The sequence below is a fragment of the Chiloscyllium punctatum genome, chromosome 34 (assembly GCF_047496795.1).
Source record: "Chiloscyllium punctatum isolate Juve2018m chromosome 34, sChiPun1.3, whole genome shotgun sequence".
Lineage (NCBI taxonomy): Eukaryota > Metazoa > Chordata > Chondrichthyes > Orectolobiformes > Hemiscylliidae > Chiloscyllium > Chiloscyllium punctatum.
The window spans coordinates 35,697,975-35,842,153 of NC_092772.1; positions in this window are offsets into that span (position 1 = coordinate 35,697,975).

Sequence of the window (144,179 nt, forward strand, 5' to 3'; positions counted from 1 at the left end):
TTGGCGAGATAGCTGCGTAGCTAGCCTTCGTTTTGATGTGTCATCTGAATTCAACTGCAATCTATGTGAGAATATCTCACTGTCTCTCCACTTTTGTCTTTGAATCTGTCAGACTTTTTTTTAGTCTTATGTGCTTAATGATATCTACGGGGACTGGTGCAAGCATTTTGGTACAATAACATTAATTCCATTTATCCTGTAAAGTTCAGAAAGGATAAGTCATTTCGGATTTGAAATTTCTGTTCTTTGTGTTTCATTCTGTAATTTCGTAAATTAATTCTGTTTTGTTAAAATCTAAGTTAGCTGACCACCTAATTGTCTCTGGGAAAAGTTTCTATTCACTAACGTAAGTCAAGTAGCAAAGTTAGGTTTTGGGCTTCCTGCTTAAAATATTTTGAGGCCTCGGATATCGACACGATGATGACCATGCTACAACGCAGTCTGGGGGAACAAAGGTCCGAGGATGCACTGCTGCAATATCCCAGTTTTTGAGTTTCCACTGGATTTTTAAACACATGAATCACAACTCAGTTCTGTGATCGAGCTTTATAATTAACGAAAAACAACATATTTTTTCTATTATTCTTCGGAACTGTTTTGTTTTTTAGACTCCGCAGCCTCGTCTAAGAAAATGCTTTACTTTGTAGCATGAATTGAATATATTAATATATTTAACATTTGAATTTCATGTCTTCTCATGTTCCACAATCAAGTATCAAGCTCAACCTATATCTCTTGAAATCTTTATTTCCTCACCTACTTCTCCTGTCTACCCAAGTAAACCATACCATGCAGATAACGTCTTAAAGACAACTGACATTTGTTTTAAAGAAGCAAAGAACTGCTTCTACAGTCTTTTGCAGGCCTTTTGCTTTAAGTAAATTTTCAGTTAGCACTTTAACATTTGTCTTCTCCGACATTACCACATTTGTCATGCCAGACTTTATGCTTTAAAGTCACATTGCGACTTCATATATCCGAATTTCATGGAACGAAAAAAGCTATTGGTTTCCACTATTGGTTCCTCACCTATGTGATTCTTTCTTCAATCTGCGATATACTGTATGCATTACCATTAATGGTATATACTTTCTGTTTACCTGAAGAATTTCTCTTGTTACACTTTTTATTAATCGTAGTTTGAAACTGTTGTCAAACGCCAACCTTTAACTATTGAATAATGTGAAAGTTCTTCTCCTTTCACAAGGCATTGTTATATATTGTAATAGAGGTCGTTTAGGCAGACGTTTCGATATGTCTGGAAATACCTACTTGAAATGCTTTGAAGTGTATTTTTTTAAAACAATGAAAACTTAGAAAATGCAAAGGAGAATCAGTACCCCAGCTTATAAAATGCAAACGTCAGTACCCCAGCTCATGGTTTGGCTTAGCTCGTTTTTCGCAAACTGTTCCATTTGTAGCTGCTGGTCAAGTTTTTTGCTGGAAATCCAGAGAAGCTGCCAGTGACCGAAAGAATTGGGGCAATGCTGATACTCCCTCTCTCTCTCTGATATTGCTAATGTAGGAACCTGGATTTAATTTTGCATTTTTCTTTAAAGAAAGTGATCTTTACAGTCATGTTACAAGAATTGGACCAGCACCAATCGGTTGTGGTGCAGTTCATTAGATTTCACGTAGTTTAGTTATTCTAAATTCGATTATCTTTTGTTCTTGTTTCATTCAGTAGGCTGCTAAAAAAAAAATACTTAAAACTGCTATGGTTCTGTTCGCCGAGCTGGTAATTTGTGTTGCAGTCGTTTCGTCCCCTGTCTTGGTGAAGCTTCACAGGAGGCTCCCAAGCACTGAGGATGTCTCCTAGACAGGGGACGAAATGTCTATAACACAAATTCCCAGCTTGACGAACAGAACCACAACAATGAACACCCGAGCTACAAATCTTCTCCCAAACTTTGCTTAAAACTAAATGGTTTGGACAACTGCACGACTCCTTGATAATCCACTGTACACCTACTAAGAACAACTACAAAAGGGATAGTCTGTGTTATATTCTTGAAATGTTTTGAGGTGCTCTGGCCTGGTGCATAACTGATTGGTGGTGCTTTGCGGAATTTGTTCTACATTTACCAATTGGATTGGATTTGTCCATTTCAAAGGCAGAAAGTGGTGGATGTCAGTATATTTTTTTCTGGGTGTTGACTTCGGTAGGTTTAGTAATGTCTTTTTTCAGTCACGGAAACCTTTCTGGATTGGAAGAAATGACTTCAGTGGCTTTAAAGAAAGTGCACCAAGGAAAAGATGCTGGAATTACGAATGAAGCTGTTGTTGGAGATGCTTACTTCTGTGAGTTACAGTAGAGACATTTGAATGAATATTTCAGCATTTTAAGTTGACTGGAGTGACATCCGGATCTTTGGAGAGTGATAACATTCAATTGTGAATGCCATACCTGGATTTAGAGGAAAAAGGATGGTACAAAAAGAAGTGAACGTCTTTGAATTCTGATTAAGGGCAGAAATAAAGATCTTAGAAGAAATAAAAGAAAAGGGCAGAATTGCTTTAGCATAAGGAAAAGTGAGACTGAAACATAGAAGAGAGAGAAAGAGCGAGCAAAAGATAGAGAATGAAAGCGAGCAAAGGAAGAAAGAGAAGGAGTTCGAACTGCATAAATTAGTACTCCGAATGGAAAGTCATCTTAAAAGAATGAAAATGACTTTTCAAGGTAAGCTGAGCGAAGAGGAGAGTGAGGATGAGCAAACCCGTAGCAGACAAAGGCCTACTGGGGATACGTTTACGTATATTTAAGTTTTAGCTAAATTCGTTGAGAAGTTGGAGAATCCTTCTCCATCCCATTTGAGAAGCAATTCAACCAAATGCAATGGTCAGTGACCACATGAGATTCGTTGATCCCTACAGAACGTGTTTCTACTGATAGCGAGACATTTGCTTTACCAGTAGTGGTGGTATTTGGGCCGATGAACAAATGAAGAAGGGCAGCATAAGGGCACATAAGCTTGTGCCTTAAGCTTAATGACAACATTTAGGATATCTAAGGAAGGACCCCATTCAATCTTTCTTTTAGTTTGAAAGGATTAAAGAAATTAATTCTGATAGGTGAAAATGAGGCAAACCTATGACGCTCTTGGAAAGACGAAAAATTTGGAGCAGTCCAAAAATCCGTTGCCTAGGTAATGATGATTCATGTGGAAGAGAAGAAACTTAAAAAGTCAAGGGAGGCACCAAAGTGGCTCATGAATATGAGTTGGGTCACAAATTAATGTTTGGCTTTTAACATCAACTTCAATCTGCAAGGGACAGAAACTGGAGAAAACAGAAATGCTGACTTGATGAGGCAAAGGTAGATCTCGAAGAAGATCAGAAGGATGATTTACCACAAGGTTAAATGGAGGTCCTGAAATGGAAAACATAGTTAATGTGCTGCTATGTATTCACTTTAAAAAATAGGCCACGTGAAATCACAGCGTTAGTGGATTAGGAAAAGGGAAGCTAGGTGTAGGAAGACAAGATAAGCCAGTTCAATTCATTGGAGTGGTAACAGAAATCATAAATAGCGGCGAAAAAGCTGCACAGCAATGTGCAAAATGGTACGACTTTGTTGAAAGAGGAAGCACTAGATGTTCCTCAACCATATTCTTCTGAAAGCAAAATTTAGTCGCATAGGCCAGGAGCAGCAGATCAAGTGATTACTGTCATGTAGTTGAAGGCATGTACTGTACCTTTAGGAGAGTGTGAATGCTGTTTTTATCTGAAAGCTGACAAATACATGTGATGACAGGAAGGCAGTCTCGGAGTGTGATGTAAAACTGAAAATATGGAAGATTTGGCTTTGAACGGGATACCCGAATTGATTTCTGTTTGACAACGATTCGAATTTCACCAATCAGCCCCAAAACACTGAAACACAATACAATTTGAATATATTGTTTTGACAACATTGAATCATTGAGTGAATCCAATGTTGGGGAAATAAAATAGGTCGTCATTTTGAAAATCCGGCACAGCAACTCCAATCAACAAAGATCAAAGAAATTAGGAAACATCCCTACCCAATGGTATCTTTTCACCCGGAATTTATTCACAATCAAAAGAAAGAATATGACCCAGGCAATCTTCAGCCAGGAGTCAGCACATAAGACGACAGCTGCTGTATGGTTTTGAAATAAGGTTGATGTAATTGTAATAAGTGTCATATTGGAACCACGTTTTGTAAAAGAGTTGGAGACAGGTCACAAACGGTTATCAAAAAGGAGGACTTAGTCTTGTGAATTGTGTTTGTTTAATATTCAAGTTTAGAGTTAATGTGCAAGGTTGCATTATTTTCTTTAAATAGTTGAATTTGGCATTCCTTGGTTGCTCATATTTCTGTAGAAAACAAGGCGAGGTGAGAGTTTCTGTGCTGTTTCTATAATTAACGTTGGGTTTCACCACCGTGTTGCCACAGTTTGTGGGCTCGGTTTTCATAGTTGGACGGATTTAGACAGATTCAGTCTTAGATTTGGACACGTTTGAACAAATTTGAGGTATGAAAAATTCCAGAAGATTTAAACATTTGCTGATTTCTGTCTTCGGTCCTTACATTAAAAAACAGCGAGACAAATTGTTGAATTACAGATACTTGTAGTTGGATAAATTACAAGTGAGGAAGATAGCCCCGAACATTGCAAAAGTTATTCTGGGGTTTGAAAATGCTTCCCTTTTTCCCCCAAGAACGTTTAGAAACGCAGAAGAAGGGCATTCTTTTCGTATTAGCAAGGAGCTTCGAATTAATTTGGACCAAGCCCTAAATGTCGGGCCACGTTTTATGACTATTGAGATCTGCCATAAATTGTATGCTATTCCACGTTTACGTTAGTCTCTATCTGCGAAATGTCAAAGTATTTTTCTAATGTTCTATCAAATAATTCCACCACAGCCTCAAATGCAATAACCTCTTTAATGCACTATTGCCTAGATTAAGACACATATTTTCGAGCTGCTGCAGGTGTAAATCTAAGATATCGCTATCTTTCAGGATGTATGACTATTACCTTCTCAGCTTATCGCTAGAAAATATTGAAGGTCATAATTTGAGCTTTTGTCATTTTGTGACACCCATTCGTCAAATGTTCAAATGAAACCGAAAGTCTTAATTATTTACCACATTCAACATCACAGATCTTAAACATGCAAAACAATTGAAAAATAAGTGCAAAGTTCCTTTATTTCTGTTTGCCACTTATTTTTTTCTGTGATTGTTGGAGTAATAAATACATTATTTTTGGAACATTTTCAGACAGCCAAAATATACATTCAATTCCATGATCAATGGATCGAACCAAATTAAAACAATACTTCCACGCTCATTATAAATGCTGTTCTTGCAGATACCACTAAAAGCTGGGAAGACTTTTATCATCATATGTCTATTTGCTTTACCAGATCCTCATAACAACCATCACAGCACATCCACATCAAAACTAATGCATTATTTATTGAATAATAGCTACCTCCACCACTTCTTTCTGCACTCTGTGTTGCTCTTTTAGTGATATTTCTCGAAAATTGCCTCACCTAGATCAGGTGACATATACTGAATTGTCATTCTCACGATCTTATTCTATTTGAAACGCATCTAACTAGAGAACGAAAATGAATAAATAACACAATGTCAAACTTTCATCCCAAGCTATTCAGAGAAGGACGGAATTATCTGAAGATCTATTCTGACATAAGTGTTGAGTGAATGGATTTCATATTCTTTTTCTGTAATCCCCTTTATTAGAGTTGTAAAGTATTCACCAACTCAATAAATACATTTCAGACCAAGAACACACTTTTAGTATAACGATGTTCATGAATGATGATATCATCTCTTTATCATTATTGCAGTCATGAATACTTTCATTTATCTGGTGACAAACGTTCACAATGTGATGCAGTACATCGATTAATGTTCAACACTGGCATCCATCTATTGTGTATTTTCCAAATTATATTGACTATTTTGCCACGTTTTATATGTAATGTAGATCATATCCAAGCTGCCGAATTAATGCTGCACTTGCATTCTCTTTTTAAGTACATAAGCACTGCAATGCTTCATGGAAAGTTAAATTAGACATCATCTGTGAGATGCGTTGTAATTCAGAGCAAGGAAAGATATTGAAATTTCCTTTCGTTCCAATTGTCTACGATTGAACACATTACAAACTTCCCCAGACTCAAAGAATGCAGCTATAGAAACACAGCAATGATGAAAGTCCGTTTCAGTTGTTTCTTGGATGACAAAGCCTTTGGATGTCTCCTAAAGGTTGTTTAGATTTCCTCAGCAAATCCAATATGGAACCAACAGAAATCGCACAACAGCTGGTTGTAGTCCCAAAGGCTTGTTTAAAATCACAAATTGTCAGAACGCTGCTCCTCCATCAGATGATATGGAGAGATGTGCTCAGGCGCAGAACAACAGCAAGGAAATTCCTGAACATTAAGCTCCAAAACACAAGAAAAGGAAGAAACACCAGTAGTGTAAATAGAGTGTTGACAAGCTGAATAACAAGTCTCTGCAAATCATTTGTGTTGACAATTGAATTCAAGAAATGTGATTAAGTTATTGATAGCTGAATAAAACTAAAGGGATGAACTATCAACTGGTTAATTTGGGAAAAGAAATAATTACCAATAATCTTAAACATGTTAGTACAAGAGACAAGCCAATTGACTGGAATAAGGTTCACCTATCTTTGAAAGTGACACTAATATTTCATTTCCATGAGCAAATTTGCAAGTTTATGGTCTCTTATATGCTTCTTGCTTCATTTTTTTAAAACTGTGATATTTTTTAACTGCTATCCAGTCATTTGTCCCACTCTATTAACGATTCCCCAATATTTGAAATGCTGTCCTCGTGTGTGGTCTCTGAATTCTGACTCAACATCTTTCTTAAGTTATATTCAGTAGCGATCTCACCTCATACCCAAACATAATTCAAATGATCTGAATTTAGGAGATTCATTAGGTGCACCCCAAAATGACAAATAAGCACATATGGAGTTCATTTATGTCATTCGTCTGGATACTCCTGACTGTAAGTCCTTAACATCGTCAGTCTTTAAAGCCTGATGCAACATTTCTAAACACCGTAGCGGCGCCATATTTTATGTAATGATTTGGATAGATTCACTACTGAGCTATCCATACATTTCTCACAAACTTTGAAGGCAGAATTTAACCCACGATCTGATCGTATACCTGTGAAGAGCCATGTGTCATCACATATTTGTTTTACTCTTCTACAATAATTTATGCTGTGATGCTGCATAATGGAATGGCCATTGGAAATCTCGAGGATGCATACACTCTTGTCAACAAGTACTGATTTTCACTCTCTGCTGTAGGAATGGATACAACTCAATCAACGAAGACCCTTGCACATCTTCCTGTAATTCTGGAATGGATTTTAAAAGTGCTTGCTTTATTACTACCTGAGATTTCCCAGCTATATAGCATTTGTGACATGAATGGCAAAAATTAAATATATCTTTTTGCAGACAAGGTGAGGAAATATCTTGTTACAATTTAGGTTGAGTTTATCTTACCCCTAATTCGTGTGGAACTGAGAAGTCGAGTTTTTCTGAATTCGCAACAGCACCTTTCTATATTCACCTGCAATAAAACCTGGTAATCTTCCCCCAGTTCTCATCTAGCTGAATAAGAGACGATTCTGAGATTTAGGATGTGTGATCTTAGAAAAACATAGTTTGATTAAAGAAAGTCAGCATGGCTATATGAGTGGCAGGTCGTACCTCACAAGCGTTATTGTTTGCTTTAAGGATGTGTCAAGACCCTTTGACAAATGTCGAACAGTGAATTCTGTGTATCTGGATTTTGGTAAGTTATTTAACAAAGTTCTCCAAGTTCAGGTCATTCAGAAAATTAGCGGGTATGGGACACAAGGACATTTTGTTGTCTGGATACAAAATTGTTGGTCAAAAGAAGGCAGCAAGAGTTCGTGGAAGGAAAGTATTCCACCTGGAGGTCGGTGAGCAGTGGTGTCCCGTTGGACATGTTTATGGGCCACTGCTGATTGTAGTTTTTATATGAATGATGAAGTGGGAAGGTGGGTTAGCAAGTTTGCTGAGGATACAAACATCAGGACTGTTGTTGATAGCTATTGAAGGTTATAAAAAGACATTGACAGGATGCTGAGCTGGGTTGAGAATTGCCAGACGGAGTTCACACTCGATGAATGAAAAGTGATTCATTTTGGAAGGTTCAATTCGCATGTTGGATAAAGGGTTAATGAAAGGATTCTTCGCAGTGTTGTTGAGCAGCTTAACCTTGAAGCGTATATACATAGATCCCTCAAAGTTGCGACCCAAGTTGCACGGTTTGTTCAGAATGCATACCGTGTTTTGGCTATTACAAACCAGAGGGATTGAGTTTAAGATCGGCGAGATTTTACTTCGATTCTACAAAGTCCTGGTTAGACCAAATTTGGTTATTGTGTCGAGTACTGATCCCCCTCACTATACTAAGAACAGAGATTCCCAGAGCGTGTGCAGAGGAGAATTACGAGGATGCTCCCTGGGTTATGGAATATGTCTTATGAAAAGATATTGAATGAGCTCAGTCTTTCCACACTGGAGAGAAGAAAGAAGAGACACAATTTGATAGAAGAGTACAACAAAATGAGAAGAGTAGGTAGACGAGATAGCCAGAGACTTTTCACTAGAACAGATAGGCCTGTCATGCGGGGTCATAATTTTAAGGTGACTGGAGAAAGATTTAGAGGAAATGTCAGAGGCAGGCTCTTTAAGCGGAGAGCGGTGGGTGCATGGAAAGCACAGATAACGGTGATAGTCGAATCAGAGATATTAGGCAGGTTTCGGCGACAACTGGACAAGCACATAGACAGCAGTAAATTGAGGGGTGTGTTGGTTGTATTGATCTTCGATCGAGGTAAATGCTCGGCGCAACATCGTATGCCATAGGTCCTGTCATGTGCTGGACTGTTTTATGTTCTACACTATATCTTCATTTCCTCATCAATATATCTTCTTTAAGATAGCATCCGGGAATACATGCAAGTTATTCTTCTGTGCGGGCTTTTTAGAAATAATTGCTTCATTTTTCATCTTTCTGTTAGAAATCCGTCATATTAGTTGAGCTAAATCAATCCGCTTTATCCTACACCTGTTCTTGTTTTGACTCAATCTTTCGATCAAACAAGTTCTCTAATAATTGTACAATTCTACTTTAATTTCATTAAATATTTTTTTAAATTTGTTCTTCTGTTTCGAGTGATAGCTTTGGGACCTTGCTATCACACAGTCATGAATAATGCAAGTGCATTCTTCCTCTCATCCTCTGTTACCCGATTCTCCACTGGATAAGACCATAAGACAGAGGAGCGGAAGTAAGGCCATTCGGCCCATTGAGTCCACTCCGCCAATCTATCATGGCTGATGGGCATTTCAACTCCACTTACCTGCATTCTCCACGTAGTCCTTAATTCCTTGTGACATCAAGAATTTATCAATTTCTGCCTTGAAGACATTTAGCGTCCCGGCCTCCACTGCACTCTGCAGTAATGAATTCCACAGACCCACCACTCTCTGGCTGAAGAAATGTCTCCGCATTTCTGTTCTGAATTTACCCCCTCTAATTCTAAGGCTATGTCCACGGGTCCTAGTCTCCTCGCCTAACGGAAACATTTTCCGAGCATCCACCCTCTCCAAGCTATGTATTATCTAATAAGTTTCTATGAGATCTCCCCTTAATCTTCTAAACTCCAATGAATACAATCCCAGTATCCTCAGCCATTCTTCATATGTTAGACCTACAATTCCAGGGATCATCCATGTGAATCTCCGCTGGACACGCTCCAGTGCCAGTATGTCCTTCCTGAGGTGGGGGACGAAAACTGGACACAGTACTCCAAATGGGGCCTAACCAGAGCTTTATAAAGTCTCAGTAGCACAACGGTGCTTTTATATTCCAACCCTCTTGAGATAATTGAGAACATTGCATTCGCTTTCTTAATCACGGACTCATCCTGCATGTTTACCTTTAGAGAATCCTCAACTAGCACTCCCAGATCTCTTTGTACTTTGGCTTTACGAATTTTCTCACCCGTTTAGAAAGTAGTCCATGCTTGTATTCTTTTTTGCAAAGTGCAAGACCTTGCATTTGCTCACATTGAATTCCATAAGCCATTTCCTGCACCACTCTTCCAAACTGTCTAGATCCTTCTGCAGCCTCCCCACTTCCTCAGTACTACCTGCCTGTCCACCTAACTTTGTATCATCGGCAAACTTCGCTAGAATGCTCCTCGTCCCTTCATCCAGATCATTAATATATAATGTGAACAGCTGCAGCCCCAACACTGAACCCTGCAGGACACTGCTTGTCACCGGCTGCCATTCCGAAAAAGAACCTTTTATCCCAACTCTCTGGCTGCTGTCAGACAGCCAATCCTCAATCCATACCAGTAGCTCACCTCGAAAACCATGGGCCCTCACCTTACTCAGCAGCCTCCCGTCTGGCACCTTATCAAAAGCCTTTTGGAAGTCTAGGTAGGCCAAATCCACTGGGTTTCCCCGGTATAACCTACTTGTCACCTCTTCAAAGAACTCCAACAGTTTTGTCAGTCACGACCTTCCCGTACTAAATCCATGTTGACTTGTTCTAATATGACCCTGCTCTTCCAATAATTTAGAAACCTCATCCTTAATGATGGATTCTAGAATTTTCCCAAAAACCGAGGTTAGGCTAATTGGCCTATAATATTCCATCTTTTGTCTTGATCCTTTCTTGAACAAGGGGGTTACAACAGTGATCTTCCAATCATCCGGGACTTTCCCTGACTCCAGTGACTATTGAAAGATCTCAACCAACGCCTCCGCGATTTCCTCAGCAACATCCCTCAGAACTCTAGGTTGTAGTTCATCGGGACCAGGAGATTAATCAATTTTAAGACCTTTTAGCTTTTCTAGCACTTTCTCTTTTGTAATGGCAACCATACTCAACTCAACCCCCTGACTCCCTTTAATTGTTGGGATATTACTCATGTCTTCCACTGTGAAGGCTGATGCTAATTATTTATTAAGTTCCAACACAGGAAGCAGCACGCTGACCCGTGGACAAGCTATATTGCTAGCAATAGAAAAATAACAGAGAGTTTCTCCTGTACTTCTATCACCAAATCTCCACTTTACATTGGACAACCAATGTTATGGAGCACTTCTCGTCTCACCATGTATTCAGTGTATGACCCCCTTTCCTAAAATAAAATGGACATTTTGGGTCACATATCTCATTTGTCAACATCAAGATTGACACTTAAGCCTTTAAATTCTTTACCTTCTGCAGATGTGAACAAACGACTCAAGTAAATCGTTTGACAAGATCCAGCACTGCATTCTGAACCAGCCTCCGACGAGCTTGTCAATTCTGGTCCAGGTTTTGTAGCCTGCACTGTGCTTTTCTTTGCCACTTTAACAAAATTCACAGGCATATCCTTTTCTCCTGCATCTTACTTCCCACGGTTTTTGTTTTCTCAACCACCAACGCGTTTACTTCATGTTGCTTACCTTATTGCAGTGAAAACACATGAGCCTTCAACTTCTCTTTCTGCTTCATGGGGGTCCGCTTCACATGATGCTAAGCTACTTTTTTTATTTTCAATGAGATCTACTTTTCCGTTTCCACTTGAAGATTTCTCTTTTCCCCATTGTGTTCGTCTCATGCATTGAAATTAATGTCCGATGCAAAACTGTGATTATCAACAAAATTATGTGCATCGACAATTTCAGCTGCTGATCTTGTCGTTTTAATGCTTTGCATTCTCATTATCACAAAAAGTGCATTTTTGTACTCCTCTAAACATTCTCTCTTTAAGAGCGGCATATGTTTGATATATTTTTAATGTCCTTAAAGACCTTCCAAAATTATATTGTTTGAATGTTTCAATTTCAATACGCATGTTAGCAGCGTCCATCCGTACATTCCTAAAACATTATATGCAAAGTTCTGGCACAATCTAACAAGTAATTTAAATAGCTTCCTGCACGTCTTCATAAATCGCACATACCTCGTCTGATTGCAAAGCAACTCCCTCACAAGTTTTACCTACCAGTTTTGTTATAGTCAGCAAAGCTCAGATGTTCACTTGCCAGTTCGTTTGTTTAACCACTTTGTCAAATGAAACGTAAAAAGGCTGCTACATCCTTCTTGTTCAATTTAGGCAATGCTGGGATATATTTAAACACAAACATCAGGCTTTTGTCTACGAAGATTTTGCTAATCATCATTATCCTTCTTACTGAGTCTAACCTTTACCTTCAACTGAAAACGTGTATGCAAAGTTTGATGTTTAAGCGTGACCCTGCTAATTCCAAGTTCTCTCTCTTTGTCTCTTTCTTTCATCTTTACTTTTCCATTCCTTCTGGGAGGTGCGTCTTCTCCTTTCATCTCTGGTTTTCCAAAATGGCTACATCTTTTTATTTATGTTTTACGAAAGCAATTATTTCCATTTCTCTTTATTATGCTAATGCATTTTGTTTCTTTTTCTCATTCCTCTTCTTTTGAAGGCACCTTAAAAGTTCAAGTTCCTTTTTACGTTCCCGCTGCTTCATCTACAATTGAATTCCAGGTATTTCCAAAGATTCCAATCGCATTTCCTGCAATTTTAAATGCCACAAAATTGGTACATTTGCCTCTTAGTTTTTCACTGACGAAGCAACAACTCTAGCTTTACTACCAATTTCAAAAGTTTGACTTGCCCACTTTTTGTAAAACTTCCAAAGTCACGTCTCCCACCTCAAGAAAACTCTTCGTGAGAGAACGAACCATTGCTGCACAAATACTCTATAACCAAACTGAAATCAACGCCTTCTACAAAGATACTAAAATCTACAACACATCGCCTTTGAGACCAGCAACCCCCAATGCAAAGTAGAATTGTAGACACATTCCCGAGAAGAGCCACCTAGTCTGACCAGACCAGACATCTTTAAAAGATCCAAACACGGCAGACTGGAACCTAACTTTTTTTACTTTAAACAGAGAGGAAAAGTGGGATTTCCAGATCGGATTCAGGAGGCAAACGACTTGGCTTTAAGCAAAACAGAATTTATTTAAATCCTGGAGTTGTAATACGAGTTTTTTAAAAAAGCAAAATTTAGGAAATAAATTACTACTGAAAACATAACTGACCCTTTTTGCGTACCTTAGCTAATTAAATGATCCAATCCATTAACAACTGGCAAACACCCCTTGCCAAATTGGTAAAATCACATACAGATTCTTACTGTCAGGAGAGAATAAGATCCAAAAAAGGATTTCAGAAGAATTTCAGAAGAGTTCTTTACTGCAGCTTATAACTCCGATAGACCCAAACATCGTGGATCTGCCACAACTAAAAGTAAACTAGAAATAAAATCGGAACCAGGCGAACTGGTCACTCCTCTTCCATAGTAAAACTGGACATTCCACTACTTTTGCCTTTACGACCACTCTGCAACAAACAGAACAAACTAAGCTTCTTAAAGAGAAGGCATCCAAATGCAAATTCAATCTGGTGATGTCATATAATCATATTTAATTATCGAAACAACATCCTGTGGCCTATTAATTTTGACCCAAGGTACGAGAGAAATTAAGAATTCCTTATCACATTCTGCATCGTTTGGAAGAAGAAGTATGTCAAAAGAAAAACAAATGATCCAATAAATCTACTCTGAAAAGTTGTTTATATGGGCAAATTAAAAAAAATATCAAAATCTACCTTCCAATGACATGTATGAGAATCGTTGTTCTCCATTACCAGACATCATTTGAAACTCTTCTGATGTCATTTCAGCATTCAAACTGCGTTTGAAATATAATAAATGATGACACAGGCGTGTAATGCAGAACCACATGCTGAGGTTGATGCTTGAATGGCTCACTGAGGTGCGTATCTCTGACACTGCAGATCTGAATGCCAATTGCTCTTGCTCCATGTTCAATCAAGTAGCCTGTCTATTAGATCATCTTTTTTTTGTAGTTGAAATGGAAATGCAGGTAGAGTCTTCATTTGACAACAATTTATCATTGTGACACAAATGTGCATAAGCTTATTAGACTTGCTTACATTAATAATAATACACATATTGTGTGCATTCATGAGGACAGTTATCAAATTCTGTTTTCACAATGCCTGGAAACACCAGAAGGCCATGGCACATCAAAAACTGCAGGCGGTCTTTCGGGCTCATAAGCAGGCCCCTCCATTCAACAGGAAGATGGGTGATCTGACATTCCTCACATCTAAAGTACACGTTGGTCGCTTAATAATAATATTTCCGTTCACTTCAACTAATATTTCCTTAAGGTTGGTAGCGTTTAAAATGGAGGTAGTGGAATCAACGTCAATTTCACCATCCAACCATTAGACGGTCAAAGTCGGGAAGATCGCTGATGAAATCACAATGATCAATATAATTCTCAAATCTTCAGATGCTGAGGCAGATAATGTTATAGTGCAATTTAATCTGAACAATATCCAGGCTTGTGCTGCCCAGTGCTAAGCTACATTCATAGCACACAAATGTCAGGCAATGATCATCTCATGTAAGAGAAAAACTCATCACTACCCCTTGACAGGCAATAATATTACCATACCTAAATCAACCAATACCTACATTGTTGGGGTTAATGCTGACCAAAAATAGGAATTGACTCGTGACTTAAACACAGTGGCTCCAAGAGACTAGTAATACCTCGGCGAGTAATGAAGCTCCTGTCTCACAAATATCCTTCTACTGTCCTGCATGGTAACTGCATCAGAACAGTAGAATTGATTCGCTTGCAACATCGTGTGTCAGCCTATAGCATATGGACCGCAGCTGCTTAAGAGGTGATCTCACTCTCATCTTCTCAATGTCAACTGGGGTCGAGCAACAAACGGTAGACTCCTAACCATGTCCACAACCACAGAGGGAATTTACAGAAAATAAAAGACTTGGGCAACATGTTGAAAACAGTGTAAACTAAGACAATAAATGTGCTTTTATGTACACAACGTGCCATGGTAGTCCAAATTGAATTCCTTCAAACTGATTTGAGGTAAATTATATGTGGCTAAAACAAGTTGTATTTTCTGCAGTGGCAGAGGCTGAGGGGAGATTTGATGGATATGAATAAAGTTATGAGATGCATAGATATGGTTGTCAGTCTGAAAATTTTTCCCCAGAATTGCAATGTCTTTGCAGGGCGGGGAATGGGATAAGAGGTAGACATACGTTTAAAGTGACAGCTGGAAAAGGAGATATGAGGGGCATGTTTTTACACTGTGAGTGCGGGAGGAGTCTGGAACTGACAGGGGTGTTGGGGGAGGCAGATATGTTAGAGGTATTGAAGAGATTTTCAGATGGGCATAAAACTTTGCGAGAAACGGTGGAATATGCCCCAAGAGAAGCCAGAATGGATTTATTTATATTGACGCAATGTTTGACACAATATTTTGGAACGAAAAGCAGGTTTGTGCTGTGAAGTTCTTAATTTTGTGTTCAATTTTCTACGTGCATCATAATTTCAATTAAACAATGAATTCATATTTGTTGGGAAGTTAATATTAATAATTTATGGTAAATATTCAAAACTATACTGGTTCCAGATAAAACACAAAGTTTTCACGCTACAGGTAACTATAGATAAAGATTTGTTTTCATTAAATATTGACAAGACATTACTGTATATGTAGTAATTGCGCAAGACACAAATGGCCAAAAGAACATTGCTCATTCTATCCTGTTTTATTGGAGTTGTTTTTCTTAAATCGCATTTAAATCCATCCTGAATCTCGACATTTGATCAGTTAACTTCCGAAGCAACTCTGGAATGATCCATTCACCCATAATTTAAATATTTATAATGGAATAATGCGTTTACTTTACGTATTTTGCAACTTTCAGTGAGGCAATGCCTGCAGGCACAACACGGTAAATATATATTTTTTTTCCTTTTTGCTTTTGACAAACGGAAATTGATGAGAGTTTAAGCAATGACAGAAAAGCGCCTTATGTTTCCATATTCGAATTTAGGACGATTGAAAATAACTTATTTTGTCATTCCAAAAGTGATGAATGAATTAATGAAACGTTTGCAACACATTGATTTTTTTTTAACTTGAAGATTATTTTATACCAAATTATGGAAAACCTTGTCCAGATGCTACAAATTGTATTTTATTATTTACATGTACAGGAGTCAAAGAAGGAAACATACTAAATGGCAAAGATATTACAAGAACTCAGTAAATGGAATTTATCAAATAAACCTCGAGCCTTTGTGCCAATTGATGGATTTCCTTGAACAGAATTATTTTGTCCGCATGGCTCGTTGAGATATTGGGGCAGTTGATCGCAGTGACGTCTCTCATTACAAGTGACGTGGGTTAGGCTTTAAACTCACTGAGTGTTGGTGTGAAGTTTGGACATTCTCCGTATGTTTGCATGGATTTCGTCCCACATTCCAAAGATATGCAGATTAGCCGAATTGTCGATTGTGCTCAGGGATGTGTTGGTTGATAGCACTGTAAATGGGAAATGAAGAGTAAGAGGGTAACCGAATGAGTTTGTAGGGTCAGTGTAGACTTGCGGGGAAATCCGCCAGTTTCTATACTATAACGATTCTATTATCATTACCTCAAATCACATTGAGTTCAACTGTTTCTGACCAGAACAATCAGAGCTGATCATAAGCTCCGCGGGAATAATTAATATCAATTATTATGTCATGCACAATGATGACCTTCATGTGGATTTGAATTGTTGTCATGATGAGGAAATTAAAGAAAATTGAGTAGACATTGGTCTGCAGTGCAAATGACGGATTGTACATTACTGCCCACTCTATTTGCTGTTGAGGGGCAAAATCTTATTCAACCAAGGTTTTTTTTTTCAAGTGTAGTGTTTTAATATCTGAGAAAAATCAAATAATAGATAACAAAAACATGCAGTTTGTAAACACAAGATCCATCAAAAAGATTGATGATGCACAATGATCAGAATTATCTGCAGAAATATCTCAGCAGGAGAATAGGATTATTTTGATTCTTTTTATCCTACAAATGAAATTTCAAGTATTTCTTTACGTTGGCACAATACACGTGTTTAATCAAGAAATCAACATCACAATTACCATGTTGTAAACAAAGTACATTGCGAGCAGTAAGATAAACAGAAATATCTGCAAATAATCGAGGCGTTGTGGCAGATTCTGCGGAGCGACAGCAGAGTGTAGGTTTTCAGTCCAGTGACCCTTCTTCCGAGCTACTGGTATTTTGTAAAAGGTTTCTTTTTTTATGCAGGAGATATAGTGTGGCGAGGAGTTGCATGCTGACCCATAGGTGGAGATAGATACCAAACGAAAAAGAAAGTTAGAAAACAAAGAAGTAGGCAAAGATCACCTAAGAAGATCGAAAACTTGCTAATTGGCGAAATTATTTGCTAACAATGGATTGAGTGTAACGGCAGCCTGTGTGATAACAAAATGCGACGTCTGCGAGTGGGGAAAAGCATGGGCAAAGTGCTCAGCCTTAAAAGTGTTGATTTGTGTTTTGTGGCACAATGTTCAAAATGTGTCACTGTAGCACTGCAGCAACTTGAGGCAGTGATGTTGCCTGGGGAAAATGGTGCGCTGTGGAAGTCGGAGGAGATGATGTCCCAATGGTTTACTTGCTGGAATGTTACTGCAAAATCCTGATAATGCGCTGTGGATAGACGTTCGAATCCCACTGCAGCAGAGAGTGGAATATTAATACAATTTTCAAAAATAAAACATTAAGTGTTCAATGATGTTGACTGTCAGGAAATCCCCAACTAGTTTGCTAAAGCCCTCAAAGATCTGCAGCACTTACCTGGTCTAGTCTGCATTTGACTGCAGACCAAATGTAATATGGTTGACTCTTAACTGTGCCTTGGTAATTAGAGATGGGAATTAAATGCTGGGCTGGTCAGCGATACCATCATGCAATTAATGAATGAATAAGGCCAGAAACCCCAAAGTTCAGGGCACTGTGTGTGGACAGAACGTAAATCTTCTGTGCAAGGTTCACACAGTCAACGCTTAGTTTCCCCCTTGTAGAAGACACATTACTGGCAACGAATGCGGTAGATGAGATTGGGTGGTCTGCAGGTAAAGCACTGCTTCACATTGAAGGAGTGCTTGGGCCATTGGAGAAAGAGAAAGAATGAAGTAAACGGACATTTCATATATATTCTGCGTTCGCAGTGGAAGGCACACTTGGGCGGAGGGGTTCGTGGGGTTGGGTTCGACGTTTATAAGTGATGGCAGACTGGCTCAAGCTGTCCGCAAGGGAGCAGTCCTTGGAGAAAGTTGACAAATGATTGAAAGAGAATCTGTATCTGGTTGGAGCTTCCCTCTGGAGATGGCATAATTTACAAATAATGGTACTCTGATGTAGATGTTGGTGGAATTTTCGTACTTTTCGTCAGTATTCACTCAGGAACAGGACATTGTTGTCGATATGAATACTGAGGCACGAATAAGTAGAATGGATGGCTTTGAGATATGTAGAGAAGAGGTGTTGGAAATTCTGGCAAGGGTGAAAATAGATAAGTCCCCTGGGCCTGATTGCATTTATCCTAGGATTCTCTGGGAAGCAAGGGAGGAGATTGCAGAGCCATTGGCCTTGATTTTTGTGTCCTCTTTGTCTACAGGAGTAGTGCCAGAGGACTGGAGGCTAGCAAACGTGGTTCCCTTGTTCAAGAAGGGGAGTAGGGATAATCCTAGTAACTATAGGCCAGTGAGTCTCACTTCTGTTGTGGGCAAAGTCTTAGAGAGAATTATAAGGGATAGGATTTATGCACATCTGGATAAGAATGATGTGATCAAGGATAGTCAGCATGGTTTTGTGAAGGGCAGGTCGTGCCTCACAAACCTTATTGAATTCTTTGAGAAGGTGACGAAGGAGGTAGATGAGGGGAAAGCGGTAGATGTAGTATATATGGATTTTAGTAAGGCGTTTGATAAGGTCCCCCATGGTAGGCTACTGCAGAAAATACAGAGATATGGCATTGAGGGTGAGTTGGAGGTTTGGATTAGGAATTGGCTCTCTGGAAGAAGACAGAGGGTAGTAGTTGATGGCAAAGATTCATCTTGGAGTGCCGTCACTAGTGGTGTTCCGCAAGGATCTGTTTTGGGACCATTGCTGTTTGTCATTTTTATAAATGACCTGGAGGAAGGGTTAGAAGGTTGGGTGAGCAAGTTTGCGGATGATACGAAAGTCGGAGGAGTTGTAGACAGTGAGGAAGGATATGGCAGGTTACAGCGGGATATAGAGAAGCTGCAGAGCTGGGCAGAAAGGTGGCAAATGGAGTTCAATGTAGCTAAGTGTGAAGTGATTCACTTTGGTAAGAGTAATAAAAAGATGGATTACTGGGCTAATGGTAGACTACTTGGTAGTGTGGAAGAGCAGAGGGATCTTGGTGTCCATGTACACAGATCTCTGAAAGTTGCCACCCAGGTAAATAGTGCAGTGAAGAAGGCATATGGCGTACTGGCTTTTATTGGTAGAGGAATTGAGTTCCGGAGTCCTGAGGTCATGCTGCAGTTGTATAAGACTCTGGTGCGGCCGCTTCTGGAATATTGTGTGCAGTTTTGGTCGCCATACTATAGGAAGGATGTGGAGGCACTGGAACGGGTGCAGAGGAAGTTTACCAGGATGTTGCCTGGTATGGTAGGAAGATCCTATGAGGAAAGGCTGAGGCACTTGGGGTTGTTTTCTTTGGAGAAAAGAAGGTTTAGGGGTGATTTGATAGAGGTGTACAAGATGATTAGGGGGAGAGATAGGGTTGACAGTGAGAACCTTTTTCCGCGTATGGAGTCAGCTATTACAAGGGGGCATAGCTTTAAATTAAGGGGGGGTAGATATAGGACTGATGTTAGGGGTAGGTTCTTCACTCAGCGAGTCGTAAGATCATGGAATGCCCTGCCAGTAGCAGTAGTGGACTCTCCCTCTTTATGGGTATTTAAGCGGGCATTGGATAGGTATATGGAGGATAGTGGGTTAGTGTAGGTTAGGTGGGCTTTGATCGGCGCAACATCGAGGGCCGAAGGGCCTGTACTGCGCTGTATTGTTCTATGTTCTAAGAAGTGTGATCATATCACTGTTATGGAAGGGAGAGATGGATTGAAGTGTAACATGTGAGAGATGGACCAGAACTTGTTTGAGGGAAAAGGTGGACATTTGGGAACGCACATTTTCGAAGTTGATCCCCTCAGAACAGATACTTCAGACACGGACGAATTATGAGAATATAATAGACTCTTTTTAGGAAACAGAATGTGAGGATGTATCGTCAAGTATGGGAGCTGATTGGCTTTTAGTGCATCTTGGTGTCGAAGAGTTTGGTGCTGGAAATTCACAGCCAGTGAAGTAGCATCCGAGCTGAAAGAGCGTCGAATGTAGGCGCGAAATTTAGATTCTCCTGCTCTTCAGATACTACCTGACCGCCTGTGTTTTTCCAGCAACATACTTTTTTGACTCTTAACCCCCACATCTGCATTTCATACTTTCTACGACAGCATATTGGTGACCAGCCAATCCCGAGAAATCGGAACAAAGATGCTTTGTAAGCGAAAAGAAGAATCATAAATGAATATTGTGGATGTCAAAATAGAGTGGAAATTGAAAGCCAAATTAAGACTCATTTCCAATTTCGAATAAAACCGAGATGCAGCACTGAAAAAAAAATTATTGATATTCCAGAGAAAGAGTTGTCATTATTAACCGGAATTGGACAGGAACAAAAAATTGTCCTCGTACTCCATAAAACACATTGCAAAATTTTAGCATCCTGGAAATTAAGATAGGTATGATTTTTCCATGTCTCCTTTGTCCTCTAGAAAACTCAGAACTGAAGAAAGAAATCAATTTCCTAAGTGAGTATTATTCTTCAAATATATCTTGATTCCTGGAGAAAAAAATGTATTTTCTTTCACTTCTTTGCTTCATTTATTTGTTATTACAAGCAATTTTTTTTTCTCTGGTACGCTCATTGAGAATCTTTGTTCAGAAATGCTTCACTTCCCCTCATGATCTCTGTTGTAGTTTGTTATTTATTGATACGGCAGAGCAAAACATCCTCAAAGCGGTGCAACAGCTTGAGGAGGAAAATTGTAACAACTTTAAAGAGGCAAAATAAAATGTTGGTCCAGCCCAACATGCCCAAATGTCCAACATTTTCATAAGTGCAAATATACACCTTGAACATCTTTTTTATCATTATGATCATTATCAGAATTGTTCTCAACATGTTGATTCCTGTGCATGGAGGAAGAAATGAATTAATGGTTGTTTAAAAATGAAAAGAATATTAGTCTGTCCAAAACTGACAGCGGCCTTGTTGCCTCAATTATATTATCGCTTTATTGCGGATTTACTTACCCACTAGTATTCTATAGCAAGCATTAAACTCCGTTATTTCACACCAAACATAATATTGCCATATTACGTTATAGAGTACAAGCACGACGAATTGAATCTTTTCTGCCCATGCTGCATGTGCCAGTGAACAAACATCCATCTCTTCTATTCCCATTTTCCTCTCTTGACAGGTCGGCACAAATGCTATGCAGATTCGAGGGTACCTTTAAATAGTCCATTAACGGTTGGGATGGTACTGCTTTTGGCAGCATATTCCAAAGTCTCTCAAGGAAACCGAGTCTAACTCTATTTAACAGGTTTTTGCTCCTCACAATTCCCACAACTTCTCTGCTCGAAGGAAAACAATGTTGACCGATTCACTTTTGGTTGATTTGGTCCGAATTATGGAGCACTTTGATGAATCTATTCTGCATACTTTCTCGTCAACTCACATACATCATTGTGTGTGATGGTCAGAACTGCAGACCGCACTCCCTACTCAGCCTAAAAGACATTACACAGAATCACGTTGTCAACTTCGTATTTGTGTTTTCCAGTCATGGCGAGTATAACGTATGCCTTCTAACTAACATTATTCACCGGCAATGCATTCTTAAATATTATTCGGACGGGCACACGAAAGTCTATCGAACTAATTGCGCTTCCAATGATCCAAACATTCCAAGAAAACACCCTTGAATTGATTATCCTTTAAAAAAAGGTGTCACCTTGTAGCGATTAGCATTGAATTCAGTCAAAGAATTTTCAAATTCTAACATTGCTGACGTCACGAATAACCAGTCTGTGAATCCAATTCTTTCAGGAATATTAAAATGCCTGTCTTCCATCCCAAAATAAAGAAAACCTCGACACCAGCCTCGTTCTTCTCTAGAGAGAATACAGTTTAAGCAGACTCATTTAAAATCTTGGCTCCGTCTTCTGGATCCACGAGCACTTTTTTTCTAATTTGACCCAATGAGTTCCTTCTATCTTTCTTGCACCAATAGACGTCAAATGCAAGGTTATTTCATGATTCTGTCACATTGAATGTGAATTCCATGTTTTCGCACCCATTGAGCCAATTCTTTTTCATCTTAAATGAAGAATTCACGCAATTCAGAAGCTATATTTTTGACTAATTTGTGTCATTATCTACAATCATTCGAAATTTAAATTAATTATGGTCAAATGCCTTAAATTATAACACGCAGCCATATCCTTAAAATTCTACCCTGCCTACGAATGAATTGGACTTTGAATAAGCTGTGGAAAATCAAAATTTATTCGGTATCAGGCTCATTTTAATAACACCACCTCCCAAATGATTTTTATCAAAGGACAGGCTTCAAGCAAATAGTGTCAACATGGCACCATAAGACTTTAAACAGCAACTACGTCAAATACTTCTGCAATTCTCCTCCATCATACGCTGAGATCGCATTTAGAAGATGAAAGCTTGTGGACGTCTTGATCCAGGGCTGAAGCATTTGACTTTTGTCTTGCGCGGGTCAATTTTCTTCCTCGCTCATTTCTTTTCTGAGATTTTGCAGTGCCTTGGAGTAACTGAGTGCTGGAATGCTGTCGGCTGATGAGATGGAGGGGCGCAAAGTGGCTAAGGAGCGTGTGAAAATTTTAGCGAATTTATGCATGGAGGGTGTGTTTGATAACACAGAATTTGAACCTAGCATAAAAAAAACACAAGTAGCGCACAACAATTTTGCTCGTGGTGGTAAGTGTTAGTGTTAATTCCGATGCATGTTGAACCTGTAAAATCAATATTTGATGTGCCTAATCAAATCGAAAGCAGATGGAAAAATATGATTTCTTTGATAAGAAAACCTAATAGATCGATATCTCACAGAGTCTGTCATCTGATAAAGATCGCAATGTATTTCGATGCTGAAGGAAATCAAAAGGAAAATATTATAACACAAAGTGAAGAAAAAGATCAGACGTTACAGAGACAAAACCTGACATTTTTTGGATAATTGCAGCATGCCTGGTACCATCTGAAGAGAGAAATCAGATATAATAATTCATACTAAGTGATACTGAGCTTATAAAAAACAATATATGTTTTTGGCTTTGATATTTGGCGTTCCCAGCTTTTTCTTTTTTTATTCAGATGAGTCTGAATTGGGGATTCCTCAAATTAAACTGGACAACGAGAAAGTTCTTAAAAATTACTATAGGTTACAGAGTTACATTTCAGAGGTTAAATAGAAATGATCTCAAAGATTTATGAAAATCAGACAGAGAGATATGTGGGAATAAACTGACAAATACAAATCTAATTACATGTGATTTCGATGTCGGAAATGCTGTTCTTATTTTGCAACTTCCTTATCGACGTAACTCTTTTAAGGTGACAAAAGCACTGTAATTGAACTGAGTTGCAGTGACCAGAGTTCAACCATAATCATCGTTCCAAAACAGGTGGAACACCATGAATATTTTGTGTACTTTTATAATATCAATACGGTGGCAATACATGTTTCAAACCGTATTCCACGCTTGTAAAACTGCATTGAATAAGTGGGACAATCAACTTAGATTGCCAAGTTCAATTTCCTCAGAGGATGCAGCACCTACCTTTAACTGGAAGATTTTAAAAAAAGATTTTTGTGACATCGACTTGACTGTACAGTTTAAAAGAGACATGACATTTTCAATGAAAAATGTGTTGAACACATTTCGACTACTCACCAGAAGATTAATTCTTTGATGACTTAACTGGATGTTGTCCACCGATATCCTGAAGATTTTTCGACACAAATGTAAGTAAATTTTGCAGCATCTAACTGAATTTTTCGATTATCTTCGGGAGTGGGGTGAATAGACAAATCTGTTGACGTGCGTGTTTCCAGAAGCCCAAGTCACATTCCTGGGCCATGTAATTGGAATGAAAAAATGGCTGCAAGAATGTCAAAGTAAATTTAATTGAGGAGTTTCCCATACAATTGCTCAAGTGTTGACTACAACGTTTTACCGGATTAAGTGTCATTTCTTTTCATACGTAGCACCAAAATCGACCAGTACAGTTGCTCAATTGACTGCCTTAATGAAGAAGTGAACAACATTTTGTAAGAATGTCAGAAGGATTTTAGGAGCCTGAGAGTTGTGTCAACCACTGCCTCATGTTAGCCATTCGTAGTTACAGAAAGCCATTCATGGTGGCTATCAAGGCAATTAATGTTTATGTCAATATTTACATTTATAACAACACAATAAAACGACCGACTGACATTATTTTTCTCCTGAAATTTGGTTGTTCCTTGGAAAAACAATGCTCCACAGTTCAGTAGAAAACGATGAACTTTGTATGGGCCAGACCTGACCTCCCTCAAAATATTTTCAGAATGTGGCCAAGACCCTTTACTTTTCATATTTTAAAGTAAGATATGAAGTGGGTACTCGAGATATGATGAAGCTGTTCAAACCACTCAGCGCGTTGCAAATTACATTTGAAGTCCAAACAAAAGAAAATGGAATTTAGAATAATTCACCTATCAGAAAACTTAAAATACCACGTATCGTAAATGAACAAATGGACTGTTCCAATCCAACAACAAGGTAAAAACAATGACTGCAGATGCTGGAAACCAGATTCTGGAATAGTGGTGCTGGAAGAGAAGAGCAGTTCAGGCAGCAGCCGAAGAGCTTCGAAATCGACGTTTCGGGAAGGGCATTTGCCCGAAACTTCGATTTCGTAGCTCCTCGGATGCTGCCTGAACTGATATGCTCCTCCTCCAATCCAACAACATCCCATAAATATAGCTCTTGGTAGAAAGTCAATATTAGCACAAGTTATTACAGGCAGGAGGGAATAGCATCCAAAATCAATTCAGAGAGCAAGCGGTTCAGGAATCAATTAATGAAGCACATAAACTTTTTTGGTTTCAAGCATCCTGTGATTGGTGGCGTGAAACCAACAACCCCCCGCCACCAACAAAAAATATCTGAACTTGTATACCAGGCCGTCACCCAGCCATAGTTAAACTCGGATCTTACCCGACCTCTCAGCAGCTCTGCCCTTATGATATTTCTTACTTTAAAAAAAAGAACAAAAGAACCTTGTTAAAGTGAGAGAATCATCAGAGATTGGTGTCGTTTTGCAAAACTTCAACATTGATATTCCCATCAATGTCTCTAAACCAGTTATGTATTTTTGTGCTAATATTTTAAACCTGACAGAAAAACGTCATGACACAAATACAGAACTATTTCTGTGAAGTTTTCTGCTTGTTGCTGATACCATAAACTTTGCAAATTATAAGTGCAGCAAGACAAGAAATGATCATTCTTGATGTAATGTCACAACATTGCTGAAGACAGGCAATGACATCCCTTGGCGGAATCAAAAGACTGGTACAGTTTGCGGTATTGGATGTTTGCGTGCTTGGTTTGAAGTATTTGCTTTCTAGTGTAAGGTGTAAGGATTATTTTTTTCTTTAACGAAGCTGTCTTTGTATATTCTTTGTTAATTTCTTTGGGCGGGAAAGGGTGAGAGTAACGGCATTTTGGCATTAAGAGGTGTATTTTGTTATGATTTCATTCGAGAGAAAGATAGAGCAAGTGGCGATGAGCAGCATGTGGTAACGTGAACAGACTCTGAGCTTTTTTTTAAATTGAGAAATTAGAAACAGCCTGTTTACATGTGGTCAGTCTTAACAGACCAGGGTTTCAATTCTTATAAGCTTTTAAATTCAGCAGAGCTGCTGGAGTCTTCAAGAAGGAAAACTATTTTCCTGAGTGTGCATTCCAGTGCTGCTAGGAAGTCTGCTGTCTTGGCATCCCAGTGGTTGTAGTTGAGCCCCTTGATCAGTATTGTTCTTTCCGTGTTAGTGAGCTCTCTGTGGGAGACGTTTCTAACCGAGGAGTGTGTTGTGGTGTCCTCTCTGTTGTGTGTTAGTTTGGCAATTTTTTCTTTTACTGCCTTTTTTTGCATTGTGTGGTCCTGTTCTGTCCGATGGTGACGGCCTGTTCTATGGTCCGGGTCCATTCCTGATTGGTGGTTTTTGAAATTAACGATTTTTGGCGCGTAATTTCTTATCGGTATTTGTGAAGTCTGTTGTGAGCGTCTCTAATCATAACCTGGATCATCCTGAATCCGTTCTGTCTGGCTGTGTCCCTGGTTTGTGGGTTGTTGACTGGTGGTCTGTATCTGACACATGTTGGAAGGATTCGAACCTTTCAGCATTCATGCAGGAACCAGAGTTGTTCGTATATGGTGCTTAGGCCGTTGGCACAGGATTCCAATTTCCTGGCTTGTCTTAGTGAATCTAGCCCGTAGGTGTTCAAAGTTTGTGAGAAGATTTGTAGCTCGGGAGCTAGTTGTTGTGGTTCTGTTCGCTGAGCTGGGAATTTGTGTTGCAGATATTTCGTCCCCTGTCTAGGTGACATCCTCAGTGCTTGGGAGCCTCCTGGGAACCTGCTGAACATACAGAACAGACAACAGGACGGTGAACCTATCAACAATGACAGCATACTCAAACTACTGGACCTGTGCCTCACAACACACTTCACAATCAACAATAAAATATATGAACAAATCAATGGCACACCCATGGGCTCACCCATCTCTGGACTCATAGCGGAAGCGGTAATGCAAAGATTAGAACAAACAGTCATACCTCAAATTCAACCCAAACTCTAGGTCAGGTATGTGGATGACACCTTTGTAATAATTAAAAACACAGAAATAGGGAACACACACTGGATCATCAACGCCACACTCATAGGAACCCGATTGACTCGAGAGGAAGAAAAGTACAACCAACTCCCATTCCTAGACATGATGGTACATAGAACACCTAACGGAGAATTCACCACAAAGGTCTACAGGAAAGCCACACACACAGACCAAGTCCTGAACTACGAAATCAACCACCCCAACACACACAAAAAAGCTGCATCAAGACACTGTTCAAAAGGGCCACAACACACTGCAGTACACCAGAAATGCAAAAAGAGGAAGAAGAACACCTATAAAATGTATTCGCCAAAAACGGATACCCCTGCAATTTCATCAACAGATGCCTAAGGGAAAGACAAAGGAACGAGGACATGCCACAACCAAAAGAACTAGCCACACTAACATACATCAGGAGCATTTATGAACTGACAGCCAGACTACTGCGACCACGAGGACTCATAACAGAACACAAACCAGCAGCCACTCTCAGACAACAACTCACCAGAATGAAGGACCCGACACCCAGCATGAGCAAAACCAATGTAGTGTACAAAATCACATGCAAGGACTGCACAAAACACTGCATTGGACAAACAGGAAGACAGCTAACGATCCGCATCCATGAACACCAAGTAGCCACGAAACGACACGACCAGCTATTCTTATTAGCCACACACACAGATGACAAGCAACATGAGTTCGACTAGGGCAACACTAATATTATAGGACAAGCCAAACAGAGAACAGCCAGGGAATTCTTAGAAGCTTGGCGCTCATCCATAGATTCAATCAATAAGGTCATAGACCTGGACCCAATATACCAACCACTGCAATGGACAGCTGGAACTGACAACCGGAAGCGGCAGATTCAAACCACTTCAAATGCCAGAGGAAAGATCACAGAAGCGCTTCACAGGAGGATCCCAAGCACTGAGGATGTCACCTAGACAGGGGGACGAAACGTCTGCAACACAAATTCCCTGTTCAGCGAACAGGACCACAACATACTTAAAATATTTTGAGGTAGTCTGCCCTTATCAAAACTTTTTCTCAGTTCTTCATTGAGGTGAAACCTTTCGAGGTGGGACATGACAAGTCACCTTGAAATTGTACATATTCCTGTAAGCTTTTGTATTTACAAGCTGCATCGACTGGATCTGCCCTCATGACGAAGTCACTCCATTTGAAACTCAAAGAATTGAATGCTCTAGGGAGTGCATATTATTCCAGGATCCTATATCTTTTAATTATTAAATACTCCAAACTGCTCACCATAGGCTTTTTACTGTATGTGTGCTGCCTTGTACAAATGTAGAAAATAATTCGTAATGTTTCACATCACTACTTTGCAAATAAATTTACAGCATTCTCGAATCTTTTCTCGTGACCAGCTAAGATTTCTTGACACCGTTCTGCTGATTACTGGAAACGACACTGAATTTCAACTTTCCTGCAGTTTTCCGCAGAGTATCATAATTTGAATGCGATAAATATATCTGCACTTCATGCCAACTTGCATATCTCGTGTTCATTGTTATATGATGCTCGGAGCTGCCTCGATTTTATACAGTTCAATTTCTGTTCCTTACGATATACTGATACCTTGTATCAATGTTTACATCTTGCCTCTGCACCTGTTCAAGACGTGCACCACTCCATGACTTGCAATAAAAACAAATTCGATATTCATGTCAATGTAGTAACTCCTAGATACTAGGATCTTTTCTCATTAAGTAGAATGACATGTAATTGCCTAACAAACGTCTGTTGAATTCGAAATATATTACATCAATTGTAATCACGTTCTTCAAACTTGCAGGAAATGTGGTAAAGTACTCAGTTATTGTTTAGATTAGATTTCTTACAGTGTTCAAACAGGCCCTTCGGCCCAACAAGTCCACACCAAACCTCCGAGAGTAACCCACCCAGACCCATTCCCCTACACCGAACACTACGGGCAATTTAGCATGGCCAATTTACCTAACCTGCACATTTTTGGATTTTGGAAGGAAACTGGAGCACCCGGAAGAAACGCACACAGATATGGGGAGAATGTGAAACCGCCACACAGATAGATGCCTGAGGCTGGAATTGAACCTGGGTTGCTGGAAATGTAAGGCAGCAGTGCTAACCACTGTGCCACCCCATTGTTTTCCCTTTGCAAAATTATAATGCCTTTCTTTGATGAATCACATTTTTGTAAACCTTAGTCAATTCACCCAGTAATTAATTTCAACATTTTTCTCATAAGAAACGTTAAACTAACAGGTCTGCAGTTACTTGGTTTGTTTATGTCTTTCTGCGCTAAAAAATAGGGAAGAATTCTAATCCTCGATAATTTTACGAAAATCAAAGACTTCTTCTAAAAAACTTCAAATTTATGAACATTTTCTGCAGTAATTCCTTTCAAGATCTTTTGTTAAAATATATCAGATCCATTGGACTGTTCGTCTTTCCTTAAAATCAGGTTAACTTTAATTTATGTTTTTTTTTATTATCCTGCGACAAATATTGTATTTATTTCATTTTATTCGTTTTACACCTTGATTATTCAGTAATACAGGAAAACAATCGAAATCTTCCACTGTCAAGACTTAGGAAATGCGCAAATTTAACATGTCTGCAATTTCTTGGTTTACCGCCAATATTTTATAAGGACCTTTAGGCTTCTCTGTTTCTTCTTCTCTGTGTAACTTGTTTATGTTACTGTTTCTTAAAGTTTTCCGACTTTTTCCAAAGGTTTCCATCATAGTTTCTCTCCAGTTATGTGCGTGCTTGCCAAGATTAGAAGGGATTTGCAGACGTTTCATTCCCTCGCTAGGTGACATCTTCAGTACATTGGAACCTCCTGCTACGCGCTGTTGTACTGTTTCTACCGTAAGTTAATTGGTTCCACTCCTGCTGTTTTCAGTTGCTGTTTCTGGTCGTTCATTTCAGTGGCTTGCAAATTGGATCTCCGTCTACATGCTTGTTGATGGGGCCCGTGGATGAGTGACATGATTACAAAAATTCCCTGGTTGTCCTCTGTTTGGATTGTGCTATGGTCGTTGTTTTGTCCAACTTGTATTTGTGGTCCCTGTCATCTGTGTGTATGGGTACTGCAGAAAGCTTTTCTCACGTTCAGTGGTTGGATGGTGCTCATGGATACGGATTGCCAGTTGACTGCCTGCTTGTCCTACATGATGTTGCGTGCTTCATTTGCGTGGGATCCTTGAAATTATGATTGTCTTGCAGTCTGCTGGGTATAGGTTGATTTGACCTGATGATTATTGTCAGAGTGTCGCGTGTGGTTTAGTAAGTCATCACAATGAAAAGATGGTTTAATTTTTATCGAATTCTCACAGTGGCTCAGTGGTTAGCACTGTTGAAGAAATGTGCCAGGGTCCCAGGTTCGACTCTAGACTTGGGCGACTATCTGTGTGGGGTTTGTATATTCTCCCCGTGTCTGCGTGGGTTTCCTCTGGATGCTCTGGTTTCCTACTACAGTCCCGTTGAGCTGGCCATGCCGAATTGACCAGCGTGAGGTGATGCAATGGGTGATTTAGTCTTCAGAGAGTCAGTGTGCAATTGTTGGGGCATAGGGCCTGTTTCCCCTCTGCAGGGAATCTAACCTTTATGCACTGTCATGAATCCCAGTGTTTGAAGATGTCCGGATGTTAGTTCCAAGATATTATTTATGTAATATAGCATGGCTAATGAGTTTTGCCATAGCATGTCCTCGTCGCAGGGTTTGTCTGTCAGGCATCTGAAGATGAAGTTGCGGGGATATACCATTCTTGGAGAATATTCTATAAGAGTGCACTTCTTCTCTTCGTAAAATGCAACTCTTTTGTGTTGCATTCAGAGTGCTTCCAGTGAATTTTGAAAAGCATGGCACTCATCCACGGACTCCATCAACAAGCATGTAGACATGGACTAAATACGTCGGGTGAAATTGAATGACCAGGAGCAGCGGTTGGAATCAGTAGAAACGGAACCATCTGAATTTCAATCGACACACTACAGTACCGGTTTAGAGGAGTCTCCAAAGCGCTGAATATGTAACTGCAGCAGGCGATAACACTTTTCTTTTCAAGTCAACTTTCCAGCTCATTGTACATACCCAGCTTTGAGGACCAGCACCTGAGCTATAAATCTTTACAGAAACCTTGAGTCTTATTTTTTTCCATTAATCCTTGTCACTAGTTATACTTTTGTTGTTTCAAATCGCATTAATCTTTAACCGCCCGCTTTACTGTTGTCTTTTCCTGTTGTAATCATATATCTTCCAAAATAAATATATATGTGTGTCAAGTTATGAACTGTTTTCTGCAACTATTGACTTTGTTCCTCAGAATGCGATGCACGGTGGTGTAAAGAGGCTGAAAAGCTTCTGTTGTGATTTTCCATTTCGCCACAATGGCTAAAATATTGCACAAAGTAACCTTTGTCTTCTCCAGAAATTAATCAAATATTGGTACACTGTTAAGTTGTATAAGTAGAACACTTTTTCGTCTCTTTTTCACATTGATCCATGTGGTATTTTTAGGCATTATCCGGCTCTGATGTGAAGGTCCTGAATGTCAGAGAGAAATCTTGTAATTATTGCATATCATCTTGCTTTCTATGCTTCCCACTACAGTCTTCAAGACTCTCGATGACCCTTCTACATCCTTAGGCATTTCATTCGCAAGGACACAAACCAAATACATAATTAAGATCCAAATAGACCAGCCATATCTTTCACCAGTGCAGATGGTAGTACCTCAAGGAAAGAAATTTAGAATAACCAGTTTAATCATTTAGCCACAGACTAGAACACAAGTATTTTATGATTTCTCTTAGACATCCCTTTATATTTCCATTTCCTTCCTTACCTGATGTAATGAAGGTTTTTTTTGCCAATACCTCAACAATGATATCATTCACTTTTTTGTGTGTTGGTTTTAAAATTCTATCCAAAAGTCATGATTTGACAAAGTCGTAGAGGTCTTATTACTGCTTCCTGCACTATTTGACTCCTTGATCAATATGGCTACATCATCATGACTAAAAATCAATGTAATGTCCTGGATTACTGAACTACCTGTCCTAACACTTTCTATGCTACATGTTTTTGCAATCCTTGACATCACGTTACGAAGTGGAATGCTCAATATCTGCGGCATGCTCATAAGTCTCCTTGGATGTGAATATCTGGTACCTGAAATTACCATACTATCTTGTGCCTCCATCTGTGCACCTTCACAAAATATTCCAGAATGTCATATTTCATACTCTAAACTTGTCAGTGTATCGCGCACGCCTTTATCATCACTCTGAATCTCATCACCAAGATAAGTGAATTTAACCTCCTGTAGTTCACATGTGCAATTTTCCTGGTAAGATTCTTATTTCTGTTCCAGTTTAGGCTCAATTCCTCGAACAGTTATTGCTTCCAAATTACCTGAAACAAAATGAATGATAAAAAAATTCGGAGGTCTTATCTGTTTCCCTACTCCTTAAAACATATTTTACTTGTTCTATATGCTATTTCCTAGACAAAATTGCATGTATCTCCGGTGGGAGTCCAGACATTGCAAGTTTCGAAAATTTTTTTAAAAAAATATTATGCCAAACTCACTAAATTATTGTTGCAAACTGCGCATTGCATTACTCCCTAAGTCTGTGATACAAACTGAATGTTCACCTTCTTACTTAAATGGTCCGGTGGTTTATCAGTAACATAAAAAGCTCTTGGCCCTGGAAATCAAAGCCACACTGTAGATACACTTCAATGAGCACAGAAACTCCTTCTGTCGAATTTTCTTCATCTGATAGTCTCCCTTTATTAATGTTCCGTCTTTTGCTATTTATTCTAGCTGCTCGACACAGGTAACGATCAGTTTTCAGTTGTCCACACTTAGTTTCTATCTTGAGAGAAACATATGGTGGGTATTTGCTGCCTACCTATCTGCTCTCCCTCTGTTAGACTTCGTCTGACTGAATTTTAGAGCCAAGTTTAAGGGCATTGAAATGGACATTGGATTGGTATATAGACAATAATATATTCAGCACAAGCCTTTCAAACAGTACTGACAGGTAATCGTGCCTGGAAACAAGCTATCAAAGTGACCATGAACCTGCTTGATGGAAACCTTTTTTCAGGTGATGTTCAAGTTCCAATTATCAGTGCTTAATCTAATCAGACTCTGGCACATTCTGCAGCTGCGGTCATTCATGTCACCATTTGGAACGGGTTTTCCTGCATGTGGCATACCATCAGAGAATGATGTTTTTTTCTGCTATACCATACCTTAGGCATAAATGTGTTTCCGTTTTGATGACATTACATCATCATCTGTGCCTAACTTGGGTTACGTTTATATATTTTTTCTCTTAAGAGTGAACTTCGAATTATTTATCGCAATGCATAATACACGATCTAAATTTATTGTACTCGTAGGTAATGTTAGCATGACTTTCTTGCAGGTTTTCTGTGAAGCACATTTTGGCTTTTCTCTGTACTCTATTGCCCGACAGGAGCACTGGGATTCTAAATTTAGAACACATTTCCGAGACTGCTCTTAGTTTACTTCAACACAATGCTGATCGTGAGTGAATTTTGATGCCAATTTTAAGGGCATTGAAATGGTCATTGGATAGACATTTTGGCGAGAATGGATTAATGTAGATTACATTGGTTTTAAAATGGTTCAACCGTTCAGCTCAACATCAAGGGCAGGAGGGCTTGAACTATGCTGTGTTGTTCGATCTGCTGTGCTCTCTGTTCTATAAATGATGCCTGACTAAGCTCATAATAAGTTCACACTGTGGAGAAATGTTGAATAGGATGCAGCACTATGTAAAATAATTATCAGAAATATTTACTTAAGAATGCGATTTTGTGAAGTTCATCTATCCAATTGGAAATAATGGGATGGCACTTTTCGTGGGTACATATATTTGAATGAGTAAAATGTGAAAAAAAGGCTCAGCTGAAACCTGGAATGTGCTTGGCCAATCTAAATGATTCTGTTGTTCATTCAACGCAATTTCCTATTACAGCTTGCTCGAAAATAGCGTAGAATTGAATACGCTCACCAATCCCTTCATAAGAACCTTTTTCTTTTACATTGATACTGTATTAACAGATCTACTCTGTATTCGTAAACTCTTACTGCCAATTCTGGAATCGTCATCCATCTGGGATGCATACCCCAAAATTTTCATGTACAGACAATGTGATTATACATATAAACTTCGCTGATCCTAATTTTAGAAACATGGAGAATAATCTGGAAACTCATAGAAGCTTGTATCATGCCCACAAAACCAGAGAATGCAATTCCACACGTCTGTGCACATAGGTTCTGGTAGAAATACAATTTGGGTTTTGAAACATTGCTTCATTGTGAAAATGCAGCCGTTGAGCTATTATAGTCCTTTTAACTGAAAAGAGTGAGTTGATTTATCTTTCTTTTTTGTTCTAAGTCAAGCTTTGTCAGCTGCTAGGTTTTAGCGATGTGATCACATATAGATATACATACTGTTGAATTTCGAACTGGCTAATACAATCATTGTTGCAAAAAGTTTTTCTCCATATCTTTTATATTGCTCCAAACTTATTATTACTAATGCAAATCTGTTATCAAACTTAGTACGGTAATGTCGACTATGGGGCGTTTGCTAGATTCCATTTCACATTCGTATTTTGCCATGCTTTTCTAATTAATGCATTGATTTTATCAATGAACTCTTACATTTTCTTTTAAGATAAAGAATTGGCTGATGTTTTAAAAGGTAACAAAACAAATATTTAAGTTTGTCGGCAATTATTTAAAGTATCGTTTTCTTCATCTGGTGTTCAGAGAAGCCCATGAGTTAACATTCGATTGACGTACTCATGTTTCTTGAGCAGATCATCGGAAAGCAGAAGGAGTCTTCATATTCACATTTTAAATGCAAATTCTATGTAAATGAAATTTTGGGCAATATGTTTTGGAAATTCATTGAAAAAAATAAATACAAATGAAGACGTGTGATGAACCACATGCACATTGAAAGTTTTTGATGAGATTTAAAGAAACCAAAAATCGGTCGAAAGTACAGATAATTGGCAAAGTAAACAAATTGTAAAAAAAATGTAAACTTTACAGAAATAAACTGGTTTAATTTTTGAAATTGTACCGGACCTTACCTTGATCTGTCGTTATAACTGTACGATTTAACATTTGCATTTGCTAAAAATCGTAATGAGGCACCGTTTCAGTCATGCTCGAGAATGGTCTGCCTGATTTGTAGAATCAAGCGCATCGTAGAGACATCTAAAACAGAAATATATCTAACTGGAGAAAGGCTCGTATTAAGAGTCTATGCTTTTCCTTATTTTGCTATTGATTGAACTAAATTATGATTTGTAATATTTGCAAGATTTTTCTCTTGTGACTTATTTCACACACTTTTTGAAATGATCTCGAAATAACCATTGACTCGAGGTATTTTGTTCCTTATCTCAAACAGTAAGTTATATTTTTCAATTTAATGGCAGATTTATTTACCTTTTTTTGGATTTGGATTGCAGAACTGACCAAATGTGAAGATGATCAAAAGTCTGTAGGTAAGAGGAGCGACACAGTTCTCTATTGCGGCTGATGAAAGGACGAACGATTTTTGTAGTCATGTTTAGAACAGAAAGTTTGATTCCAGCAAAGAACTCTCTTCACTTCGTGATCCGTTATAATGAAAAATGTTCAACACGGCTTTGTGTGCAGGAAATAGTGTCTTACTAACGTGCCCGATTTTTGAAGAGGTTAACATGAAGTGTGATGCAGGCAGACCAGAAGGCATTGACTGTACAACTTCAGTAGAACATTCTTCAAGAGTTCACGTTATACACTGTTAGTGATGCTATCTCACATGGAATTCAGGAAGATACATTTGATACAAATTTGCTTTGAAGATGGGAGACGGGATTTGTGGTCGACGGTTGTTTTTCAGAATATTTACGTGTGATCAGTGGTATGCCACACGATCAGTGCCCTTTCGCCGAGGTACTGCATTTGCATAAATGGTTTGCATGTGTATATAGGAGGTGTCGTGGTTAAATTTGCAGACAAAGCCAAAGTAGATTGTGTGGTGCAGAACGAAGATTAGCGCAGAGAACAGTAGGAATTTGAAAAGATGGCCCAATGGACTGAGGAGTGGCAGACTGAATTTAAGTTAAATAAACGTGAGGTGTTGCATATTTGAAAAACAAACCAGGTCAGGAGTTATGCAGTTAATGTCAGCCCCTTGGAAGTCTTATTGAACAAGGAGATCAAGAGGTGGAGGGGCATAATTCATTGGAAGTATACTCACATATGGACAGGGTGATAAAGAATTGTTTGACACACTTGCACTCATTTGGCAGAACATTGAGCATAGCAGTTGGGATGTTTTGATGAGGTGATAATGTGCGTGGGTGAGGTCACTTTTAAAAGACTGCATAAACGTTTGCCCACCCTAATAGAGGAACATTTCTTTAACGTTGAATGGGTACAGTACTCCTTTTCAAGGAAGTTGTCGGTATTTGACTGACATAAAAACGCTGGATTGAGTGCAGTTTAAATTTTTCTGGATGCTTGGAGGCTGTGGCATGACATTATGGTGTTTACTTTTCAGTATTGCTGTGCATAGATTGGAGAAATAGCCAAATGATCTTTCCTGGACGGAACAGAGAAGCCGAGAGACCACACTTCCAAGGCGACAGGCAAAAGATTTGTTTTAAATTAAAGTTTTTTTCGCTGGTTTGTGAGCATGCACGAAGCCTTTCGGAAGAAAACATGGTGGAAATGGTTACAATTTAAACATTTATAGACATCAGCAGGGTATCGATGAATACAAAGCGTTTCGAGGGACATGAGCCAAATCCTGGCAATTGGTGCTCGGTCAGATTAGCATTCCATTGGGCACAAGCAAGTTGTATTGATGAATTTCTGTGCAGCATGGCTCTATAACTCTATGGGGACGTAAAATGTGAAGCAGCAGGTTGTATTTTGGAAAGAAGTATCAGAAATTGCTAAAATTTAAATTGATTTTATCTAAAAAAAAGAGCAATTGCGCTGTTCGGTAATTTTCTTTCTGAAGGATATTTGGAATCTCGTAACAATAGTCAAACTGAATTATATTTTAAGGTAGTCTGACATGTAAACGACCTTAGTACAATACTGGATTAGTGGTGCTGGAAGAGCACAGCAGTTCAGGCAGCATCCAACGAGTAGCGAAATCGACGTTTCGGGCAAAAGCCCAGGATTTCTCTGCTCGTTGGATGCAGCCTGAACTGCTGTGCTCTTCCAGCACCACTAATCCAGTATTTGGTTTTCAGTATCTGCAGTCATTGTTTTTACCTTAGCACAATGTTTGTTCTTCAATGTGAAAGAAATGCATCTTTGATGTTTTGATAAATCCAGCCATGGCAAGTAGACGTTTGAGAAACGTCTGTTTGTTTGTTTGATGATCGTCACGTAAATAAGATAAAACTGTTGAGCTTCATCAAATGTTTGGTCGATTCTACAGTTCATAATCACACAACACTGTATGCCGACAGGAAAAAAAATGAAGGTGAATTTGGTTACATGATCAGCATAGTCAATCTATTTACATTAAGACATGATAACAAGGTGCAGACAAACAACAAACATATTGGACAGTCAAGCATAATTACAAAAGCAGGCGGGAGATACGAAACAATTGCAATCCATATATATTTAACAAGGAAAAACATACTTTGGTTTAGATTTTGGTGCAGAATATATGACATTTCGAGTTAATGTCATGCTAATCGTCTCTGAGATGGACGTCCCAAACAAATTGTGGTGATACTGTACTGCGTAGTTGCAGGGTTAAGTTTTATTTTTTGCAGCGAATGATCATGAGGAAGATACAAACTGAAGCACGACAGGTGAGGGGCGTAGAATGTGTATGTGTGTTTTGATTATGTCATTGATGCAGAGATCTGTAAACTAGTTTAATGATTGCATAAAATGCTGACTCTTTTCTGATAAGGAGCTTTGCTCCAAGCAGCAACAAAGCACACCATGTGAATTTTCAGTGACCTCCCAATCTTACATAGATTGCCAATCAATTCCATATTTTTGTTTGCTGTGCCATAACCATGTTGTGATTTCGAGACAGAAGACTTCGTTTTCATTTTTCATTCTGAAACATGAAGTTGTATTCCACTCTGACAAGTCCGCAATACAATGTGAAAATCAATGAAGGAATAAGTCACCTCCTTTTGACACAGTTTTTACCATTTCTATTCAAAATTTCAAACACATCTTTCACAACGTAGCCAACCTAATAGTCTCTAAATGCATTACTGAGGAAGTGAACTGGATGTTTAAGTTCTCGGGGCATTGTTTATGAATAGACAGAGGATGCTTTCGTAGGCTGTTAGAAAGCAATTAGTTAGAATAAGTAATATATGGAAGGTAGAGCACGAGTTTGAAAAGGTCCATGTAACAGGAAGAAACAGTGTTTGGTAACTATCGGGTACGATCAATGATTTAGCAGGGCAGTCATAATGTACAATATGGGTAGGATGTGAAGTAAGTAAATGCTGGCATATTAATTGTGACGGGTATCTTCTGAGAGATCGATAATTTATGCATCTTATGATGTATGAGAGGAAGTGGTTTGAATTTGGTGAAATACAGGGTGAAGGCATTAGCAAACATCATGTAATGTGACATTGTGTTCCAGACTGTTGTAAACAGGACGAATCCGTAGGACTGAATGCATTCCTGCACAGAAAGGTATCTGGTCATAATTTGGAGTTGGCTCAGGAGTGAAGGAAGCAATGGGTTCGACTTCTGTGCTCGAATGTTTGTTCCATCTGTTGGTATAAGCAGTTTTCTTTTTTCAGATGCTGTTGTGTATGATGGCAGAGGAGAGGGACCAAATGCAGTGTAGAGTCCCTTTTGTCATATAGATTAGATTAGATTAGATTAAATTAGATTGTTTATAGTGTGCAAACAGGCCCTCCGGCCCAACAAGTCCACACGGAGCCGCCGAGGTGCACCCACCCAAACCCATTCCCTTACATTTACCCCTGCACCTAACACGGGGCAATTTAGAATGGCCAATCCACCTAATTTGCACATTTTTGGACTGCGGCAGGAAACCGGAGCACCTGGAAAAAAAAACCCACGCAGGTACGGGGAGAATTTGCAAACGCCACACAGTCAGTCTCCTGAGGCGGGAATTGAACGGGGTCTCTGGAGCTGTGAGGCAGCAGTGCTAACCACTGTGCCACTGTGCCACCATGCCACCTATAAATAAAAATAAATGAAGAACATTTCACAAGCATATGAGAATGTGGAGTTGAAGACAGGGGAAAGTTCAAGTCTTTCCAATAGAGTGGAACGTGAGTTTGACTGCCTCTACTGAGGCAGGAAGAGTCATACATTGTCGTACTGATGACACCAGTGTACGAAGAAGTGACTTAAATCTGGAAGCTCATGACAAACTTTATTCTTGTGTGTAGCTTGCCAGTGGTAGCTGGGTCTTTTCTTTTGGATCAAAGAATTTAATATGCCTGTTTGCTGGCATAGCCGGGCTAAACATATTGGGTGATATTGGATGTCACTGACATTGTAACACCTCCCCTAATAATTAAAAAAGAATCATCAATACCAAAAGATGGGTTCATTTTAAACCCTTCAAAACCTGATTACTTGTCAAACACAGAGATACATCATTGACTACAGCAACAAGCTTAATCCTAACAGTCCTTTAAAATTTCCATAGATGTCAATGGGTTGTCTTCAGTGTATACAATGTTCTCAGGTAAATTGCTGGTAATATGAATTGTGAATTGTTGTAATGACAACACCAAGTTTAAAGTCTGTTTCTCCACCGTTGAATATTTCTGTCGATGAACGTGCAACTTCCTGAAGAAAAAAAAATCCAATGTGTCTTGCTATCCACTCATCATCCTCCTGCAGGAGCATCACACTGACATCCATTTCAGTGGCATCGAAAGCCAAGTTGAGAAGCTTCATGTAATCCGGTGTAGCTAATATTGGAGCAGTGGTTAACACAGTTTGTAGACTATCAAATGGCTTTTGACAGCCCACTGTCCATTGAAACCTCTCGCTCTTTTTTAAACAATTTGGTGTGTGACGCAGGCACACCACTAAAGTTTCGCACAGACCTTTAATAAAATCCACTCAACAGCAGGAATGTCATACTGATTTTTTTGTCAATAGTGTGGGACATTACCCAATTACTTATGTTTTCACATCTCGTGGGGCCATTTGTCTGTGTACAATAAAATGATCAAGGAAGCTGACTCGTGCTTTTGCAAATTTCCGTTTAGCTAGGTTAACCACAAAGCCTGTCTTTCGAAGTAGACAGACAAAGTCCAATAAATGTAGTCATTTATACATTCTCCTCTTGCTTTCCTTCCCTTTCAAAATGCCAGTTGAGCATTCTCACATGACACACTCTGTGACATTTCGTCCCCTCTGGAGTCCTTATCGAGTATTTCACCTCACTCAATTTGATAAGGTCCACGAAGCCTTGCTTTCAAAAACTCACCTGTAACGGGAAACAACACCAATACATTGTCCCAAAATGCAAAAAAAAATTGTGATTTCTTATCCGCCTGCTGTTTGATAGCATGTTCTGATACTTTTAAATGCTGTCGACCCAACTCTCCAGAAGGATTTAATCATTCTCTAAGATTTGACACATAATCCAAATGCGTGGTCTCTGATTTCTGGTTTATTTATTTCTCCTTCATCAATTTTAACGGTCCTCTTGGTTTATGCCCCAAAATGCATTCAAATGGACTGAATTCCGTCGATTCATTAGGTGCATCTCTAATAACAAAAAGTACAAACGGAACTCTCTTATACCAATCTTCTGGATAATCCTGATCATCTGCTCCCAATATGATCTTCAGTGGCTGGCACCATCGCTCAAGTGCTCCCTGCGATTATGGATGGTACACAGTACTTTTGAATTGTTTTATTTCCAAGTTATCCATGACATCTTTAAATATTTTGGATGTGAAGTTTGAATCTTGATCTTACAGGATCGCTATTGGCTGTCTGCATCTCATAAAAAAAATTAGTTCTTCTCCAATCCTTTTAGTTGCGATGTTACGTAATTTGACTCTTGAAATTTACTCGACACATCCATTATGGATAATGGATACTTATTCCCACTTTTTGCTTGAGGCATGGGACTACACATTCAATCAAGGTACTTGTGAACGGTTCCCATTAAGGTGGAATAGGACTTAACGCTGCAGGCTTTATTACTGCCCTTGGTTTTCCAATTACCTGACATGAATGACACGTCTGTCAAAATTCAACTACATCTTTGTGTAGTCCAGACCAGAAACAATGTCTTTGTATGTTAGCATGTGTTTTCATCATTCCAAATTGCAGCTCATGAGCCACTCGCAGCACTTCCTTTCCTGGTAGCAAAAATATTTGATGTATCTCTCCCCATTTCCAATCTGCTTGAATGTATGATGGTTTCCTCATCATGACTAAGACATTTGTTTCGTAATCACACAAAGGGATGCACTCACTTTCTTTATTTCTGAATGCCTTTTTCTCTAAATGTATTAACTCCTCCTCTTTCTGCATATATTCAATCAGCTCAGCAGAGCTAAAGATACTTGCACATTTACCAATTTGCTCTTTCGCTGTTCCACTTCTCTGATCAAAAAAGGTCTCAGTCAGAGCTATGTCAGCTTCCTTATCTGTGCATTTTGGTCTCTCCTACTTCAACTTATGACTCTGTGATCTTGTGATCACACAATCACGGAAAGTTTTTGATGAACATTCTCCGCGTCGTCATTTGCCTTCATCTCCACTGTTTTTTTTCACTTAAAGTAGACAGTACACCTACCAGTGAATCAGTTATATCATTTGCAAGAACAAATTGTTTTCGTGGAGTTAAGAGTTTTTTTCCCATTAAATCTAACAAAAATTATCCAATCTTTTCTGCTCTCTCTAGCCTCACTTAAAATAACCGAGCACTTTCTGTCTCACCATTTATTCCTGTTACCAGTAACTTTTCTGCCAACGATCTCTCAAGAGTGCAAATCTTCTCATTTTTCGACATTACAGACAGCACACTTACCAGTGAATTAGTTATTTCATTTGTAAGGAAAAATTGTTTTCGTGGAGCCTAGAGTTTTTTCCAGTACATCTACCACAAATTATCCACTCTTTTCTGGACTCTCTAACCTCACTTAAAATAACTGAGCACTTTCTGTCTCACCATTTATTCCTATTACCAGTAACCTTTCTGCCGATAGTCTCTCAGGAGTGCATATCTTCTCATTCTTCGACAATGCAGACTGGGAGGATCATATGAACTTTAATATTGTAAACACTGTACCTACTGCTCCTGGCCTACGTGAATACACATTATTCTTGCATGCATTTTTTAAAAAAAAGACGAATGGGTACTTCCTCCTGTAACAACCTCTAAACATCTTGTACACCTGTATTACAGTTGTATTACTTCACTTGTGCTTTTCATTACTCGCCCAACAGTCCAACACAACTTCTAGGCTTGTCTGGTTTTCCTGAATCGGCCTTTCTCCTGGCTCACCAACACTGATTTCGTGTGGTCCACATTGTTACAAAAAAAACACAAGACCTTTTTAACTCCTTTCTCCCCCTCATGGGATTACTTTTTACTCTGTGGTAAGTTCTCCTGATGATCATCACTGCGATCTACCTTCCCCTTTTCACGGGACGATTTTTCTTTGCCCCAATTTCTATCCCTCATGAACTGAAATTGACTCTGGAAGCCAAACCATGTTTTATGGACCAACTCATAATCATCAGCCACTTCAGCAGCTAAACTTGTTGTTTCAACACTCTGCTCTTCCACATGTGTTCGCATCAATTCAGGCAGGTTTCTACAGCAAGTTGAAATGCTGAGCTACTGCTGCAATTATCTCTCATTTCTTGACAGAAACTTTCAGTTCCAAATCCAGCTTTTCTGATAATTCCTACAACTTGGTCTTATTCACTTTTTGCAAAACTTCCAAAGTCACCGCATACACATTCAGAAAACTTTTGGTTACTGAAAGAGGCATTCCATTCCAAAGAGTTGTTTTCTCAAACAAATCAATACCCGAAATAAAGACATAAGCACCTACCATTAGCTGTTTTAAATCCCACAGGAAGCTCCAATCTGTTATGGATTAAACCAGACCACTCAAACATTCTTAAGCAGGCAGGACAGAACATAATTTTGAGATTTGCTTTGGTAAGTGCACAGCAAAACATAGCCAGAGTAAGTTACTACAAGCTTGACACTAGATGTTAAAAGAGACAATAATGCATTCACAAGATTAGACATTGAAACACAATGAAGTGAATAAAGAATCCCTACAGTCTATCCAATCTTTACTTACTTATGCTGTTCTGAATATACGCAATTGCCTCAATAAGCAAACTCCCATTTAAGGCCAGTATAATTGGAACACATGCTTACAGATTAAAGTTGAAGGGCAGAGAGAGAAATTTCACACAGATCACAGTTGAACTTCTCACCAGTTCAAACTGAACTGAACTGCTCAGCTAGAGAGCTGACCATTCCCCGTTCATTATGCGGTTCACTTCCACAACATGACCACTTTGGCTTGAAGTCTCAACGGTTTACATAAAAAGAAAATGCCTCTGAATATCACTTTCAACTGTTTACCAAACCAGACTGATTAAAGCCTAGCCTGTTTTTTTACACTTCGAAAAAATTCAAAAGCAAAGTATCCTCGAGCCAAGGAACAGCTTGTACACAAAAGAAGTTGGCTTCATGACAATAATTTATTTTTTTTAATCGATGTCAGATGATGTTATCAAGTGTCTTTCCATTTACCGTGTGGTTATTTGTTGAACTTGAGTTGCACATGATATCCAATTTTAATTTCTAGGTATACGATATTATCCAGTGGCTTTTCAATTTATTTCATTTTTTTCCTTCATAGCCTGTTATGTTATGGACTCAGACATTTTATTCAGATAAAATTCATTTAACAAATGGTAAGCTTGGAGCCACAGCAAACATTTTGTATATTGCTCCTACTGTATTTCCCCATATTTCTGAATATCACTTTTTAGTGAGATGTGATTATATGCCATTCATTTTGAATGTTACAGAATGGTGATACTTTACTTAAGTATACCTCAATAAATTACAAATAATTTACTTCTTTGCTTCTCTCATATAATTCCCTTCTAATAGTGATGCTGCTTGTTTCAACAGAGAAATGCAATGAAGACTTCGCTGAGAAAGGTACGAAATTACTTGGCATGTCTTTACTGTCACGAGTACACAATTCTTCTTTGAATAGTTGTTAAATCATGTGCCATTATATTTCAAATCAAGTATAGCTCTCCAAACCTCACTTGGTAATCTTAACTTGGTTTGACACAATATTGGTGACACAATAGGCCTGGTTCATCTGTGCATCTCTGATTCATTTGTATGCACTGTTCCGTACACTTCCCTGCATCTGCAGTCAGAATGGGTTTTTATTTGGAAGAGAAAGTTATACCTACAGAAACTCCAGTCGCATTTAGTCCTTGATTTCAATAATTCTTGAGGGAGGCATATCTGTCCAAGGAAAGTGTAACCAATCCTCCTGTGGAACAAAGAAAAACGAACCCAATAGATTGTGAGGCGAGTTGTATCCAAATTCCCCCACTGTATTCACTCACAAATTAATAGATAAGAGTCTCGAATATGTTACTGAATTGTAGAATATGAAGTAACAAATATTCAGCTAGTTTTCTTCTTCTGATACTTCAACTCATCCAAAGCTGAAACAATACGTTTTGGTGTGATTTTGTCATTTGTTACGACAATCGTACAGCTTCGAAATATTTTTAGGTAATACCACAATGTATGCACTATCGAATGGCACTTAGAAAAACTGCATTGTTTATTACCACAAAGTATAGACAATTCTATGCATTACTTTACCCTTTCAGAGGTGGAATTGGCTAGAAAGCAAAAACGTAAGTGCTGCACAATAATTAACTCAGATGCGTGCATGCGTAATTGTTGACTGTCATGCATATTCTTTTTCAGTCCTCAGTATGTCAGGTGATGCATGGGAAAATGAATGGGAATTTTTGTTTCATCGAGTAAAAATGTAATTGTTGTTCATCGGCAAAGAACATTGAGGAGAGGATTGCTGCTGTGTTCAAAATTCGAAATTCTTTGTAAATGTAATAAAATAATCTGTAATTTATTTCGGCACTGCTTGTGGCCAGAATGGAAAGATTAAAGGTTAGTGCTGCAGATAAATTGGAAGGCAATAGAGTTGGAGAAATTGCCAAACGGGTTATGATTCAATAAATATTGCTAGAACACTAGGAAAGCAATAAATACATACTAAAAAAAGTGGAATTGTTACTATAACAAAAATATAAAATCAGCTAAGTTGTGGAGAAAGAAATCAGAGTACTTTACTCAAGTCTTTCATGGTCAGCTGGTGTTCTGACGATGCCATTGGGTTAGGTCGCACGTTTTGCTTTGTTTCTGTGAAAGAATTTCAGAGACAGTAATGCAAAGACATCTGCCAATGCAAATAACTTAAGCAAATAATGACGACTTTCTTTCCTGGAAGCAACAGATGCGGGCTAAATGTGTGGGATCAAGCATCTACATAAGCTGGATTTCTGCATTTAGCTTCCTGAAGTTGCGTGTATTTGAAAGCTGAATTTGGAATGTCTCATTCCTCTCTGTTACTTCGGAAAGCCTGTGTTCTCTTCCTGCTACTAGTTTGTGAACCAAATGTTTTTACTGATTAGGAACACAGAACACACGTTTTGTTGAAGTGGGAAAGGAATGCGCAGTATAAATTAAACAGTTGCAAAATAATGACTAACCTATTTAAGGGTTGTTTGAGAAGTAAGTGCTAAATCTCTTCGAAGACTTTGCATGCGATGGCAAAGGTTTACTCGTGAATGATAGGAGGAGCTGGTGAGGAAATGCTATTTTACGAGATGCTGTAGAATTAAATCTTTGATGGTGACAGTTGAGGAGTTACAGAATTCACAAGGAGTATTGCCAAGAAAACCTGTTACTCCTTGAAAAGAGTCGCAAAACGTTATATAAATTGACATTAGAGGGTCAGGTGAAATATGATGAAGTGCTGTTCGAAGTAACAGAGATACTTTCTTGTTTCCAGAAATACCATCTGTCCTTTGTAATATAATAGCTGGATCATAGTTGGCAAACTACTGAAAAATCAGGAACTGAGAAATTTAAGGACGAATATGCCGCGAAATCTCCTGACTGCATGCTATCAACTAAACAAAGTAACGAATGGAAATCGAAGGAGAAATCACGAAATCAGTACAAGGAATTTGAAGGTCAACTATCAGAACCCATTCAAATTGGTGAGAAAAAAATAAGATTGGGGAAGAACAAACGCATATTTGTTTCTCGGATAATTTGGCTGAATTACAACAGACAGACGAAAAACCAAAACAGTCATAACGGAAGGCAGCAGAGAAAAATAATATGAGTTTATACTAACGTGTGGCTGTGCTAAAAATGAAGTCGCACGAAGGAGATGGCCACCATTGCATATGTTGAGAGCAATGAAAAATTGCAGAAGTACATAATGTTATACTACTGGTGCATTACAGAATGGAGGTGTTTCGGGCAGTGCATCATTTATATGAACAATGTAATTTTCCAGTAAGACAAGCTCAACTAAAATACAAAAACGAGGCTTAGACTAAATCGAAGATGCTATCAGATGTCGTGGGACATGTCATTCGTGTTCAGTAATTGAAAACTTTAGGAAACGATGCCCATTTTTGGATTAGAGAAACATTTTTCAAGAGCTTCAATTCACTATTTACAGTCCCAATCGGAAGAAAAAATTGAGAATCAGTGTTTGCTGACAGAGGTGGATGTGGTCTACTAAATCTGCAAAGGGCATCCGTTACGCAGTTTCACGTCTTAATGTACCACAAAAGAGTTACTTTTTTTGTATTGGTATGGACTTCCGACAGTAATACAATCTGACCCAGTTTCAAATTAAGTTTTACATCACAATTATTCAAGGAATTTATGTACCACTTAGAAATAAAATAACCTAAATGAATTGTGCACCATTTAAATTCATAAGAAGCCTCAGAGCAGAAGGATCAAACTTTCCATACTATGTTAAGGGTTTTAGTCTAGGCTATCCAGAGGACTGGGATAAAGAATTTCCAGTTCCATATTTTATAACTACTGAATGAGTCAACTGAACTGAGTTCATTTTAAGTAGGATTTTAGATGACATGAAAGGACCAGCGAAATTAATTAAGGAACAATTGAGAATTCAGTGTTCAGCGAGAAAGTATTTGGACTAGGTATCAATTTTTATGGAAAGCAAGTGAGTTGGCCGAAGAGTACTTCAAATTATCTCAGAATGTCATGAAAAAGAAAGTATGCGAGAGAACAAATCTCCGTTATTTTGCTGCGAAGACAAAGAGTACTGTCAGTATTAGTGTTATAATGAGAAAGTGCACAGGGCCTCATCAAATTGAACGGAAAATGAGTGACATGAATGATTTCATAATTGCGCCAGTTTGGAAGAAATCCCTGAGTGTATCACTAGAATACGCCTAAAGTGCACTTTGAAAGTTAAAGAATGCCAAATGAGAATGTGTGCATTCCAAAGTGAAGACCAAGATGATTCTGAATGGAATATCCCTCAAATTAAATTGGGTCACAGATAATTTCCACCCAAAAAACGACAGATTATTGAGATAACTTTCAAAAAGAACTTGAAATGACATGAAACAGTTATAACAATCACATCAGAAGATATGTAGAATTAACTGGGAATTACATATCTAATTATGCAAGATATGGATATCGGAAATGATATTCCAAATAAACAACACATATTTGGACTCTATCCTCTAAAGTTGCCACACGTCAAAAATATTTTGCCTGCAAGTTCTTAGACAAAAGATGTGTCTCATTTGCAGCAAATAGAGGCCACCAGTAGTCATGGCACTGAAGTTGAAGGTGCATAATTCGCTTGCAGAAGATCGGCTACGTGTAGATCTCTAAGGGCGGTAGCTGACGACAGAGCAGATATTTTGATCGTGATCGTTTAGCAATTGCTAGAATCAAGTCGGGTCTCGGAATAATGGCAAACTGGGAACGTGGCATCCTTGTTTACAAAGTGAGTCATGCAATGATTGAAAATTGCAGAATAGTTACCCAAACATCAGTTGTGGAATCCACTGTGAATGATGAGATTTCTGAATGCTTGGCTGTTCATGGATAAATAGGGAAATGTCAGCATGGTTTAATTCAGGAGAGGACAAACCTGTTAAAATTATTTGAGGAGGTGTCAGGCAGGTTAGGGCAAGGAGAGCCAATGGATATGATCTACCTAGACGTCAAGAGACCCTTTGTCAATTCTCCAAGCAGCAAGTTACAGAGCTTGATACGTGCCCATGGTTTTAGAAGCATGGTGATAGCATGGATAGAAGCTTGGCTGTCTGGAAGAAAGCAGGGAAAGAGGATGAAAATCGCACTTTTCGGGATGGCAGTCGGTGCCAATTGGTACTCCACTATACTCGACTTTTCATTTTATACATTAATGATCTCGATGAAGGAACTGAGAGCAGTCTGATTAGTTTTCCAGATGATACAAAGCTCGGTAGACGAACAGATGGAATTGAGGAGGCAGGAGCCCAGAGATGAATTTGGACAGGTTATGACAGTGGACAAACTAATGACAGATTGAGGACAATGTGGGATAGAGTCATATCATGCACATTGATAGGAAAAATAGAGTCGTGCACAATGTTCGAAATGAGGAGAAAAATCAGAGGTTCGATGTGTCGTGGGACTTGGGACTTCCAGTTCATAATTCACTCAAGGTAAACTTGCAGGTTGAGTCAGCAGTTGGGAAGGCAAATGCAATGATGACATATATTTTGAGAGGATTTTAATCTCAAAGCAGTGATGTACTTCTGATGTTTTACAAAGCTCTCGTCAAACTACCTTTTGAATACTCAACAGAGTTTTGGGCACTATAACTGAGGGGTGATGTAATGACTACGGAGAATATTTAGATGACGTTGGCAGAAATGTTCCCAGTAATGAAAATCTTAACATTTGAGGAGCATTTGAGGATTCGAGTCTACACTCGACTGTGTTTATAAAGATGAGGGGAGTTCAAATTGAAATACACAGAATCAACACCAGGAGGCAAATGGCCTGGCTAGAATAAATCTTGTGAAGATGTTTCCATTGCCACGAGAGTGTAGGACCGACGGGCATATCCTCAGAGTAACGGGAAGACCATTTAGAACAGAGATATGGAGAAACTTATTCAGCCAGAGAGAGGTGACACTTTGGAACTAATTGCCAAAGAAGGCTGTGGAGGCCAGATCAGTGAGTGTATTTAAATTTAGTGAGATCGATTTTTAAGTATCCAGGTGATCAAGAATTTCTGAGAACAAGCACGAGAATTAGGGCTGAGAAACTTAGCAGAAATTAATAAATGGTGGAACAGACTCAATGGCCTAATTTCTGTTACCATGTCTTATTGTCTCTTTGATATTGATGCATCCAACGATTATGCAGAGACTATCACAAAGGCAATGCTATTACAACATTGGATTCACCTGGTCTTCGACGTTTGGAATACTGCAATGAGAAATTGAAAAAAGCAACTTGCATTTAACATTTCAGCAGACTCGCGATCCTAACAGTTAACACTATCTGAAAGAGCAAAGATAATGTCAGCTTTCATGATTCCGAATGGACTGCAACACATTAAATTCATGCCATTTGTACGATATATGCAGGAGCCACAGTTCAAAGATCAATCATCAATATATTTTCGGAATCATCCAAATGTGCAGCGTACAATGATGATTAAGCCTCACATGCAAGTAACATTAGGAGCGTCCATCGGAATTTTTGAATCAACATCAGGAGGAATGTATAATGTGTTGTTATTGGAGAGTTTCACATCAATCGACGAAGAGTAAGTACAATTCCTAGGTCTGAGTGTCTTTTTTCTAAATCAGAGTTTCGCACCAAAATTTAACAGTGTACTTGCTCGACTAACTAGCTTTTTCAAGAAGTGTTAGGCACATGTCACTGCATGAAGCTATTCAAGATATGTATTGATGTGGCTCATGTGGGTGTCAAGGTGCACTCTCGCATGAAGATGATAAGAGTATAGAAAGACCTATTGGGCATCTTAGAAACAGAAAATTGAACAATCAACAAAATAAGTATTACACAATTGAAAAGGAGACCTGAATCTTGCTGTTCACGTTGCACTTTTTGAACATAAATATTGCCAGTAAGATGACTGAGATATTTACATACCCTGATCTTAACACATTGAAGTTCTTGGAGAAGAAAAAGAATAAAAAATGCAGACAATTTAGAATGAACTTATTTTTGATAACGTTCAATTTCAAAATTATGTACTTGGAAAGATTATAGACTGTAATTGCTGAAACGTTGTCGTGACTGTTATGAAGGAGGTCGAATGCGTTCATTGGCGCAACAACATGACTAAAATGGATTGCACGAGTGAATATTTGCATGTTCAGATTCCATGGCATTCAGTTGCACAGTAGTGGTAATAGTGTGAGGCTGAAGTTGTGTTTCTGTATAAAGTGAATTTACTTTTGTATATTGTCAGTTAATCTTCTGAAAGGGAAAGTGTGACGAATCTACGACTTTATGTTACTTGGAATGAAGAAAGCTTGAGACAGGTGCAACAAATGGTCTGCTCAAAGGAAATGAATGAACAGCTCGTGAGGCGTTTTTTTTTAAAAAAAGTGGTACAACAGAAGCAGCCTAAATTGATGTGTTCATAATTCCAAAAAAACAGGACTTTTATTTTTTTTGGTGTACACAGTTGCTGGGATTCTGATGTTGGATGTTAAAGATTGTTGCCCTCTCTCCGTTGCAATTAAAGATAGGGTCAAATCCTACTGCTCGAATTGCATGTGAAACAAACTATTGTATTGAATATGCCTTTGCCAACTCTGTGCTTGGGGAAGCTAAACTAATAGGCACGGCGATAGAGTGCAATAGATGCCGTTATCCTTTCAAAACAATGCAACTACCTCACTTGGTCTGCAGAACCAAAAAAGCGTTCGGCTCAACAGTACCCACATTGTCACTGGTAAGTTTACTTGTTAACCAAGTTCTCAAGTGAAATGAAAGGCTTCAACATCCTTTTTAGTCGGACTTAGACAATGCTTGTCCATATTTTAACAGATCGCAATCATGTAATTGACTTTCTTCGGATTGCTGTCAAATTCTGTTCTTATCGATACTCCTTGCTCCTGGCTTTCAATTCGACATTAGCTGTGCCTTTTAATTTAACTGTTCTGTAATATTTTGTCAAAAGATTGCTCATTTTCAGAATATACTTCTCATTTCGTTTGCATTCACTTAGGCACTGTCTTCATCACAGTTTTCTTTTTACCTTGTTTGTCTTTATTCTTTTGTATGCTTGTTTATTCATTAATAAGATGTTTTCATCTTTCTGTGTATCTACCTTACTTTATTCCTGTCTGACGTTCTTGCCATAATTAATCAATAACTCTTTGAGTTCTTCTTTCATAACTTTCATATTTACCTTAATTCTCATACTGCATCTTCCTGAATTGCTCCGTGTTACATGTATTTCGTGAAATAATCTTTGCAATACACTCATTTAATAATTGTGTGTTTAATTGTGTTTTCTTTTGAAGATCTGCATCTCTTTCGTTTTATAATTTTGCTCTTTCAGGTTATTTTTTAATTCTCTTTTAACCTTTCGTTCATTCACACCCATGCACCATCTCTGTTTACATATTTACTTGAGGGTCTATAATCATATTAAATTCAAAATTCCAGGTCTACGTGATTTTGATTAAAAATGTTTATTGGGATTCCTCAAAGCCACCTTGTAATTCTTCTTTAAATATTAGTTGTTTCGAGACATATTGGACCATAGTCACTAAAACGTTGACTGCTGATCCAAGAACAAACTGGACAGATACTCTGATAAAAGAAAACGAATATGATCCTCAATGAAAACTAATCAGAGAAGTCAATTGAAATCCTAATTCATTGAATTATTCAAGAGTACTACAAATTATAATTTCAAGACTCAAAAATATATATATACACACACATATATATATAGCGAAGTTGTAAGCTGATTCCACAGTATATTGCGCTAGAGCAAAAGTGACAAATATTTAGAATGCTTTTTGCTATTTGAAAGATATCCATGCATTACTGGGACTGTTGCGCACTGAAATTCCGTGTTAACTTCATTCTACTACCTCAGTCTAAGCTTTATGATAGACAATATCAATTTGTACACAGAGAGGAAACGATTGCTTTGCAGATTGGCTTGTAATACTGTAACACAACTTTGGAAAAGATCAATCGTTTAATATTATTTATTGGTCAATTATTTACATCCCTTCATAATCACAGTAAATATATGTTTACAAATAGAACTCGTATTGAAGCACTCCACAATATATGTTTATCTGTCCCACTGAACAGCATACTTTATTAGTGTGATCACCTAATGGAATGAAAAAAGAACGGTTAACAAGATAATATTACATCAACTAAGATACGAATGGATACCCACTTTACGAGCAAAAGAAAATTGAATAAGAAAGAAAAAATCTAATAAGATCTGAACACCTCAATTTTTTTTTTCATTTCTTATTCAGAGCTTACTGAAGCAGAGGAAAGGGTCGATTCAGTTGGTAAATCTCTCACTCTCTAATCCAAACTGTTTTCTGTGGAAATTACATTTGTACTCGGAGTTGTGCTTTCTAACGCTGAACATTGGCATTTTACAGTCACATATGTCGCTTATTAAGGAGTTCATTAAGCATCTTTTGCAAGTTATTTCTAATAACATCATATTCTTTGCCGTTCTGATTATGCATGTTCGGTGCTAAGATAGATATTTCACTGCGAAATCATCAGTTTTTTTTCAAAATATGCAAGATCTTCGTAAATTCTTCGATACAACATTCCGAACGAATGACGTAAATCATATATTGACCAGGACAGTGCATGTTTTCAACAAGGTTAGAAGTGGTTTGATTTACACACCAATTTATAACATTCCCATTCTTAGAACATATCCCTGATATTGAGACATGTCAAGCTACTTATTGAACTGTCCATCTGTTTTGTATTCTAAATTTGCACATTGCTGTTAATCAACAGATAGAAAAAGGAGAATTGTCATGAATTCGCTGAATTTCGCAAGGTTTTTGATTAAACAAATGATATATCAACTGTGAGCGTTTATTGATCATCGCTTGACGTCCATGAAATTACGGTAACATGAATGGTACTTTGTCAGAAATTTACGAATTTAAAACTCATATTGAAATACTCCAAATAGCCGGTCACCTTGCACAATGCGTAAGTCCTTAGAAATTTGGTATGGAACTTCATGTTTCCATTTTTCTTCTTCATTCTTCAGAACGGATTTCTGTCACTGTGCTCAAGCTGAATTTGAAAAACGCACTTACATTTGAAAAATGCACATCCAGAAATGGATGTAATTCTGCACTACTTCCCTTCGATGAGTTCAAGACTTCCTTCACCATATGTTCCAAACCTGCTGTATCGCTGTCCCTCATTAAATTTGGGGTACAAAGTAACTATATTTATGTAAATAATAAGAGCTATATATTTAGGTTACGCAGTAAAATTTATTATCATTAATACAATTTATTTATACACTTTACAGAAAGACAGCTAAATGTTTTGACCGGAGGTAAAAATAGGTTGCTCTTACCAATTTTGATTGTGTGCTTGTCAAAAGCACCTTTCTTTCCTTATATAACTCAATATTTTATTTCCTTTGTACTTCCAAACCTTGGTTCAGTGACTTTTTTTCGTCCAACCTGCTCGCAGAGATGAGAATGAACCGTGGAAATGAAGGCAAGCAACGATTGCATTAATACTAGTAACCACAATCGTCATAATAACTGTTATACAATAATAATTTTTCTGAATGTATTCAAGTCCTCTGTTAAGTAGTGAGGAAATTGAGCCTATATTCATCAGAACATTCAATGAGAGATAATCTTTGGAGACTGATGAAATCCTTTAATGGTCAGACAATGGACTTTTTTACACTAAAACATTGTGATCTCGATTATCACAAATTCGTGTAGTTTTCAACATAAGTGTGCAGTTGTTGCTCGTTAATTATTTACATTCAAAATAGACGATTTTCTATGACTTGTTACGATTGATAAACATTACAAAACATATTTCATGGTGACAACGTCTTGAATTAGCATCGTTAGTCATTATCATGACTAGCAATAAAGAGCCAGGTTATATTTGATGGTTTCTATCTCCAAATTTTCATTGCTTGACATGAATGAACGAAATGATAAAACAAAATAAACTAAAGCAATCGAGAACTGATGAAAAAAAAAAATAAGACATTTTGGATTCACCAAGGAATGTCCAGTTCTTTGGTCTGACGTTTACGCAAAGTTAATTTCCCACAGGTGTGGGAAACACCAGAGACTTCCCCGACTTGGGTTTTCACTTGGGGCCCTGTGGCCTTCCAATCGAGGTCAAATTAGAGGTCAGTTTAACTCTACCTTTCACAATGAATGCAGGAAATGCATACTGTATTACATTAATTACGCACAACACTGACATCAGTGCTTTCCACGTTCTTTTCTGGTCTGCATATTCAAGCCTGTGACGATCCATGATGCAGAATTTTATTCTCAATCTTAGGGCCAGTATGATATTAATCTCATTAATTTACATTCCAAAACAGATAAGCATTCTCATCCTGGAGATTTTGCAGATGCACCATAGACTTGCTTAGTACAGATGATTGTTCGAATTCTGTTATAATATTCAAATTGTTGCTGTGTCATGATGCAGTATTGAAATGATGCTCATTTCTACTAATTGTTATAATATTAGTTCTGTCAGCTTGAATGTTGTTACGAATGAAGCTATTCGCAGTTGCATTTTCAATGCAATGTTTTCACACAACAAATACTCTTGGGGGAGTATCTTTCATCTTTCACAACATACATAAGTGAAAAAAATCTCTGTCAAGCAGCTGACATTTGCAATATCTTCCATTTTGCATTCTGTAAGATGGTTTCATACAGATATTTGGTGAAAAGAAGAACTTTATTGCCGTTACTTGAACTACTTTTATATAGAATTTCATTTCCAATAGAAAAAATGAAATTCCAGCACCATGAAACCTCCATTAAGTCATTTAAATGTTTTTTTTCAATATGTTGCACTATTCGTAAGTTGCAAATCAAGTTTATTGTCTCAAGGTCACAGCTACCCTGTATCACAATTGTTTCTATGTCACTTTCTTCACTTTGTTTTTCTCTTAATACTAATATGGAAATGTATGCTCGTAACATTTTTCATCATAACCTTCCCTGTGACAAAAAAAATAGTTCCTAGAAGGGCGTTCATCGAGACAAGTTTCTGCTATTATGAGATCATACTGTTCTTTCAATTCTTGCTAATCTGCGAACTTCCGGCGAACTGTTGCCAAACATTTCTTATCAGACTGCCTCCAAATAGTATCTACCATCGTGCGTTTGTGCAGAGCTTCCGTATTTTAAAGGCCAGCTTCTTTGTTCTCACTATATCTACCATTTAAATTTGATCTCAAAACTTCAATTACCATAATTGAGGATAACATTTTAATTCTGAAACCATCAAGTTAATTCTGGTGCCGTAGTTAGTGATGTTTTCTGTCAAATTTATGTCATCTAAAAATCCATGGGAAGACATTTTTTTTTCCATTTCTGGCAAGTGGGTGCCACAATAGTCTTAAAACTTCAGATGTTTTCATGCAGTACACTATCTCTGATATTTGCGATGTCAACCTAAATACATTGCTTAGTTTTTGGAAGGCTTCAGTTTGGATGTTTCACAACCCAATGCGAGCATTGACAAATCTTATTTTTTTGTCGCAGTTGTATAGCAGCTTTGACGCATTGTTTAATGAATGTAGGTAATAACTGAAAATAATTTTGAAATCATTAGCTACGAGATTGCTGAGGGAAAAGAAAGAAAAATGCAAATCCGTATTTAGCCACTGCAGATTAAATAAACTGGAAAGTGAGGCAGTGGATTGATAATAGGATGTTGCAAGTTATAGAGGGACATAGATAAGCTTCTTCAGGCTGAAGAAGGGCTGATGCCCGAAACGTCGCTTCTCCTGTTCCTTGGATGCTGCCTGACCTGCTGGGCTTTTCCAGCAACACATTTTCAACATTGTTAACAAGATACTTAGTTTAAATGAGTTCTACGATCTCAGTGTCCATTTACATAGATCCCTAAAAGCTTCCATCAAGGCTGATAGGGTTGTTAAGAAGATAAAGGATGTGTTAACCTGTATTGTTAGTGGGATTCCGTTTCGGAGCCAGGAAATCATACTGTAGCTGTCCAAAACTCTGGTACATCCACATTTGGAGTATTGTTTCCAGTTCTGATTCCCACTTTATCGGAAGGATGTAGAAGCTTTGGAGAGGGTTCAGAGGACATTTACCAGAATGTAGCCTGGTATGGAAGAAAAGTCTTATGAGGAATGTTTGAGGGACTTAAGGCTGTTTTTGCAAGAAATAAGAAGCTTAAAAGATGACTTCATTAAGACATCTAAGATAAACATAGGGTTCTCTAGGGTGGACACTGAGAACCGTTTTCCTCGGTGATTATGTCTATCACGAGTGGACATAGCTTTAAATTGAGGGGCGATAGATTTAGAACAAATATCAGAAGCAGTTTCTTTACCCTGGGAGTCGTTGGAGAGTGGAACGCTTTGCCTGCGATAGTAGCAGACTCACCAACTTTAAGGGCATTTAAATTATCATTGGATAAAAATATGTATGAAAATGAAATGATGCATGATAAATGCACTTCAGCTGGGTTCCACAGGTCGGTGCAACATCGAGGGCCGAAGGGGCTATCCTGCACTGTCATGTTAAATGTTCTCTGTTCTAAACAAGGCTAACATTTTTAAGGTAGGGAATGTCTTGTACAAACAGAGTCATCATGTTTTGTTTTTCCAGAAACGTAAACATCGAGAAAGTATTGTAGTGAGAAGCATTCAACTTCCAACGTGTTAAACAAAAAGTGTATCCATGTCAGTGTTTTGTCTAACTTGATATCATTGACATTCAGCTTGCAGATGTAGGTTGCAGAATAATTATTTTCCCTTCCACCGCTGTGCATTATATTTTCCATTCCTGACATTCCGAGATGAGGCTGAGCATGAAACATTGATGAAAAAGAGAAATAAAAGCAGCTGTTAAGAGTAATATTTAGAAGCTTGAAGGACTGAGTCAGACGTTGCGAAACCTCTGTACACTTTAAGACCATAAGACTGTAATACATAGGAGTGGAAGTAAGACCATTCATCCTATCGAGTCCACTCCAACATTTAATGATTGCTGATGGGCATTTCAACTCTACGTACCCGTGTCTCTACCCATATTTCTTAATGTCTTGCGAGATCAGAAATTTGTCAATCACTGCCTTGAGGTCATTTAACATGACTTCCACTCACTCAGTGGCAATGGATTCCAGAGGCCCGCCGCTCTGGTTGAATTTTTTTTCTCATTTCCATTCTAAAATGATCCTGACTAATTTCAAGTCTGTGCCCACGGGTCCTCATTTGCCTGCCTAACAGAAACAACTTCTCAGCGTCCACGAACCCTAAACCCATGCATTATCTTGAAAGTTTCCACTAGATCTAACCTCAACCTTCTAAACTCTAATGAGTACAATCCCAGGATCCTGAACTGTTTGTCATATGTTCGGCCTACCATTCCAAGGATCATTTGTGTGAATCTCAGCTGAACATGGTTTAGTATCAAGATGTCCTTCCTGATGTGTCGGGCCTATGATTAGCCACAGCATTCTAAATGGGGCCTAACTAGAGCATTATAAATTATCAGCAACTCATCACTGCTTGAATATTCGCTTTTTTTTTCTTATGTACTGAAAGGATCATTAAATATTATTTCTAATATTACTGGCAAGCCTTTGTTCAAATTCGATCCTCTCCTTCCATATTTCTCTCTTTGTTTTCCTCAGTATGTTTTCATAGTCTTCCCAATCCTCTGAATTCCCAGTGCTCATGTCCACTTTATACTCTCTCTCTTTTTCTTTGATGCATTTTCAGACTTACTTTGTCATCAGTGGCTGTTTAATGCTCCTCCCCGCCCCGCCACTGATGATATTTCTTTTATTTGGGATGAAAGTCTGTACTGTACCCTCAATTACACCCATTGTCGCCCTTCTGTCTTCTCCGCTAGGCACTGCCTCCATTCGATTTTTATCACTTCCACTCTCATGCCACTGTAATTAGCTTTATTTAATCATAACACCATTACATCCGATTTTGCATTCTCTCTTTCAACTGCAGACTGAACTTTACCATATTATGATTGCTGCCTCCTAAGTGTTCCCTTACTTTAAGATCTTTTAAAAAGTCTTGCTCATTACGTGGCACGAAGTCTATAATAGCCTGCTCCCTTGTGGGCTCCATTACAAGCTGTTGAAATTGCCATGCTGTAAGCATTCCATGAATTCCATGGATCCACCGACAATATTATTCACCTAGTTCACCTGCATATTGAAGTGCCCCACAATCACCGTGATCTTACCTTTCTGTCATGCCCTATATATTTCACAGTACATCTTCTCCACTGGTCCTGACGACTGCTCGGAGCTCTGTACATAAATCTCATTATGATTTTTGTTTGCATTTGTTGTACCTCAACTCCAGCCACAGACTCCACAAATTCTGATCACATTTCATTCAGTGCCATTGATTTAATTTCATTCTTGATAAGGCAACCCCGCCCCCTCTGCCCACCTCCCTTTTTTTCGATAATTTGTTCATCCTTGAATGCTTACATGCCAGTCCCGAACCCCATAGTTGCATGTCTCTGTGATGCCTACAACATCATAAACATCCATGATGATTTTTGCTGTTAAATTGTTTACTTTGTTCCGAATCCTACAAGCATTCATGTCAAGCGCCTTAATGGTAATTTTCTTATCCTCATGATTTCCAACATCTTCAGTGGTATGCCCGAAGTTATCCTTCCTCTTTGCTTCATTCATAGTCTGCCTTGAACTTAAAACCTGCACACTTGTTAACTTGGCTCTTATCTTTCTTCTTGACTCCATACTCCTGCTCACTTTCCCTTTCCCTTCCACCTGACTTATAAGTTTATAGTCCTAGCGACCACCGTTTTTATCCTTTTCGCTGGAACTCCGGTTCCACATCGGGTCAGGTTGAGACTGCCACTATGGTTTGGATCCCACCGGTTCCAAAACTGATGCCAATGTCGAATGAAATTAAATCCCTCTTTCCCACGCCAATCTGTTTACTTCCCTGATGTTCTTATTATTATGCCAACTAACGCGTGGCTCGGGCTGTAATCCAGAGATTATGAGCCTCGATGACCTGCTCTTCAATTTCCTTTCTAGTGCTTGACAATCCCCCAAAAGGTAATCGAATCCATCCTTGCTTATGTTGTTAGTGCCAATGTGGAACACAACAATTGGATCTGCTCCCTGCCGATCCAATATCCGTTCAAGCCTGTTGGACATGTCCTGCACCCTGAGATCATGCACGCAACCATGCGGAAATCCCGATCTGGCTCACAAAGGGTGCTATATGTTACCCTCATTATACCCTCTGATAACAACTACTTGTCCTTTTGCTACCCCCATCTTAGATAGCCTTCTTCACCAAGGTGCATCAATTACACCCATTGTTGCTCTACTGTCTTCTCTGCTAGACACTGCTTCAATTCAATTTTTGTCACTTCCACTCTCATGACCCGTAATGTTCTTTATTTAGTTATCATACCATTGCATCCGATTTTGCTTTCTCTCATTCAACTGCAGGCTGAAATTTATAATAGCATGATTGCTGCTTCCTAAGTGTTCCCAGTCTCATCCTGTCCACAGTCCTTTCTTTCATCCGTACAGGAAGCAAGAATCCCATAGCTGTTGGAAAAGGTCAAGGGCTCTGGCTTCTCTACTCCTGAACACAGAATTCCCCTACCTGCCTCACTTAAAGTCATACTCTTTTGTCCTTGATCACTGACGGAATTTTAGTGACTTAATATGAAAAATATGAACGCCTCCTGAAACAAAGCGTCCAGGTAACTCTTTCCATTTCGGATTTGACATTATGTTTGAAGCTCAGATTCCAGATCGTCAATTCTGATGCAGAGATCTTCCAGCATACAACACTTGCTGCTCATGTGGTCACTACTGTTCACAATGAGATCAGCCATTTCCCACATCAAACTTTCCAAGCACATCATCTGCTCATCCATCTCTAATAATTTAATTAATTTATGCAAGTGTATTAGTTAAATAAATCCGAGTGGTCTTGTTCAACTAGTCAGCTCACAGTAAACCTTTTATCAATCACACAATACACAAGACGTATCAATTGAAAAGACTTACCTTGGTAACACATGAAACTCCTTTTTTGTTTAGAGGAAGAGGATGGGTGCGAAACACTACCAGGCAGACCTGTTCCTTTAAAAACTGCTCTTGTGCTCTCCCTTCCCGGCACCTCTCGCTTCACTCTGGCCTCTGTCCTCGCCGTTCTCTAAAAAGTGAGCCATACTCACTCGTATATATCTCCCAGCAAATACAGCATGTTCAACTTGGTCAGAGCAATTCAAACTGTGCATTGTAAATTTCATTTATTAGACTTTGTCAATCGTATTTCTTCCGGTTGGTATATTGTGGGCTGGCAATATCAGGAAATATGTTACAATGTTGACATCATTGCTGTTGAATGATTAGTACCATCAGTGGTAACAGGCTAAAATCAATTTGTGGTACTAATGGGACATTGCACCATATTTTTTTCTTTCACTCATTGTTTAAACCACATTGACATTTGAGTAAGTTGCTTCTTGGATGCATGCAGTGGCACGTAAATATAAGGAACATTTCTGCAGATAAGCATTCTCATGCCACTCTTGCAATGCGGGTTTTCTTCGAGGAAAAAGATTTGTCAGGTATAAATGAATTCAATGTGATAAAAGTATTACTACTTTTTTAAAACCAAATTATTAACAAGAACACATCAGACACTTAATTTGATTAAATAATGAAATAATTTCCAAGAAGGAAGTGCGGAATAATTACCATGTTGATTTAAAATGAACTTTAATAATATCGTTCTCATCCAACAACTATTAATCATTTTAACAGGACTCGAAGAGCTAATTGTGAAGCAAAAAGAAGGTACCATTTGGAAATCAACCAAAACTTTTTGAAATACATCATTAACATTTCGATGATTGCCTTCATTGGAGTAAATTAAAACAACTCTCTAAAAATAAATATTTTAACTTCAAAATAATAAACGCACCTTTGTAAAGATCCATCTACTCCGTTGAAGAAAAAAACTCCATGTACTTATCATTCACGACATACTACTAATTGATCTGGATGATGCAAAGTTAACACATGACCATTTCTACAGGAGAATGTAAAAGGAAACAAAGACAGTGGATATTGAAAGAATCATACAAAGAAAAAAAAATCTTAAAAGAGGCAACTGGTGCACAACTTTCAGCTACATTGAGTATTGCAATAGTGAATCCTTTTGCTCTAGGTATTTTAATTATAATTACCACTATTATTTTGGATGTTCAGAAACTCAGGTTGGTGTGGTTAATGCTGGATCTAAAACGTATGTGGACCGATTCCAAATGCCAGACCATGAATGTAATTTGAAAGAAAAAAACAACTTACTCCCACTAATTTTCTACAGAACATAATGACAAAATATAAAAAAATATTTTTAATAACGTTGATGGAGGATGTTAATGTCATGGAACCAGTGAGACCACCTCAAAACATTTGAAGAAGGTAGCCAAGACGCTAACATTTCTAATTCTTTTGAGCAGTTATGTAGTGGATATTCCAGGAGGGATGCAGCTGGTTTTACCCTTTTGTTTTTAACCATGACTGAAATTATTTACAGATTAACAAATGAAACGAAAACGAAAGAGAATAGGATGCAGAATAATCAACCTATCTGAAAACATAATGATGCTGCTAAAACACGTGCAACAATCATCACAAAAAATTAAAATCAAACACAGGGTCTTACAGAGGAGAGAGAGAGATAGATGGGGGTGGGGGGTGGGGAACAGAGATGGCAGAGAAATTCAGCATGGAACAGTTTCTTTCATGTGTTTACGCCTTTGACCAGGGGCACGGCACCAGTTTTGAGTTTCAGTCTGAATTGCATTGAACCCTCGACAGGATGGACGCAGAGCATGAGGCTCTTCCAGTCTACAATGATACTGCGAACAACATCCCACCAAGAACCACCTCAGAGACCTGTAACCTTGAAGGTCCCATAGGCAATCAAAACTTTTCACACTTTGACTGATGTAATAAACCGGAAAACTCAAAGGAAACTCAGGCAGACAAGGTAGGACGTTGAAATGCAAAACCATCAGACATTGTTGCAAGATAAGCCAGGTCACGAGCCCTTTAAGGTATCACGGGTGGCCATGAGCGATGTGTGCCATCTCAATTAACTTAGAAACTGAAAGTAAATTTTCTTTCCTGTTGGTCTATTTGCAATTTCTCTTCTCAATGACAATATTGTGAAAAATAAGCAATTTTGAATCGATCATTCCATGACACTTTCGTTTCTGGAATATAAAGATCAACTGGACCAAAGTTATTTGCCTCTTATGTGCTTTGAATGATGCTGAATTATTAAAATATAAAACATTGAACAATGCAGCACAGTACAGGCTCTTTGACACTGGCTGTTGTGCCGACCTTATACTGTCCGTGAAAAATAAACTATCTTACATAATCTACATTTTACTAACATCCATGTGCCCACACAAGAGTCGCTTCAATATCCCCAACGCATCTGACTCTACGAGCACTGCGGGCAGTGCATTCCAAGCACTCACTGCTGTCTGTGCAAAGAATCTACCTTTGGCATCTCCTCTAAACGTTCTAAATCACCTCAAAATTATACCTCCTCATGCTAGACATTTGCGCTCTGAAAGTAGTGTCTGCCTATCCACTCTATCAAAGCTTCTCATCGACTTGTATCCCTCTGTTAATTCATGTCCTATTCTTCTTCACTTCAGAGAGAAAAATCCTGGATCCCTCAAAATTGGTTCTAAAGACAAGTCCTCAAATTCAGTTGGAATTCTGGTAAATCCCCTCCAAATCTTATTTAAAGCTTCCACATCCTTCCTTGAGTGAGACGACCAGAACTGAACACAATAATCCATGTGTGGTTTAACCAGGGCTTTATACCACTGCAGCATAACCTCGTGTCTATTAAACTGAAAAGCTATGCTAATGAAAGCCAACTCACCATACGCCTGTTTAACAGCCCTACCAACGTGGTTGGCAACTTTGATGGATCTGTAGACAAGGACCTCAATATCCCTTTATTCCTCCACACTTTTAAGAAAGCTGCCTTTAACCCCGAAATTTGCATTCAATTTCACCATTCCAAAATTAATCCGTTCACACAGGGCCATTTTGAAAAAAAATTTCCTCTTCTAAGCCCATCACTGCCTCCTCTCAATGTCTTATTGCAAGCTCCAGCAGCCCCTAAGCACTATCCAAAACAACACACCAACCTTAGTGTCGTTGGCAAATTTAGTAACCTACCCTTCCACTTGTTATCCCAAATCATTTATAACAAAAAAATTACAAAGTGCAGAGTTCCCCGAATACATCTCTGCAGAGAACCACTGGTCACCTAGCTCCAGGCTGAATGCTTTCCATCTAATACCACTGTCTGTCTTCAAAGCGCCAGCCAATTATATATCCAAACAGACACATATCCCTGCATTCCATGCCTCCTTAATTACGAAATGAGCCTACGACAGAAAAACTCCATATGCACCATATCAACTGCTGCACATTCATAAATCTCTTTGGTCGCATTCTCAGAAAGGCTTTTGAGGCATGGCCTGCCCCTCACAAAGGCATGCTGACTATGTACAATAAAATTAGGGCTTCCTAAGTAATTTTTTTTTTCTCAGAATCCTCTCCAACGCTTTCCCCATATAGACATAAGACTGATAGCTCTGTCATTCTACGTGTTCGCCCTATTCTATTTATTGAACAATGCAATAATATTTGCCACCCAGAAAATCAAATGCTGATACTGCAGTGGACAGTGAGAATGTAATTCTTCTTGCCAAAGGCGCAGCAATCGGTTCCCTCACTTCCCATATTAAACTGGGATGTATTATTTTGGCCCTGGGTACTTGTCTGTCGTGAAGGTTTTCAGCATTTCCTGAGCATCCTCTTTCTCAACATCAACCTGTTCGAGGGCTTCGGATCGTTTCACGCCGACTCAGAAAGGATACGATTCGTGTCAGGAGTGAATACTGAAGAAGAGTATTCATTAGGGATCTTTCTTACCTAATTCGACTCCAAGCCCAGCTTTCCTCCAGTATTGCCGATCAGTCTTACCATCACTCTGGCCACCCTCTTTTTTCGTACATAAATTTTGAATGCCTTGGGCTACTCCTTAATCCTAAGTGCCAATCATTTTTCATGCCCCCTTCTAGCTCTCCTAAACTTATTCTTTTGCTCAATAGTTGCTAACATGCAATCCTCAAGAGCCCAGTCGGCTCCTTGTTTCCTTAAACTTAAGTAAACTCCCTTCTTCCACTTGGCCAGAAGTTCCAAGTCTCGTGTCATCTGTGGTTCATTCGCCTTACAATCCATTCCTTGCCTCATGGGGGCATAACTATCCAGGGGTCGCTGCATGTTCCCCCTAAAAATCGTCCATATTTCTATTGTGCATTCCCAGGAGAATTCCTGCTCCAAATTTATATTCGATAGTTCCTGTCAAATGGCAATGTAATTCCGCCTCCCTGAATTAAATACTTATCCATACCATGTGCTCCCATCGCTCAAAAGACAGTAGTGAATGTTAGAGAGTTGTTACCAGTATTACAGAAGTACTCTGTCACTTAGAGATGTCACAGCTGACCTGGTTCGTTTTCAAGCACGAAATCCAGATTGGCCTTCACTCAAGTGGCAAATCAAAGTATACAGACAGAAATCCTTCCTAAATACGCTTGAAAACATCTGCTCCATCCAAACTATTTCCAGTCGGAAATTTCCAATCAATATTAGGCAAGTTGAAGTCACCCATTAAAACAACACTGCCACTTCTTCAGCTTTCGAAGTCTGCCAGCAATCGGCGCCTCTGTTTCTTTGTTGCTCCAGGTGGTTCCATAGAAAACACCAATTGTAGTAGCTGCTCTTTTCTTGGTTCTGATATCCATCCATACTAACTCAGAAGACAAACTTTGCTCTAGGAAATCCCTTTTCTGCAGGTGTTCATCTCTCACATGTTAGCTAACCGCACCCCCATTTATGTTAAAACCCTCCACAATCTTTAGAAATATCCAACAACCATTCCTTCCCCTATGATGTCCATGTTTCTACATTGACCAAAACTTCGGATCTCCAAGCAATGATCCATGCTCGAAGTTCATCACCGACTTGCCTGACATTTCTTACATTAAAACGGAAACACTTCAAACGAACACCGACTGCACCCTTGCCCTATCAACTGTTTAACCTTCCTCACACCAACCTCTGACCCTTAGCTCTACTTCACATACCTCTGCCAAACTAGTTTATACCCTCCTGAAGAGCTTCAGCAAACCTTCTGCCCAGGATATTAGAACACCTCCAGTCCAGGTGAAACAGTCCTTTATTTCAAAAAGTCAGAGACATAAATTGCAGATTCTGGAACCCAAGACATAGAGCAGGCTGGAAGGAAAGAGCAAGCCATTCAGTATCAGGAGTCTAAAGTCAACGTTTTATGTGTAACTCTTCTCCAACAAATGTTTTATTACAAGGTGAACAACTATTTAATACATATTTTAAAATTTGTCAACTTACATGAAAGCAATTAAATCTGATTGATCCAACAAATCATTTTGCAATTAAAATGACTGAGTGCCAACTAATTAAAATTACAAAGCAGTCTGAGATTAAGAAGGCCACACTATTTCACACTTGAATCTCTGAAGTAAACATTAGTAAGATAATCGACTTTTCTGGAACATGGTTAGCATTTGCTGAAGCACTGCATTATGAATTTACAGTGAAAAAGAATCTCCTTACTTTGTTTCCAAATTACCGTTATAACGTCGCTCACTATATGAGCCATGATCGTTTCTTTCTTTGAAAATGTAAACTTAAAATTGAACATAAACTTAACAAAGCTCATTATTTATGAACCAGCATTTTATTATCCTTGTGTGGGTGAATATTTTTTTTTAAGTACAGTTAATTGTAAGGAAGTTGAATCGAAATTATTCTTTTATAATAACAACAGTCCTATTACAGGTAATCGGAATCAATCACGATTTTAACAATTTGTTCAAAACCTTCTTCTTTCTGATACATGAACAATGTTACAATTTAAGTTATAATATGATGACCCCGCTGATAATTGTAAGGAAAATGAATGTATCATCAAATGTTTTGGAGATAAAACAGAGCATTTCAGAAATTAATTTATATTTTGCCCCGCAATTTTATTTGATTTGTATCCTATTTAATGATGTTTGATAAATTAGTGAAATTGATAATTAGAACGTCATTTTATTTCTTCTTGCACATTGTCGTGTTGTTACTTAACAAACTAGATATATCAGATGATATTTTCCCTATACTTACGAAGAGTTAGCACATCTGAGGTATTATTCATCAAATAAAGGAAGAAATTAAAGCTCAACAGCTCAAAAATATATTTTACCTCCCCATCTTTCATCTATAGTTTGGTCATTCAACCTTCCTAACTTAAAAGATTTTGCAATGACTTAGGTCATTTGGAGTCGAAGAAACAGATAATAATTTTGCTTGAACTGAAGGTTGGATTTGTCTACATTATGTTATCTCATTAACTTTGCAAAACAATTGGTATTTACAAACAAATTATTACAATTCTCTATTGGGGGAAACTAAAAAGAGTCAATGATTTTTAAATGAAATTTCCTTTTCTATCATCATTTTGAAATATTTTGTATTAATAGATTTGCCTTTCCCCTACTCCAGCAAGACATCTTGGGAAAATGTGCGAATAGTTGAGTTCTCCAGAATAATTCAAGTTTCCATTATATGCATGGCAAATGGCTGGGGTTGTGGGTTGGTGAAGAATCACAGTGAGTGCACAGTATGCCATTTCTCTTTCAAGTTATGCACCAGTCCTACATAAAAAAAATCATATTCTGTTGAACAATACAGCTTCGACATTAATTTGTATCATTTTTCATTGCTCTTAATTGGGGGGCGGGGGGGTGGATGCCAGATTTTGCTGTATATTTAAATGCAGGAGAGCTTCTTCGCGCTAAGAAATATTTCAGGGAAACGCCATTAAACTATATCTGCAGGAATCGCTTTGATTCTTACATTCGTTGGTCAAGGGTGCTTCGTATTCATCAACCAGAGTATCCTCTAACATATGCATCAACGTAATACTATCGAATTGTATATGAACTTAATTACATGTGAATTTAAGTTCAAGTTTTTGTGGAAACTGAATGTTGATGGCGAATTCCTCCCCGCACAAAGAGGAAGACCATGTCAAACGACTATTTTCATCTGAAACACGCAACTCCATACGACTCAATAATAAAGAAATGCATTACTTTCGCTGTTACATTTTTTGTCCATTCCATGCCGGTACATTTTTGTTAGCCATTTTGTCGAATTAGCAGACGTATGTAAAAAATAATTGGCAAGATATGCTGCACAAAGTAACTCGAGAATGAACCGTTCAAACTGATGTGTCCCAGATGAGTTATGGGTGTGAAAGGTCCGCGAATAAGAACATATTAAATGAAAACAAATTGCACCAATGCTGGAAATCTGAGACGTACTGAGCAAATACTGAACAAACGTAGCAGATTTGGTCACATTTTGCAGAGAGAAGCAAATTCCAACTTAAGAGTCTGGTATAATAATTACAATGTACTGGTCTCAACATATATTTCTTTTACCATACATGATGTCCTACATGCTGAAGTTATCAAGCATTCGTGTGTTCATTGAAAATATTTCCTCTGTTCTCATATTCATGTCCAATGATTTGCTTGCACACTACTTACTAAAAAAAATAGTTTTCGAATCTTGGTGCTTTAAATACTGCATACAATGGTTTCACGTCAGTGAGGTAAAGTTATGACTTGTGTTTCAGATCAAGCTAAATTATACAAAAACATGAAAGAAGTGGGTAAGCATAAAAAGAGTGTTGTATCCACATTGTGTTGAAGGGTCATCTGTATTTAAGGACAGAGTGATGAATGTTTTGACGATGCCAGTAAGAACTAGTAAAATAATTCAGAAATTTCGGCGAATATTCAATAAAATACTTCATAATACCGCAGAAAAACTTCGTTTATTTGGAGGAATAGAAACACTGATAGAAAAGCAGTCTGTATCCATATCGCCATTCCCCAAACCTATGCTCCCATGATTCCTGCCTGCAATGTAATAAATGGAATTAATATAGATCTGAGCATAATCAATCCATAATCCGAGGCGATGAATGTTGGTGATGAATCTTCTTGGGGTAGCAACCACAGACATTGAAATAATTGTTCGCATCTTCTCACAGAGATATGCCTATTTCTTTGTATCTAATGATTTTACAATGAAACTTCCTTTCGCAACAAGCTGAAACTTGTGTCTGGAGAGTTAGCACACAATTTGCAAATTGATTACTTACAGTGTGGAAACAGGACCTTCGGCCCAACAAGTCCACACCGACCCACTGAAGCGCAACCCACCCATTCCCCTTCATGTACCCGTTTACCTAACACTACGGGCAAGTTAGCATGGCCAATTCATCTGACCTGCACATCTTTGGACTGTTGGAGGAAACCGGAGCACCCGGAGGAAACCCACGCAGACACGGGGAGAACATGCAAACTGCACACAGTCAGTCGCCTGAGTCGGGAATTGAACCCGGGTCCCTGGCGCTGTGAGGCAGCAGTGCTAACCACTGTGCCACCGTGCCGCCCAAATTTGATAAAGATATACAATTACAAACAATATTGTTGGACAGGAAATGACAATTGGGCTCGGATTATTTGGATACTCATGTCTCGACCACAATTGCAAATAAAATGAATCTCTTCATTGATTTTTTTTTCTTTGCCTGCATGGTACAGAATTGAGCATTTTGAACCAGATTATCAAGCGTTAGATTCATCAAACTTAACAGATGACACATCTGTGTTTCCAGAATTGTCGATTGTAAGCAGCTTTGATGAATTCTACCGGTTTTCACCAAGGGATATGGCCTTATTCCTTTCTTTTCTGACCTACCACCAGAGTTTTGCAACACTGACTATACTTCTTCTAAGGTGATAGTTTGAAAGCAGTAGCTGTCTAATCTCTGAATTTCCAGATTAAAAATCAATGAAGATGTGAGATATGACAATGCGTTATTAAAACAGAATTGTGAAATTTTAAGAGTTTTTTTTAAATATTCTTGCACATTATGTACTTCAAGTGAGTCACCAAGCATATGTTTTTCTTCACAGAGACGTTGTTGTCAAATAAAACAAAAGGTAAAGCCTTTGCCAATCATGTTACATAACTCGACAAATGATGACGGGGTCGATTTTGTTTTCCATAAGAAGATAAGGGTAACTGGAGGAAAAACGTGATTGAAATGGACATTTTCTTCTTTGATTCTCACAATCGTATTTAGTTTGTTGTTACTAGGATGCATCGGGCAATGGATAGCAAGTTATTTTCAGGCACATTGGTCTTACTGCAAAATTGTGTACAAACCTTTATCGAGTCCACAGAAGATGGCGCCCCTAAATGTTGCTATGATTGGTGGTGAAATGAATTGCCACCTCGCTTTTCAAACGTAATTATTAATGGTCATTTTGTAAATTAATGTGAAAAAATTCTGTCGGACTCAATTAACAGTGGGTGCGCAATCTACACGTCTGGCAAATCGAAACTCATAAGTCTATATTTACTTTTAATACAGAACATGTTTTCATTTCCTTCATATTTATGGGTATTTCCAGGATTAATCTCACCAAGTACAATGACGCCAATTTCAATACCAACACCATCACTAATTATAGTATTAATAGTAACACTAATATTATTGTCAATAGTAAAAATAAAATATTACTAAAAATTAACAATTTAAAGAAAAACTGAAATGACTTTCTCCGTATTAGTATCAAATATAGAACTAATAATAAATTTTAAAGAAAACAACTACTATTAAAATAGCATTATTATTATTACTAATATGTATTATTCTGGACTCGGAAATCTATTCTGTTTATGGAGTTCAAAGACTGCCAACGTCATTCAGGGAGGAAGTATACTTCCTTGTCCTCTCTGCCGTTAACGTGACACAAACACACAGCAGCATGTTTGAATCCTAAATCGCATTTTGAAAATAAACCCTGGCACAGCTTGTATAACCTGAGCATTTGTGGGTGCGTTATTATATTGTTTTTGTATTTATATCTAGCTGCGATTGTAGTCGAAATTTAATGACCTAACCTTTTAAGGCACATTCTACATTCCTATAGATCTCTACTGCTTTAAACTCATCTGCATAAGTTCACAGTTTTGGCGTAAGCAAATTACTTCATGCAGCACTTGTTACATTGTATTCAGCAAAAACGGCAACACATAAAATAAAGTTGTAAGGATGTATGTTTGCTCGTTCAGCTGTAAGGATCATTTTCGGATGTTTCTTCACCATACTAGGTAACATATTCAGTGAGGCTGCCGATGAAATGGACCCTGAAGATGTTACCTAGTATGGAGACAAAACGTCTGACAAAGTGCCTACCGGCTCAGCGAGCAAACCTACATCCAGAACCTGAACCTGAGCTGCAAATCTTCCGATAACTCACTGATATCGTTTTAAGTTCTGTTGAATTTGAACAAAACGCCTGCGTTGTAATGTTATGTTCAATGTAGTTGATGTAACGTCAATTTCCAGAATTTTGTTGGAAAGAGAGATGCATATTCCTGTTTTCCACACTACATTAAGTAAACAGAGAACAAAATGTAACTTCACTATTAGAAAAGAAAAGGCAGATTAAGAAAAAAAATGATAGCAAGAAACTTAAAACATTGATTTTCATAGCGGAAATTTGGTATTCAAATTGATCCCTACATTGTTTACAAAATATTTCGAATGGAGCTGAACATATTGGTTAGACTAGCACACATGTGTTTTTTTTTTGGAGGAACAGCAATGTAGTTGCTCTCATAAATGATTTAATATGACCCACAATCATGCAAAGTAACTGGAGAGGCTTCCTTTTAAAATAAATGGAGTATAAAGATTTTTTTTTCAAAATGAGTGCAATTTAATTTATTAGAGCAAATAACTGCGTTGTAACAAATGACCAGAAAATGCCTCATTTGACATGACTGAATATATATGACTGAAGTCTGTGTATTTTACCATAAATGGATTTGCTGCTTCATGCAGTTCACACCAGTCACAAGTACTTCTCAGCCTTATGGTATTTTCATATATGCCTGCTGATAATTTGGAATGAAACGCCCATTGTAATACTTAGGTCATCTTCAAATTGAGAAGATTCTGATGCCTTATGAAATACATTTAGAAAATAGCATATTGAGAATCTCCGAAATTGTACAACTGTTGAGGAACATTTGATTACAAATAAATATCAGATTTTGTGTGAGAAGACAAGTAATTTTCATGTGGAATTCGGAGACCATGTTGTGGAAAGAACCAATTAATTCATTTTGAGATTCCAACTTTGCATCGTACAAATCTATGCTGAAAAATATGCATTATACATCGCTTTTTGAAACAAAAGAACTGAGTAAATCCACGTACTGGGAGTAATGAAAGTAATTGGTGAAAAATATCACCACGCATAGCATCCTCCATTGTTAGAAAACATAATCTGCTTCGAATCATGTTGAAGTAAGGACCAGAACGTTACTTTCTCCATTGTAATTGCGCAGACCTGCTGAATTTCTCGAGGAATTTCTGGTTTTGTTTTAGGTCCTTTATCAGCAATTCTCTACTTTCTCAAAGATCAAAGGTTCGCATTCCTACACATGATGCACAGTCAGCGGGTGGGGAAAAATAAATCAAAAAATGCAGAAATGTCAGGAAAGGTCTTCGGGATTCATTTTTGCATGCAGTTTCGAGCTTCTCCTATAGAAGGCAAGCATGACAGTTTCTCAGAGCATCATTACCGAGTGTCAGCTCTGATTTAAACTCTGATCTTGGAGTCTTCCTAGGGTTCCTCGATGTCAGAAAAGCCATTACAGACCAATGGATTAATTGCACATCATGTCTTAGACCGTTAATCCGACTACACACAGAATATCTTAGACTCTCAATTACAGAACCGTTCCAAAATGTTCATAACCATGAAGCATTTAGCGAAAACAGCCCTCACCATCTTTCAATGAAAGTAGATACTGGTTATAATGGCGATGTAAAATGGAAAAAAAAACAAACAAAATGCTGGAAAGAGTCAAACATTGAGTAGCGCCATGGTGAAACAATAATGTATTTTCAATGTCTCGAGGCCAATGACTCTTAGTTTACATTTACTAAGATGATTAATGAACATAATGACGTCTAATTCTTTTTTTTACTTTTCCGACCAATATTGCTGCGCATCCTCTCGTGAGTGACACATGGCACATGCTCAAAGCAGAGTTGGAAGAAAATGAGTTGAAATATTCTGTAGATTTGCAGTGCTATTTATGGGGAAAATGAAGATTTTACGAACTGACTTTGCTTTCAATTAACATGTATTTGACGATACTTAAATCTTTGTCATTGAGTTACAGACTCACAGAGCACAAAATAGAACTACCAGTCCAACCAGGTATAATCACAAACGAAATAGTGCCACTTTCCTGACATTGGTCCATGTCCCTCCAAATATATTTATTCATGTCCTTACCTGAAACTCTGTTAGAATTTGTAACCGCATCTGCATTCTTCACCTCAACCAGAAGTGAACTCAGCCCACACAGCCCACTCACTGCATAAAAAAAGTTGGCCTTTTAAAATAATTTCCTCTTACTTCAAAAAATATGACCCCTCATCCTGAAGTCCGGAGCTCAAGGAAAAATACACTTGTCATTTGTCTTATCTCCATGCTTCTTGATTTTATAAGTCTATATAATGTTTTCCCTCAACCTCCAAGTTTCTAGCGAAAATGTCCAAGACTAAATAGAATTTGGAGATGCCATGGTTGGATTGGGGTGGACAAAATTAAAAATCAAACCAGATTAGAGTGGTGCTGGAAATGCACAGCAGGTCAGGTAGTATCCGAGGACCAGATAAATGGATGTTTTGGGCAGGATCCTTTCATCAGGAACCTGTTCATTCCCGATGAAGTGCTTCCGCCCGAAACGCCGATTTTCCTGATACTCAGATGTCTGCTGTGCTTTTCCAGCACCACTCCAATACTGGTCATAATCTCCAGCATCAGCAGTCCTCACTTTCGCCTAAATATCAAACATTACCAGGATATAGTCTAAGAGTTTTATTTGGAATTACTAGCTTTCAAAATCCTGCTTCTTCATCAGATGGTTGTGCCCCAGTCTATCCAATGCTTTGATGTTGAAAACATATTTGCAACTTTAAAAATAGATTGTGTTTTCGGAGTATTGAAGTAAATGTAAAGTGCAGGCTCAGGTACCAGAATGGAAAGTAGGGTCATGAAATAATGCATCAAACATTTGACACTGCGGACATAATCAAAATATGTTTACAAGTCTTATGCAAAGTAGAATGTGACTTGGGTAACCGATGCTAACCTGGGATCACTCCATGAACAAAGTGGTAGTCTATGAATGTGTACAGTTAACAGATGACCACGAGAGTGTGATTACTACAATTTTGTAATGGAGATATAATATGGCTCCAAGTGCCCAAAAGGTGATCATGCCTCGAGATGTGGTCCTTGGAAAGACCTTGCTGAATATTACAACACAGTAACAATATTCTTGTGCGTCGAGGTAGGATTTTATTTATAAATATCCGAAAGGAAAGTTTATAGCGAAACCAAACGATGGCATGTTGTACTCGAAGTTGAATTAAGAACTAATTTAGTTTTTTTTGCAATTAAATGATGATTTCACCAATGCTATGGTACCCGCGTTCCACGTGCTTTAACAAAGGGAGTCCTCCCATTATTTAAACATCTTCTGCTTGTGAGGGGCTTTCAGCGAATAATGTTCTAACATTCGATACAGAACACATGATATAAATGTCCATCAAATGCGACCTGAAGTTGTTGCATGTAACATATGTAGGCAACAATATCGGGAACCCTTTAAAGTAACCTGGTCGTTTTTATCCCTATGTACTGTGCAATGCAGAAACTTAAGCTTCTCTGCAGATCACTTGTAACAGTCTATGTCCCCGACTTTTTCCAGTAAACGAAATGATCGCAATACTGCTGGTTTCAGTATGAACATTTTTGAAAAGCTCGCACAACGGATTGCAGACGACATCCATTCAGATACAAAATGATATAAATTAAAAATCCTACCTCAAAATATCACGGAGGGACAGGGACAATTGACATAGATAACACTATAGTAGGCTACTATTATCAACTTTGGCGAGTGTTTTATAAATATGCGCAGTTTGTTTTACTGTGAATATTGTTTTCACTGTAACAGCGCAAGTCGCTTATGAAAATAAATTTCCCTACTTTGAGGACCTGTACACACACCATTAACATTCTAAGGACGAAACAGGACGAATGTCTTCTCCACCAGTCCAAGTTGAGCCGACGTGGTGTTAGTTGAATTAAAATGTTTGGTTTTTGGTGCGTCACAAAATAAGTTTGGAAATGTTGGGAAACTAACACAGACAGCCATTCAATTACCTGTTGTTCGTAACAAACCATTAGGATATGCATTTGGAAATTGTTTTATTCACAAACGTGGCTTCGAAGGTTGTCAATAGCACTATCAAGTAAGTGCATCACACCCAGACATTTCTTAATGACAAAGCTAATCTCTTGCATTGTAATTTTTTTTTGAAGTGTATAGTTTTGCACAATGGACTAATCTAACCACATCATTGTTATCTAAATGCTGATGCCCAGTTTATTATAAATTAATTCCAATTAATCATCCCTATTTCTAGATTTTTGATTTCACATGCTACCCAGCAGCAAATATGCTAGCAACTTATTACATTGTTTACGGACGACTTATGAAAACCTGCTTCTTTCATGGTGAATGGCTAGATGATGACAGAGAAAACAAGGAAAAGAATGATTGCAAGTAACGGCCAAAAGGCTGAGTTTTCTTCTTCCATATGACCCTTTCTACGAAGCTTATACATTGGTACACCACACGGATACTTGCTGATGATGAAAATTACCAGTAAGTGAAGCAAACGTCACATATTTGATCCAAAATGAGTGTTAATCAATAATATATTGGCCATTGAACTTAAGGAGAAGAGGGACGAGCTATAGATCAACTCAATTATGAAACGTGTTTGTATTCTCTCTGATTTAATTGATTTAATTAGAAATCAACTAACAGAACTAAAGAATGGCAGGTAAAGAACATATATTGCACCATTTAGGTAGATAAGGGACCTTAGTGACGTTCAAAAGATAACATATGGAATTTCCCTGCACAAAATAACTTATTTCACGTTTGGCAGCATTGCACCAGATGTTCTTGCAGAAAGGAACTGCAATGAATGACATTCATGACGAACAACTGTGATCAATGATCATAAAGGCAAGAAAATTGTGGTCTCTTACTTTGCATTATTTTGGCTCATATTTAAGCAATAGTAGTTCCATGTATCTGCATTATCTAGAACTGCTGCTAACAGTTACAAGATTATTCGTCGCAAATTGGCCCACTCTGACCAAAATGTCCATCAAAACAACCCCATTTCCATGCACATAGACCACGTTCTTCTGAACCTTTCCTATCTTTTATTGTCTGAAAATGACGTTTAAATGTTGTTAATGCACCCGTATCAACAATTTCAGCCTGCAGCTTTAATTGACACGTGCACTGCCCTCTGTGTAAATAAGTTATCCTTCAGGTTCCCTTTAATCGTTTCCTCTCGATCCTTAAACTTATGCTTTCACTCGTTCTTGATTGCATAACCCTGGGAACAAGGCTGAGTTTATTCACCCTATCCATTCCTCCCTCGATCTTATATATTTCGACAAAATACCCCGTCAGTGTCCTTTGCTAGGAAAAAAAAAACCCTTCTAGTATGTCCAACTACTCCCTTCTAGTCGGATCCTTAAGTCCTGGGAACATAGTTGTAAATTTCTCTGTTTGTTTTCCAGTTTAATAAGGTTTTTGCTATAATACAGTTAGAAAAAGTAAGTCAAATACTACAAGTGTGGCATCACAAACGTCCTGTCCAAAGGCAATGCAACTTCTCAACTTCTAAACTTGATGTACTAACTTATTAAGGACTGTGGGTTCAAAGCCTTTCTCAATACGCTATCTACCTGTGGCTCCAAATTCAAAGAGCAGTGACCATTCCGTCCTTCTTCTCCATTGCATCACTTACAGCTTTACCGTTTACCATGAATTTACTGCTGTGATTTGAGTTCACAGAGTACAAGAATTCGCACTTCTCTAAGTTAAACTAAATTTGTCATTTCACAGCGCACTTTCACAGATGATCCGCATCAAGAATGAAGATCAAGAAACATTTTCAGACCAGAAATAGGCCCCGCCGCACTCCAAGCCTGAGCCGATCCAAATCCCCTGTATAAACATGTCACTCAATTCCAAAGCATCTGTATCGCTCTGCTCCCTTACCCACCCACCCCCCCCCCCGACTAAGGTATTTGTCCAGTCATATCTTAAATTAATCTACCGTGCCTGCCTCTATACCTCTGCTGGCAACGTGTTCCAGGAACTGATCACCGTCTGTGTAAAGTACTTTCCAAGTGTATCCCCCTTAACATTTTACCTCTTTCCTTCAAAGCGTGTCCTCTGATTATTAAATGCCTAACTCTGTGAAAATAAACCTTATCCCTCTCCACCATGTCTATACCCTTTATGATTTTAGGCCTCATTCAGGTCGTCCCTCAATCTCTTTCTTTTTTTGCTAATGAAAACAATCCTGACCTACACAACTTCTCTCGAAACTCAGCACCTTCCACACCAGGCAACATCCTCGTAAACCTTCTCTGCATCTTCTCTAAACCGTCCACACCCATTTGGTAATATGGCCATCATAAGGCCAAACCAAACTCTTGTACATTTTTAACATGACTTCCCAACTCTTATGCTCGTCCGATGATCATACGCATACCATATGCCTTCTTGGCCACTCTATTCACCTGTGCAGCCACCTTCAGGGTTAAATGGGCCTGAACACCCAAATCTCTCTGCTCACTAACTTTTCACAAGGGTCTTCCATCTACAGTATAGTTTGCACTAGAATTAGATTTCCCAAAATGCATTACCACACATTTGCCTGGATTGAACTCCATCTCGCACTTCTCCACCCAACTCTCCGGTGTATCAATATTCTCTTGCATTCTTTCATAGTCCCATACGCTTTCTGCTACTCATTTAATCTTCGTGACATCTGCAAACGTACTGACCAGACCAAAAACGCCCTCTTCCAGATAGTTTAGGTATATGACAACAACATTGGCCCCAGTGCTGATTGGTGTGGTGTGGATCACCAAATGTTCAACTTTTACCATTTCGAGAAACTCCCTTCAACTACTTGAGCAACTCTTGTTGCTCAACGAGTTCTTTATCCATCTGTCTCGAACACCCGACACAACATGTGACTTCACTTTCTCCATTGTTTTACCATGGGGAGCCTTATCAAACACCTTTCTAATTTCCATGAATATGACATCTTATAGTTCTTCCTTCATCTATCAACATGATCGCTTCCTCAACGAACTCTATTATGTTGGTAAGGCACAATCTCCATTTCACGTTATCTATCACTGATAAGCCTATTGTTTTCCAAATATAAATACATTTTATTCCTCACTATCGACTTCAGCAACGTTCCCACTATTGACGTCGATCTCACTGCTCTCTGTAGTTACCTGGAATATACCAACTACGCTTCTTGTATCGGGGAACAACATTAGCACCCTCCAGTCCTCCACCATATCACCTGTCGTCCTGCTGGAATTTCTGACATGTTTCCAGAATGCCCACAATGCCTCCTAACATATTGTTGTTTCAAAATTTACAATCATGCCTTGTAAGCTCTCATCCATATCATTGATGTAGATAGCAAACAATATTGGATCCAACACCGACTTCTGAGTAAATCTACTAGTCATTGGCCTCCGGTCCAACAAGCATCCTTTCTTTCTACACTCTGCTTCCACCATCGAACCAGTTATGCGTCCATGTTTTCTGCTCCTCCTGGATTCCATGAGATGTATCCTTCTCCAGCAACATGTTAAATGGAACATTCTCAAATACCTTACTGAAATCCATATAGATTATATCTGCTGCCCTGCCCTCTTCAACATTCCTCCCACTTCCTCCAAGAACTCTAACAATATTGTATATGACATGATTCTCTGCACACCTCCATTTGCTATTTGTTGACTGTCGGTTTTCATTGAATTGCACCATAAAATATCAACTTATAAGCGTGCAACTGTTGACTGATTCAACCGTGCATATATAAATTTATAATTATGAGTTTTGGAGACATAAATATTATAATATGGTATATGGTTAGTATATGCATAAATAGGAAAAAGGAGAGTTATTTGGACATAACAATAACAATTCATAGGGACTGGGTAGGTACATGGGAGAATGCCATTTTTAGCACAACCAGCTCATATATTTTTTCAAAGAGACATGATTAGGAAAATTCCTCCGAAGGTGCAATTCAGCAAGTAATATAGAATCTTGTAAAAAATGAATATCGACACATTTTTACAATTAACTGTCTTTACCGTTGGTCTACATAAAACATAGAAAATTACACCACAGAGCAGGCCCTTCAGCTCACGATGATGTGCCGAGGCTTATTCCTAATCTAAAATAAAATAACCTAGTCCAAGCATTTGTTAATTAGACGTTGATCATGCAGAGGTCCAGCAGTCTCTTAAATGTACTCAATTCCACTGTTTCCACGACTAACACTGACAACGCATTTCAAGCATTCACAACTCTTTGCGTAAATAACCTACCCTTGTTGTGTCCTGTATACCATTCTCCAATACCATAAGACTGTGACGCCTCGTGTCCGTCAATGTTGCCCAGGGACATCGTCTCTGGCTATCAACACTATCCATGCATCTCTACACATTGTATACGTTGGTCAGGTCACCTCTCTTCCTCCTTGTCTCCAGAGAGAAAAGTCCGAGCCTGGTCAACCTGTCTTCGTAAGACAAGCCTTCCAGTCTACGCAGCATCTTGGTAAAATTTATTCGCACACTCTCCAAAGCATCTGTATATTTTCTAGAGTTGGGCGATCAGAAATTGGCACAATATTCTAAGTGTGGTCTCACCACGGTTTTGTGGAGCTTCAGCAAATTATCGTGGCTGTTAAAATCGATCCCCCTGTTAATTAAACCAAAAATACCATAAGCTTTCTCAACATCCCTATCCACTTTAGTGGCAACGTTAAGGGATCTACGTACATGAAGACCAAGATCCCTATATTACTCCGCACTGCCAAAAATCCTGTCTTTACACCTATGTTCAGCATTTAATTTCGACCTTATAAAATGCATCATTTCGCATTTATCCAGGTCGAACTCTATATGCCAGCACAGACCAGCTCTGCATCCTGTCTATGCCACACTGCGGTCTGAAATGGTCATCCATTTTATGAGCGCTGCCTTCAACCTTTGTGTCGTCAGCAAATGTATTGATCCACCGCTCAACCTCCTCAACCATGTCCCTTATAAAAAAAACACTATGAAGAGCAGAGGCCCAAGAGCAGAGGCCCTGCGGGACACCACTCACTACTGACCTCCATGCAGAATACTTTACATTTACACTCTCTGTCCTCTGTCAGCCAACCAATCCTGAGTCGACAGCCAAATCGTCCTGCATGCCAAACATCCTGACTTTATGAATGACTTTACTGTCACAAATGCCTTTCTGAAGTCCACATACACAACATCCACTGCACGAACTTCGTCGACATGTTTTGTAACTTCCTCAAATTACTCAATAAGATTTGTGAGCCATGACCTACCCATCTCAAAGCCATGCTGCCAGCCTTTAATTGCGCTATGCTTTTCCAAACATCATAAATTTTATCTCTCAGAATTCTTTCCAAAATATTGGCGATCTCATTTGTAAGTCTGGCTAGTCTGTAAATGCCAGAGATTTCCTTATTACATTTCTTGAAAAGAGGAACAGCATTCACCTCCCTCTAATCCTCCGGTATGACTCCCGTGCAGTATAAGGAAGCAGAATCTTCCTCAGCGGCTAAGCAACTCATTTCTCACTTCCCGGAGAAACTTAGGGTTAATCTTGTATGGCCCTAGGATGTATCAATCGTAATGTGTGTCAAAATTTCCAGCTCATCAACTTAATCCATCTTGACCTGTTCAAGCGTATTTCCTACGTCCCCAAAGTTCTAATTCACAACATGTTCCCTTCCTTCAGTGAAAATCCAAGCAATAAAAAAAAAATTTTAGGGCCTCAACTATCTGCAAAGACTCCACACACAAGTTGTCTACTCTATCCCTGACCGCCCTAACTTCTCCCTGATTAAGCTCTTATTCTTCACCTATGAGTAAATACCTTTGTGTTCTCGCTAATCCTTCCCGTCAAGCCTTTTTTGTGCCGCTTCCTGGCACTCCTCCGTTCATTTCTGAGCTCCTATTTAGCAAGCCTGCCTTCCGCTAAAACTGAATGAGACCCTTGATTCCTCCAGCATACGTGAGCTGCCTTCCTCCTTTGGACGATAAGATCCTCTATTTTGCCTTTTCTGTGGTTCAGTTGCTGCGAATCTGTACTTCCAACTCTGTTTGATAGCGTCATAATTTCCTTTTCCCCAAGTAAACATCTTCCAACGCTAACTGCTCCTTTCCCTCTCCATGGTTATGGTAAATGTACGGCAGTTATAGTCACTGTCATTAAAGTTCAGTCCCACCGCTAGATCAGAAACCTGTCCTGGATCATTCCCGAGCAGCAAATATAAACTGGCCTCTCCTGTCCTCGGTATGTCTACATACTGAGTAAGTAAACCGAACAGACCACACATGTCAAAAACGGCTCCATCCAAACATCAGAATTAGCAGTATTCTGGAAATTCAAATAAAGCTCCAAGAGCCTCATTTAGTAGTCATTAAGCAGAAACTATGCGAGAGTTTGTTGCTCAAATATTTCCAAACATGTTAACTGTTCTAACATCTCGAAAGTTGTAAAGATTATAAGTAAGTCCAAAGCATGGAAAATAAATAATATAAACATTCGCGAATTTGAAGCGCACGTATCTTGTATTTATTTTATTCAACTATAATAAAACAAGTCTGGGGACCTCAGTCTCGCATCGCAAAGATTTAATGGTGAACTATACTAATTAACAAAAAAGGATAATCTTTTTTTCGTGACTTTGTTTAGTCAATGCACATGAATAAGGAATAAAGTTATGAAGTGACAGATTTAAATAATTGACAGCTATTTCTACTCACGGTAGATACTCAGGAGTTAAAACGATAATTCAACATAACAGTTTTAAGTATGCTGGATGGAATACCACTTGATTTCTGCGGTTACCATACTACTGCACTCACTTAAAATGACGACAGTGTTGCATGGAGAAAGTGAGGACTGCAGATGCTGGAGATCAGAGCTGAAAAGTGTGTTGCTGGAAAAGCTCAGCAGGTCAGGCAGCTTCCAATGAGCAGGAGAATGGACATTTCGGGCATAAACCTTTCTTCAGGAATGAGGAAGGTGTGCCAAGCAGGCTAAGTCAAAAGGTAGGAGGAGGGATTTGGGGGAGGGGCTTTGGGAATGTGATAGGTGGAAGGAGGTTAAGAGAGCGGAGAGTGTTACAGTGTTATATGGTACAAGAGGATTGAGCATAATCAATGCAAACGATGACCAGTGGTGTTGTTATGTTCTATCAGGTACTTCATATCTAATCAAGCGATTATATCATATGATAACAATATTAATAGTGAATCAGGTAGTTCAGTAAACTATTGGCTTTCACCAAAAATGAAATATTAGCCATTCATCTCCCGAATACAGATGAAAGTGAAAAGTTGTTTGAGGTGAGGCTTGTGGAAAAGTTCACGTAAACAGTATAAAGGGAGAAGACAATCATCATTCTGCTACGTTTCATACAATCCTGTGAGATGTGCTCCTTTTACTTTTCATAAACCAGTTGTGAGATTTTAGCAACATATGCGTGTAGAAACCTGCATTCTTTCTCATTGGTTACATGAGCATAGAAGCTATATTAAGAAACTAAAATGGTGGGAGCAGTGTTCAGTATATGAAACAAAATGTGTTTTTTCAAAATGCAACAATCATTTTCAGAATAATTCAGAATGTAGTCAATCCAAGAAAAGCAAGTGCTGAAATACATTATAAGTTAATGCATTTGGGTGAAGCATGAAAAACGATGGATGAGCAATATAGATCGAACGGGAAGCTGAGATCACAAATATGCATGCAACGATCTGAGGTGAATATTATCTTGATGGTGAAACATATTTTACTTGGGTAACCATTTCATGTCATTCCCTGATATTTCCATCCATTGATTTAGATGAAGAAATATGTAATGAAAATAAAGATCTACAAAGTCATAAGCAGTGAATTTGAAAGTTCTGAGCAAAGCACCAGCGCAAAAATATTGCTTCAAATTAATAAATATGTAAAATCTAAAGTACAAAGAACTATTTATTTCTGCGAGAATACTTTAAGTTGAACAATGCAAGGGAAAATACAGCAAGTTGGACTTGGCAAGACTCGAGTAAATCTTGGTCCACTGAAGGGATTACATAAAAAAGACAATACAGTATGAGTCCTTTCACCAGACTGTCTTATTTAGCACTTAAACCTTCGGTTTCTCAAATGGGCATTCGGAATTGAAATAAAAAAAAACTCAAAGCATAAAATGTAACATTAAACCAATAACATTTATCAAAACTATCAATTTGGTTATTATTTGGATGGTAGTCAATTCTGGCAGCAAGAATAACTGGAAAATTGTTCAAGAACAATTATTTTCATGTGTATGCCAACTAACATTGATATAAAAACTAAACAGAAATCAAACCCATCTGGAAACCGGAAAGATTGCACATTGGCCTAGCGTGAATGCGTTTTTTTTTCTCTCTTGTTTCAGAAATCACCGAATGTTTGCACCAGTTAAAGAAACTAGGTCAGAGAACATGTTGTTGCAATTTTAAGTGTCTACTCTTCTTTACTTATTTTCATTTTTTTTTACCTTTCTTGTTTACTACTGCTGGAAACATTTTCAATTACTGTTCGTACAAATACTGAGAATAAGGGAACAATTATGTTGAGTAAAACCAAACTCATTCAAGTTGGATTGAATCGCAGCAAATTAAAACGTGTAGGGTCATGGAGATGAAGAGGTTTAATTTAATGTTAATTGGTTGCCTTTTCTTTACAACATTTTGGTAATATGTGTCAATTTGAGTGTGAATCTCCTAGTGCCATGCAGATATTGTCACCACATTGTCACTTCTTGCTCTGGAAATTATGTGGCATGTACGTTTCCTAGCTTCTAAAATGCCCAGCAGCTGTCATATTTAGACGTTTTCCTACTTCACTTTCTCATCAATTATAACCTTCACAACGTAAAGATACTGTAAAATCAGTACCTTTTCCGTCATTGGCTACACGAATCTATCTTCTCCTTCCTCCCACCACAGAACTCCTCTTCTCAAAACACAGTCAGCTACATTATCTAAGCATACATGTCCCATATATCTCGGTTAATCACCAGCTCAATGATGACCCTCCATTGATGTAAGCACGGCCATTTGCTGCCATCTGATTCCATTCCTCAAAGTTCCCATCTTTCTACAACTCACTAAAGATTATCCACCTCCAAATCCTGCTCTGCCCATTCTGTCTTCATTACCAATCATCCGCTCTTCCTTTCGACATGATCACTCCCATATCTGTCTCGTGTTGAATGTCTGCACTTCGGTCTCATTTCAACCTTTTCACACTCCAAACTGCCTTGCAATTGTCTCTCCTCGTCTATCTCGTCAGTTTAAACTTTACCTGGTAGCCCCCCTCTATTTCCACCCCTCCGTGGCAGCCCTTTGTCTTCTGTGCCCTGGGCAATCCAGTTGATTCAATTCCCCTTCTCAATGTCTCCTCAACCTCTCTCGCTCCCGCTGCTAGAATGCCTCTATTTCTTTTCCTGTTCCCTGTTCTTCCCTTGTCATTCCACAGTTCTATTTACCCATATGACTGTCATTGCTCTCTCACTTCTGGCCAGCCCAGCTTTCACCCATCCAGCCCCCATCTGTAGCCCTCGCATTGTAAATATATTTCTTCTTACGCCAAGAACTTTTCTACATCTTCTCCGCATCCCTTTCCCAATCAGAGAACTTCCACATCTTCGGAATCATCAGCTGTCACTTTCCTCCTTCCCTGACACTTTCAACTCTCGTTGCATCACCAACAATTCTCCTTTTACGCCCCAATCCTTGGGCACTCAGTTTTCCCACACTATCCATAACTCTTTTATCCTCACTAATGATCTCTTTCTTTCCCTTCATGACTGGCCGTTTTCTTTTCTCTCTCCATTGATTTTCCTGCGTTAATCGTTGCTGGGTGCCACACTTTCTTACCTAGTCACACTCCAAACCAAACTTTCTGGTACTCCTTGCCCGAACCGGCACCAACCCCAGACTCTGAACAGGAACATTCAGTCCCTGCTTGAGAATTCACAAAATGTCCATCGCTCCACTGTTGACTGTGCATGGATGTATCTAAGGTAGCTTAGCATGCTTGTGATGCAACAGTGAGGACGCACAGATTTTCAGTGATGCAACATGTGAATTCTGTCTTTGAATTCGGATATCGACGTCTTTTTAATCGTTAAGACTCGATCAAAATGAAGTATCTCCTTTTTACTCGAAGAAGTTCTTTAACTAGAGAATTTCTGGCATTGCCTGGTATCACTTTCGCTCATGTGTGTCATTATTTAAGAAATTGAGACTGCAGTTTTGATTGTAGTTCATCGCTTCAAACATAGCTTTGGACAAAGGAGATGTTATGATCCGCTTTTGTGTTGCACTGCAGGTATTTTAACTGGGTTTTAATGAATTTATTAGTATTGAGTCCGTGATGCGTGACAGCCATTATTGCAACAACAACGACATCTGCCAGATAAGTGATGACTGGGAACAAGCTATAGAACAAGCTACTGATAACTGTCCAAACGGCAACTATACTGCTTAGTCTAGTTAACAAGTACGTAAACGGGAAGTTTACCATTCTGTCAGGTAGTTGATCACATTGTAGATCGCGAGGGACTGTTCAGATTCGGTTGTACTCAACAATTAAGCAGAGATTATGCGTCCAAGAGTTGGGATTAACGCCATTATCAGTGTCCAAAATGTACTGATATTCTGTTTTACGAACAAGAATCATACTGATAGGAATAAGAGCAAAATACTCAGTCCTGCATGTTTGCAAGCAATTCCAGAAGAACGGGTGTCTGATCAGGTTAGAAAAGTATGTAACCCTTTGAAAATCAATTATGTATCCGTCCGTGCCTTTAAAAAGGGCAAACATTTCAAGATCCTGAATCTATTACCTTTTGTGAAAGCGAAGTCCAAAGTCTGGAAGCCATCTGAAAGGGAAAATAAATCATCATAGTTATTTTAAATAGGCTCACTCAGTTTAAACGTGCTTCACAACTCTAGATTAAAAGAAAAAGAAATAACGTATATTCTGATCCATTCAAACAAGTCCTTTGAGGACCTTTGACTTTTCAACTATTTCACTACCGAATTTTCTGAAATATAGAGGACACTCGTCAAGTCTCTCTAGTTTTTTCTGCCAGTAGGGTCTACTCTGAGAACGTACTGTTGCATTCAGAGATTTATATTATCCTGTCAGATTTTTAAAGAGATTTTCGTAAGAGATACCGAACAGTCCACTAAGAATGACGAAAGTAAACAGCCTGTGAGGCTTTTTCTATCAAATAAGCGTTTCGATTGAGTTACACTTACGTGATTTCTTTCCCCTTTTCTTTCATTTCTTCGGGGTTTTAACTGTAATGTAAAACATAATGTGTCTATTAATCAGAGTCGAGTATTGTGACCATCGAATACCTTCCAGAACGCACCACCATATACTTACCTCTGAAATACGAAAACCTGAGTGAATAGTCCACGTTCTGAAAACACTTTGAGGGGATTTGGTCTAATTGTTACCAGTTCATTCCAGACAATAGTTTTATGTCAACTTTCCTGAAAGCAACTCCAATGTATTAAAACCTTTATGTAAATGTGGTTATCCACACTGTGCAGAGTATTCGAGATGTCGTCTTTATAGTGCACTCAATAACTGACGTGCAAACTTCATATCTCTCATTCATTTATTTTTTTCTTGCAGCAATAAGAAAGGGGGGGGTATATATTTATTATCTATATCTGTAGTTTTCTTCAGCTGCATACTCGCCTTCTGTATTTCATTGACCCGAGAATACTGATTGTTTTGTACCCCGAAGTTCGGCAAACAGTCACCATTCAGAGAATATGCAACATTCTTTCCCGCCCTTCGAAAACAAAGTAGTTTGCTCATATGTCAGAGCTTAGCCTACTCATGAAGACTATCCACATCATTTCACAGGCATCTCACGTCCCCTTCACTACAAAAAAGAAACTATTCATGCTATCTTTTTATTAATAGTAAATTACCATAGTGTGTTCTTCGCAATTTCATGCAAATCGTGGTATGAAATATATCGAGTTCAGATTAACCACACGACAGCTGAAGAAGGACCCATTTCGGCCACTTTTAGGTTCCTGTCAGTTAATCAATTTTTGTTTCCATGTCAATGCATTAGATCCAGCCCAGTGATGCATTATTTGTAGCAATATGTTTTAATGTGTCTCCTGGAAATAGGTAACATGCAGTTACTGAGTTGTGCTATTTCAAAAGCACAATTTGATTCTTCAAATGCCTCAAGTCAATGAGTTAACCATTATGTCTGTTGATTAAGTGAAGGCGGCACCAACCATTCGCGTTTGAAATATCCAGGTATCCTTGAATGATATTTTTACAACAGCTTTTAACATTATATTTCCATTGTGGCTTGTAAGCGAACAGTCTGCATTTTCCCTCTTTCTACCTTTCTCACTTTTTCAAATAAAGAAGTTCGATCATTATTTTTCTGTCCAAATTAATCTACCTATCATCCAATGTAGGAAAAATAAGCAGCAAATATGGGAATGTCTCACAAGTTACGTTTTCTCTGACTCGATCATGAGGTATGTCAAGGCTAAGACAATTGGAATCCATAGATCCAACAACTCACTCAGGTATTAATCACTGCCGATCGTGACCTTTGTGAGACTATTTCTGACTTCCAATTAGTTACCTTCCCTATTGTCAATCTTTCATTCTTTCTATCCCTGTTTTCAGCAGAGCATCATGTCTGTTCAATTTTTCTGTAAACTCACCTCTAATATTATTTATTCTGCAGATTTATTTCCAGGAGGAGCATGACATTCTTTGTTTACTTTAATATATTCTTTTTTTTGCACAGTTTCGGATCTGTCAAATAATTTTCATATTGTGCTTCTTTTCTTTGCGTTTTTATAAAGTCAATTATCGTACACAGTTATGTTCGTTATGTTTCTTCTTTCTTAGATTGTAACTGCTTTGTGTGTGTTTTGTTTCCATATTAATCCATTAAATGTCTGCCACTTGTGACAGCCTGAATACATAAATTGATGCATGTTATGCTCGGTGTATGTGAAGAGTTATTGGTGCCTCAGAGCACACCAGATGAGTTGTCAAGTCTGTCGTTGAGGGAGCATTTCTGTTAACGTGATCACAGCTCCTTGACCTTTGCTACAGTCATGGAATAATGTTAGGAGCGGACCGTATGAGAAAGCATTTAATTTACAAAGCGGGAATTACAATGCTATTAGGCTGGAACTGTGAACCATATATTTGGAAATACACGGCTGATAAGTGAATGTTGTTCAGGGAACATATGCTGCTAGTGCTGGATAGTTTTGTCCCACTGAGGCAAAAAAGGGAAGTTGAGAAGAAGGAACTTTGGACGACAGGAGCTTTGAAAATCGAGTCAGGATGGAAAAGGTAGCTTACGTAAGATTGAAGGAGCAACCTGGGCTATAAATTGCTACAAGATAGCCAGGAAGCCACGGATGAATGGATTTGGGGGAGCTACACATATGGATGGATCAAGAGGATGGCCAGAGTGACAGTACTGCTTGTAAGAGATATGGAAGTTATTCTGTCTGTTATACAGTTAATTCATCCAGTAATCAAATTGCAGGGCTCCAGTAAGTATTAATGGTAATGCATTGTTTTGGGCGAATTAAGTCACTGTTAGATGAGCTAGTGCTGATGATGATGGTTGGGTAATATGATAGATTAAGTGTAATGTACGCAACCAGTGCGGCTGACAATGATTAGTTTAGAAAGACAAAGCACGCCAACATGATTGGTCACGCTAATGTTATCCAATTAGCGCAGGATGAACAGCTGTAAAAAATGCAGAAGAGCAAAAATAATCTGGGCTGTCAGGAAAGTCATTGTACTCTCTGCCACAGCTTTGACTTTTAAAGAAAAAGTTTAATTTCATGAAGGATTGTCTCCTGACAATTTTTTTAAATACATTTTGTGATTCTTTCACAACAGATTTGCACTCCAGATAGTAGCAGGAAGAGACATTTTCCTCAGAAAAATGTCAGTGTTTAACTTGGACGGCTAACTTGGACTATATTCTGTCAATTAAGGGAGGTTCTCGGGAACGCAGAAGTGTAACGAAAGCTGCTGGTGTGTCTGTCTGATCCAAAGGTGGCAAGTTAAAATTTGAGGAGACGCTGGGGATTGTTCAGGAAAACTGTGCAGAGCGGGTGAGTAGGTATAGAAAATAAAGGAAATGGAGGCAAAATTTCACGTGGTGTGGTCAACTTTCTGTGGCTACCGCCCAGTTTTTGGGAAATTAAAAAAGGCAAAATAAAACGGTTAATGATTCTGTGGGACTGAACGGGCAGAAAGAGATAAGGAGTGTTTTATTATTAGTATTAGTGATGCTGGATGAAATTGAAAGCCAGCAGATTTGTTTTAAAGCATTAATCGACTGTTGAATGTTTAAGACAAGACTTCCATGCTAATTAGATTGTACTTTCAGAAATGAACAAGGGATCTATTTAAAAAAGGCTTTGTGTGTGTCTGTGTGAGAGAGAAATAAGCTCTGCCTTGCAGAAAGGCTTTGTGTCTGTGTGAGAGAGAGGGACAGAGGGAGAGAGAGAGAGAATGAGTCGACAGTTTCACCATTATAATCTGGTTTGTATGCACAATTGTTTTCGGTGGTTAAATGTTTATGTTTTGTTCACCGGAAAATGAGATCAAGGAGAGTTTTGATTTCATTTTGCGCAGTAGCATTTAAGATCGATTTTTTGTGCTGAGACTTTTCAAGTTACCATCAGTGATTATTGTATACTGTAGATGCAGTCCTAGAATAGTCTGCGCAGAATGAACGATCATTTTTTGTTGTTGTTATTGAGTTGAAACTAGGAGTTTAGAGATGTTAGATTCTTAAGAGACGATTGCGAGTTGCAGAGTTATGGAATACTGACATGAATTGACAGGCGCTACTGGCCTTGTATGGCATGAGAAAGAGAATTGTGAGACCAGAGACAATAGATTAGCTGGACTGAAATCAGGATGAGTTAAGGATCTGCAGTTGGAATTTTGAGGAATACATTTCTTGTAGGAAAAAATGATATTGTAAAAGTTTCTGAAAAATGGAATAGAAGAACAAATGATTTATTAATTAAATGGCCGAAAGATGGTACTTTTGAGTAAATATGTGTGATGAAATGGAAGGGTTAATTAACAATTACAGAACTAAGGATATATCGATCAAGATAATATTAAAGAAGGACTAGGAGGTAGAAAGTTTAAAGCTTTTTGCAATTGTAGAGAAGGGCACCGAGAAAAAAAAATTCTGGCACCAGTTAAGAAAGAGGCGGGTTACCAGAGAGCAGAACGAACAGCTTTTGGAAACAAAGACTTTGGAAGAGAAAATCTCCATCTATTTAGAGCAGAAAAAAGATGGTTTGGAAATTAAGGCTCAGCAAGGGAAAACACTTACGAAACCCTGATTTCAATACTGGAAACCTCCACCCATTTGGGTGAAGAGAATATCACACACTGTCATGTAATAAGGACGACAGTAGAGATAGAGGGGGGAATTGATTGGAAAGTAGTTGACAGAGAGCGGAATGTGTTAAAAATAAAATGTGAGGCAGGACAGGCAAAGAGGCAAATAGAATTGGAAGCTTTAAATTAGAAGCTGGAAAAAGGGAATTTTGAGGTGAAAGTCAGGCATTATGCATGTTAAGAGAACAAAGAGACTGTGAGGCACATCTAAATAATTCCAGGAATGTTGAGCAGAGACAGGCAGAGAGTGATAATGAGGGCGGAACAGAGGAGGCAGTAACACAGGCAGGAAGTTGGGAGTAAATACAAGTAAGATTAAGTATGGAATCTGTTGAGGAATCACAAAAAAGCAATTTTAATATGGGAAAGAAACTCAGACAGGGAAGGTGTTACCATTGTTTATAAATGGGGCGAGATACTGTAATACATTCCTTGGGGAGATTCTGATATGGAAAAGCTGAAAAATGTGTTTCCAGTTTACATGGTGGAGAGTACGGGAGTGGATTAGAGCTTTTGAAGAAAAAATCGCAGGACATTTGTTGGCTGTGGGGGATTTGCAATCACTGATTATACAGGTGGATGGTCTCCCGAAATTAAGAGAAAAAATGGAGTGAGCCCGCCTGAAGAAGGCTATGGGCAATCCAATGTTTGATGGTGCTTAGTTTGATCGAGTAAGACAAGGGTATAGCAGGCCCTTTGAGTGTTGCCCACCTAAGACCAATCCAGCGGTTTTGAGAGCGTATCCGTTGGAATATGTCAAAAACTCAGCAGCTTGTTTGGCAAACCATTAGAAAAGGTGAAGTATTGAAGCATAACTGGACGTGGAAGGTAGGCAATTGTTAGCCACAATATTCTGGACTGCTGCTGTTGAGGCAATGCCCTCATGTCAAACCTAAATTGGGTAGTGGCTCTGACATCCATGATCCACCAGGAGTTCAGAGATCATATAGTACATGCAATGGAAAGGTACCAGAAAGACAAAAAGAAGCTAGCTGTACAGCAGAAGGAGGAAAAAAGAAACGTGACACAAACGCAGCTCGAGGAATTTAAAAAGACAGTGAGAGAAAAACTAGATCATGTTGCAAGTGAGAACTAGGTTGATCGGTGTGAATGAAATGAACAAATTGCTGGTCCAGGGAGAACCCTCTATCACCACTTGGCAAGGGCCAGCTAATCCAATGGAGACAATAAACGTTTTTGGAGGAAATGTTCAACCAATATCATACCGATGACAACATTAAATTAACTACAGCATAGACGGAACTTGGGTCTCCAATGACAGAGACAAAGAGATGAAGGGCGCCAAAGAGTGAGGTGAGACGCCCGACTCATGGAGAATTAGGAATAGTTTGTTGGAGGTGTTATTAACCAGGCCATTTTAGAAGAAATTGCCTGTATTAACATGGCCCATTAGGCCAGAGGGGGGCCAATGAGTCAGAAACGTCCACCTGTTCTGCAACAATATCCCTAGGGACCGAATAGGCCTGCTAATCTGAACAGGATGCGCTAGGGGTGCCCAGAGAACCCAAGTGGGAAGGGGCAGTGCCATATGCTACACGGGAGGCTGAAAAGGAACCTTTTGCACAGATCAGTTTGGAAGGATGGTTGACAAATACGATGATTAATATCGGAGCTATTTATATTTCTGTTCAACTGCAATATGCCTCCCAACTTCCCATGTCAGAATAACTTGTTGAGACTGTAGGTTTTTGGGGGAAATTGAAGTTGAACAGGTGTGCAGATCCAGTAAGTTTTCAAATGAATAGTGAAACAGTTTTCTGGTCTTTATGAGACTCTCATGGGACATCAATCTATTTGCTGGGTAGGGATGCTTTATTGAAGTTGGATTTAAAATTAGAATGCACTCAAAAAAGATTGAGTGTCGACAGAGTGAATTTCCAGTTGCTGTTGCAGAGAGACTGGAATGCCAACATATATTGAAACGGCGTCATAAGTGGTTGCATTTGGGAAAACTGAAAATATTGGAAGAAAGATTCTTTAGATTTACTGCTCATGGATGAGCCAACCAATTCTGAGTTGTATTGTAATGTGTTTTTTTGAAGAACTTTCGAGTAAATTTTTAGGGGAGCAATGACTCTGTGAGGTTGTTACCCGACAACATTAAATGAGTGTAGTGATAGTTATTGGAAGCAAAGACGCTTCTGGAAGAGCAATGGGGATTCCCATGCAACATTACCTGTGGATTGTCGATCTTACGGCCCCACCGATGATTCAATAAGCACCAGCTAGTATAAAATGTCAGGAATACAAGAAAGGTAGTTGTTTGGTAGTCACGGGTAATTAGGTAGCAGATGAAGCAGCTCGATTGGCTTCTGTTTGCACTTCAGTTATCAATGCACCCGCACGTGTGTTTAGATCCAGGGCCAACCATCGTTGACATCATTGTAATGAAAGGTGAGTTCATAGAGTCAGAGAGATGTACAGCATGGAAACAGACCCTTCGGTCCAACCAGTCCATTCCGACCAGATATCCCAACCCAATCGAGTCTCACCTGCCAGCACCCGGCCCATATCTCTCCAAACCCTTCCTATTCATATACCCATCCAAATGCCTCTTAAATATTGCAATTGTACCAGCCTCACCACTCTCCCTGGCAGTTCATTCCATACCCGTACGACCCTCTGTATGAAAAAGTTGCCCACTAAGTCTCTTTTATATTGATCGCCTCTCACCCTAAACCTATGCCCTCGAGTTCTGGACTCCCTGATCCCAGGGAAAAGAGTTTGCATATTTACCTGAGCCATGCCCCTCATATTTCTGTAAACCTCTTTAAGGTCACCCCTCAGCCGAGGACGCACCAAGGAAAACAGCCCCAGCCTGTTCAGCCTCTCCGTATAGCTCAAATCCTCCAACTCTGGCAACATCTTTGTAAATCTTTTCTGAACCCTTTCAGGGTTTCACAACATCTATCCGATTGGAAGGAGACTAGAATTGCACGCAATATTCCAACAGTTACGAAAACAATGTCCTGTACAGCCGCAACATGACGTCTCATCTCCTGTACTCTATACCCTGACCAATAAAAGAAAACATACCAAACACCTTCTTCATTATTCTATCGACCTGCGACTCCGCTTTCAAGGAGCTATGAACCTGCACTCCAAGGTCTCTTTGTTTAGCAATACTCCCTATGACCTTACCATTAAGTGTATAAGTCATACTAAGATTTACTTTCCCAAAATGCCGCACCTCGCAGTTCTCTTAATTAAACTCCATCTGCCAGTTCTCAGCCCATTGGCCCATCTTGTCAAGATCCTGTTGCAATCTGAGGTAACCCTCTTCGCTGTCCACTACATCTCCAATGTTGATATCATCTGCAAACTTACTAACTGTACCTCTTACAATCGCATCCACATCAGTTAATTAAATGAAATAAAGTAGAGGACGCAACACCAAACCTTTTGTTACTCCACTGGTCCAAGGCCTCCAGTTTGAAAAAAGAACCCTCCAAAGACTACCCTCTGTTTTCTACCTTTCAGCCAGTCCTATATCCAAATGGCTAGTCCTCCCTGTATTGCATGAGATCTGACCTTGGTAATCAGTCTCCCATGGGGAACGTCATCGAATGCCTTACTGAAGTCCACGTAGATCACGTGTACCGCTCAGCTCTCATCAATCCTCTTTGTTACTTCTTCAAAAATCTCAATCAAGTTTTTGAAACATTATTTCCCATGCGCAAAGCCATGTTGACTATCTCTAATCAGTACTTGACTTTCCAAATACGTATACATTCTGTCCCTCAGGATTCCCTCCAACAACTTGCCCACCAGTTAGGATAGGCTCACTGGTCTATAGTTCCCTGGTTTGTCTTTAACGCCCTTCTTTGCCAACCTCCCGTCATCCGGCACCTTACCTGTGACTATTGGTTACACAAATATCTCAGCAAGAGACCCAGCAATCACTTATCTCCCTTCCCACAGAGTTCTCGGGTACACCTTATCAGGTCCTATGGATTTATTCACCTTTACCCGTTTCAAGACATCCAACACTTCCTCATCTGTAATCTGGACATTTTGCAAGATGTCACCATGTATTTCCGTACAATCTATATTTTTAATATCCTTTTCCACAGTAAATACTGACGCAAAATGCTCATTTAGTCTCTCCCCTATTTTCTGTGGCTCCACACAATGGTCGCTTTGTTAATCATTGAGTGGCCTATTCTTTTCCTAAATGCCAGTTCGCAGACACCTCCTCCTACTGCCCCCTTGACCATGACCCCACCTCCCACCACCAAGCCATCATCTCCCATACCATCCATAAACTCATCACCTCAAGGGATCTCCCATCCACAGCCTCCAAACTCATAGTCCCACAACCCTGCATCGCCCGCGTCTACCTCCTGCCCAAAATCCACAAACCTGACTGCCCCGACCGACCCATTGTCTCAGCCTGCTCCTGCATCACCGAACTCATCTTTGCATACCTCGACACGTTCCAAGAACACCCCCACCTACGTTCGGAACACCACCCACACCCTTCACCTCCTCCATGACTTTCACTTCCCCGGCCCCCAACGCCTCATCTTCACCATGGACATTCAGTCCCTATACACCTCCATCCCCCAACACGAAGGCCTAAAAGCCCTCCGCTTCTTCCTTTCCCGCCGACCCAACCAGTACCCTTCCACTGACGCCCGTCTTCGACTGACTGAACTGGTCCTCACTCTGATCAACTTCTCTTTCCAATCCTCCCACTTCCTCCAAACGAAAGGAGTAGCCATGGGCACCCGCATGGGCCCCAGCTATGCCTGCCTCTTCGTCGGATATGTGGAAGAGTCCATCTTCCGCAGCTACGCTGGCACCATTCCCCACCTTTTCCTCCGCTAAATCGATGACTGTATTGGCGCTACCTCATGCTCCCATGAGGAGGTTGAGCAGTTCATCCACTTTACTAACACCTTTCACCCCGACCTCAAATTTACTTGGAGCATCTCAGACTCCGCCCTCCTTCTTCGACCTCTCCATTTCAATCTCGGGCGACCGACTCAACCCGGACATTTACTATTAACTGACCGACTCCCACAGCTACCTAGATTACACCTCCTCCCACCCTGCCCCCTGTAAAAACGTCATCCCGTATTCCCAATTCCTTCGCCTCCACCGCATCTGATCCCAGGAGGACTAATTACAAAACAGAACAACCCAGATGGCCTCCTTCTTCAAAGACCACAATATCCCGTCAGACGTGGTTGATGATGCTCTCCACCGCATCTCCTCCACTTCCCACTCCTCTGCCCTTGAACCCCGCCTCTCCAATCGCCACAAGGACAGAACACCACTGGTCCTCACCTACCACCCAACCAACCTCCAGATACATCGCATCATCCTTCATCATTTCCAGCACCTCCAAACAGACCCCACCACCAACGATATATTTCCTTCCCTCCCCTATTAGCGTTCCGGAAAGACCACTCCCTCCGCGACTCCCTCGTCAGGTCCACACCCCCCACCAACCCAATCTCCAGTCCTAGCACCTTCCCTTGCAACCGCAAGAAATACAAAAATTGCGCCCACACCTCCCCCCTCACTTCCCTCCAAGGCACAAAAGGATCCTTCCATATCCATCACAAATTCACCTGCGCCTCCACACACATCATTTACTGCATCTGCTGCACCCGATGCGGCCTCCTTCACATTGGGGAAACAGGCCACTTACTTGCGGAACATTTCAGAGAGCACCTCTGGGACACTCGCACCAAAAAACCCAACCGCCCCTTGTTGAACATTTTAACTCCCCCTCCCACTCCGCCAAGGACATGCAGGTGCTTGGCCTCCTCCATCGTCAGACCATGGTAACACGACGTCTTGAGGAAGAGCGCCGCATCTTCCACCTAGGAACTCTCCATTCACAAGGGATGAATGCAGATTTCTCCAGATTTCTCATTTCCCCTCCACCCACCTTATCTCAGTCCCAACCCTCGGACTCAGCACCCGCCTTCTTGATCTGCAATCTTCTTCCCGACCTCTCTGCCCCCACACCCTCTCCAGCCTATCACCATCACCTTAACCTCCTCCCACCTATCGTATTCCCAACCCTCCTCCCCTACGTAGCTCCTCCTTACCTTTTATCTTAGCTTGCTTGGCACATCTTCCTCATTCCTGAAGAAGGGCCTATGCCCGAAACATCGATTCTCCTGCTCCTTGGATGCTGCCTGACCTACTGCGCTTTTGCAACAACACATTTTTCAGCTGTTGGTGGTCAATGGCAGGTTTAGTGAATGGATAGAAGAGACCCCGTCTAAGGATACTGCGCCAGGAGCAATGGTAAAGTATTTAACAACGGAAGTTATTCCAAGGTTTGGAATATTGTCTGGGATCAGGTTGGACAGTAGTTCTCCTTTTATCCGAATGATAGTTAAGTTGGTTCCGCAGACTTTGTGTATTAAGTGATGGATTTGTTGTGTGTATGATCCCCAGTCGCAGGATGTGGTGACACGGAAAATTGAACTTTAATAGCTCAGTTGAATATAATTTCTGTAAGTACCTATCGTACCTGAGTTGATTCGCTGCTGCTGGCATTAATGGGCTACCGTGTGCAGACTCACTGTATGACTAACATGACACTGCATGGGTATGCTTACAGTGGACTCATGCCAGTGATTGAGTTGGGTTGTGGTCCAGTTGACGCACCTAACTTGGAATGATTAGAACTTGAACTTCAGTAGAGCAGGCAACAGCTAACTATGATATATGAGTCCATCCAAACACAGGAAATGCTGAGAGAGCCAGCGTCTGGTAATAGGAAGTAGACTACTGGATCTGGAGAGCAGGTGTATGTGCAGGTTTTCTGGAGCAAGGGGAATGAGCTAAGAAGAGGGTCCCTTTGCATTAACCAGAGAGTCACCTACTGCCTTATGTGGACGGTCGATCAGCATGATATCCCCTTCGTCTCTATGACAAGGTGCTGCTGCAAGCACGGATGGACTTCGGGGTTGCGGTGTGTGAGGCATGAGAAGGGGCTGCGATGTTTGAAAGCACGTGTTGTGGCATGTTACTTGATTGCATGAACTTGAGCAGTCGGAGAATGCGGCCTTTGGGGGTGCTGGTGCCTCCAAAGCCCTCAGTGATGCGTTTGTGGAAAACCTTTCTCCTGATTGCATGGCTGAGGACGGGTGGGGACGGGATGGTCATTGAAGCTCCTTCTCCAGTCCTGAACCTTTTTTGATCCTGTGCTGACAGGGGTCGATCGATTTGGTGGACATGGCAGATCTCGCTTGGTAGTGCCAATGCTCTGTCACAACCAAATCTACACTGCCTTAAAGGAGAGTATGTTCCTGATTCGGCAATACATGTTGTTTATATAGGTTATCCAATGGGTATCCCCACAGCGTTCATGAACATGAATGAAATTGCCACCGGTTGGGAATCGCTTACCCCTGCCATTATTAATGAGAATGCTGAGTTGATGAATGATATCTATCAAATCAGCGGGAATTTATTAATTACACTGATGATGCCTTTTCTGTGTTGGATGAGCTATTGAATGGAGCAAGCCAGATGGTGTGGCCGATTAAGCAAGCCTTAGACTGGTTGTTGGTGAGGAATAGTGGAGTCTGTACACTGTGTGGGGAACATTGATGTACCTTTATTTCCATGAATACTTTCCCAGAGGGTTATTTGACTCAGACAATAAATGAGCAGTGGAATTTACTGAAGGAGCTAAAGGAGAATGCGGGGTCCAACCATCGTTTTTTTTTAATCTTGTTGGATGGAGTTTTGGGCAAATGGGGTATTTGGTTGGCTAAGATTGGGATTGTTGCAGATGTTGTGTTGCTTGTTGTTGCCTTTGTCTTTTGCTGTTTTCTACCGCTCATTAAGTTTTTTTTATTGTGTATCGCTGGGTAACAACTCGGTGTTGTTCCCGTGGACTCTAACCCGGTCCTTTCTTCTGCTGCGCGTTCGCAGCTCTCCTACTATGATCTGACGACTCCTGTGGTGCTGAAGACTTATTGGAATTGGGATGCTTAACTTGCGAGTGTCGTTTGCACGTTTAAATTGTGCGGGTCTTTGGGTCTTCCTTTTTCCTGTTTTACTTATTGTGGGACCGGTTTTTGGCCTCTGACTGCAGGTGCGGAGGAAGAATCCTTTGGTGGTTTGCATCCTGGTAATTTTTATTGTCTGTTTTGCGGCTGTACTGATCAATTTGGTCTTTATGCATCCTGCCTACGTCTATTCTTTCTCAGTGTGAGGACTGTTTAAAGGGGAGCGATATATGGAAGTTATTCTGGCAGTTGTGTAGTTACGTTAGTGTAGCAATGCGTGCTTGCAAACATGTTACAGTGCTCCAGTAACAGATAACGGTAGGGCATTATGATAGCCCAGTTAAACCAATGTAGGTGAGCTAATACTGAAAAAGGATGGTGGTGTAATGTGATAGGGTAAATGTAATGTAGGAAGCCAGTGTGGCAGGCGATGATTAGTTTAGAAAGTAAAAGCAAGCCAGCATGATTGGTTATGATAATTTTATCTGATAACCGCGGGAAGATCAACTGTATAAACAGCAGAAAAACACAGAGAATTTGGGCAGTCAGCTAAAACATTGTGCTGGCTACCACAGCTTTGATTTTGCAAGATTAAGGTTTATTTTCATGAAGGATTTTCTGTATCACCTGTTTTATTTAACTCGAAAATTGAGTGATTATTCGACAGCAGGGATAATGGAGGGAAAGTCTGCCTCGAGTCAGAGGCGATCAGAGGAGGTAGGGGAGGTCCCTAATGAATACTTGCCTTCAGTTTTCCCTCGTGAGAGAGACACTTTCGTTTTTTGAGAACAGGGTGGCATAGGCTGATAAGCTCGATCACGTTGATGGTCAGCAGAAGATTTGTTGGAAATTTTCAAAAACACGTGGATAGTTAAGTCCACTGATCCAGATGGGATACACATGAGATTATATTGCATGTCCGGGTATGCTATTTGCAAAGTCACTGTCCAGTGGAGTAGTACCAGATCGGTGAAGGGTGGAAAATGTTGTTCCTTTGTTCAAGGAAGGGTCTATCCATTACCCTGGGAATTATAGACCACTTGGTCATAAAGCAGCGGTGAAAAAAAATTAAAAATGTTTTTGGAGAGACAGACGTTATGATTAGTTGCAAAAAGCATAGTTTGATTAGAGTTAGAATGACCTTGTCTGGGGCAGGTAATGGATCACAAGCCTTATTGAGTCCTTTGAGGATGTGACAAAATAAACTGATGAAGGTAGAATAATGGATGTTGTGTATATGGATATTACCAAGGCCTATAATATGGTTTCCCATTTACTGCCATTCAGGAAACAATCAGACATCTGATGTAGGGAACTTTGTCTCTTTGGATGCAGAAACGTCTGGCACATCGATGACATATGGTTTGTTAGTAGATGGAATGTATTCAGTTTGGAGGTCAGCGACCAGCAGCGTTCTGCAGCGATCTATTCTGGCACTGTCGCTCTTTGTTATTTTTATAAATGATTTCAATGCGGAAGTAGAAGCGTGAATTCGCAACTGTACCGATGATACGAAGGTTGGCATATTGTGAAGAGCCATTGTAGTTGGAAAAGGGACGTTGGAAGCATGTAGATCTGTGCTAAAAAAATGTGCCAGTCGGATTTCAAACAGGAAAAGTGTGAAGTCATTCATTTTGAAAGGTCAAATTTCAATTCAGATTATGGGTTAAAGGGAGGTGTCCTGGCAATGTCAATGAACAGAGGAATTTAGATCCCTCAAATTCCCCTCCCCAAGTTAAGGCGAATGGCCTGTTGGTTTTCCTTTCCAGGGAGGCTGATTTTAAGATCCACGAGGCTATGCTGCAGTTCTATCAAGCCCTGGTGAGAACACACTTGGAACATGATGTCTCCTCACATGAACGATATAAGTGTATTACAGGGGATGCAGTGGATGTTTAGCAAAAGGCTGCCCTGGTTGGAATGCAAGCCTTATGAAGAAACGTTGAGCAAACTAGAGATTTTCCCATTTGAAGGAAGAGGGATGAAATGTGAGCTAATAGTGGCTGACGACATGATGAAAGGCACAGATAGAGTGGCTAGTCAGAAAGATTTACCCACAGTGTAAATTTCTCCCACGAGTAAGCATAATTTTCTTGTGATTGGAGAAATTTTTCGAGACAATTTCCTGGGAGGTGCTTTACATAGACAGTAGTGGGTGGGTGAAATGGATTTCCAGTTGTGTTAAGTACAGTTATATACTTTAGGAATACTTAAGCAACTCTTGCATAGGCACATCCTCTCACAGACTTTGAAACCCCAGATTTGCTTCCCTGCATGGAGTACACATGGAGTCTTGACATTGTGTTCTTTCCTCTTTGTAGCATGCTAAAAATGTACACGATTGTTTCACAACTGCAAACATTTAGAAACCATTACTTTATTTTCTCTCCTTTACCAATGAGATGAGAACATATTTTGTACAGATGAAAACAACTGCTTTCTAACGATAAAGTTAAAAATCACACAACGCCAAGTTATAGCCCAAAAGGTTTATTTGGAAACACTTGCTTTCGGAGCACTATGCTTCATCAGGCTGTTGTGGAGAATAAGACTGTAAGGCACAGAATTTAGAGCAAAAGTTTACAGTTTTAATGTAACTGAAATTGTATATTGAAGAAAGAACTGGATTGTTTGTTAATTCTCTCAAATTTTAGAACAACCATCTTGGTTCAGTTCTTTCATATCAAATCGCAAAACTTTTTTAAGTTTTGCATTCAGAAGTGAATTTTAACAATTGATGTCATGTCGGCCCAATGATGTTTTGAAAGTGTTTGCTCTCTGTGTGAGGCTGTCTGTGCCTCAATATTCAGACTAATTCTTTTGTAAAAAAGAATCTACAGAATCCTACATGGATGCATTCAGTTATTGAACAAAGTAAAATCTAATTCTGCAAGTAAAAGTTCACCCCACAAACTTATATGTGTATGTGTGGATGTGGGTGGTGTGTGTGTGTATGTCGGGGGGGGGGGTGTTGGGTGGAGCGCGGTAATGAGTGTCTGTTACAGAGTGTGCATATGTTTGTGAGTGTGAGTATAAAGAAGTTTAAAGAGTGTGAGAGAGTGTGTGTGAGGATGCATGCGTGAGTGAATGAGAGAGGCCTTGCGTGAGTGTGCATGTGTGTCCGTCTGCCTCTGTGTGATATACAGCTATGGGGCGTCACCTGTAATGTGACATGAACTCAACGTTCCTGTTGAGGACAACACCATGGGCACCAAACACGGCTCTCAGCCTCTGTTCGGACACTTTTCGTTGTTGCCTGTCCTGAAGTGCAGCTTGGAGGACAGTCACCCGCATGGTAAAGGTCGAATGCCTCGGACCGTTGATGTGTTCTCCGACTGGGAGGGAATTCTCCTGCTTGTTGTTTATTCTGCAGCATCCATTAGTCCGTTGCCGTGGCCTCCGTTTGGTCTTGCTAATGAACGATTCCTGAGGACCTGCTTGCCTGCAGCGTATGAGATAGACAACGTTGGCTGAGAGGCATGAGTACCTGCCACGGAAATGGTGGGAGGTGTCCCCATATGTAATGGTGGTATCCATGTTGACATTCGAACATGTCTTGCTGCGTCGACCGAGACAGTATTGTATGGTATTGCTCTGAAAGCTGGGCAGTTCGCTCCAAGCAATGATCTGATTGAGGATTAGTTGTTTTTTTTGTGCGAGAAGTGGAGGTGTGAGGAAGGTCTTGGAGAGGTCCTCATCCTCATTGAATTGTTTTGCAGGCTGTTGAAGAATGTTGCATAGCTTTTCAATTCCTGGGAAGTACGGGACAGCAAAGGGTACCCAGTTGGTTGCAGCTCGTATCTGTCTCCTGAGAAGGTCATTACGGTTCCTCGTTGTGGCACGTCGGAACTGGCAGTCAGTGAGTTAAATAGCGTATCCAGTTCTTATGAGAGCAACACTGAGTACTTCTAAGTGCCGTCTCGCTGCTCATCATCTGAACAGATACTGCATATACATAGCGATTGCCCATGGCAGATCGCTGTTTTAATATGTATTGGGTGGACGCTGAAGAAGTGTAGCATCGTGAGGCTATCCATGACTTTGCTGTAGAGTGAGGTGCTGAGGAGCCCATCCTTGATGGAGATGCATGAGACGAAGAATGAGACAGATGGTCGAGAGGGGTCCATAGTGAGTTTTTTGATGAGATGAAAATTGTTTATATCAATGTGTAGATTTTTTTTTCTGTCTGTGATTTCTCTCCATGGGTCCAGAGGAAGAAAATGTCATCAACGTACGTTGTGTATAGTGTTGCTTTAAATTCTGTGTCTTTCAAACTTATTCTCCACAACCACCTGAGGAACGACCAGTGCTCCGAAAGGTCGTGCTTCGAAATAAACCTGTTGGACGATATCCTGGCGTTATGTGATTAATAACTTTGTACTCCCCAGTCCAACACCGGCGTCTCCAAATCATACAACGATAAATCAGCTTTCCAGTCCCAACAGTGTTTCTATCCTGTCAATGTATATGCCTGAGTTCTCGCAGGTGTTGATTTTGTTGCATAACACGTTGCCTGTTGCATATTAGAGACATAGAGTTATCCAGCACAGAAACAAACAGTTCTGCCCAACTTGCTTAGGCCAAACAGACATGCAAAATTACTCTACCCATTTGCTAGCATTTGACCCATGCCTATGCCACTCCTTCCTGTTCAGGTACCCAACCAGGTGCCTGTTTAATTTTGTAATTGCACCTGCTTCCACCACTTCATCCAGCAGCTCGTTCATGACAAGCACAAAACTTTAAATCAAAATATTTACCCGTGATGTCCCTTTTTTATCACTTCCCTCTCACATTAGAACTGAAGTTTTGAAATTTCCGACTCTTGTAAAAAGATGTCGTGTGTTCACCTCTCCATGGATACAATGACTTTATAAACCTCTAAAAGACACTCTGCAGAATCTGACCTCCTTGGAAAGTAGCTCCAGGCTACTCAGCGGTGCTCCATGGTGAAGAGACTGCAACAATGGCAACATCTTGTAACTTTTTTCTGTATATTTTGCTTCATTCTTCCCATGGATTTAATGCAGAATCCAAAATTGTCCGAAACAATGTCCTGGCAAGACATGGCATGACATCATTACCCAATGTGCTGACAAATAAATTCAAGCAAACCTCTATACCAAGGTCTCTTTGTTTGGCAACACTTTGAAAGAACGCACTATTAATTTAAAAGTACAGCCTTGATTTGCCTAACTAAAATGCAACACATCAGCATTCCTAAATTTAAGTTCAACTGTCAGTCCTCTGTCCATTTACCCATCAAATCAGGGTACGATTGTAAATTTAATAACACCTTCTTTACTGTCCTCCAGAGCAAATATTTTGAAATTATCAGCAAAAGTGCTACCATTCCCCCGACGTTCACAGTAAATCACCGATGTAAACTGTTAAAAAAAAGGATTCAGCAAAGATGCTTTGCTTCACCACTGGTCACAATCCCGTTTTTTTTTTGGGAAAAAAAAAGCAACTCAAAACTATCGTTCTCTTTGCCTATATTTAAGCCAACGTGTATCCAGATGGCGAGGTCTGCCTGGATTCCAAATGATCTTTACTTGCTAACCAATCAACCTGGTCGACTGGCTCATCGAAATCATTATAGAAAACGTGGACCATTCTGCTTTCATCAATCTTCTTTCGCAGTTCTTCAAATAAAAATCTCAGTTGAGTCACTGATACGTAATTCCCATGCACATTTCAATGCTGACCATCCCAAAGCAGACCTTGTCTTTTCAAATAAATGTGTATCATTTTCACGATGTATGGCTCAATGATCTATTCTTCATTGGCTTTTCCTAGGCAGCTTGCATTAATAAAGGCACCATATAAAGCACTCTACAATCTTGGAAAACCTCTCCCATAGCTTTGGATGTAAACCAATCTCAGAAAAGTGACCAGCAATCACTTGGTTAGCTTGGTTAGCCTGGGACACACGTGATCAGCTTTCAGTGTCAATCCATCTTTTTGTTCTTTGAAACTCAGTCCCACTTCCTTTATAACATAAGCACAATGGAAGATGTCACTGTGCATTTCTCCTGGAAATCTCACATTCATATCTTTCTCCATCGTAAACACTGACACAATATATTCTTTCAGTATCACACCCATATCCAAAACTTGCACACATGTGCTGTCTTGTTCTCAGTTGACTACATCTACCTTATGACTCCTTTATTTTCTTGACCACCCACTCATTTTCTCTTGTTATCCAACATTCCTTGTGCCTCCAACTTGTAAGCATCACACTAAGAGAATGTTTTGGACATGCCAGTGATACACTAAGGTGGATATGGTCAAAAAGCCTCAGGATATCAGGTTTAAGTCCAAAAGGTAGCTTTGAAATCGGAAGCTTTCTATGAACTACCCATTTGCCTGGCAAAATGCCACTCACAGACTCTATAAAAAAAGAGAACAAAAGATCACTCAAAGAGTGGAGTGTCGACTGGCCTTGTAATACTTCTGTGCACGTGATCAAGAGTGTAACACAGTGCAAGCGAAGTGTCAATAATTGAATAGCAAGTGAATGGATTACCTGGAATCCGAATATTTGAGGCAGATACGTAATTTTTAACAAAATGTAAGGTGATGCAACAGTCAAGCAAAATAACTGTAATAATGCACTACCTAGAAGAATTGCATGCCAAGCGTCTAAACAAAGCCATAAACAACATAAAACTACACAAACTAATTTAGACGTAGATACCGTAACACGTTATCAAGGTGTGCGACATTAAAGAAGACTTTACAGAACAGTATACTGTGGATCGCATGTAGCAACATACGAACCAAAAAACAGGATTCAGACTGTCTTTATAGTTGCAGAATTTGGCTATCAGTTTCTGCTCTGCCATTCTGCATTGATATCCATCTGGAAGCTTGGCTCAAAGATCAGAGACTGAATGTCCTTGAGCTCTGAAGTGTTCCCGACTGGAAGAAAATATTCCTGTCTAATTATTTCTTGCATGCTATCGATTCATCCGATGTATTAATGTTGGCAAGATCTTGCCAATATACTATGTCTCAGGGCATTCTTGCCTGCAGAGTATGAGGTAGACAACATTGGCTGAGACACATGAGTATCTGCCGTCTGAACGATGGGTTGTGTTCCCACGTGTGGTTGTGGTATGCATGTCGATGATCTGGCATGTCTCTGCAAGATTTCATTGTCCGCGTTACATGCTGTTGCGTTTGATGGTGGGTAGTTTGCTGTTTAATTTTTGCCAGCAGCTTCAAGGCAAAAAGTGGGGGTTTAGGGATAATCTTGGCGTGATGTTCATTGTCAACGATGATATGTTGAAGACTACGAAGAATATGAGATAGTTTTTCATTACCAGGGAAGTATTGGATTGCTGAGGGTTTTTAAAAGATCTTATAGACTGGCTTCCAAAGAACACTATCCTGGGCCCAACATATGTGCTCCTGAGTCATTAGTCGCGCTCAGAAGATATCATTGAGAGTTACTCAAGTGTAACAAAACGCCATCCACTATCTCAAAATAATGGATCTCAACCACAGCATCATTATCAAACCAGCAGGCAATGAAGAAGCCTTTATCATACAGAATAGATCAAACGATTGCAATCAAGCTTACTCACAACTGACCAACGTGGAATATCACAGGCAACTACCTATCGATTTGGACAAAGAACATATCCATTAAATCAAAAGACTGATCAATTCCTTTGATTCAGTCCTTCAGATATCCTGTGCATTTTCATCTCATGTACTTCACACAAAGGAAATTTCTAGTGCCTTTTAAAGATACACAAAGCTACCACACTCGAACGTCTTCTTGTATCAGGAGTTGGGACACTGTGTGAGAGCGTCTCTGGCTGTGTCGTGGGTATCTTCAAACCACTTAAATTGGATCTTCCAGGTTCTGTCACGACACGACAGTCATCTTGAAGAATCTTGACGTCAAACACAGAATATTGCTCGTCAGAATGGACATTTTGTCACTCTGCATGAGTATCCCCCATGACGATGCCATCTCTGCGAAAGTCTCCATAATGAACACAAGCAACTGACAGTTTCCATACACTATTTTCAAACTTGTTGACTTCATTTTTGACAACAACGTCTCAACCTTTAATAACCAATTCTTCATCCTGAATACGGCACAGACGTGGGAAACAGTTTTGCAGCTCAATCATCCAACATTTTTAATCCACAAGTTCTAATAAGTCTTCTTTGCTACTAGCCAACTCTATAAAACAGACACTTCAACTATATGTTCTTCATGTGAACTCATAGCAAGGAATTAGTGAAATGACGACACACTGGAATCAAGAAGTCTAATCTCACCATTAGAGTTATAATGGTCTCTTCTTCAGAATTTCTCTCTTTCTTGGTCATACCCATCTCCATCAAGAGACTAACACTAAAATAATTTGCTCTACCGCAAACCCACAACTACCCTCAGGATACTAGAATTTTTTTTTAGCTCTCATCGTAAACATCAGATGATAGTTCTCCCCGTCACTTGTGATTCAACTATTGGCATTTCAATCCCACTGTCTGATAATTTTAACACAGATATATTATTTGGCCTTTCGAAAATCGACTCACAACGTTTTTGAATGGACTTTTGAATTCTCTTATTCTAAGTTCTGTGCCCGGGTGCTCTCTTCATTTCATCTAATGAAGAACCTGTACTCAGAAAGCGTGAAATTTCAAATAATCTTCGTGGAGAATAATGTTTTCGCGTGAATTTTGTTATCTACTTTTTGAAGTCATTTCAGTTGCTCAGAATTTACGAATCGTAGTTCTGATCTTCCATGATAATTTATAATCATGCTCATTCGTGCCTTGAATATAACACCTAATCACCTAATACGCATTAGCATATCTATTCATCTCCAACAGGCCCTGCCTTTGCTCCTGCGTTTTTCTCATCCTTAATCGATTTTTTTTACTCAGAATGTGAAAGTCCATACTGTGTGATTGAAAACAAAAACAACCGACGACAAAAAAAAAGCCTCGTACAGCTGTCAATGAACGTTCAAATTCTCCCCATGGGAAGCTGTATTCGTTTGCATATTCAGATATCCAAGTTATTTTCCACTGTCAATAACACTATAAATGTTTTCAAATATGTAATGCTTGTCTATCGTGTACTGACACTTTTCATTGAATAGGACCATTTTAGATTATACCTCATGAAAGTAAAAACAATCCATTGTTCGCCCAACAGTCTGAAATATAGGTCAGCTTGACTTTGTAAAGCGAAAGATTGTCATTATTACAGGAAACTGAGTTGAACATCACTGCTCATTATTTTAGATTTCTCTCAAAGAAAAATTAAAATTGGGCAAAATCAAAATGAATTTTCTGAAAATATATTTCTGTTTTTGATTGTTGACAGAAAGCGCCTTAATTACCTCTGAGAAAGGTAAGTGCCGAGGGGAGAAAAAGTCAGCAATCAAATATCGTAATTACTTTTCCAGATCAGAATTGGTTGTTTTTTGACAATATGGCTGGTATGCAGCTGAGTTCTGGAAAAGCAAAGTTATGACATGGAATTGATTTTCTGCATAATCTGTTTTACAATACTTAAATACGTGCTATGCCATCATGATACACAGGAATCTGTTAAGACTGTCATGTTTTTCGAAGCATCAAGGCATATCAGCGCAGGTTGAAATGCCATCCTGCATTTGAGGACATAAATTTAACATGAAGTCAAAAAGGTGCCGAAATATGCCCCGTTGTGCAATGTGTAAATGGTGAAAAACTCACCTCTTTTAAAGTAGAATTTCCTGTCCCAATTGCACTGAACATTCCACTGACTGTGGTGCCTCTGATAGAGTCGCAGAATGCATGAAGTAGAGGGTGTCAGTTGTCTGCAGGAAAAATGAGTGTGGGACTGTGACATTCTATGGGAGCGAGAATATCAGATTATTATGACACAATTGCTTTTTTTCTAATGATTCATCCACGTGAACGTTTATAATTTAAAAGAACTTTGCTGCATTCATCATTCGCTGATTTACTTTTTCAATTGTGGAGGGTTGATACAAAATTGGCTGTCCATCCCTATATAAAAGGACATGCATGTGTGAAAGAAGTATAAATGGTGTACAAGGTTTTGCTATGTCGTAATCGTGGAAGTGAAGTATTGGAAAATTGAAAATCATAAATGAACCTCAGCTCTGTCTCACTCACCAAGTTAAAGGTAACATTGTGTAAGAAGTTAAGGCATGCAAAGTTTTCACCAATTGAAAACGCGAGTTCCGTAAACGACCGAGCTTCCCCAAAATACAAATGAAACATTGACTTACTTTTCCTTCGCATAGTCAACAGGAGAGTTCATAAAGCAGATGGTGATAACTTCGATATATAAACAAATTACCTCATTGAAATCTTGTTAATGATGCATTAATGAAAAGTATATTGTGCTTTTGCATTTAATATAGCTATTGACTCTTCGTATTAGAGCAGAATGAATAGCAAAAGGCTCAAAGGTGATTAAAAACTCGGAGAATAAAATCAACAAAGTGACATTGTGGATTTATAATGGAAAACAAAGTCGTTTCTCATACAATAGTACTCAATAATTGCTTAAATCATGTATCAGCTTATGGAAGCAAAGACCATCACGTGCACAGTCTAATCTGTGTACAAGAACAAAACGCATGTTTCAAAAACAATACACTTTGCAATAACTGACCTTCATGAACAGCTGTCTAAATTTGGAAAGATTTTAAGAAGCCCCATCTCTCAATTCTCCAACTGGACGCAGGTGATATTTTTAATTGCTTCACACCCATGCCGGATAGATTGTGTACAAGAACAAGAGACAAACAATGTTATAGCTGCAAGGATGGTAAAGCAGTTGTTAATATTACTCAGTAAAATGTTTTTGACAGAAGGCATTCCATTCAGTTGCTGTTGTCAGTACCACAGTAATTTTATTTTGGCGGGAAAGCCTATGCTGAGGCTGTAAAGAAGAAAATATGAGGCAAAGAGAACTGATAATGAACCGACAAGTAGTTCTATTCCATGTGAAAAATTCAGCCACAGTTACAACACGTCACCTTGTGAAATGACGAATACCTACAGTACATTACTACTAGGAGGTTACCATAACATAAACTGAGGTTGAAAATAGTTATTCAGAGCTAATAGTATGTTACACTAAGAGGACTTGCCGCTCCATTTTAAAGTATGCCAGAAAGTTCAGAGTGAGAAATGTAAGTTTATAATTCACAAACTTTATGAAGAATATCAAGTTGAAGAAACTTGTATTGAACACCACTTCTTTATCATTCCGAAGTACTGAGACAACTGAAGGCAACATTATTAGAGGGATTGTTTGTAACAGTTTATTGCAAGAGAAAGGAAATCTGTGGATACATGCAAAATATGCCTGGAATTGAATGGTAAATTTAGTTATAGGTGTATTAACCAAACATTTCGTAAAAACTCAGAATAGAATCGGAAGTAACAAGTTTCCAATCAAGCGAGGAAAGATGTTTTAATGAAGTTAATGATCTTTATTGACATGAAATCAAATAATGAACGACGAAATAGGAAGTCACAACCTTAACTGTCGTGGATGTCTAGTAAAATGTTCTTTCCTAATTGAGTAATGTTTGTGATAAATGGACCTCGATATGATAATAATAATCAAAAAAAAACTTAACGAAATGTCAATGAGTAATCATGATGGCATAACTTAGGCTATTTTAGTATTTAGTGCTTTGTTAATAGAATATAAAGTTAGCTGGATTTGCTCCAGGTAAAGATAATGATAGATAAGGAAATATCCGACGTCCATTCATGACTGTATATGTTGTAGGTGCAATGGTAAAAACTTCGTGGCTTGAATAGACTTGCAGTACTTTTGTTGCTTGTCTCTTTGGACACATAAATGAAGGATGCGTACATTCAAATCTATGGATTTTTGTTTTCATAATACTGTGAACGGTTACTAAGATTTCTCAAAAATTGTTGAGTGGCATTTCATTTCTAAAATCGTTTATGAGATTATATAGATTGTGTCAAGAGTAATTTACTGTGCATGATAGATCTAGATGATCGGTGATCCATGCAGTAAATCTCATTTTTGAGAGCTCAGCATGTTGTCACACATGTCTTCAATTAAATGATGGACAATGCAACTCATCTGTCCACGAATTATACAAATCGATTTGTAAGAGCAAACAGTGAGTTTGACACCTAACTGTTATGTGTGGTTATCTCTCAAGGGGCACAATGATTAACAATTTAGCTAAGAGTGTTATTTCTTCTGAAGCATGTCTTCCACGTGAAATGTAGCTTCAGTATCCACTCGGTCTGCATACCTCATAACTTTGTTTCGATCAATCGGGTGCGCCTTTCTCCAAGGACAAGTAACACATCCAGTCCTGCCTCTGGTCAAGTTGATAATTTTCTTGCAGGCAACATCCCAGTAATATCCCTCCACATCCTCTCCAGTGAACATATTCTGACGTTCATGTGCTGACCACAACTGCATGCAGTTTACATTACTTTCTGAGAGCTTTTTTTATGATTTGAAAGAAAGACCTCTTTGGTCCTATGTTCTAATTCGGGCTAATTACGGAAAAGATCGCGCATGCGTTTTCCACAAACCAGTCTGTTTGTGATTCAACCTCAGAGATTGATAGATATTTCCTCGAAGGCACTTCATTTTTCATTACGTCTGAGGGAAATGCCCCTGCGTTTGTAGATGTTCTTCTATTTGCCAATACGTATCTCCTGAGGTGGAGATGCAGAGAGGTCTGTAGGGTGGTGATCTTTTATTTGCAAACAAAGGCTGTGACAACCAACAAGCTAATTATTGACTGACCCCGAGCCTCGTGGTCCATTGCTCATTGTACATATTTGATATCAAGTTTCGTTCCAGCTTATCAGCATGTCTGACTGTGTTAGTTAGGTTAATTTTACTACAGATATACAATAACACAATAGTGATAGCTCCTGTTATGTCTGCACTTCTGTCACTATAGTCTGTTTTCCACTTAATCAAAACTTGTTCTAATGTGTCATGGTTAGGTATTTTCTATTATTTTTACCACAAAAGTCTTTAACATCAGGCTAATCCTGCCAGCTACTAACTAGGTAACTGCTGTCACATTTTGCCACAATGGTCTCCAGCAGCCTGACATTGCTGACCCTGCTAAATGCTGTTTAGATATTTAAGAATAGGACTTGCTACGATCAATTTTAGCAGCCGGTGCTGAGCTTACTGATGAATGCTATCTCATCCTGTCTCAGTGATCCGTAAGACCCAGTTTGACTTCGTTAATTGGTGTAACTAAATACCACAAGCCCTTTCATAAGTCATTTCAATTAGTGTAAAACTACGCTTTAAGCCTTCTCATGATTTTATACACCTTTAGCTCGTTGGTTGACAGAGCTTTCATTTTCCATACTCTTCAGACATATCAATCAATATATCAGTGTATACATCGAACTGGCGATCTATGTATTTGCCTACCTATCTCTCTGTATGACTATTTGCCTGTCTCCCTCTCTGTATGTCTGTCTGCTTATCTATCTATCTATCTATCTATCTATCTATCTATCTATCTATCTATCTATCTATCTATCTATCTATCTATCTATCTATCTATCTATCTATCTATCTATCTATCTATCTATCTATCTATCTATCTATCTATCTATCTATCTATCTATCTATCTATCTATCCATCGATCAGTGTATGTAGAGTTAGAATGGATTGATCTGACAAATTCTAAGGATAGAAAGACCCAAATGTGCGTTATCGATAGGTCCCCAAACTGTAGCCTGGATGTAGTGTGTAAGTTGAATAAGAAGCTGAAATTAGCCTGCAAAGATATTACCTCATTTGCTATGCGGGATTTCAACATGCAGGTAGACTGGGAGAAACAGGATGGTACTGGACTCCAAGAAAGGGAGTTTGTGGAATACCTCTGAGATGTATTCTTAGAACAGCTTGTGCTGGAGCCTATCAGGAACAAAGCAATTCTGGATCTGGTGTTGTGCAACGAACCGTATTTGATCAGAGACCTCAAAGTAAAGGAGACATTAGGAGGTAGTGACCACAATACAATGAGCTTTAATCTGCAGTTTGAAAGGGAGTGGGTAGAATTGGAATCAGCAATATTTCAGTTGAAATGGGGAACTATGGAGCTATGAAGGACGAGCTGGCCAATGTTCGAGTTGCAGTGCGATGGCAGTGGAAAAACAATGTCAGGTATTTCTCGGTATAATGCAGAAGATGCAGGATCTTAAGTGGAGGCAAGGGTGTCGCTGACTGACAAGGGAAGTTAAGGACCATATAAAGACAAAAGGGAAAAAATATAACATAGCAAAGATGAGTGGGAAATCGGATGACTGAGAAGTTTGTAAAGAACAACAGAGGATAACTAATAAGGAAATACGGAAAGAAAAAAATACGTTACGAAACTAAACTGGCCAGAAATATAAAGGAGGATAGTATATGCTTTTTTCGGTATGTGAAAAGAAAAAAGGATGGCTCAGACTAAGATTCGGCACGAGAAGACGGAAACGGGTGGATTTATTACGGGGAACAAAGAAATGGCAGCAGGGTTGTATTTGTACTTTAGATCTGTCTTCACTGGTGAAGGCACGAGCAATCTCCCAGACGTAACAGTGACTGAAGGACCTGAGCAGAAGGGAATTTATATTAGGCAGGAAACGGATCTGGAGAGACTGTTAGATCTGAAGGCTGATAATTCCCCGTGAACTGAAGGTCTGTATTCCTGGGTAATGAAGGAGGTGGCTCGAGAAATCGTGGATGCATTGGTGATCATTTTTCAACGTTCTAGAGATTCAGGATCAGTTCATGCGGATTGGAGCGGGGCTAATGTTGTCCCTCTTTTTAAGAAAGGAGGGAAGAGAAAACAAAGAATTATAGAGCAGTTATTCTGAACTCAGTGGTGGGAAAAATGTTGGAATCAATTATAAAGGACGAAATGACGACACATCTGGATAGCAGTAACAGGATAGGTCAGAGTCAGCAGGGATTTATGAAGGGGAAATCATGCGTGACTAATCTTCTGGAATTTTTTGAGGATGTAAATCTGAAGATGGTCAAGGGAGATCCAGTGGATGTAGTATACCAGGACGTTCAGAAAGCTTTTAATAAAGTCCCACATAGGAGGTTAGTGAGCAACATTAGGGCACATGGTATTAGGGGCAAAATACTGACATGGATTGAAAATTGGTTGGCTAACGGGAAACAAAGAGTAGTGATAAACGGCTCTCTTTTGGAATGGCAGGCAGTGATCAGTGGTGTGCACAGGGATCAGTACTGGTAAAGCAGCTTTTTACAATGGACATTAATGATATAGATGAAGATATTAAAAGTAATATTACCAAATTTGCTCATGACAGAAAGGTGGGTGGCAGGGTGAAATGTCAGGAGGATGTTCGGAGAGTACAGGGTGACCTGAACAGGCTAGCTGAGTGGACCGATGCATAGCAGATGCAGTTTAATGTGGATACATGTGTGGTTATCCACATTTGTGGCAAGAACAGGAAGGCAGATTACTACCTAAATGGAGTCATGTTAGATAAAGGGGCAGTACAGCGAGATCTAGGTATTCTTGTACCTCAGTCAATGAAAGCAAGCATGCAGTTACAGCAGGCAGTGAAGAAAGCTAATGTGATGTTGACCCACATAACAATAGTAATTGAGTAAATAAACAAAGAGGAAGTTCTGCAGCTGCACAGGGCCTCGGTGAGACCGCACCTGGAATATTGTGCGCAGTTTTGGTTTCCAAATTTGAGGAAAGACATTCTGGCTATTGAGGGAGCGCAGCGTAGGTTCACGAGGTCAATTCCTGGAATGGTGGGACTATCTAACGCTGAAAGATTGGCGCGACTGGGCTTGTATATGCTTGAGTTTAGAAGGCCGACAGAGGATCATATTAAGACATTTAAGATTATTAAAGTAATGGACACTCTTGAGGCAGGAAGCATTTTTCCGCTGATGGGTGAGACCCAAAACAGAGGACAAAATTTAAAAATAAGTGGGAAAACAAGAGTTTAAAAACAAGAGTTGAGGAGAAATTTATTCATCCAGAGAGTGATGGGTGTAAGGAATGTTCTTCCCCAGAAGGCTGTGGAGGCCAAGTTGTTTGGATACTTTCATGAAAGACTTGGATAGAGATCTTGAGGATAGTGGAATAAAAGCTTATGGGGATAAGAGACGAACAGGGTACTGATTGAGGATGATCAGCCATGATAATAATGAATGATGGTGATGGGTCAATGGGTAGAATGGCTGACACCAATAATTCTCTATTGTCTATTGTCTGTCTGTCTGTCTGTCTGTCTGTCTGTCTGTCTGTCTGTCTATCTATCTATCTATCTATCTATCTATCTATCTATCTATCTATCTATCTATCTATCTATCTATCTATCTATCTATCCATCTGTCTATCCGTCTGTCTATCCGTCTGTTTGACAATCTGTCTGTCATTCTGTCCAACTATCCATCGATCTATCTATCGATCTACTTGTTTGTCTAAATATTTTCCATCTAAATATAAAGTTATAAATGTAACAAATGAAAACACTTGTGTTGGATGCTTGTGTCACTATTTGAGAAGTCCTGTGTCAACAGATACCAATAATATTCAGTCCGATTTAAATGTTTTAAATCTACAGTCGTAACGTCTTCAATTTCATGGTGAACAGCTTTAGGATCTTTATGTAAACGAGTGCCTATAATTTATTCCTGCTTTCTTACAACTTCTGTACTTTGTTGTGTTAATTGTATTATCTTAAGTCAATTTATGCCATGTGCAAAACTGTGTCCATGAGGTTGACAGTACTCGCCATTGTCCTGTTGGTAACGGTTAATCATTTAGTTTTCTGAAGTTATCATATGTAACGAGAAATGTGACAATTCTCTCTCCTTTTGCCTTTGAAACTTGAATTTGTCAATGTCAAGCAGAGAACTATATAATACATGACAAAACCAGGGACCAAGGTTTTGTCACATATCGTTCTCTTCAAATGATTAGTTCGAAAGTGGCATTTTAATGAAACGAGGCAGTTCTGGCCTAATCAATCGTTTATTTTTTTAATCAATTGTAATAGTGTGCCATCCTTTGTCTTTGTTGTATTAGCAATCTGTTATCACATAAGCGCTATAAAGGGTATGCATATTGATTTCCTTCAATAGCCAGCCAAATCGAATTATGTAACAAATTTATCTCGTTGTGTTGCTTCTACAATGTTTATTGAGTGTATAGAAAAATAAGCTTTCTCACCGTGAATTCAAATGTTGACTGGAAACACAAAATATAAATGTTTTTTTTATTTCAGAACGGGCGAAATGTGCAGCAGACCTAAAGAAAACAAGTATGTCTTGAGGGTTTCTAAATATGTATATTTTACACTTTACATTTTCACTAAAAATCAACAATGTAATGTAATAATACATATATTCTTGCAATCATTCAGCAATTGAAAATGATAGCAAACTCTCTTGAAATACATTTTCGAAAATAAAAGAGGTTTATGACATACATAAGGGGAGTTCGTGGTCATCACTCGGCGATGGGAAGACATTAATTTACTGTTAATTTCCGTGTCACATTTCATATCTTACAACTATATTTATTCTTGACTTCAACACATTAATTTGTTTATTCTGCAAAACAGTGGGAGATTTGAATTTGTGAAATTAAGTAATTCCATGAGATGCAGAACATAAACATAGACCACAGAAAAGCACAGCACAGTGCAGGCCTTTCGGCCCTTAATGCTGAGCTGACCTTTTTGCTTACTCTAAGATCACACAATGCTAACACCTTACATTTTAATTTCATTCATTGTTTACACAAAGTCGCTTAAATGTACCAAATGTATCTGATTCTCCTGCGACTGTTGGTAGTGCATTCCAAGTACCCACCAGTCTCCGTGTAAAGAAACTACCCTTGATATCAGCCTGAAATCTTCCTCCAATCACCTTAAAGTTATGACACCTGTATGATGGGCATTTACACCCTGAGAAAACCTTCTGGCTACTACGTCTATCTCGGCCAGTCATTATCTTTCACACCTTCATAAAGTCACCGCCTATCCTCTTCTCTCAGCTGAGAAACACCCTTGCTCTGACAAACTTGTTTCATAAGTCTAGTCCTGCAGTCCAGGCAGCATTCTGATAATTGCACACTTCAATCTCTCAAAAGCTCCCACCTCCTTGCTATAACGAGTCGGCCACAACTGAACACAATATTCCAATTTTAGTTTAACAAGGGATATTCAGAGCTGCAGCATCTCCTGCTAATGAAAGACAACACACCATATGCACTCTGAATAAACCTGCCAACTTATGTGGTAACTTGAAGGTGAACAGAGAATGCCTCTGTTCATCAATTCTGCCAAGCATCCTGTCTTTAAATTCGACGTTGCAAAATGAATCACCTCACACGTTTCTGGGCAATTACCACTTATCAAACAAGTTCTAATTTCTGTCAATACCATCCACGCAGCAAATCAATCACTCTTCTTGACATCGGTATACTTATAAAGCCACCCTTCCATTTCCTCATGAAGTTATTTAAAAAATGACAAAGAGTAGATGTCTTAGAAGAGTGCTGCATGAAACACGACTGATCACCATCTTCAGGTTGAACACTTTCCATCTACTGCCACACTGTATTCTCTGGATGAGCCAATTTTATGACCATATCGCCACAATTCCCAGTGCCCCATGCCTCCTCACTTTCTTAGTGAGCATACCATGGTGAAATCTATCAAACGACTTGATAAAGTTCATATACTACACATCCACCGCTCTACCTTGATCAATATATTTCGTCACTAAGGCTTGTGAGACATAACCAGCCCCTTGTAAAGTCATGCTGACTACTTCTAATCAAGCCACGCAATTATTCAAAAATCCGGTGTTTCAGAATCCTCTCGAATAATTTGCCTACCAACGAAAAAAGACTGAATGGTTCATAATTCCCAGTGTCATCTCATTTCTCTTTCTGAACAAGTTGATAACATTCGCCATTCTCCAATCATCTCGTACAACTCCCCAGTACAGTGAAGATGACAAGATCATACCCAAAGGCGCTGCAATCTCTTTCCTTGCTTCCCGTAAATCTGGCGGTGACTTTATGAAGGTGTGTAAATCTCATCTGGCCGCCCACAATTATTTATCCTAATATTTTACAAAATTTCCAGCACATCCTCCTTATTGACATTAGCTTGTTTCACGCTTTTCACATAAGCAATAGGGCGTATGTTTAGCAAATACTGTAGCAAAATACTCTTCTCCGACATTCACTTCCTCCACCAACTCCAGTCACAAATTCCATTCACTCGCACTGGTCAGCCCTATACTCACACAGGGCATCCTCCTGTTCCCGACATAAATACAGTAAACCTTGTGCCTTTTCTTAATCGTTCCCGCCAAAACTTTCTCCTGCTCGCTTCTAGCTCCTCCTGACTCCACTCATCAGTTCCTTCCTCGCTAACGTGTAACCGTCTAGGGCCCTGTCCGGTTCATGCTTCGTCAATCTTAAGTAAGCTTCCTTTTTTGTGGATTAGATTACTTATTAGATTAGATTAGATTATTTACAGTGTGGAAACAGGCCCTTCGGCCCAACAAGTCCACACCGCCCCGCCGAAGCGTACCCACCCATACCCTTACATCTACATCGACCCCTTACCTAACACTACGGGCAATTTAGCATGGCCAATTCACCTGGCCTGCACATCTTTGGACTATGGGAGGAAACCGGAGCACCCGGAGGAAACCCACGCAGACACGGGGAGAACGTGCAAACTCCACACAGTCAGTCGCCTGAGGCGGGAAATGAACCCGGGTCTCCGGCGCTGTGAGGCAGCAGTGCTAACCACTGTTCCTTCTTCCTGTTGACTAAATATTCCACATCTGTTGTCATCCAAGGTTCATCGCCCTATCATCCGTTCCTTGCCTCAGTGGGAGAAAGCAAGTGCTTTCTAAACAGCCTGCACATTTCTGTTGTCCATTTCCCTGAGGTTATCTGCTCCGAATCTATGACACATAGTTCCGATCTAATACCATTATATTTCCCCCTCCCGCAATTAAATACGTGCCCATATCTTTTATTCCTAATCCTTTCCACATATTCAAGTTAATTGAAAGGCCAATTATTTAAGTTTGGGCGAAATTAACAAAATGCAGTTTGACCCAATCAGATCTGAAGTTTGCATTCTTAAAAGATTGTGATGGATGCAAATTCAGAATTTAAAACAAAGGTTTTGAAAACGGTAATAGGTGTAGTTCAGCTATAAGGAAGCACTTACTGCATATTTCCGTGGTAAAACTGTGTTACCATCCTTTGGCGAAAAACGTCTGTGGACAACTTTCAAATTTTGATTACTGAGATCGATTGGCAATATGCTGTATTTCAAAGACGATGCAAACATATGGAATTAATGTTTTAAGTAATGGTAACATACATATGGAAACAACACCACCTGTAAGTTGCCCTCGGAGGCACTCCTGACATGGAAACATATTCCCATTCCTTCACTTTTATGCTGTGAATATAAAGTGGACTTCCCTCCCAACTCGCACAGCAGTTACGTCTGTTGCATTGGACTAAAATGATTCGAGTTTGCAGCTTCCACCACTACCTCAAGGGCAACCAGGAGAGGACAATAAAGTACTACCACCCCAGCAATGTCTAGGAAAGAAAATTTAAAATGCAGTGATAGTATTATAAAATTATGCAACAATAATAGACAATAATGTCTGAGCCAATACTCAAGCACTGACCTACCTGAGTTCGCTATTCACTCAAATGCTGTCTCGTGTTCTGTGTTCGGTGCTATAACAGATCCTCGAAATATCTCTTCAACGTTCAGATGTTTCCCACCTTTATGGCACATTCAAGCATGGAATTCGGGACACTTCCAATTCTTATTGTTAAAAAAAGCCATCTCCAACCCTCCTGCCTTTAGCAAATTTTCATGCCATCTGATTATTTACCAATCAACTAATTGTAAATGCTTAGCCCTATCTACTGTCTATATGTTCCGCCTTGGCATTTAATTCTCAATCATATACATAACTTTCCCTTTTCAAAGCAAACAACGTCCAGACTTTATTTCCTGCTCACGAAATATCTCAATGAATCCTCTCTGCGCCAACAATAGTGAAATCACGTGATGCTTATGTTGGCAATAAGACCTTCATATCATACCAGAGCTGTGACAACCATCTCATATAACTGAAAAAAAATCCAACTACTGTGCTATATGAACAATATGAGATTCCAAGACTTTATTAAAACTCCTTATGCACGTTTCCCTTTCCATCAATGATCCTGCGACGTGTACTCTCAGGACATGAGCAAGTAAACGAAGAGCTACAGAAGGTTAAAGTCTTTACTCAGAGAGTTGTCAGGATTAAAAGTGTATTTCTTGAAGAGTTCTGGAGAAGAATTCCATTCGAGACATCAAAACGAAAGTGAATGTATATTTTAGGGCTACAGAGGTAGGACGCGTTGGCCATTTCATTCTCTGTGTAGAATGGCCGTATTCCATCTTTCAGACTGCTATGATTCTCTCATCTTCCTCAGATTCCATTTGCATCCGAGTGTGATATTAATAACTGAATACTAATCTGTGACATTTGTACATTTATAAAATAAGAGTGTCTCTGGTTAAACCAGCATATATTGCCCCTCTATAATTGACACAAGGACAGTTAAGCTTCAGTGAATTTTCAGTGGGTCGAGGAACAGGTATAGGCGAGGCACAGTAAGCGTGGTAATGTTGTTCCATTAAAAAAAATTATCCAGACGGGTTCCCTACCCCGCTCCCCTACCACCCGTACGCTGCACCCCCACTCCAGTAAATGGCACAGATTCATGGTAAGTGTTATGTTCTTAATTCTAAATATCTTTAGTGAGTTCAAATTCTGTCAACTGCTGTGTTGGGTATTCAATCCCCATCCCTAAAGCATCATTGGGTATCTGTATGAAGATGACAGTGATAACAACCCTAGGTCATTTCGTCCCTTATATATGCAAACCAGCCCTCAAGCCCATCGATTCAAAGCTTCTTGATATGACCATCGTGTCAATACTGTTAAAGGTTTTGTTATAAAAGCAGTTATTTTTGTACTTGCTCAGTTTTCACGCATTGTGTGGGGTTCCCCTATCGCAGTGTCAATTAAATTGCAATCTTAAATGGAACAATGCAGTGAAGATGTATTCTTATGTACGCAATCCATTTGGTCTTCGGAATAGAATTCTGAAATAAGTATAATATGAATCTCTCTTCCAGAGGAACTTTTGTCCAAAAAAACGGAAGGTGAATGATTTCATTAATAAATAAATGCCTTTAATTGGAAGTCTCGTAATAGATTATATTTCTTCGCGTTTTTTGAGCGGACTTGTAGCTCAGGTTGATGATATATATGCAAAGTAGCTCGCCGAGCTTGAACATTTGTTTATAGACCTTTTATCAACATGCTCGTTAGCATCAGTCATGAGAGTCTCTGGTGAAGCGCTGATGGTACGTCCCACCACTTTATTTATTCGTCTTGGTATCTGAAGGTAGCTGATGTATTTTCCTTTAATTTCAAGGGAAGGTATATCTGATATAAATCGATGTGTTTATTGATGGAGTTCTGATTAGAATATCATACCTCTAGATATAAAAAAAATCTTTTTGAATCTATTGTAAAATGATTATGCAATAACAAACATTTTTGCCCAGATCTCAACATTAATGGGCTTGCAGTAATACATTCTATGCCATCCCCAAATCATTTGCATTAACATCGCGAAGTTTCATTCAAGTTTTGATGAGTGTGCTTTATGTTCTCAAGCATAAACATTATTATTTGAAGGTGTGCTTTTTCCTAATGTTTGTACAAGATTTCTGGAACTGAGATCTTTGTCAAATTGTCTTAAGGCTGTGCTAATAAGCCAAATGCACAACCAAACCTTTGATTTCCAAAGTGAAGCCCGCCCACTCAAATAATAATAATTCTATCACTCTTTAAGCGAAACGACGAATTGGATAATTATTGGTTGACCACATCTCAGTTTTCATATGAACACACCCCGGTAATCTGCAGCAAAGGAACACAGGGCAGAAATTCTGCCATATTTATCTGTTGTACGCTTCATGTGATTCTGTTGCAGACGAATGTAATCCATTCCTACCTTGCATTTTAAACCAAAAAAACGCAAAACTTTCTAGTGACAAACCATTCATAAATGACGTATGACACAGAACCAATAACAAACCCTACTCAGCTTTAAAATTTCTTTCAAATTCATATATGCGTCAAAGTGGTTATGCGTGATATGGTCACCAGATTCGAGGCGTATTTGTATGTCACTAAAATGGAGACACACTGGGCTGTTTTATTGCAGGCCCAACGAAATCTCATGGCATTACAATCGAAGTAACCTGCCTCAGGAAACAGCAATTCAAGCTAACAGTCACTGATGAATTGACCAAGGGTGACGTGCACATTTAGTTTATTCAAGAAAGGTGGTACTCAATTTCAATTGCAATATATTAATCAACAACAGCACAACCCTGACGACGTTACATAAATAGGAAAGAACAAAAGGGAATGTCTTGGTCTCTACCTTGGGGGATATAAAAGCAAGGTAAATATTAACTAATATGATTATGAAAATAAAACTAATGATTTAAATAATGATCCTACCCTTATCTGTCTGCCTGAGCACATCGAACACTTTGTGTAAATGATTTCCACATCCATGCTGTAATGAAGAACGCCCAGAATGGCTTTGAGGAGACCATACATTAATTATAGCGGCACTTAGAACATTCAATAAAGGGATAATAAACTGAACGGACCAATGTTGGACTGGTAAATGTGAGTTTTGTGTAAGTTATTAGCAGTAAACGATTTGTCAACGGTTGCTGCTGATGAAGAACGTTCATAGTCTGAAATAAGTTTCATAAAAGCAATGAATAATTTCAATGAATAAAGCATGACACAATACTATGACGGATGAGCTGATCAATGATATCCTGCTCACTAAATCCATCTTTGTTTACAAGCAAGGCCCGTGATCTGGCATACACAGATGTTTTGCATTTCACTGTGGTTGGCATGTAAAATGTAGATTTAATGGAAATCCAGTTGAATCCTTTATTATACAGACAGGAAATACAGCAAAGTTCATCAGGTGTATGCTGTGAAATTCAGCATCATTTACCAAATGTATACTCTCCATCACAAGGTCAGCAACTTGTTGCTCAATAATAACTGGACATAGTTCAGCACCATTCGTAAATATTAGTGATTAAAACAGCTCTTGATCAAAGGTTGCATCTTCTTGAAAGTACACAAGTTTGGTCTGAAGACTGGCATGTGATAATTTTGCCATGAAAGTGTCAGATCTTGAAAAATTGACGAATAATTTAACTAATCAAATATCATGGCATCGATGACAGTTCAATGCCTTTAAGGGGTGAATTATGCCAGTTTGTCTTAAGGGGAGAGTTTGCAAAAGACGTACCAAGCCACGTGTTCCAAGCAAATAGACGGAACACGTTGTGAGGCATTGTCTTGCTTATTAGTTGGAATGCCTCGTGTGAGACTCGCACAGGACAAAGCGTTCGGTTTAACCTTCAATAGTTGCAGTAGTGGAGACTCTTACCCCACGCTCTGATGGAGGTACAAACTTGGTCACTCTTCTTGCTGCAAGAATGGCATTTGAGACTCGAGAGTGTTGTACTGGAAATGCACAGGATGTCAGCCAGCAATCGAGGAGCAGCAGAATCGATGTGTTGGGCAAAAGCCCTTCAACATCCTGATGAAGAACTCTTCTCTGAAAGATTGATTCTGATGCTCCTCTGATGCTGCCTCACCTGCTGTGCGTTTCCAGCATCACTCTCTCGACTCTAATCTCGAGCATCTTCAGTCCTCCCTTTTGTCTTGCATTTGAGACTGTCCATGTTACTGCAATTGCGTTTGCTCAGTGAATGTTTACTTTAATTTACTATATTTAAACAGATGCTGCCTGGTGTCTAAGCAATTTATCATTCTGTTACGTTTCTAATGGAGTTAAGTTATCCCAAATCTCAATTCATTTGTTTGTATATTTACAGAAGTTCTTTAATAAAGTGTATTTTGCTTCAAGTATTATAGCTTGTGCAATCGAATTGTCTCTTATGAACAAAGCTTCACATGTGCGTTAATAAGAAAAGTTGGAGTTGATGCAATCAATATGCTTAAAATATGTTGAGGAGAATTCGTCTTGTTCATTTCAAATTTGAGAATCTTGTCGGGATCAATATCCTAAATAGCGTGTTGTGTTTGGGATTCTTGGTCTCAAACACATGGCGTCGTGAATCTCAGGTGCACTTTTCAGTTGTTGTATTTTGTTGATATAAACAGAATGTGTCTTGTGTGGTAAATGCTCTTCACGATAATGCAAATTTTATGGAGTAGAAAGAAGCCCTTCAAGGGGTTTAATTTTACAGAATTGCGAAAGGCTAATGTTTTGGGTTTGGGAGAGAAGCAGGAGTTGGTGATACTTCATTTTTCTGTGTGAAAAGTGGAGTGAATTATAGCATTAGCTCGACGTTTAAGATTGGCAGAAATACCATTCAAACTTTGGAAATGGCAAGTATTTGGTTAAAAATGAAGCAGCTTGAATTCGAGGCTGAATGAAGAAATGAAACAATTTTAATAGCAATCAAAAACAGAAGAAAAACCAAAAAAAGAGAACATAACTATAGCAAAGGGAAATAAAAGGAGAAGAAAGCCTTAAAACAACTTCATAAAAAGAGTGATTCTGTACTTCCGAGTTTAGAGCTGAAAAGTCATGCTCGATTTTTAATGGCAGAAGTTCCAGTGAAATTGTGGAGCAGTGATGAGGTTAATAATGAAGAAATATCAAATGGTCGCATACATCGATTCTCGAAGCATTGCCTAAGTTAGACGAAAAGGACGTAGAAGACATTCTCAGACTATTTGATAAGGTGGTTAAACAGAAGGAATGACCAATAACCATTTCTGGTTATTCGAGATCCATACAGTGTACATAGGTAGATCGAGTGAAACATTTGCATCCCGATCAGAAGAGAGTATGGGGAGTGCGTAGAGGTGTAAAAAAGCCAGATTGAGTGAATATGAACTCAGATCACTCGCCGACAGATAACTTTTTATGTATCTAAAATTGAACTGTTCTGATAACACAGAGCTTCAACGAATTCAGAAAACAAACTTTGACAGTTGGGTCCATGCATTGCAAATAGATGAAACATACAGAAAGAAAGGATGAAACAAGGTAATCTTGAATGGTTAGTCAAAGCTTTGACAGATGATCAAACGAATGCTTCTATTGGATAGGCATCTGTTTGGGAGAAGTGAAAATAAATCACTTATTGCAGTGGTGGCAACTGATCAGGAAGAATGCAGTTTGAAGATGGCTAAATATGCAATGGAACCTTCAGACGATTATGATTTAACTCATAAATCCAGGATTGGACTCCGACATTAACATCAATTGGGGTTTCAAAATTGGGCAAAAGTAAGATCCTTAAATTGTGAAGGGAAAGAACATCTCATTTGAAATAGTAAAGACCGTTTTACAGAGGATGAAAAGGAAAGCCATGAAAGTGAAACAAAAGTTAAACAGAATTTGTCTTGAATAAAAAAGAATGCCACTTGAAGTCTCAAAAAGGAAATTTTTTAAAACGTTAATTACAATTGAAAGCACATTAAAAAAAAACTACAAGATTATTCAACTAGAGCAGAGAGAACATGAAAGGAAAGGAAGGCACTACCTGAATGAAGTGTCGAACAGAGTCGTTTTGATCTTCGTAGATGGAACTAAAAACTCATGCTTGATTTAAAATAATGGTGATACCAGTAAAATGGTGGAGTATTGATGAGGACAATAATGGAGAGTTTCGAAAAATTACTCTGAGCAAAATGTAATAATAAACATAAACAAACAGGAAAACGCAGTGAACTCTGATGACGAGTTAAAAGAAACGATAGTGGAAGCTAAAACGCTCCAAAAAATGTATTACCAGATCAGGGAATGGTTCTGAAGAAAGATCCAGGTGACTTTCAAGAATGCATTTACTTCAGTAGAAGTTACTCAAAATGTCAGGAACAATAGATGAACAAATTGGAAATGAAGGGGTTTGGGATGGAGTCAATTTTTGTTCGTGAGCAAGGTGGAGATAGGTAAATCACAAGAAGAGTTGTCATCGAAAAGTGATACCATGTAGAATTCACGCTAAGAATAGCAGTGCTCCATTTTATAAGGTGAGGTTGGAGATTCCGGTGTAAATTACTGAAGCATTGGTTGGAGTAATAGGAAAAAAATCTCGGTACTACAAATGCCGTTCAACCTTGTGAATGATATCATCAGATCAGAGATGGGAGTGTTGAATCCTTCGATGAAATGTCAGAGAAAACTCAGACAACTATGATGTTGAAAGAACTTGAAAATATTCACAATGTCCTTAACCTTTGCATGTTTTATTTTTCCAAAACCATTCAATGAATAGCTAGGTAATCTATTGTTCTGTGAAGTTTTGTAATGGAGTTAAGTTAGTCGAATTCTCGTTTCATTTGTTTGCATTTTTATTGAAGTTTTATAATAACGTGTGTTTTGCTTCACGACTTCTAGCTTGAACAAATGAATTGTGTCTTAAGAGTTAAGGATCATACGTAACTTAATAAGAAAATTTGGAGTCGATGCATTCTTACAATATGTTGAGGAGCGTTAATCTTTCCATAGCAAATTCAGGTGTCATGTCCTAATCAATATCCCAAATAGCGTGTTGTGTTTAGGATTATTGGTCTCAAATAATCTGAGTCGTGGATCTTTATGTGGACACATTTCAGTTGTTTCATTTGGTTGATTTAAAAGGGATGTGCCATATGTAGTAATTGCTCTTTCAATCAATTCAAAATTATAAAGTTGAAAGAAGGCACGTCAGGTGTTCAACGTTACATAATTGAGAAAGGCTAATGTTTTGGGTTTGGGAGACAAGCAGGAGATTGGGATATGATTTATTTGCGAAAAGGGAAGTTAATCATAGCAATAACTGATGATTAAGGTTTGCAGAAATGTCATTCAAACTTTGGAAATGTCAGCTCTTCAATTAAAAAAAAAACAGTTTGAATATGAGGGTTAAAAAGAAATGAAACCATTCCATTTCAATTGAAAACAGAAAGAAGAGTAAAGAATAAAATTTGAATATAACTGTAACAGAGGGAAAATAAAGGGAAAGGAAGGGCCTAACCTACTGACATGATACACAGAGCTGTTCTGAAAATCGGAGTTTGGAACTGAAAACTCATACTCGCTTGAAAATGGCATAGATACCAGTGAAAGGGAAAGTAGTGACGAGGACAATAATGAAGAGCAATCACATTGCAGGCAAAGGTCTGTTAAGGATTTTTTAAAAATATAGTAAAATACAGTTGTCTAAATCAGACGAAAAAGACTGAGGAGACGTTTTCAGATCCTTTTCAAAAGGTGGTTAAAAACATGAAATGGCTGCCCATTCGTGATCCATACAATGTTCCTAGGTCGAGCTAGTGAAGCATTTGCATCATGATCAGAAAAGATTTTGGGGAGTATGTGGAGGTGACCTAACATTAAGTGAACCTGAACTGATACCAGACCCCCGCACAAAACATTTTCTAAATCTAACCATGGAACTGTTCGGATATATAAAGAGATTGAAATGTTTGAGAAAACGAACTTTGACAGATCGTTGTAAGTATTGCAAATAGATGAAACATAGAGAATGAAAGCATGAAACAAGGTAATCTTGAAAGATTAATCAAAGCTTTGACAGTTGACCAAACGTATGCTGTTACAGGACAGTCAACTATTTGGGAGAAGCAAAAAAAACTTCTTGCAGTGGTAACAAATGATGAGGAAGAATGCAGTATTAAGATGGCCAAATTTGCAATGGAAATGGTAGATTATTATGAGTTAGTTCATAAATCGAGGATTGTATTCCGACATTAACTTGAAATGTGGATTTTAAAAATTGGGGAAAGCGAAAATCTGAAGCGGTGAAGGGAAACAATATCATATTTGAGATAGTAGACACTGTTTGCCACTAGTTTAAAAGGGAAATAAAAGATAAACAGAAGTTAATTCCACTAATAAAGAATGCCACTTGAAATCGCAAAAAAAGGAATTCAATTAATTACAATGGAAAATATTAGAAAAATAAGTCAAATGTGAATACAACTGTAGCAGAGAATATGAAAGGAAAGGAAGGCCCTATCCAAATACAGTGACAAACAGAGTGGTTTTGAATGTAGGGGCTTGACCTTAAAACTCATGTACGATTCAAAATGGCAGAAATACCAGTGAAAGGAAGGATCACTGATGACGACAATAATGGAGAGTTTCGAAAGAATACTTCGAACAATGATGTAGTAAACCATCACAATACAGTGAGCTCTGCTAAAGTGGTAAAAAACTGCAGTGGAAGCTAAAAAGCTACAAAAACATGTAAAACCAGATCAAGGAATGGTTGTGAACAAAGATCCAGATGTCTTTCAAGAATATACTTCCTTCAGTAAATGCTGCTCATGTATGTCAGGAGTAGTAGATGAAGAAGTTGAAAACTAAGGGGCTTAGGATAGAGTAAATCTTGGTTTGTGAGCAATGAGGAGATACGTAAATCACAAGGAGAGCTGTCATGTAAACGCGATACCATGTGGATTTCATGGTGGTTCCATTATATGAGGTGAGATTTGAGATTCTAGTGAAACTTGGTGAAGTATTGGTTGGAGTAAAAGGAAAAATCCCGGTATTATAAATGCAGTTTATGCTTATGAGTAATATAATCGGATCAGAGGTGGGAATGTTAGATCCGTGTTCGAAATACCATTGGAAACTCAAACAAGTGTGGTGTTGAAGGAACTGGAACATATCCAATTTGTCTTTCACCTTGCCATTTCTTTTCCAAAACCATTTGTTGAAACATGTATTCTGACCAGTCATCTTCTAATTCACTGTCCTTCCTCCTTCATTTCATCTCAGGTTACAAGCTGTAGCTTTTTGGCGTTGTAAGTGCAGTGGAAGCATCCCAGAATACCGTGCATGTTTTTAGTTCTGACAGCAGAGTTGAATTACAAAAGATATCTGAAAACCTAAAGCAGTTTTATCAAACAGCATATACAGAAAAAAATGTCTTAGTGTGTCACAGAAGGTTGCTTTCTTTAAAAAAAAGATTTGACTGGAAAACATAAACCAACATTTATTTCGCAGATGTTAAATCGAAGGAAGGTCAGCCAGTTGTATTTTCGTATGTTTAAAAAAAGGTGTTGCGTGTTGCACATAAATTATCTTTAAAAGCTGGTTTGGAAGACAGGACACGTCAAGCTAAAGGGAGCTTCCGTTAAACTGTTCCGAAATGCATAGGGACATCAAATAATGGAAAACTTTAAGCAGTGATAAACATAGGTAAGCTTAATACCAATTGCATTGCGTCCATAGGGGCCCTCCATCAAAAAAAACTAAAAGTGGATATCAGGATTTTGTGATCATAATTGATGCATCTCGTGGATTGCCAGAGGCGGTTACATAACGTCGTATCAAAGCCAAAAGAAAATCAGAGGTACTCTTTTTTTTGTTTAACCATGAAGAGATGACACACAGAGATACACTTAGAAAAAAAATCGAATTTTACATCAACGTTATTTAAGAGCGAAACAATTAAAATGCAATGCATATCATTCTACATGACAGGGAGCATTAAAACGGTGGCATTTAAAGGCTGTGTGGATGGATTATAGTCAGGAGCATTCAGAGGAATGGGCTAAACGAAACCCATTCGTTTTTTTTTTGTAAATAAGAACGTACCGAATTAATGACCTAAGTTTACTCAATTTGAATTCGATTTAATGCGTTCGAAAGTGGGACACTGAAATTAATTAAGGCAAATTCGTGAAGTCAGATTTCAGAGTCCACACAATTCGCATATGAGCTCAATTTAACTGAAGTTTCACTAAAAGGGGTGAGTTGGCTGGACAGCTTTAAAACAGCAGGAAAAAAAGTAGCATTAATAAATCTGCAATTGGATGCAGGATAGCATTGCTGCTTGATTGTACTTGGAACCCTCGTTCAATTACACCTCTGTGTGACTATCTGTGTGGGCTTTGCACATTCTCCCTTCGGCAGCGTGGAATACCCTGGACGTGTTCGTTTCCTTCCACAGACAAATCTGTGCAATTTAGGTGGATTGGCCATTGTAAATTGGCCAAATTAAAACTGAGTGCAGGCTCGATGAATTAGCTGCAGGAAATGCAGTTATGAGTGGGTCGGATAGGAGGCGCATCTAGATGGGATGCTCTTCAGATGGTCATTCTCGTCTCAATGGGGCGAATTGCCTGCATTTCCACGACAAGGTTTCGAGGAAATCAAAATATAGTGATTTTGTAACTGTCGATAAAGTGCTAGTATTAGTCCATGTGGAATCTATAAAGACAAGGGTTACTGGATCTTCTGGAACGAATGTGGTATTGATTATGCAAAATCGTTTGATGAGAACTTCAGATTAAAAAATAAAAACCACACAGTTGGGACAATGTGAATATGCTCAAACTTATTTTGATATAAAGGAAAGCAAAATGGTTTTTAAAAAGTGATACTGTTTACAACACAGAGGGAAGAAATAATTTCATATGATTCTGAACTGGACTTGGTTCAACTTAAATTGGACAATTAGGAAGTAAGTTCTCAAGAATTGTGTAAATTCTGAATTACATTCTGAATATTTATTTCAATCAGGTATGGCAAGCTGGGCAGACTAAACGTATTGAATGTTTTGTATATTTAGAGAATTCTGTTCCACTTAAGCAACATGCGAATGTGAGTATATTTCTAAAGTTGGCACAGTTTGAAAAAAAAACACGTTTAGCTGTGCTCAAAAACAGTTTAGTTAAAGTAAGTTGCAACACATGAAGCTTATTCATAGTTATGTTGCCAAAGCCAAATGCTGTCCCACGACTAACAGGGGACTTTCGCAAAGTCAAGGCAGTCAGAAAACCTGATTTGCATCCCATTCCATGTTTGCAAGACTGCATTAAGAATGTTAGACAAGCAACTTATAATTCCAGGGTGGACATAATCAGAGGATACTGTCAGGTACATTTGAATGAGTGATCAAAGTCAGTTGCAGTTTTCCTGACACCAAATGGAGTTGTCAAAAATGCATCTGTCACTTTTAAAAGACCAAGTAATGAAGTCATTTTAGGATTACTGAATCGGGGCTTGTAAATAGACAATCTGTTGATTTTCGTCACATTTGAAAGAATATTTTGAGCATCAATTTTAATAATTCGATCCACTTTGCAAGGTGGTCTTCGTGTTAAAACTGGTTAAAGTACGTTCGAAAAAGTCCAAGTCTTTTCTTGGGGCATACCTTTCGATATGGTCAAATTGGCACCGGGGAATGTGAAAACAACGGTTACTGGGGAGTTTTCAATACCATCGCCAAATATGTAGCTAGTACGATTCCCGGGAGAGGTTTATTCATCTTAATTTCTTGCCCAATTTTATTAGCGTGCTTATTCTACTGACTGAAAATTTTGAGAGACCACCAAATTTGAATGGTTTGAGAAATGTCAGAAGACATCTGAAAACCGTAAAACTCTGTTCAACATTGCTCCCTCTTAGCATAACCTAATTTTGTCAAGAGATTCAGATGGGCTATTGAAGAGAATGAGGTACTTGTTGCTGCTGTACTCTCAGAATAAGACATTGAAAACATGAAAAAAAACGTATTTTTGGTTCCCTGAATATTTAATCATAACCAACAGAAATATTCAAAACTTGAAAATAAGGCCTTGTGTTGGATGTTGGCGTTGCGAAATGTTGGTAATGTTTTTGTGGCAATTATATGTACTGTGCACAACTCTAAAGGAAATCTGTAAAACAAATGTAACATTGAACTTTCAACTCTGTTTAAATGGAGCTTATTATTGCATTCATTCAGTCTAAAAATAACCTACATGGCATGTCGACAGAATGTAATTTCTAACGTGATTTATGTGACTTTTAAGAAGTCACCCCATTGGTAGGCTGAAAAAGACTGAATTGGGCTGCAGCACTGAATGCTTGCATGCATATGGTCTTTGCAATTTCTACGAATTGGACTGTACTGATAGTGTAATGTTAATACAGTCTAAACGATGAAACCATCTTTATATATTGATGGATCACTATTTTACGGTGAGGAGATGAAACAATGGTTTTAACTAGTGCATTTTGTCCTTTTTTATGAGGAGAGATTGAGACAGAGGTACATTCCAGTCTTCTGACAGCCAAGAGAGGCGTTGAGAAGTCAGTTTGAAAAGAATGTGGAGTTTTATTTTAAAAGATGAGCCAGTATAATCTGGCAGAATTATTGGGATCTATCTCATAGAGAACCATGATCAGTAATATTATCTTTCTGCAGTTGGTGTGGTCTAGCAGATGAAAGTTGACGTTCTTTTTCCTCTCTAGTTTTGCAGCAAAAATCTGAGAAACTCTTCCTGCTGCTCTAATTATTTGCGATGCGGTATATTTTACTGACATTGCCGTTGTCAAGGGCATGCTTCTGGGATGTTGGTATATTGGATTAAAAATAATCAATTTGTTTATTATTTTGTGACATAAATCATTAAAGTTTCAGTTAGGCCTTTTTTTAAAAAAAGCTTTTGTCTTATTTAACGATGACATCTGCATAAAGTGTATTTTCTGTCAAGCCTGATAATGTGATAAATGCAATTGCACCCAGCATGTAACGCTTGTAACCTAATTTCAAAATGATTAAAAATTTACTTTCTAGCCTATTGGCTTGGCATATTCCACAATTGAGAATGAGGCTTTGTTTTTGGTGATGGCACTGCAAAATTTCGGTAACGTTTCTGTGGCAATTATATGTACTGTTCACTATACTAAAGGAGCTGTGAGCACAATTTCCAGACTGACACAACAACTAATATGTCTCTTTGATGATTAGAAACAGACAGAGTCAGTGGCAGAAAACAAATGTAGATTCAAATGGCACGTAGTCTAATGTTTTTACATGCTTAGATTCAATGCCATGGACACGCATTGCAGTCTATGAAGAATGTAAGACATCTTTAAAAAAAAAACTCCTTCCTTTTCTTCTCCGGGCTGATTGTCTTTTCTTTCAGTAGGGAGGTGCGACGATACTGCAGCATTAACAGACACATTTTGTTCCTTTTTTTCTGAAAAGGAATTGGGATAACCGCAACGAAGTACTTGTTCCAAGCCGATAAAATAAGTTGCTTTTCAGGGTATTTATTTTCTTTTCATTGGAAAGAAGAAGAGAAAAAGGGCGGGGTGAAGTTCGCAGATAAACAGAATATATTTTAACTTTCAGCAGTTACAGGGATCTTGAAAATGAATGTGGAACTTGTTATTCCTCCCTCCCTGCCAGTTAAAAGCTTGGAGTGTCTTGCTATTGCTGAAATTTCACGTGTAACGATCTACGTTACGGAATGTGGCTTTGACAACTGCTTGTGTATGAGATTTTAATGTGTTTGAACAGTTGGTATCTCGGAGGTAAATAATGTCTTATTCAGTTCTATTTTCGGATTAGCTTAAGTCATTCATAATCTTATTTTGTTGTTATTCTTGTTGTCTTTAAGCTGTACTATAAGGAGGAAGTGTACGTTGCTTCAAGAATGGTAGTTTGACCAATCCTGTTGCTTCTGAAACACAATGCCTTACACATGAATTTAAAAGTAATTTGAAGAAAATCGTGTCTAGGATATTTTCTTAACATATTTTCAGCGGATTGATCGATGCCTAACAACGTTCAGCGCCAGTATATTAGACAGACCCGGGGTAAGCCTTTACCAGAGGCATATGTTTAAAAAAGCCATAAAACGTTCGTTATTAAATGACAATGGGAGAGGCTGGGATTTGTCTTCTCAAAAAAAAACTGTCCAACAGCGACAAGCTACAAATCAAGTGTGCTTCTGAATATTGCCACGTTGCCTGGATGACTGCATTTAAAATGACAATCAAAACGCCTAACAAGTTTTATGGAAAACCAACCCGCTTACATGTCACCACGTCCCCAATCTATCAGGCACACCAGTATCAATACACAGTGCCATACATGTATACCATGTACAAAAAGCCTGCAGAAATTTACTTTTGAAACATCAATAGATGACATTTCTGGTGTGCTCCTTGGTATACTCAAGCGTGTCTGATACTTCAGTAATCATAATTTGCAATTTTTTCCTTTAAGAGACGAATCATCATATATTGGAAGATATAATCTTGACTGTCTGCCAAGCACCTCTATATGTTTATCAACAACAAATGATGGCAGTGGAAGAAGATAAGAGCTCACAACATTTCTATTTAATATCTCAGACATAACTAGTAATGGCAAATTTGTGCTGATCTACACGGAGAAGTTCTCTTTCCATTACACATGACATTGATTTTAAAAATATATTCTTTGCCTGTCAATTCAATGGCAAAATGTGCAAGTACATCCGAAAAGCAAAGTATCAAGAGATGGAACGAATGTATGACTGTATAAAAGAGCTGCATGTAAGTGGATTCTGAGCGAAATCAAAAACTTTCAGAGACTATATGTTTTTTTATCAAAATTATTGCAAATCAATCTGTTGTCTCTTCTAAGTTGAGAATTTACCCAAACCTCAAATGTAACACTGTCCGAAAATTTTACAGAAAAAGGCCAGTTTGCTCTATTAAATGTTAGGAAAAATGAACAATTGTCGAAATAAGATTTATTTTTATTGTTATTTATTTTCAGAATTCCAAAGATCGAAACAGTCTAATTGTGGTCAGTTATGCCAATTCTGCATTATATAGTTAACAGCGCACAATTGTTTTTAACTGTGAGGAAATCTATGCAAAGATTGCTGTTTTATATTTTCCTTTGTAAATAATTCAGCTGCAAAATGTGTATAAAAGAAAACAATGAGCGATTATGAAATGTAACCTTTATATTTAACTCCATCAAGTCTAGGGAAGTTTCATAGTTTCTAAACACAATAGATACACACTTCTTTGAATCGACATAGTTTTTTTTCTAATTGCATTTTGTTTACTTCGCTTCTGCTGATTTGCCAATGTATAAACGGAAATGTATGTCTACTTGAGATATTGCTCGAGATGAACATGCAGTATCAGATGGATAAAAGTTTTTTTTATGGTATTGCTATGAATGTTAATTTTGTGCCAGGTTGCAAAAAGAAATGGATTAATCCATATTTAAATTTATTTGACAGGTCATTTGACATTGAAATGTCACTTAAAATTACGTTAGTTGAACATCACTAGCATATTAGCATTTGCATGCTTCATTGCTATTTCTTTAAAAAATGCCGGAGAGCAGTTTCTTTTGCTGTTAAGGTTCTGTAATTAATTATATATCATTCATTTTTACAATGTTAAATGCAAGTCCATGGCATATTCTGATATTCAACGATTGAGGAAAACAATCAGCATTTGATTGTATGCACAGCAGAGAAATGAACACTTTCAAATAGAGACTTGAAGTGGCAGACATGGTAAATTTTGAGATTGCTCTCTACTTTGATTTTGGGCAATATCAATGGGGAGATGAAATACAGATGGCTGACTGCTACCCAAACCACGATAATCTGTCGTACACTTCAACACACCAGACAGTTTCCTGCCCAACTTTTCAATCTCAGATTGTTTGTCAACATTGACCTGCATGCATCGTCCATTGTAACTAAAAACATTAGGAGTGGTGTGCACACATCACTTGCTAGTTTCCATACAAATTCGAGTATCGCTGCTATAATATTTGAGGAACTAAATGGCAAAACACATTAAATCTTTGGTTACGCAGCGTCGTGGAAAATAGGTGTAATTATGGATCATGCACGTAACATGCCTGAAATATCTTACTCTGCTCCTCATTTTAAAACAAGCTCGTGACAAAGACCAAAATCAATAACTGCTGGAGAGATTTTCCTGGTCAGGAGGCATTTGTTGATCGAAGGTAGAGTGAAATTGTCTGCTCCAAATGACATAATACTAACTGTCACTGGAATATGCAGAAGAAAGGGGATAGGGTAAGTACGGGAAGGAGAAAGGAATAGATATAGATGGAACCTAGAAGGAGCGAAAGATAGTTAGCACCCACAAAAAACGGTAGATAACATTTGGCCTTGAAGAAAAGAAATGCGGCTCAAAACGACAATAATAGGACCAAAGTAGTTTTTTGTGTCGTACCCATTCCATAATAAACCCGACTTTATGGGAATGATTAATGAACAAGTGAAGATTAAAAGCTTTGGAAAATAAACATATCGAAAGGCTGTCATGTCCCTCAGCATAAATGCTATTCATTCAGCTTGTGCTCAGCCTGGAAAAGAATAGAATTTGGACACATAATTCAGTGTTGTGCTGAAGTGACAAAAAGCTGTAAATGTTTGTTCTATTGTCCACACAGTTTCGCGTTCTGCTAGAGATTCACCTGTCTTGGTCTCATCGACTCAGTGTAGAGATGATGACTTTGTGAGCAGAGAATACTACAGATCGGATTGAACAATGCATGTAAATCGATGCTTCACCTGAAAGTTGTGTCTGATCCTTGATAGTGAGTAGGACTGGAAGGAAAATAGCAATTTTTACATTACGTGGGGAGGTGCACTTTCTATGACAAGTTGTTGACATTGCAGGTAAGGTGAACAAGGCTGTTCATCTCAGCCTATGGTGGCATCACACTGTTGAAACCTATTTGATCTAGATATTTGTGGGGTGGAAAGTGAGGGGCAGCTGAATAAAGGAAGAGAATGAGTCAGGGCAGAAGTGCAGGAAATGGACCAGATATGGCTGAAGACATTACGAATCACAATGGCACTGATTGCTCACGAGAGGAAAAATAATAAGTACATGAGAAGTAAAGTTAATTTCTTTCCATTTATTACTATCAGTGGGCTCCATTTGCTGAAATTCATATTGATTGCACTACTGTTGAGCATGTGTTTGCCCTCTTTGTGAGTCTGTGACAAATTAAAGAAGCAAAGTGAACAAACATTAATTGGAAGAGTATTTCCTTTATCTCCGTTATGAAATATCACATCGCTCATTTACAGTTAATAACATAAAATCCGAACAAATGAAAGCATTAATTCCTTGAGGCCATTTCGTATTTCTTATGGAAGACAAGTTGATATATCCTCTTATTTTTGACAAAATCCTCATAGTCCACTTTAATTTGAGAAATGTACAGTGTAACATCATCTCCACTTGGTTCTTCATTTTGTGATTTAACGGGTAATACATTCTCCCTTTGCTTCCCTTCCTTGTCAAATTACTTTTTGATACTCTTCACAAGCATGTCTTTCACAAAGGGGAACTGGAAAGGTTAATCACTGTGTACATGCAAATTTGTCACAGGTGTAGCAGACGCATGCCACAGGTTAGGTACAAAGGCCGAGTGGTATTGCCTCTAGCTTACCTGTCCAGAAATTCAGCTGAAATTCTGGGGAACTAATTTCAAATCCTGACAAGCCAGATGGTGCAACTTGAATTCAATGCTAATTTTCATTTAAGTGTCTAATGATGTCTAATTCGTAAATCCATCTGATTTATTAATATCTTGTCTCTCAGGAGGAAGTTTCCACCATTGCTTTGTTTGGCCTGCAGGTGACTCCAGGCACATCGCAATGTGGTTGACTCGTAAATGCCCTCTGTACAAGGAGGCGAATAATTGATTAACAGGAATTGAGTAAAGTTTTAGGAGGGTCTTGCAGATCAATGGTGATATTGTTCATAAAGAAAACACTGATGGTTCCATTGCTGCGAGCTTGTCAAGCATTGCGGAATATATTGGCATAAGAAGATTTTTTTTGTATGTGGGTATTTTGTTCTGCAAGAACATAAAGCAGCCCCATAAACCTGCATTACTTTTCCAGCTTCTGAAATACCACTCTTCGCAAGGAGATAACAAAACATGAATATATAATCTCGAAACTTCAGGAGGATTATTGACATGATATATTGAAATCAATATGATTAGACAGCTACATGTGATCACATATTTTGCATCACGAAATATTTTGACATTAAACTTAAAACAGCCTTAATAAATCAGTAAATCAGCTTAAAATAACATCTTTTTTTCACAATCACATTTGTTATATGAACAATAGCACCCATGTAAGAACACCTCAAATCTGATGATGTGTCATTCCAAAATCCAATGACAGAAAATAATCACGTATGGATATTCATTTTCTCTCTACTTACAAGGATAAACATCTATTACTGAAGTTGCAAAACTAAACAGTTGCTAATGCATTATCAAAGGGAAATCAAGTTTGACATGGGAGATGTTTCATTCGCCTGGAAGGATACAGCAACAACAAACATGCAGAATTTCAATAATTCTACAAGCCAAAACAATAGATTGCAATTTCACAAAGTGAAATCCAAAAAATCTGTCTTCATTAATTCTTGTGCGCTATTGCATGAGGCTTTTCGACACATTTGCCCCTAATTGCCCAACCACGTTTTAAAAGTAACTTTTCAAAAACACTGACTACCAAAAGGACAGGCAATCTGTTGCTTGTGAACATCAGCAAATGAAAAGGAACAAGGAGATGCAGAAATAGCATGATATCATAAAGTCAGTTCATTTAACTCATTTACTGGAATTCCGTGAAGGCATTCCATGCCCAGTAGCCAAACGGCGAATGAGTGGATTTGTTTTTTCTGGATTTCCAGAAAGCTTTCAACATGTCAATTGAAGTGCTAATGAATAACATTAAGGTACATGACGTTGCAGGTAATGTATTATCATGGGTCGTAGATCGATTAATGAACAGAAAGCGAATAGTTCAGATTACATGGGTGCCTTGCTTTTTGGTTATCATTGTCCAGTGGTGTGCTCAGTGATCAGTCATGGGACTGCAATTATTTACAATTTACAAAAATGCATAGATTTGCACAGAAAGTGATTTATGTAAAATATTGCACATGACACGATAATGAGTAGGAGAGGTAAATATGTAGAGAAGACCGAAAGTCTGCAGAGGTATATAATTATGTTAAGTCAGTGGGCAAGGACCTGGCAGAGGCACGACAATATTGGTGAATGTGAGGTCATCCATTTTGTTAGGGATAAAAAAATAACTATTATTTCACTGCTGACTAATGCAATATGCTACTGTGCAGTGTGAACCAGCTGAACTTGTGTGCATGAATCACAAAAGTTAGGCTGCAGGTGTAGCAGATTATTAAGAATGGAATCGATCTATTGTTCTTCATTACAATAGGGGTAGCGATTAGAAGAAAGAAGGTTATGCTGCAGCTGTGTAGGGAGTTCTTGAGACAACACCTGGCATATTGTGTACAGTGTTTTTTTCTCCTTACTTGAGAAAGGATGCAATGGAGGAGACGCAGGGGAAGTTCCTTAGATTGGTTCGAGAATTATGAAGTTTCACTTATGAGGAGAGATTAAGTCGACTGGATTAGAGTGGTGCTGGAAATGCACAGCAGGTCCACCACCACTTTAATCCTGACTCGGGTTTCCAGCATCTGCAGTTCTCGTTTTTAGCAGGCTGGGTCTATTAAGTAGACTAGGTCTATTTTCATTAAGATATCGAAGCAAGAGGTAGATTCTTATAGCAACATGATAATTACTAAGGGAATGGACAATCCCAAAAGAGGAAGTTTGCTTCCACTGATTGGTGAAACCGTATTATGACTTAGAGCCTCAAGATAAGGCAAGGCATACTGAGGACAAGGTTGAGCAGGAATTTCTTCGCCCAAGGTGTTGTCTACCTCTCGATTTACATGCTCAGTGAAGAATATGGGCTTGCCCCGTTGAATGTTCTTCAGGCCCAATATAGATAGATTTTTGAATAGTGAAGGAATTAAGCTGACTGCTAATTGGAGCTGCGTGCATAAAAGTTCAGCCATGACCCTAATGAATGGTGGTTCAAGCTCGATGGGCCAGATATAGAATTCCTGCTCCATTTCTTATTCTCTTACTTCTTATGAAGCGACTTTCTTTGCTTGTTTATTCTTTGGTCAATGTTTAAATTCATAAAGCTGCTTTACAATGCAGGGCCAAGAACTACAGGGGACAGATGTTGGTGTTTCAAAGTTGTATTCATTGACATCTATCTGACAGTCAGTAATACATAAACTATGCATGTTATCTTTGGTGAGATTTTCCATTCTGAACATAATTAAAGACGAACGTGACGGCTGCAGCTACTGGAGATTATAGTTGAAAAGCCTGGCCTTGAAAAACACAGCAGGTCAGAAAGCCTCCAACGATCAAGTCATAAGAGGGTTAAATGATTTCCTATGTCTGAAAGAATATATTGGCAACTTGCCCTCTTGACACATTAGCTCTCTCTGATGTTGGTTGTCTCCAGATTGTCAGTAGGAAAATGATTGGTTAAAAATGGAGTACATATGAATTCAATGTTACATATGAATTCAATGTTACATAGCTGTTTACATATCTTTGTTATGTCAAAAAAAGTATGTTACAAATTATGTTTTCAGGCCTCACTGAATTTCTAAGTAGGAATTATATGTGTATGTGTGTGGGACAGAGAGAAAGAGAGAGCAGGAGAGATATCGATCAAGGCATCATCAGCTTGTTCATTGTATATCTGAAGTTTATCATGTGAATTCATATTTTTCTCTCAAACAGGAACAAGTGACCTTCAGTTCGAAATAGGTAAAACATGGCATGGAATGTATTGAGATGACGAATTGCTCAATTGCTGCATGCACTTCTCATGAGTTGTATTTGACCCAAAAGTCGCTGGAATGTATTAGTGATAATTATTTAAGAAAGGGCTATGATTATAAACAAACACAGGTAAGGAAAATAATACAAGGCAAGTGTCTTTTACATAACAATACTTCTTTCAAGAACGTTTTGGATGACTGCGTGGAGTTCATGTACTTTCGAAATCGCACCACAGGACTATAAATATGCGGCCATTCAAACGGAGTGTATGAAATTCAAATGAGAGAGTGAAGCATACTATAAATAGGGAATGCCTTTCCCCCCACCCCCACCCCCTGAAATTCCCTGGAAGTAAGTTAACATTAATCTCATACAGCAGCCTAAAAAAAAGTCATCATGAATACAATATCAGTTCCATTTTTACTGGGGAAAATAACATCACAACTGTATTCTGAACGAATGCTGAATCAGATGTTCAAGTACTGTAAACGTGCTTATGAGTCAGATTTGCAAATTGAAATAGTTAAAATGTAAGTGTAGGTTAATTGCATATGTCAAAGTAGTTATTCTTTTGTCTCTAGGAACACATTTCACATTTTAGTGAGATGGTTGAACTTGTGTGCGTCAAAATCAAAATAAGCACATTGAATCTGGCAGCATTGCCTAGGAATATGCATGTTATGAGGATTGTTTGTTGACATGTATTCTCTAAATTACGTATTACGAGATCAAATAGCCATTGACGTTTTCTACAACGAGTAATACACACAATGACCGTGAAATGGAAAAGCACTACCTAAGACATCGATGATAAGCCATATCTAATATACAACCGAGTTCTGTTCTACATTTTAGTTAATAATGATTTCATTCGGCATACATTAACTATAATTTTCAGTTCAGTTATTGAATCATAAGAAGAGAGACATTAACTAATTTGAAATTCATTCATACATTTAATTTCAGGCTCAGAAATATACAGTGGGCTATATTAAAATACGCAACTCAATGCATTCAGTGGTTAGATACCCAGAACTATATATTGCTTACAAAACTGACTTTCTGTCAGTCTATGTGAACAGAAGAGTTCTTATAATATTGTGAAAAAGATCTGAAACATCTGCATGTTTGAACGTTTCTGAATCCCAGAACGTACCAATATTTATGGTAAAGAACAAAAAAAATGGGAGAACGTGAGAAGTCTATAAAATAATTTGCAAAAACAGAACATTCATAAAATAAAACTAAGCAAGTCTGGTGACATCTTTGAAAAGAAAATAAATTTTAAGTGCCATGTCCTTTGACGTTTCTTCAGAAGTGATGGCAACTCAGAAAATGTTAGTATATATGTTTATGCTGCAGGTATTGAAGATGCATTAAACTGAATGTGGAGTTGAAGCCCAGAAATGAGAGAGGGCGAAAGAGAGAGACAAAGAGCGACAGAGAGAGACAGAGACAGAGACAGAGTCACAGACAGTGGGAGAGAGATGCAAAGAGAGAAAGCGATAGAAAGATGGAAAGAGCAATAGATCACAGACGAAGGAATGGAGTAACTGAAAGTCTGTGAGAATTCATAGTTCCAAACGGGAACCAATGTTAGCTGACGACTGGGTTGTTTCAGTGGCCCATATGACGACAAGAACTGGTGTTTGGTTTTTGGTCTGCTGCCATGTGAAATGTTTTAACATCATTCAAATCCATCACAAGGTCTGAAGACTGCAGGGCACCGCAAGTGGATAAATTACATTATATTTCAGCACTTTGCGCTGAGTATCGCTGGCGGTGTCCAGCAAGTGAAAGAGATGTTTGTCAGGGAACAGCGGGGGTTCCTGAAGTGACAAGCAACAAGAAAATGTGCCAGATTTTGCCAAAAATAAATCAGGTCGCCAAGTCTTCTTTTTCCCTGTCCAATGTCGAGCAGATCACATTGTGAGCAGCAATTACATTCGAGTTGAGTGAGCCAACTGGAAGGAAGTCATCACTTTATTTTTGAAGATGGAGCAGGGGCCTTAAGTAGTGATGAGCGACGGTATAAATGGTCAGCAGTCAGGCATTCCGAAATGACATTTAAATGTTCTTGTTGAAATGGGTAAGAAACTCATAAGACCCTCGAAATATTAATTTGCTATTCAATTCTGAAGGCTACATGGAGGCCAAGTGTAAAATGAGGTGGTCTTTTTCAAACTTCGAAATATCATTCAGCAAACCTGAGGCATAGATGTTGTCAAGTGAGCATTCTCGAATGTCTGTAACAACACTATAGCGTTCGCCGAAGTAATGTGTCTTTTTCATTTACTGAAGATTAGTTGATGCAAGGGTGCTGAGCGGTATGTTCCGAGGCAAGACATTGCACACTTTGTGACTATTTCTTTTAAAGGTGTAACCATAATATTAGCTTGAATGGATGGTGTCAAACGCTAACAGAACCTGACACTTAGTTCATAGTTCAGTAGCTGTTGCAGTTTAGAAACTGTGATACATTTCTAACTCGGAAAGGATAAAAAAAAACGCTGGAGTTCTCACACTATCCCAGCGCTTATTCTTGAGCGTCTTTCCTCTGGAATTAGAGAAAATTTGCATATGAGTGAATTATTTTATTGAATTTGCCTTTATCAAGTGTCTGTTTATAGGATGTTACTATCTTGAAAAAAAGTAGAACTGTAGTAGATAACGTATATACTGTCTTTGTATTTTCTTACTTCGTAATTTAACTGCAATGTAAGAATAAAGTGTGTTTAGATTTACAATGCATTTTAAAATAACAAGCGAGCTGAGTTTTAGGAGGTCTTCTTAATCTATTTTGAGGGTGTTAGATTTGGTCCACAACATATCAGTTACTGGCAGCAGGAACGATTAGATGTATAGCATTGGCGTTCCATATAAATGATACTGTATTAATCCTTCTTGAGAAACGCATTCAATATTGTCAGAGTACTGCATACTGTCCCAGTGCGATAAATTTCCTAGCATGCACATCATGACCAAATTGCCATGACTTCTGGATTCATTAGTGCATCGTGTACACCAGCAACTCTGCCAGGTTATCTAAAGTTGCTCGCCATCTTATCACTGCACTGCTGATACAATGACCCACGAAATTTTCTGTGGGTATGATTTTGAATTCCACTGCGGTGGGCGATGGCATTTTAACTGAATAAAGTAAATCTGGAACGAAGAGGCTAATGATGACATAAGTCCATTGTTGATTGTTGGGAAAAATCTATTTGATTAACTAATGTCCTTGAGGGGAGGAAACTGCCATCCTTATCTCGTTTGGACTACACCTGACTCAAGACCAACAGCAATGTCGTTGACTCAAGCCTACCCTCTGGGATAGGCAATTTCTGCTGACCGATCCAGAGATGTTGTCATCCCTTATTTGAAAAAAAATGGAAAACCCTTCTCAAAAAAGCACTTATCCTTCGATGTTTTGTGACTGGTCTAAACTTAATCTAATTTATGTTGACTGAATTTAAACATGCATCTGAATAAATCATTAAATTACAAATACTGCGTTGAATTTTGGTAACAACATCAGACTAAAAACGAAACAACAAGAATGCTGAGAAAATACAACAGTTCAGGCAGTATCAACACCCGAGAAACTGCACTGAAATGTGAAGTCTTTTAAGAATTTATTTTGGATCTAAGGTCTAATATTCTGAAATGTCTAACTGTATTTCTGTTGCGACAGAATTTAGCAGTCCTCCCATATTTTCCAATGATTCGCTGTGTTTGTTTTTTTTTCCACATTCGCATTATTCAGCCTTTAATAAATTCAGACTACTTAAATGTCAGCAGTGTTTAATTTCAATGGTTTGACTTATTTCACAGGTTTTATTTCTACTAAAAGGAATCATTCACAAATTTAAT